The following is a 141,510-nucleotide window of genomic DNA, read 5'->3' as shown; positions in this document are numbered from 1 at the left end:
ACGGACCGCCATGAAAAAGATAGTGGACCTGATAGGGTCATAGGCAAGCCCATTTAACAGTGGCTTTAGCGAAGCCAGATGGTATAAAACTATAAACACAAGTAGGTTGGATCATGTGCTTGTATTAAGGTTGTTTTTTTTTTTTTTTTTTTTTGGATCAATGTAGATGTCCAGGTCAACTTGCACACATCTCGACTAATTTCATGAGTCTTGAAGTTAACGACTATATAAACCTCCGGTGGCTATTATATGAGCAACTACAAGGTTCAAATCTAAAACCACAAAAAAAAATAAATCTTTTAATCTTAAACTCTTTTTATTTATGCCACCTTCTAAATAGTTTCTTGTAATAAGGTTGTTGTTGTCATTTTAATTTGCCGTTGCACACTATTCAGACAATAGTATTTATAGTAATAATAATAATAATAATAAATTGCTGATAAAATACTCGTGGGCAAAATATTACACTCTTGCATGGACACAGTAGCGTTCATACATATAGAATGATTTCCTCTGCTGTAGGAAAATAAAAGGTGAGCGAAACCCCGATATTCATAAATGCAGGGCAATCAATTTATTTTAACAATGGTAATAGTAACAAGACATAGCAGGGACACTGATAGTGACATTGATAACTGATAGAAGAGCTCAAATATTAATCACGGATCCAGAGCTGATTTATAAACCAAATTCCAATGATTAATTCTTGAAGCAGCACTTATTTCCACACCTGTTGAAGTGATGCTCTGGTTAAATGAACGCTCACTTCGAGGAGATCTTGAGCTTAATTAATACTGGATAATAAATTTAGCATTCCAGTTTAAAACTTATGCATGCTAGTTTTCAAAATCAGGGATGGACCAGTGTGCTTGGTCAGTCGGTACGCCCGGATTCACTTTTATTTCTTGTGGGCTTGGCCGTCCGAGAGTTTTTGGATGCAAGCAGCGCATATCAATCCACTTTCACCTCTTTTCGACTTAGGTTTCATAAAAAAAAAAAACAATCAAAATAAAATAAATAGTAATAAAAAAAAACAAGTGTCAAACTAGTATAACAAATAAATGGCAGGACGTCTTCATACTTTGGCAAAAAAAAAAAAAAAAAAAAAGAGGAAGAAGAAGAAAAAATCTCACTAGATCCCAATCATCGTGACAAATATATAAGAAAGAAGATGTTAACGCACTTTTAAAAGTGTTGTGAAAGGTTGTATTCAATTATTATAATTCGCTTCACTCACCACTCAAATGATATAAATAATGTTTATTTATTAGGGATTGCATGGCAAGCACTGGTCACTTTTGTTTTTTATTAATATTTTTATATTTACTAAAAGAAGAAAGCGCTCCTCGAACTACTTAGCATAACAGAAAATAAAAACAATGAGTAGAAGACGAAAAAGTCTTGGCAAGGAAGTTTTCAAAAAAATTTTCTCGAGGATAATTAAGTAATTTTAATGCGAAAAGAAAAATCTTCATGAAGCCCTTGGCGCAAGCTCTTTGTTTTTTTCTCGGTCTGACCAATGAATTTGGAAATGATAAATATATTCTTGTGAAAAGGGCCACATCACCTTTACTGGCTTAGTTATGTGGTATGTTTTGAGAAGGGTAAAATCATGTTTTTACTGTAAACTGCTCCGGTAATTTTGACACACGTTTTAGAGTTTCTTTTAATAATTAATTAAGGGTAGCATAGATCGGCACTTGACATTCCCTGAGACTGCTAGATATAAACTGGGCTCACAGTGGAGGCCTGGCCCAGAATCAAAGAGGCTTAGTGGACTTGGGCTTCGCTTTAATGGTTGCAAGAACTTCAAAAAAGCAGATTGGCGTGGAGAGCAAACAAACATCCCTAGTGCATGCTGTCTGCTCATCTGCCCAACCGATATTTTCTCTCGCTGGAAAAAGAAAAGGTGCTATTTTCCGAGTCTCCAATCATCAGTGAAATAGCTCCATGCTCTTGAGAAAAAGAAAAAAAATCAGCAAGGGTGAATTAATTTCGAAGCTGATTATGGCCATTCCCTCCGCCGAAGTGGAGACGGCACTTCTCTCTCGATCCCAATAACCACCACGAAGCTGCATTGCGGTTCAAGATAAGACTACTTAGCCAATTAGGCTAAACTTCGAAAAGGAGCATCTTTAATCCTGGCGTGCTAGGAGTCTACAGTTCTCCATGCGAGAGTCAATCGAAGCATAATCTTCATGGCTGTGTTTTGCTGACTCCTCAGATTCTAGAAAGAGGCTTTCTTTTCTGTTCCAGTAAATCTTGATATTAAAAATATTTGTTTTGATGTTTTAAAAATATTTTTAAAAAATTTAAATTTTTTATTTTTTAATTAATTTCAAATTAATATATTTTTAGTGTTTTTAAATTATTTTAATATGCTGGTATTAAAAATAATTTTTAAAAATTAAAAAATTATTATTAATATATATTCTAATACAAAATATTATTTAAAAAATAATTATAATTACACTGTCAAATTGACTTTCCAGGTGTCCTTCCTCGTTTTCCTCACCTCCAGGAAAATGTATGAATAAATTAAGCAACAGTAACAGGACGACAACCGACATCAGCAGTTGACCCGGCCCCACCACAGATCCATTACGCATCACACACCCCCACAAATATATATAACCCTTTAACAGCTATCAACAATCCAATCCAATGGCCCCGCGCCAGCTCATAATACTCACTCAATCCAAATAGAAACCCTCCACACTACCAAACAAATACCTACCGTTTTGTTATAATCATGTAACTCTTGCTACCCAACTTACCCCTGATCTCCTAACACCCTGATGGCCACGTAATTATACAAATTATTATTATTAACTGTGATTAAAAGAGGCTAGCCTCTCACAACTATGAGAATCTACAGTGAAAAGCTGATTTTATTTTCGGCGGGTAATGTTGGCTTTAGAGGTATATGGGTTTTTTTTTTGGTTTATTGATAGTTATATAAAAAATGAGTGGTGATTAGTAATTTTATATTTTTTTATACCGTGTAATTATTAAATAATTCTTGATTTTTTTTCTTTGGTTTAGGGGCATTTTGAGTTCTTTATACTTTTTGTACGTGAGAATTACTTAAATGTCCCTTCAAAATAAATTCTCTTTCTTGTGGATGTAAGGATATTTTAGGTTTTTTGCTATGGGTTTTTTTTTTTTTGTAATTCTAACGTGGAATTAAAGATAATTTGGTATTTTAATATACATAAATTAATTTTAAATTGAAAAAGTTGTTGTCCCTACTCGTGTATTTTTTCCCTTCCTCCATCCTTTTCCTCTCTCCACCTAAAAAAAATCATGCTGGACTATTGTAAAAAAAATAAAAAAAAATTTAGTTATTTATTTTTAAAGTTAAATTTAATCTTTATTTTTGTGATTGTAATATATTTGATCTTAAATATTGAGTTAATTTATTTTTTTAATTTTATTTTTTAATATTTTATTTTTATATTATATTTGAGTCATTGATTTTTTTTTCTTTTTAAATATCATGATAGCGCTTTGATATTATTTTTTTTAGCTATAAAAAGATTGGTCTAATCGGTGTAGAAGCCATCAATCTAGGTATAACTATAATAAGTAGCTTTAACAAAGTGAATTGTTAACTAACGAATCCAATCCTATATATTTTGATGGCTACCGTCGTCTGCATGAAAGCTAAAAAATCCTTAACGTTATCTTTGGATTGAACAAGGGTAAGAAGGTTAAGGTTAGTGAGGGTAACTAAAGGAACTTGAGGGGATATATATATATATATATATATATATATATATAGTTATATTTCGGCCTTTTTTCTTAATTGGACATGTAAGGGAAAAGAAGTGAATGAGAGGATAAAAAAAGTAAGATTAAGTATTAAATTAAAAATCTGGCTTTAATTCTGGATAAAAAGATGTTAGGTTTTTTTTTTTTTTTTTTTTTTCATTTTAGGTGAAGCTTATTTATGTCATTTAATAATCTTAATGCCTCTAAACACTAAGATTTTTAGTTATTTGAGGGGTTTGAACCCTCCCAAACCCCACATGTCCTTTCATTGATAATGAAAACCAAATAAAAATGGAGGGTTTTAAACTCACCTTTCTCTACCCCACCCACGAACATTGATGCAAAAGGGTCTTTAGAGCATCTTAAAACAAACAAAAAAAAAAATATTTTAAAAAGCTAAATTGATAAAATAACATTTTAAATAGTATAAATATATATATATTTTTTTATAATATCTATTTCAATGAAAAAAAAGCTATTTGAAGAGCCAATTATATTGTAGTGGAAGAAGTTAGTGTTTTATTATTTCTTAATAAGTTTAATGTTATTTTTTTTTTTACACGTATGGCTACATTTAATTGATTTATTTTTTTAATGGCCTCCACTTTGTTGGTTTTGGTTTTTTTTTTTAAAGATATGTAGGAATAACATTTGTGGGAGAAAAAAAACATTTTAGCATTTTGTTTAGCTATTCCTTTGAAGTGTGCAAAATAAACATAAAAGAACCAAAATAATAATTTTTAATATTTAGCTTTTCATTTAGCACATCCATTGGAGATGCTCTCAGCTTAAGTTTTTTGACCGGTAATCATCAAGCACTTAAAAATCTTTTTGAAAATTTTTTTTTTTTTTAAAAAATTTGGAATAATCCTTCTTTTATTTCTGATATATTGTGGATGTCAATTTAGCTCCTCCCATTTTCTTATCCAAAATTAAGAAAAGAACTTTAGTGGTCAATCCTTGTATAATTGCTAGCTCCCACTGCCATGGAATTCTGCTCCTACATATATATTGGTCAAAAGATACTGTTGCCTCCAAAATTTACATCCACATACATTATGCATCTTTCTCTATGGATAATGTCATCTTGTGTGATTAATTGGATATACATGTGGATCCACATCAAAGCTCTTGGTTTCAATAAACCTCCAATCCACCACAGAAATACACGTGAAACGTTTTTATAGATAAGTACACAAGGAAAAAGGATACCCTTCCGATCAATTTATCACTCATCATAATTAAAGGGTGTTTAGTTGTGAGGTACTCATTATTTTTAAAATTGTTATTTATTTAAAAATATATTAAAATCATAATTTTTTTATTTTAAAAATAATTTTTAACACCTGCACTTTGCAAAGGCATGATTTGTTTCTGGGTTCATGGTTGCTTGGTACCGCGAAAATTCATTTAGAGTAATCAAGGGCCACTATGACTTCGCTTAAAGTGCTCCGCAGTGCTCTCTTTATGCAAAACTTTCTCTCCCTCGAAATTATTACAGCTCCTCTGATTGTTTTCTTTCCTTTCAACTACGGACTAACATCCTCAAAGCTTGGAAGAATCAAATTGAGTTAGGTAATAAACATTAGCTAGCACTCCTCAAGGGCAATTTGGCATTGTTCAAGATTTGTTTGTGCTTCGAGCTAATTAAGCTAGCTAGCCCAGCAACACATGCATTTTATTTTATTTTCACTCACTAAAAAAAAAAACAAAGAAAAGAAAATCAAAATGGCTTCATTAGTTTACTTATCCAGTTATCCTCTAGACTGTATTTAGAGTTTAGAGTCTTGTGAGGTCTAAATTAAAGCCGTTCCGTTGACTAGCCAGCCGTGGAAAGAGAGTGTTTGGTTTGAAGTTAATTTGCTTTGAATTGTTTTTTGGTGAGTATCACATAAAAAATATATATTTTTAGTTTTTAAAAATATAATTTATACTTTAAAATAATTGTATTTTTTTTAAAAAAAACCATCAAACCTCTAAGCCATACACACTAATTATAAAAAAGATCCAAATCACCACGTGGAAACATCAGAACGTGGGTGCCCCACCACACATAATCCATTTTGTTTTTGCGCGCTCCATCTCGCGCGTCTATAAGAACTCATTAACGAGGCGCTGTATCAGAACAATCCATTTCTTAAGTATTTGCGCACAACAGAAAAGAAACTAGTCCCCTCCTCTTCGGCTATCCTCTCTCTCGTTCTTTTTTTCTTTAGAGAGAAGATAGTACTTTCCTTTTGAGTTTACTTTGTTATTTGTTAAAATGCCTGCCGGAGGATTTGCGACGGCGACGGCCGGGGGAGTGAAGTTTGAGGCCAAGATAACGCCGATTGTCATTCTTTCTTGCATAATGGCTGCTACTGGTGGTCTCATGTTTGGCTATGACGTTGGTGTTTCAGGTTATTAATCCTTGGCCTTCTCTAACTGTTCATTTCGTTTTCATTATTCTTTGAAGTTTCTTACGTCGTTTGTAAAACTTGAACTTAAATCAGTTCCTTTTTTTTCTCTGAAAAAAAACTATCTCTTTTACAAGCTAAAGATTTGAAGGCAAAAACTGCGTGTATGTCATAAAATTAACTGAGAACTTTATGCTTAGAGTGCGTGCAGATCTCCGCAAAGAGCAACGATCCCGCCAAACAGACGGGAAGGTTCTGTTGCCTTCAAAATTAATATAATTCCCCCGTTATTTGTTATAGAACACGGGTAGTTTAAGAAATACAGTGACATGCACGAGGAGTTCGTTCGTTCGTTAAAGTTTTGCCAGCTGAGAGAGAACCGTTTGGCTGTTTACCAATAGAAATATATAGATGGGCTTTAAGCCTCGATTTACAACACAAAAAAATAAAATAGAAATATAAAGAATCTACCCGGGCCCACATCACCATTACTTCCTTTTAAAATTAATTTTCCACCCCTGTTATATTTTGCTGTTTTTAAAAATTCTTTTAGGCTCCTATTTTTTCCTCTTTTTTTTGGCTGAAACTTTAGGCTACTTGGTTGTTTAACTTGATGAAAAAACTGGATGATGTTATTAATTTATGGATGCGTAATTAATACATGATGATGTTGTAGGTGGTGTTACATCAATGCCTGATTTCTTGGAAAAGTTCTTCCCAGAAGTTTATGGGAAAACCCAGGATCCCAATCTCAATAGCAATTATTGCAAGTACGATAACCAGAACTTGCAATTGTTCACATCATCACTCTACTTGGCTGGCTTGATAGCAACTTTCTTTGCATCTTGGACTACTAGAAGGCTAGGCAGGAAGCCAACCATGTTGATTGCTGGCTTTTTCTTTATACTTGGTGTGGTGCTAAATGCTGCTGCTCAAGACCTTGCCATGCTCATTATTGGAAGGATTTTTCTTGGTTGTGGAGTTGGTTTTGCTAACCAGGTTCGTGTGTGTGTATATATCAACTGCGCTACCGCATCATTTCCTAAGGATTATAATTTGTTGCATTTAACACTTAATTATGACCTCAGATCACATGTTTTTATTTGACCAGTCAAAGAATCTAGACATCTAGCTCGCTTAAATTGAAAAAAAAAAAAAAACACTACATTTAAACCGTTGCTTTTCACATAGTTTTTTTTTTTTTTTTTTCTATTTTAAAAGTTTTTTTTTTAAAAAAATTAAATTAAATTTTATTTTTTTTTTTCCTTCAAATTAATATATTTTTAAATAAAAAAATACTTTAAAACAATTATATTTTCAAACGGGTGATTATGCAAGTGGGCTGAGGGTAGTTTCTGTGGAGGCATATAGGAAGATAGTTAATTAAGCAGACGAGGAGGAGGGCCCAGCAATATCCTGATGTCTTGCCGACATCATTTCCTTTTCAAATTTGTTGGTTAATCCATTGCTATTTATTATAAATGTAATTAAATTGTATTTCCATGGTAAAAACACCAATTAGTTTCTCTCTGATCGCCAAGTTTACAGTCTAGCCATTTGATGCTCTTACACGTGATTGATATCTTTTCTCTCTCTTTTTCTTGGCCTGATCATAAAAAGTGTCATACGACAAGAATGGTTAGCTTTTTGTCCAGAAACAGCGAGTTTCATGGTGCCTTCCCTCTTGCCTAAAGAAAGATTGTCTTCGAAAAGTACCTTTTCTTCTTCTATTGATTAACTTGATTGTGAAGGGCTGACGGCTGTAGACGCTTTGTTTCCAACTTCTAGTTGTGTAGCCTAATTGATGTATATCTTTGAATTACTTACCTTATCCTTGGACCTTAAATTCAACTGTTTGTGTGGAAAAGCTTAAGAGCTGTACTAAATTAAGATTTGAATAGATGGAGGGCAGGGTTTTTTTTTTTTTTTTTTTACTTTTTGTCTAATACAATGTTCCAGCTCAATAATTTGAACATTTTTTTGCTCCAAATTCAAATGAAACCAACTTAAATTTTATATTAATATGCCAGCTGTTTTAACAGCCAAAGATTGTTGAAACTTGTTCTGATCAATCAGTTCAATTTGTCATTTGAGATTCGAATGCTTCTTTGACTGTTAATTATGTATAGATTTCTGTCTAAATACATTGAGATGGTGGTGAGAATCTTATGGTGCGATGCACGTCAATTGGGCCGTCATGCTACTTATCAGAGGCGTCTTAATTTCTTGTCAAGAAATGGAAAATAGTCTTCTGTTAATTATATTGATGACCTCAATTTCAATACATGACAGGCTGTGCCCCTTTTTTTATCTGAGATAGCACCCACAAGAATTCGTGGAGGATTAAACATACTTTTCCAGCTCAATGTCACCGTTGGCATTCTCTTTGCCAACCTTGTCAATTATGGGACTGCAAAGTAAGTCTTCTCTTCCTAAAACCTTACTTTTTCCAGAAATAATCAGAAGGAGAAACATAGAGGAAGTAGATTGTAGAATTAGTTACCGTTGCAATATTATAACATCTTCTGTCATCATATTGGTGTCAAACTTCTTGTGGCCTGGACAGATGATAACTTGGCAGGAATTGATGGAATTAGAACTCGGGAATGTTTTTCGTTTGAATTTAATAAAAGAAGCATGGGCTCTTCTCCTTTGCACAAATATCAAATGCCCACTGCTTCACTGTTGAACACTAAGGTTAAGGATTGAGTTTGAAATACTTGAGATCAGCAGCTTCGTTGCCTACCAACAAGAGAAGAAAAATTCTTGTCGGATGAATACCAGTACGAGAGTGGTTTGGCTTTAAGTATAACAATTAAAAGAAAAGAAATCTTTGCTCGACAGTTTGAGGAAATAAATTTCAATTGTCCATATCCGATTGTTTTTCCCCCTATTTCAATTTCTTTTTGTCCATGACAGTCGACATATTTATCATTTGTGCAATCAGATGCGTGATAGTCTAGTGATGATAGTCTAGTGCCATTTTCTATAGACTTCACAAGCCACATGAAATTAGGAAGATTCCAAATTGAAGATATATTTGTACTTTTGCTGCCAATTCTTAATTTGTTAATTATATTTGCGGTGTGCCTCATGTAAACAGAATTAAAGGAGGATGGGGTTGGAGACTCTCACTGGGCCTGGCTGGTATTCCGGCAGTTCTTTTAACCGGAGGGGCTCTCCTGGTGTTAGAAACCCCTAACAGCCTCATTGAGCGTGGTAGACTAGATGAAGGGAAATCTGTACTTAGAAAGATTCGTGGTACAGATAACATTGAACCAGAGTTCTTGGAGCTCGTTGAAGCAAGCCGAATGGCAAAAGAAGTAAAGCATCCTTTCAGAAATCTCCTCAAGAGGAGGAATTGGCCCCAGCTATCTATAACAATAGCTTTGCAGGTCAGTACTTTTAAATGAATAGGAACTGTAACTGACATCTTCAATCAATTGGATTAAATTTAAATTGCATTTAGACTGTAACATGTATCAATATGATTTCAACATGACACTTGCCAAGCATAACAAGCTATTTAAATTGGCCCCAGCTATCTATAATACCTTGTATTCCAGAGATTTGGTCTGATGATCATAATTAATTGGTTGCAACAGATCTTCCAGCAATTCACAGGAATTAATGCAATCATGTTTTATGCACCGGTCCTATTTGACACGGTGGGATTTGGCAGTGATGCTGCCCTTTATTCAGCTGTTATAATTGGGGCTGTCAACGTTCTTTCCACCTGTGTATCCATCTACTCAGTGGACAAAGTTGGTCGCAGGATGCTCCTTCTGGAAGCTGGTGTCCAAATGTTCTTCTCTCAAGTGGTAATAGCAATAATACTGGGAGTCAAGGTTACAGACGACTCTAATGACCTTCATCGTGGTTATGGAATTCTAGTAGTAGTTATGGTGTGCACATTTGTTTCAGCCTTTGCATGGTCTTGGGGACCTCTTGGATGGCTAATCCCCAGCGAAACGTTTCCATTGGAGACGCGATCAGCTGGTCAAAGCGTCACTGTATGTGTCAACTTGATCTTCACTTTTGTTATGGCACAGGCCTTTCTGTCCATGCTCTGTACCTTGAAGTTCGGCATCTTCTTGTTCTTCTCTAGCTGGGTGCTTATCATGTCAATATTTGTGGTATTTCTGCTGCCGGAGACAAAGAATATACCTATTGAAGAGATGACGGACACGGTGTGGAAGAAACACTGGTTCTGGAAGAGATTTATGGACGACAAGGAGGAAGTACCAGCAACTGGAACTAAGGGGGACCCACTCACTGAAAAGTGGGCATGCTAGTGGACTTGATCCTGCCTCCCTGATGTAAGTTTGAGGGGTTTTAAGAAGGATCCATTTTGGTCAGAAGCCCAATCTTTTGTTACTGGGCTCTTTGCTTGTAAGCTAAACTAGCCAGCCTACCTAAATCTTATCTTTAATAAAGAGATTAAGAAACAATGATAAAGCAAAGCTCAAGAAATGTATAGAAGGGCAATAGAAGCGTAAGGGGTGCTCTTCAAGCTTAATTTACGCAATATATATATATATATTGGATCTACTTGATCGAACGCTTCTTCTTCTCCTTACTCTCCACACCTCCACCAACCAAAGTCTTTGACACCATATCTTAAATCTAGTATTCCAAAAGTAATCCCACATAAATTTGTTTAATTAACGGTGCAATGATATTAGGCTTGATTAGTCTTTCTATACCTCGGAGGGCATTAAAACACACAGTGATACTCTAATTAATTAGCGAGAAAAAGAAATAGAAACAAGAATGATATATATATATATATATATATATATATATATATATAAAACACAACAAATATCACGGGACTAAATAATAATAAATAGACTATATATATATATATATTCTTTTATACATGGACGGTTATTTATCACATCAGAGTAGATTTAATAATATTTTATATTGTTTACCCATCAATTTATTATTATCTTTTTCAATTCTAATAAAAAAATGATTTGTTCCATAATTCAAAACCAAATTACTAATAAACTAAAGGGTGTGAGTACTACATGTAGAAAGAAAATACTATGGATTGCACTGCATCTCCACAATATATATATTCAAAGTTATAAAACTACGTTTTAGTTCTTATATTTCTTATTTTTATATTATTTGATTCATATAATAATTTTAGTTGTTTACATTTCGATCACAAAATCTTATTTTTTTATATTTCTATGTAAAGATAAAAAAATTTGGTCCTACCATAATTTTCAAACAAGATTACAAAATATTTATGGTAATATTAATAATTATTTCATGAATAATCATATATAATGATTTTAAAAGAACTGTCTATGAATGTTCAACGAAAGTAAAATATTTGTTTCTTTTTTCTTTTATTGTTAAATTTTTATATATAGTTTTTTCAAATTAATTATGTTTTTATATAATCATAAATATTTTTTTTTAATTAAAACTTGCTTTTCAGAGCATGTTATATTTTTATTTATAAAACCATGCTTTTAATAAAAAAACATGATTTCAAAAAAATAAAAAAAATGAAGTTTTTATTAAATGAATACTTTTTTATTTTTTAAATTTAAATCATTTAAATCTTACAAATATTTAGTTTAATTGTTTTAATTTTTCATTAAAGAAATCATACTGCTGATTAAAAAAATATTTGTGTCAAAACAAAAATGAAATTCATAAATAAAAAAATAAATTTAATTAAAAAAATGTATTTTAAAAGCACCCCTAGATTAATTAATTGAGAACCAATAATTGGCAATTTGGTAGTTGCTCACTCATCCATGTCGTTTGCCGCATGGGGCTGGCGACTTGGAAGGGAAGAATGTTGTGGCGTTGGCGAGCAGTGGAATGCCAGGTGGCAAGAGAAATTAGAGCACCTCTTTTTAATTTTTATTATTGGATTGGTCAGGGCATAATTACAATCGAGCCCACCGTAATTATTTCCTTCCGGTTGCTTTCTTTGTACACGGGAAAAGTAGAGAGTCTTGCAACCTACGCTACGCTATTGCACTTTACTCATATTTTCTCTGTCCAACTTTTCGTGTTCTCACCACAAATTTCTTAAACGCATTTTTTAAAAGACTCCCGTTTCAAGTTTGAAGTATTTCTTCAAAATAACTTCGGTACTATATCGAGATTTATTATTTTCAGGTTCTCTCTAGACACAGCTGGTAATTAAAATAAATATTTATAAAAATCCAATAATTTGAATTCTTGAAGAAAAAATACATTTTTTAATTAAGACTGTCTTAATTTTGAAGTGGAGGTTTAACGGTAAACAGTGTGATCTAAACAGTTACATATATTCTTGATAGCTTACCTTTAACATATCCAGTCGAGATTTTTTCACATGCAAGTATATTTTCTCTCAAATGCTGAATCACTAAATAATCTTGCATTTAATTCCGAAGATAAATAAAATTAAGAATCGTACCAATATAACTTCTCTTTCCTCTTAGTTTGTACCACCGCTGTCACTTTACATTAAATGAGGTCCTCAGTTGCATATGTCAAAATAGACGAGGGACCAAAGTCTCATTTTCTTAAAATCCACCATCAAAATAGACGAGGAACCCTTGCAACTTGCAAGCCCAAAAGATTTATAAACGCCCGGAGGGAAAGATGCCTCTCCAGTTCTCGTACCTCAATCCAAGCAAAGAAACCCATCAAGCGGCTTAATTATCACAGTTTTGCAGCCATGGCTTTGGTGAAGAGAGCACTGGCTCTGCTGATGTCAATCACATTAGCGATGGAGTTGATCCATGCAGCTGTGCACAAGGTTGGGGATTCTGCTGGTTGGACCACAATTGGCAACTTTGACTACAAAAAATGGTCTGCTACCAAGACCTTCCAAGTTCAAGATGTTATCCGTAAGTTTATTACCATCTTTGCAATCTTTACCTGATTAATCTTACCTTTTTATGGTTGCTTTGGGTTTTCCTTTCTGACTATATATTTCATTCTGTGAGTTCTCATTTTCCACATAAACCATAATTTTGTGAGCTAAAATAATTTCAGTTCCAGCTAACGTTGTGCTCCAAAATAATTTCAAGATCTGCTTATTATTCATGGATAAGTTTCACTACTGTTTTGCAATTCCAATACTGCTATTGCTTTACAAATCTTTATCTCGAACTGGTGGGGTTAGTAAAATGAATATCAGGACTAGCAGCAGCGAGTTTTCCTGTCTATCACCTCTCACTCTCAGTTTATTTGGCTGTTTGTTTTGGCTTCAATTTTTTGGTGTTTGATCTTCATTGTTGTTGCTTCATTCCCAGCTGGCTGTTCCTGTGGCTAGCCACTGTGCATGGAAACTGGCCTTTATGGTATTAGAAGTATTATATGACACGTATAATATGCAGTCACCCCATATGTGGGTGACCTGTAATCCGCCAAGTGTTTTGAGCAATTTTAGCACCAAATACACTTGTTTAAGATTTCATGATTACACTGGTGGGCCATGAAATGCCTCATGAATGTACATTACATGTTGCCCCCACCAAATCAACTCTGATCCTCCGGTTCTAGCATGCTTCAAGGATGATGAATTGATGTTTCTCACTTGTACATAGAAAAGCCACGCTCATCAGTCATCATGCTACATTCCCCTATATTCCATTACACGGGTGTCCCTTTATCCTGTGCATCGACATGATAATGTCTGTATGGGTATCTTTCTTTTGAGACATTTCATGAGAGGTGGGATGCGAGTAAAACATCGCATCCATTCATACAATTCGTGGAAACGAAAAAGAAAATAAAAAGTTTCTTGCTCTGGTTAAAATGGGGACTAAAAAGCCAAAATTCCAAAAGCTTTTTTGTTGCTGTCTTTTTCTTGACTTTGCTTGGTTTAGGTACGTGATGGAAGGCGTGATTTAATCTGTTTGCCTGATTTCTTTTGTTTTGTTTTCAAGTACAAATTGAAAGGCAAGTGATTGTCTTGCGAATAAGAATGGAATGGACATGATTAATCTTTGAAGCAAACCGAGGATGCAATAGATACCTACTAATGCAATAGATCCTAGGTGTTCTGGTTATTCTTCTATATACAATAGTACATTTGCCTAGCTTTTTGGCTCAGGGTTTATACATTCATGTCCTTCTAATTATTGATCTATCTAAAACTACATGTTCGCTTATATATTGACTGTCAATGGGTGTATCAGTTTTCGAATACAATGCTCAATTTCACAATGTGATGCGAGTTACACATGCAATGTACAAAGCATGCAATACCTCTGCCCCTCTGGCAACCTACACCACCGGCAATGATTCGATCACTATCAAGACTCGTGGTCACCACTTCTTTTTCTGTGGTGTCCCTGGCCATTGCCAAGCTGGACAGAAGGTTGACATTAATGTACTACAAAGCAATGAAATGGCACCAACTTCGTCCGTTTCCTCCCCACCAGTTCCTTCTGCTAAAGTACCCGGGCCGGCCCCAAGCAATGCTATGCCATTGAAGGCTTTGAAAAGTCCTTCTGGAAACATTGGTTTGGCAGTGGCTGTTTTGGCAACGTTTTTGATCCATTTTGCTTAATTTTGAGGCTTTGTTGTTCTGAAACTATGGGGTGGTGATAGATGTTATACAGATCAATGTTATCGAAGAAGTGATCTATAATCATTTTATTAGCATCTTCGATAAATTGTTTTGATTGAACATCGGACCCGGTATAGGGATTCGTGATAAAATACACCGTGAGTTTTGATCTCTATTGTATAGAGATGTGTGCACCTTCTGTTAAAAGTATGTATTGCTTTAAGGCACCAATTCTTTTGCTACTCAAGTTTAATTTCAATAAGCAAGCTACCGTCGGCATAATTCACATTCTTGCTGACACATATATTAGCAGATAGCTAGGCGAGACAATTGTAATTTCAGGGTTGTATTTCTGGATTTCAAGAGAGCAAGCTGCAAATTCTGAAACTCAAGTACCATACATATTGAAATTACAAATGAGAAAGAACCCCATTCAATACAAATCGTTTGCCCTCCCAAAATCATATAAAAAAACCCATCTTTAATTCAATAAAATGAACTTGGTCTTCAGTAGAAGCATGAAATCAAGATGCCTATTTTCCAGAGTCACCTTCAAGCTTCCAAATCCAAACAGGTAATCAGAACACGAACAACTTGTTTGATCCTTTCGGTTACGTGGACCTCGATCCTCTTTCACTCAATAATGATAACCATTAATCCATGAGTCTTTTCCAGAACCGATGCTGCTTTCAAACTCTTTCAACCATGGATGCATCTTTGAAATTCCATAGTTGACTAGATTTGCAAAGAATATCCCCACTACTACAAAGAATTGGAAGAGAATGTTCACAGCCCCGACGCTGGACTGGCGCTATTTCCGGAAAAAAATAGAGGAACTGCCTCCAAAGTTTTTCAGTACTGTGCAAAAGGTACTCGTTAATCTACCCAATGCGGTAGCAATTTAAAATGAAGCTGCATTACAATATTCTAAGAAAGTTTTTATCAGCTAAAAAAGAATTCAGTAACAAAAGTTTGCTCAAATGTCCAACTTTTGGGCATGGCTTTGATGCACCAAAGCTGGAAACAAAGGCAGCAAGGTAGAGTGAAGATGTAAAAAGCTGAAGATATTGATCGTCATACTTGCAGTGATTGTTTTCCTTGGCGCGAAGCTTTCTTTCATGAACAGCAGAAAAGAATTCGATCACAAAGTCATCCATGGCTGTCACTCCATCAGATCATCGATGCAAAAGCAGTATGCATACGTTGTTTTAGATCTACAAGCATAACGCCTAATTGATTTGAGCTGAAAAACACGGCTACCATTACCATTCAATTTTACGCTCGCCTAGGATAAGAGAATTAACCTTCATTCCAAAATTTCAGTTCACAGAAGTGTTATATATATAAACAATCTTAAACAATAGCAATATTCCAGTCACTGAATTAAAGAACGACATGGTACGGTGATACATAAGAACTGGAAGCAATCTTGGAGATATTTTAATGTCACATTAACCAGAAGAAAATGAATAAAAAATTAATTAAAAAAACATATTTTAATACCAATTACCTTGATGATTGTTTTTCCAGTATTTGTGTTTTTTTATTACAGGATTAAGAACCATTTTTTTTTTACAAGATTCCTAATTAATTGCAGAATTGAGTACCAAATTAATCTTGTACCTTTTACATGGAGAATATAAAAATATATACCATGTATAGAGTATAGATGAAACAAACAAATCTATAAACAGCAATACTCCACGCTTGCAAAACTGGATTGAATTCATTCTCAAACATTGATTATCGTTCATAGCAAAATTCAATTAATGGTGAAATAGAAGAAGATCCCAAGTGGACGAAAGAAGATTCTATTGTTAATAAATGACGCAAGCCTCGAATTCCCATCTGTACAGCTCTGTAGTTTAGGTCACATGTGGGTGGATCATCTCAATTGCTTTTTTTTCCACCACTTGTTCATCGTTGAAGAATCTCTTCCAGAACCAATGCTGCTTCCAGACTCTGTCAACCATCTCGTCAACAGGAACGCCCTTTGTCTCTGGGAGCAAAAATAGTGCAAACAGTCCCATTACCACAATCCATGCAGCAAAGAAGAAGAAAATCCCCGCTTTCAAATGGCATAGCGTGGACAAGAAAGCTTGTGCAATCACAAAGGTGAAAAGCATGTTGGAGCTGACCGCGAAGGAAAACCCGGCTGTTCTGGTCTCAAGAGGGAAGGTCTCGCTTGGAATTAACCAACCAAGAGGACCCCATGACCATGCAAACCCAGCAACAAAGACGCATACCATTATCACCACCACCATTGCATCTCCATTGGGTAGGGTGCCGGTTGTCTTCAAATCTTTCATCAGAACACCTCCAATGATACACTGGATGCAAAGCAATGAAATATTAACGTTAATAGGATGATTAATTGGAGCGAGGAAGATAGACAGAGTAATTCAAATCCAAACCTGGGTAATAAGCATCTGTACACAAGCTTCAAGCAGCAATGCCCTCCTACCAACCTTGTCAACGAGGACTACCGAAACTGTGGTGCTCAGAACATTGACAAGGCCAGTTACGACAGAAGAAAGCAATGCAGCATCACTCCCAAATCCAACTGTCTGAAAGAGAACAGGTGCGTAGAACATAATGGCATTGATGCCGGTGAATTGCTGGAACACTTGCATCACGATGGCTATCACTAGTGGTGGTCTGCTTTCTCTCTTCATGAGTTCATGGTAGGGTTGGGTAATTTGGCTAGCCACCTCGCAAGCATGCACGATCGAATCATACTCAAGATCTACATTATCTACACCCCTGATCTTTTTAAGCACTGCCCTTCCTTGCTCTACTTTCTTGCGCTCAATAAGGCTGGTTGGAGTCTCATAAATGGCAAGCGAACCAAAGCATAGCAGTAGAGCAGGTACACCAGCAATTCCAAGTGAAATTCTAAATCCGTAGGGATGAATCTTACCAACTACATAGTTGACGATATTAGCAACCAAGATCCCAATTGTAATGAAGAGTTGGAAGCTGATGTTAAGTGCTCCACGGATCTTTGCTGGAGCTAACTCTGATAGAAACAACGGTACTGCCTGGAGGAAGAAAAAGAAAACCAAATTATTGGTGATCGTAGACGGCAATGGCATATTTTATCAGGTATTCGAAGGTATGGTTCTTAATTACTACCTGATTGGCGAATCCCACTCCACAACCAAGAAGAAGTCTCCCAATGATCAGCATTTCAATATTTACAGCAAATGTTGTTAGAGCAACGCCACCGATGAAGAAAATAGATGCAAGCTGCATAGTTGGCTTTCGGCCATACTTTGAGCACATCTTTGAAGCGAGAAAGCTGGCTATGAGAGCTGCTATGTACAGGGACGATGTGAACAATTGCAGTTTTTTATTGTCATATTTGCAGTAATTATTTTCATGAGCCTCTTGCTTCCTTTCCCATACTTGATAAAAGAATTTCTTCAAGAAATCATCCATGGCTGTGACACCACCTGAAGTTTGCATGAATTGAATAGCATCAGCACTGTTAATCATTGCAATATATAAGAAATGCAAAAAGTTCAAGTCCATTATCAAATACAAACCTGAAACTCCAATGTCGTAGCCAAACATTAAGCCTCCACAAGCCGCAATCACCACACATACGAAGACACTAAATGTTATCCTGCCTTCAAACTCTGGCACGTCGCCATTGTTAGCGATCACAACAGCCGGCATTTTTCCTCTCTAAGAACAAAGAATTATCTCCAAAATAGTGTTAAAAAAGTAGAGAAGGAGATAATTGCAAGTAGTAGAGAGGATCAGGCAGGAGGTTAACTCTAACAGAAAAGCAAGAGAGGCTGCAAGTGCTCTTAATTATTTTAGTGTAGAACTGCAGGTATTTAAAGAGATGGAGGAATTAATTAAGGCTAATAATAGAGACACGAGAACAGGGTAAAACTAAGGGCTGGACTCTCAAATAATGGAGAACCGCGTGTTTAGGGAGTTCCTAGATGTTAATTTTAGTCTTAAACAGGTGACTCGGCAAGTGACAAGAGAACATAAATCAGAAAAACCTTTCGTTATATCTTTATATAGTCCAGATTCTGACCACAAATTCTTGACGGATGCAATAAATTATCGTACTGGGATCACCTTTTGAAACTAAGCTTCTTATCCTAATCAGCTAATCAACTTAATTTCTTCCTTTTCAGTTTCTATTATCCCAACCTCTTTATTAATTTAGTATTGTGCTGTGGATTTTTTTTCAATTTTCTCAAGACATCCAACCTATTTTTAGTCACCTATCTGAAACTCTTGAATCATAAACTGTCTCCAAGATAGCTGTGGCTGGACATGCTCTGCCAATGCCTCCGAGTTACTTTCTGCTAAGCTTTCTTATCGTGTTGCATGAATTTATCGCAGTACTCTACAACTTACGTGAATTTGTAAGACATCATTAAGCCATAATTAAATATATTTAATTAGAATTTGTAACTAAGACATCATTCTAATAAATTTGTCCATGCACGCCTGGCACAATATCTATGTAATTAAACTGCACGAGGGGTAAAACAATGAAAGCTTACCTGTTGCCGGAGTTTTTTGCTGGAGTTTTGCGCGAATAATGGTGTGGATGCTCGTTGCTGGGGTTCTCTTTCTGTTTTCGGTTTCTTCCCCTCTGTTTTTTTTCTTTGTCTTTCTGCCCCTTTAGGTTCTCTCTCTCCCTCTCTTGTTTTCTCTCCTCTGTGTTCTGTTCCCGGCAATATTTTTTTTTCGTCCTCTTTTCTTTGAATTATTTGTGCCCTTATAGGCGTCCCCTTTGCTCCTTATCTTCCCCTGATAAGGATGAAATTTCAGGAGTTTGTGTTTTGGGCGAATTGGGACACCAACAGTCCTGCCATAGCTGGACTGTTGGTGATGGTTTCCTCGACGTTGTTGGCACATCGTGGCGGCGAAGGACACGGAAATGAACTGAGAAGCTGGTGAGGAAGTTGTGGGCATCACAATGTGTGGTGGCCTGTATTTTTTCTTTTTTCGCAGGCAGCTCTCCTTTGTATTTCAGAGGAAGAAGACAGTGAGCAGAAATGACAAACGGCGCCGTTTCTAGACTGGGGCAGCCGTTTTTCAATCTAGTCCTCCCTTCTTAATCGGACCCTTGGCCAGAATTGTATTTAAACCTCTTCATTGCGGCTCCTTTTACAAACCGGTCCTTAGACTTCAATCGCTTTTAATTTTGACCCCAAATCAACCCTGAATTTTAATAGTTCTTCAATTGAGCCCCTTGATCTCATTAATTAAACTAATTCTAAGCTCAATTGAGTTCCCCAACTTATCAAATTTTCAATGTAAACCCTTGACATCATTAATTTAAACCAAATCAAAGTTTAATTAAGTCCCCAACCTTATCAAATCTTCATTTAAGCTTATGATTTTATTAATTAAACTAATTCAAAATTTAATTAAGTTCCCAATCTTATCAAATCTTCCAAATTCTAGCAATTTTGAACCCCCATATTTATAATTTCACCCTGATTAAAACCTCAAGACCTCCAACTTTAATTAATTATTGAGATTTCACTTCCGACCATCTTTACCATCTTTATAATATGAACATAATTTAAAGAGTCTCTATCCTCTCAAATTCATGCATGCATGTGTGTGTGTGTATTGGTAAATTTATTTATTAAATTATTTGGCTGCATTATTTATTAAATTATCATGGTTAGAATTGGAATATCTTGAAAAATATCAAGAGTAATATTGGTAAATTTTAAACAACAGAGGTAGAAGTTGAACAAGGATGACTCAATGGGAGCGAAAAAATAGTTCCAACTCTTTTTCTGATCTAACTTCTGAACCTCACTCCAAATTTTAACAAATTCAAGCATTCAACCTTCTTGCACTTCCGTCCTAATTCCTATCAGATGTTAGGAAAGCAAATTACTAAAAAACAGTTTAGCCTTAAGTGTCCCATGATAATTTGAGGCAGCCTAACGTATTAAAGCTTTTCAATGCTCACCTCCGAAAGAATTCTCTCCCCCTCGCACAAAATCACAAACATACGCACAGAGACACACCGTACTAAATTTACTGGATTCAGATAGGTTTAAGTTTCAGATTATTAGAATATTTTTTGTTCCGTTTTTTTTTATTTTTTTATTTTTAGCACTGCCTACGAAATTTACAAGGCACCGAACCTCCCAATTTTACCCTGACTCAATCAAATTGAACCGTCCCCCACTCCAAACTCGAGCTTGTGAACAGCCTCTTGGTAAGGAAACTACATTCAATTCACCACCAAGGAAACAAATTCTATCTGCATTTTCGTTTCTCATCGCCATCTGAATTCTCTTCATAACAATTATCATCAGATGTACAAAATCTTAGGTGGGTGTGGATTATGATCCCCTCGATGAAAGGGCTACAAATTAATGAACATTATCGAGCCTATAATCTAGGAGGATTTGTGGAGATGAAGCTAAGGAAACAAACTGATGACATAGGCCGAAGAAAATGGAGGAAGCTAAAAGGAATCAGTGTTTGAAGAAGATAGGACAGCAGAATCAACACGGGTCTCCAAATAGAAAGGCCAGACAACAATTTCAACCAGGCATTCGATCTTGAACTAGAAGACCATTCAGAAGTGGGCACTCCACGTCCCCATTCCTCGAGAACATCCTATCTTGATGGCCTCCTCTGCCACCAAACAATCAAACATAGGTTCAAAGGTTGAAAATATACCATGCTATAAAAAATCATATAGATGTAGCATTACTTTTGAAATAGCACGAAACATTATCGCGGAAAAACAGATAGTGTACTCACGAACGAGATAATTGCATAAAAAATGACACATCATTCATAGATCATTCTTCTTCAATGTTCCAAGAGATAAATATACATGAGGAAAAAAGAGAGAGAAAAACACAATATCAGATGACAATTACTCGTATCTAGCAAGCAAACATATACGAAAGGCATAATTTCCTTGAATAAAAAAGCTTCAGCTTTCATCTATAAATTCTATCTGTTCTTATGTTTTAAAAATATTTTTAATTTTTTTTATATATTTTTAGATTATTTTGATATACTAATTTTAAAAATAATTTTTTTAAAATAAAAAAAATATTATTTTAATATATTTTTAAATAAAAAATACTTTAAAAAATAACCGCAGCTACACTTCTAAATAAATTTTTAAAATAAACACACAATATCACGGTCGCTCTTAAAAACTTGAAAACTATCTTTAGCTAAATCCAAACCTTCTTCCCCAACAATCAATTTAATTTTATTACCACCTTTTTCTAGAAAATATTTTATTCTTGCATTTTGTTTGTGGTTATCGATGGCGGCATTACTTCGGGCCATGAGGCCCCCCACATTAGTCCGAGTGTAGCAGCAGCTCGCAAATCCCCCTCGGCAGGAATACTTAGGCATTTTCATTTATAATGGAGCAACATTAGGATCAGGATCAACAGGATCCACACAAATGTGGATTTCTTCCTCTCCTTTGACTTCATGTATATTCAATATCTGCACTGTTAAGGCATCATCAACTATTTTATTATCCTTGTTATGCAAGTCAACTCTTGTTATGCAAGTCAACGTCATAAACCTACTTGTCTTCCGGAAAGCGCATTTTGTGGGCCCAAATAAACGAGTAAAACTCCGGCTGTCCCAGGCTCTTACAAGAAGTGCACGCCCTGACTTGAACTCAAGACCTGCTGTGCAGATCTCAAGCTCTTTACCACCACGCTACACCCCTTGAGAACTTGTAAATGAACAACGGGTTTAAATAAAACATATACTCAGAGAAGCAATTGCTCATGACGTATGAAGCAATTCCATGATGTCCAACAATATTGGGCATTTTGTTTCCTACACAGTTAAACACTTATTAAATATGTTACTGTAAAAGAATACAAAATTACTCACTATATGAACTGTAACTTTAATTTTTAAATTGGAGATTTTTTTAGGATTTCAAGAAGACAATCCAGATTATTTTCCAGCTTTCCTAAGCCCTTTTGAATTTCTGAACATTGAAGAATGAACAAGAAATAATTTAGGGATCTACGGGTTCCACGGTAACTTAGTGAACTATGGGTTCCATTTGATTTTATGCTCTTTTTTTTTTTGTTTAATCGAGTAAAATAAATAATATTCCAAGGAGATAATAATAATTAAACCACCACTAAACCCACTTACTCAATTATTGAAGTCTCGATTTGAGAAAACAAGTGAAACGACATATATATCCTAATTTGTCAAGAACAACAGCAATACAGGAGAGAAATTTCACAATTGTTGACACGAACGTCAGACACCAAGATACAAAGAAAATCAACTACAAAGCACCTAAACTTTGATTTTGTAGAATTAAAGGTTCAATCGAGCTTGGATTTTGTAGAATTTTGTAGAGAGATTTTGTTTAGAAATTGTATGTAAAGAGAGAAAAAAGTGGGTTTATGTTTGCGGGATTGTGGATATAATTTACTTGAGAGAAATTTTAATATTTTGAATGATTTTTATTGACTAAAGATATTTTCTGTAATATAGAGTCAAAGTGTAATTTTAACTTAACTATAAGATGATGGATTAATTTTCAGTAATTAAAATCAGAAAGAAAAAAACCTGCTCTTCTCTGTAAGCTTGATTCTCAATAACTTCATAGTCAAGACTCGCAACACTGTTTCCATTGCTGCTGCTGAACAGGCTAACACCATCAAGCTCGCCGTCCTGAGTTTGGAATCCGAGACCACAATAGCCTCGCAGTCTCCATTCCATTTTGTAATTGATTCGATTACATTATTTATTTATTAATCTCTCTAACTCTCTTGGAAATCGAACACTAAAACTAAACCCTCATAAGTGTAAACCCTAATTGGAAGTTACTGTCGTGTTTATGGAGAGTTTTGATCCTGTACGGCATTTGATAATCAATAGACAGAAATCATGGAGAATTTAAACTCCAGAATTTTGCTTTTAAAGAGAAATCGCGCGCGTGTTTCTGATATATATATATATATAGAGAGAGAGAGAGAGAGAGAGAGAGAGAGAGTTGACCATGGCATAGAATCGCGAGTGGCCTTTCCCTGTCTTTCTTCTCTTTCTCCTCTCTAGTGGTGGATGGTGGTGTTTCTGTTTCGCTGGCTTTTCTTTTTATCTTTTTGTAGCTGAATTTCTCTCCCTTTTCTTTTTTTTTCTTCTTATGGTTTTCTTGCTTGGCTATGAAAGAGGTATGAACAATGAAGTAGAGATCGTATATGAATATGAGACTGCCATTGACTGTGATATACCGAATGATTGTTTCTTGCTGGGAGAATGTGTTTTGGACCTACCATTATGGTAAAAATAGTGGACCTTTTGGGTCTCTGAGGACACGTGCCCAGCTTTGCAGCTGACAGCAGTCTCTTGACCTTAGATTTGTATATTCTTTAATATGATTTAATTAGGTTTATTTTTTTTCCAACAATTTAATATGGTTTGGTTAAATTGCATCAGACGCTTGGCTCGGGTGTACAGTAGATTAGTTGTTTTGGTTAGAATATCTTCGTATGCGTTCAGTAATGCAGTGAGTACATTTTTGTAAGTTTTTTTAAAAATAAAATATAATAAAATAATATTTATTTATTTATAATATAATTATATTAAAATCATTGAAAAAAATTTAAAAATATTAATTTCACCGCAAAAACAAACATAAAAGCAGATTGATACCAAATACATGCTTTTTCCATGTGAAATACTCTTGAAGATTTTATTGGGTGTTAAAAAAAACCCTTAATTGATTGTGATTTAATTTTGATTTATAAAAAATTAATTAATAATAATATCCTAAAAAATAAGTAATTTCAAAACAAACTTATATGTTGGATAATTAATTAATCTTTTAATTCTTACACTTCATTTTTCCTTGTCAAAATGGATTTGTGGATTCGAGGACTATTAAAATGTAACAACTAAAAGGAAATTACAATGGTAATTACTAGCCAATGTATTCAAACTAGCATGTGAATAGGATTATTCCCTTTGGAACCCCTATGGATCGTAATGTGGAGGAGCACTCTCTCTACTTTATAGCAGAGTGACAGCCACTTTAGGCTCAATCTATCACCACAGACCCTATGAATCTATTTCCTTGCTAGATCTGTACTGTCGTTGCCACAGGAAAGTACTCCCCGACCGCCATGAATCCATCTCCTCTTCTCCCCCACTTTACAACAACGCCCCACCTCCACCTCTCCTTTTAATCCCTTTCCATTTTTATTGAATTTAAAGGAGAAAAGTTGCTTCTTTCATCTGAGTCAAAATCACACCAAGTTCACCCTTTCTTATCCCCTGTTTTCTTCGAGGGACAAGATTTTCCTGCAAAATTTCCTGACTATAAAGATAGACAGCATTGATAGCTTTTCCAACTGAATCTTCTAATTAGTTTTCCTAACAAAAACATTGTTGAGGCATAGATCAATGTTCCCCAGACGACAGCAGAGTATAACACAAACAGGCAGAGGGATATATCCCACATCCAATACGATAGGAAAATTCCCCCTTTTCGATCACAGGAAATCTTGTGTTTTTACCTGAATTTTAGGAGCACCACCCTTATATTCAACCGATTACTTTTTTTTGCCACGCACAGAAAATTCAGCAAGAATTTATAATCACTGTATCGCTGCAACAATCATCTCCAATATCATAAGCATGTCTCATATTTGCAAAGCAATCGACAGGCAAGCTTAGGTGTTGTAATAAAGGTAAATCATCCGACATTTTCCAAGATTCATAACAGACTATCATTTTGCACTACCGACTCCAATCTTGGATGGGCATCATGCATTAGAACCTAGGAAAGGAACCAAATAGGGTAGTGCTTTGTCACACATCTATTGAAACCTCAGGCATAAATTAAATTGAAAATGGACACCGCTCCAAGGTTAGGCTTTCAGCTAATTTGTTGTTCAATTTTGCAGCAAGTACTTACACTTTGAACTATAGATCTACCGACTCTCTTGCAGTAAGCACATGCAAGTCGAACAGCAGATCCATTTGACCTGTACTTCAAGTGCAACTTTTTGTGATGAGCATCTCCTTTCGTCTCTCTTGCACTACATTCTCACACAATAAACAGTACCGATGATCTTTGTTACCATGTTGAACACGTATTCTGACCTGGCTTATACTTACAACACCCAAAGTGCATCACCCTCAAGGGTGAACCATGCTATAGCAGTTATGCTATTTTACTGGAAAAGCTCCATCAGCTGCTGTGATACATCTGCATCATAAAGTCACATACAGATGAATTAGCAGCAAGAACCTATGTGAAGTCTGATAAAAATATTCAGTATGAAGCACAAAGAGAAAAACGCAAAAGTGCGTACGCACTGGGACACATGATAAAAACATGGCAAGTTAAAATGGTGAAAGCTGGAACCCAAATCCCCAATTTTCATCCTCTATTGCAACTTCAATTTAATTTTATCAATTTTTTTAAGAAAAAAAGGAGTTTGTCTCCCTGAGCAATTTGCTGATTTTTGCCCACCAAGACATTCTCAAAATGTCATAAACTTGATCTAAGTTTCTGATCCAGAAATGAAAGGACCGGTCCTTTGTTCGCAACAAAGTAAACTATGTAGATTTGATCGGCATATCTAAAGATTCAGAAAATTGCCAGTTTTATGCAATTTATCTGGTAACTGAACTTGACAGCAAAAGATTAAGCCAGTGCTATGATTCAATATAACTGATAAAAGTTATGTTTAGCTACCTTGGAGAATAGCTGGTGTTGTTTCAAACTCCCGCCAGATATTCTGGTAAAAAGCAAGATCAAAGTTTAGAAACTTGGCAGCAAGATAGGCAGCACCAGCGGCAATGTGATGGGGCTTAAACTGAAGCCACAATGAGCTCCGGAGCCTATAACACAAAATAACAGCTTTTATAAAGTGTGCTAAAACCACCAATAACCAGCACATGATGAGAGAGGCAAAACTGACAAACCAACCAGCTTCACAGCGCTATTATGGAAACCAGATATCTTGTGAAACTTGGCATATTGCCAAAATTTTGATGAAAAGCATATTAGCAATCAAAGTAAAATGTATAAACAAACACACAAAATCAAAATACTAGAAGACATCATTATGGATTCAAGTACAAATAAATAATGCAAGTCTAGTGATTTTTCTCTTACCCACCAAAAAGGCAGCAACCCAGGAAGAATATTTTGCAAGAAACTCTGCAGGATGGCTGATAGAGTACCAAAACTATAACAAACATCTTACACTCATTTATAAACACATCAACCCCCAGGCCCATTCTGATGCTGGGGCTTTTTAACTCCAGAAACATACACAATTCAAATAATAAAACAAATAGAAACTAGCAGCACATTCTGCATCTTCTGCTCAACAACTTGATCTGGAAAGGCTTGTCAAAACACATGAACTAATGCTCATGAACCACGCAGGTAACCCAGATATAGAATACCACCATCCCAAATCCTCTAGCCAGCTATAAGCATCATTCACATCCACAATAACAAAAAGATGAGGCATAATTGAATACATATCTTATAAACTGGATAACTCCATATATATATGAATATCATGCTATATGGAAGGGTTCTGAAAATTTTTGAACCATACTTTTGAGTGATTAAAAACCTCAAACTGATATGAGGGATTATCAAAACTGATAATGGTAAAAAAAAAAAAAAAACTGAAGCTTGTTTGAATCTTGAAAAGTTCTAAGCTAGAGAATTAGAAGGAAGCTGAGGATATTTGGGATAGAATATCTGAAGGGTCAAGGCCTGATGCTGGGGGCAAACATAGTAAATGTAATATTATAACATTGTTTTGTTAACCTGACCCCTCATCCTACAATCCTCATTTAAGAATAAGAACAGCTTATGGAATTGAACCGTGAAAGGTGTTGTTCTTAATTTCAAATTTTTTGACTTACAGGGAAGATATTTCCCCATCCAGCTCATCATTGGCCAGTCAACACCGCAAATTGATAAAGAAGCAGTAATCATCTATGGAGCTAATTAAGCCCCGCACAGATCAGCCTCTGGCCTGATATTGCCAGTCCAAGCCTAGCATGAGAGAAATCAGGAGCCCTGAGCCCTACGAGATTGAGTGTTCATTTGTGCTCAATAATATCTCTTCTTTAATGAAGCAAGGCGACAGCTTAGAGAGCTAAGACCTGAGTGAAATGGAGATGATCCCAAATTCCAATTTTACCAAAAGGAAAAGGTTCAAGCTTCACTTATTTTTTTGAATTCCTAAAGAACATTTAATATACTCCAATTCCGTGAATGCCTGCATGTATTTAACACAAAATGTAGCAGGAATATAGTACTGTAACCTCAGTTGTCATAGATAGCTGAGCCTAAAAAGACAACCCGACTCACCATGTGTATGTGCAGCATGCACAATAACAGCAGGTATATTAATAACAACAATATTAGGAAAATTTATATCAATAACAGCTGAAAAGAATAACCAAAAATATATATATATAGTGATGCCTACATCTATTTTTTTTCCCCAGATGCTTGCAATACAGGGAGCTCTATGCACTATGACAGGCCAATAATGATAATGACAATTATCAAACTGCTATAAAATGTTGGGCATATTCCCTGGTTTTGGCATGCGCTTAGTTTTGCATGCCAATAGTTTCCAAGCAAACAATTTATCTATGCATTTTATAATTGTGAGTTAACCAGTACTGACAAACTGACATATTTGTGACAACGAGCAATAGCTCAATTGGCATACTGTAACCATCATCCCCCATTGGACTTGGATTAGAGCATCCTTAGAAAGAAAAAAAAATTGGCAAGCTGCTTGTACCTTCTCATATTTCTATCTATGCTGGCAACATCAACAATTTTCCACCAGCAAACCATCACAAACCATTGACACAGTGATAGCCAGTCTAACTCTAACTCTAAGTGGCAATCTCACACTGCACATCAGGGCTCACAATCAATCAACTATGCAGCTACATAACCTTCTGACAATTGGGCATCTACACTTGTTGGACAAATTCATTGACGTTTTTATTCTAAAATTGTGAAATCAAACCAAAAAAGTGCAACCAATTTTTTGGGAAAAAAGGAGTTGATGCATAATGGTTTAAAAAAGAAGGAAAGAAAGAAAGAAAACAGAATATCTGAGGACTCGTACCATTTAGAAATGAGGCAAAAATCATGAAGGAAGGAGGAAAAGAACAAGAACAAAAGAAATCCCAGTCACTATGGCTCTTGATCCTTGCCAAGTCAATTAGTTTCCTCCAAATCAGGGTGAACGGAAACTAACAAAATAAGCAGCCAGGTCTTACAAACTTGAGTTTGTATGAGGTGGCTAGACAACTTGCTCCAAATGAAAGTGAAAAAAGAAGAACGTGGGAAAAACGTTGAAAGAAAAGGAGGTTTTGGATGTTCTGAGGGTATCTTATTTGGCAAATAACCCAGTTGACAGGGAGCAGTGAATCACAATAATGTGATCCACAACACATCGGCAAAGCAACTTCAGATGTTTAAAAAACTTTCCATGCACAGCATATCAATCCTCCAGCTAACAATATCACACAGGTGAGCACGTTAATCTTGTGTAGACCCTGCAATTATATGCCATGCCAAAAAATCAATATCCCATACCAGAATAACTATGTAGATTGGTTTCTTAAAAGAAGAAAACCATTGAGACTAGTAGCACGCTATGATGAACCAAAAGAGAAATAGAAGAACCTAGTACATACTCTCCATGACCCAAGTACCACGAATACCCAAAAACCTTCTGATTGGTTTGGATTTAGACACTAACCAATCCATACTTCTGGACACAGAAAAGCCATCATAGCTGCAAGACCACTTGCTAAATCTTAAACCATGTCTTTAGCTGAACTAGTGTGAGAAAATCCAGATACAATGTATTTACAACAAGATGGTCCAAATCAAATTCCTTCCTGAAGAAGGGAGCGTGATCAGAATTAATATTATTATATTATTGTACTTGGTAAGAGATAGTTCATTTTGACACTGATATAAATGAACCACACCAGTACAAATCTAAAGATCCAATAAAATATATTATATCAGAAGTAGTGCACTTACCCTTCACCGACCAAGTTTTGAGCCAGATTCACCAAAACAGTTTGTGAAAGACCTAATTTGTCAAGGATGGTTGTCAGAGGACCATATGGATGCTGCACATTGATTTCAAAATTTAGAGTTGTCAGAATCATTTGCTCAGCCTCGATCACTCGCTCCCGGTACTGTTCAAACCAGTCCTGTTTAGCAAAACTCATTTCAAGTTAGTACGCTACAGACTTGGGGCTGCAACTTTTCAGAGTAAAAAAACCCTGCATTACTTTGAGATTTCATGTAAAGCAAGAAATGCGGTCCAAATTAACCAATAGACAAGAAATTCAACACATTTTGGAGATAGGTACTCCAAAGAGGGACATGAGGATTTTTTATGTTATCCTCTTTGTATTTAAAGACAGACCCGAATTAATTTTTCTTTAATATATACAACAGGTAAGAAATTATAGATCAGGCTGTGAGGTACTTACAACAGGGAGCAGGTATGACAAGAAAGTAATATCCTGCTTGTGGAAAATCTCACAAGAAACTCTCACAACGTTATTCAAAGGGCGTGGCGTCTCCTCGGACTTTGCAGCGAGAAAAAGTGCAGCAACAGCAATTAACTGCAACAAACACAAAACACACATGACAAATATAATCATCAAAAAGAGGAACGTCCACTAGATTTATTGCATAATTGTATTGCAAGCATCCTCATAAAGCATTCATGCACATATCAGAAATCATACCAAGATTAAACATGCCATAACCGACAAGAAATCAGAAAAATAAAAGCAACAAAAGATAGATGCAACGAATCTAAAAAAGCCAAAAGATAGGCAATACAAACAGACAAGAAAGGCTGTCCACCTGATTTTTTCTTACGTTACAAATGCAGAATGCTGCAGTATCAGATCATGTACACAAAGCAGCTACACAGGTAAGACCCTTGTGTCAAAAGAATAGTTTTGAATTGAGAGTTCTAACTCCACCTTCATCACAGGAGGAATCATAAGTCAAGAGGACTAGTAAATTTCCAAATCAAGGCAAACTATTCAGCGTAACAGAGTACACCAGGCTTCCATAGATAAACCGTCAGTTCTAGACTTAACAATTACTTAGTTCTTTATCATCCCAAAGTTCTAAACAGCTAATAACATTGTTCTCTTTATAGAAATAGCACTTGGGAGGAGAATGCTAACACAATTCAGGAAAGGTTATTTAAGTAAAATGGTTGTACACGAAGTATCCTCCAAGTAGTAAAAAACCCAAGCATGAGCATTTTAAAACTCACATATCTATCATGGCATGCATGTGATCGTCGAACAAAAAAACGGTGGCACAAAACCATGCCAGTGCCAATAGTAGTTTGCGGCCTGCAAGAAGCGGGAGAGGTTGTTAATTACATGCAAATTCTGAGTAGAAACACATTCTAAGTGGAGCACTTACAGCTCCAACCGCAGCCCGAGGTTCTGAAGGAAAGCACAATAAGAATACCGCAGATGTGTTTCACGTAGTGCATCAATTCCATCTTTTCTAGATGGGGAGTGTCTTTCAATCTCATCCTTTGACAAGAATACTGGTTCATCTTCTTCCAGTTTTGAACAATCACGTTTGCAACTTATAGATGTAGAGACCTCAGCATTGGATCTAGTTGGCAGAGGGACTGAATTGTTGTAAGATAGATCTGCATATTCATATGCATTGTATGGAGGATAGTGTCTCCCACCATCTCCCCAAGTATCCGCACTAAATTTTCTCCTTTTAAAAGCTGGTGCACCGCTGGGAGGGTTAGCATAACCATTAACATGGTCCCTGAATTTCCCCGAGGAGTAGTCTCGGATATTGCTATGATTCCAATTGTAGCTGTAGTTGGTGTTCCTATTCGCATCAATGTTCCTATTTCCATGGTTGAAATTGTACCCATTCAAAGAGTTCCACCGATCATCATGGCCCGTTCCTCCGTGTGAACGATAATTCCGTGCAAAGGACATTATTCCTGACAAATTATCCAATTAAAACAAAAAGAAACAAAAAAATAAATAAGATTGCACCTCAAATTAATAGACTTGTTCTAAGAAGCTGAAACCAGTATCACATAGTAGGTCAGATCACGAATAGTCTTATTATTTTTTTATCAAGATTTTGTGCTTATTTCCATTGGCCTTTTAAATTAAAGTTCAAGTGGCTTACAAAAATTAAATATAGATAAAAGTTTAAGCATTTCACCAAAGTCAAAGGCCTATAATTCATAATTAACCTTCTAATGACAAAATCCATATTGTTACATATACTCAACCAGCAACATTTCTTGGTCGATGCCAATTATTTTTCTCAAATATCCATTTAATGACAAAAAAAAAGGCAATCCATCGATCTAACAAATCCAAGATAAAATTCAACCATATATATATAACACGGTATTTCAATACAGCGTCAAAACTTTCAATAACACGGAGAAAAAAACCATCTATAATAATCGAACATCAAAAACATCATCGGCGCGGTGGCAAAAGGGATGAGATCATATATAATTACCGTGATAAGTGGAGATATAGATCTGAAAACTCCGTGATTGAGATTGAGATTGAGATTTCAAAGTGGAGAGGAGAATTTCAGTTTTTTATTAGGCGTTGAGGCTGAGAATAGATTACAGAGAGCGTTTGAATAAATGAAGAGAGAGCGGAAATAAAAAGAAAGAAAAAGAGATGAGAAAGATACAGAGAGATGCAAAGAGAGGAGACAATTTCAATGGTTGTTGGGTTGGGTCATGTGGTTGCTAAAGATTTTGCTCTGCCCTTTATGGGTTTTGTTTGGTTTAATCCAAAATTCGATTCCTTTCTTTCTTTTCTTTCTTTCAGTTTGGTTAGGGTTGGTTTGGGTTTGGGTTTGGATCTGGGTTTGGGGTGGGTGGACGTTGGTCGGTAAAAGTCTTGCACTTTTCGCTGCCAAAATTTATTTATTTATTTCCCCTTTTTTCTCCACATTCATTATTTTTATTTTTTATTGGAAGATTAGATTCTGCATTCAGAGTTTTTTCCGATACTTTTTTAGATGGATTTTTCTCTAACTTTTTCCTTGATTTTTTGTCATCGAGAGTGAATTTACGAAACTCAAATTCCAGCCCTACTTATTAACTTCTATTTTTTAAAATTTATTTGTAATAAAACCACTTACTTTTCTAAATATGTAATTTGGATCTAAATTCAAGATTTAGAGTGATTTTTTTATTTTTTTTATTAATATGTGACAAGGGACTCCGTATATCCCTATATTCTACTCGGTCTTTGTAAATGATATGGATAATAATTTATACATTGAACATATTCCCTAAATAAACGGTCGAATAGACATGCATTAATACCTTTTATTTTGTAGTTATTTTTCACATTGTCCCCCACTATATATGTCTTTCATTATTAATAATTTGAGGAATTTTGCAAGTATGTGCAAGGTTTGGTATTGTTATAGTTGTTGATTTTTAAAATGTTATTTTTAAAAAAAATATACACTAAAATAATATATATTTTTTTATTTTTTTTAAAATTTATTTTTGAAATCAACACATCAAAACAATTCAAAAATATAAAAAATATATGAATCAAGAATAAAAAAAATTTTAATTTTTTTTTTGAAAAAACATGATCAACAAGTCTATTTTACTCTTATTTTCTTATTTATCATAAAAGAATTTCATAAATTGTATTTTTTATAAAAATAAAATACAACTCCAAATATATGAAATTTTTACTCTTATATTTTCAATAATTAGGCTTGAGTTTTTGAGAATTTTGTTTTGCCACGCACCTTAAGCTTTTCAATTCTTCATCCAGCCCAGGACAAATCTTTCATATACTCCTCGCTCATTGAAGGCGCAATGTGTCCACCAGAGCAGACAAAACAATGACTCATCTTTCCGGTTTGCCTGTGTATAAAAATTTCTTTATTCTTGATTCATTTTTATTTTTTTTATATTTTTTAATTGTTTTGATGTATTAATATTAAAAATAAATTAAAAACAATATATTATAATAATGGCGTTTATCTTCGTTCAAATTACCAAGTATACGTGCTAGAGCTTAGTCTTCTTCTTCTTTTCTTTTGAATCCAGCGTACTAGAATATTACTAACGTATAGAAATATCCCTTTTAATGTACAAAAATATTCTCAACTTGATTTTGTGCAAGAAAATCTAGACTGCAACATGCAAAATGGTCCCAGATTTGTCCCTAAATTTGCTCATGCATGTTTTAAAGAAAGAGAACAACAAAAGAAGATTCCCTTCAGTTTTCAAGAAAGAGACCAAAAATAGTGAAAATTACAACTAAGGACGGAGTCATAAATTTTTACTAACCTGAAGTATTAAATAAATATATATATTATTTTAAGATTAATTATTAAATCATATAAATAAATTTTTAAAATTAACAATAAATTTTTAATTTAAATATATCATCCAAAATATTAAAAAAATAAATTTAAAAATACATAAAATTGAAGTAAAAGTAAAAATAAATTTATTGTTCAAGTTATATCTTTTGATATTTTATGGGATATAATTCATCTAAAATATCATATTAGAAGGCTTTAAGCAAATTTTTTTAAAAAAATTGATAATTCAATTAAAAATTATATTTTTTTTTTCATAAAACTAATCAAAAATATATATATTAATAAAAATCTTAACCTGAATTATATTCCATCTAAGCTTTTAACTTGCCTCCGCCCTTGATGACAATTGACAAGGTAACGGGTTCTTCGATGAAAAGAATAAGCATCACAGCAAAAGAAGTTATAAGGAAGTATTCCAAGAAGTGAAGCCATTGTATGAGAAACTATCCCAAAAAACAACAGCAAAAAATGGGAGGCCAGCTTCAACAGCAAATAATGCTGTCGGTCTGTCTCTGAAATCAGAGAGATCTATGAAAGATATCGATGATGTCTCTAGCAAGGATGCCAGAAAGGGAAGCAGTACTGGAGTGTTTTCTCATTCTTTCTCGGGAAATTTGAGACCAAGAAGGGAGAAGCTGCGCTTCCAGCTGTCCATCTCCGATGCGGTCATCTCCTAGCCACTCTGGCGTGCTTTGTAAAATGCTGTGGGTTCAGCTGGTACAGCAAGTAGGATTGCTGCAGGTGGTGGCATGCATGTACTATGGAAGACACATTATCGGTGGAGGAATGGCTGCAGGTGGTGGCATGCATGTACTATGGAAGACACATTATCGGTGGAGGAATGGCTGCAGGTGGTGGCATGCATGTACTATGGAAGACACATTATCGGTGGAGGAATTGCAGAGCGCTGTTCAAGGTGCAGTTGCTCATTGCAAGAACTCCATGATGCAAAACAAGACCGTACGTGATCAGTGACGAAATCTAATGCATTCATGAGATGTAATTAAGTCATGATCTGTAAGCTAACTTGTTTTATTTTTTAGTGGTATGTGTGTTGCATGTGGTGCCGTTGTGCGACTCTGGATGTAATCCTGCGGTTAATTTCGACATGCAAACGGAAGGGTGTGTTTAGGAATTTAACAGCGAACATCATTTTTTTTTTTGAATTAAATTAAAATAATATTTTTTATTTTTTTAAAAAAATTATTTTGATATACATTAAAATAAAATGATCTAAAAATAAAAAAAATAATAAATTTAAAAAAAAACACGGTTTTAACCGTTAAGTTTGTTACCTTGGAACTTGTAATTTTGAGGTCTTTTAGGTTTTGTTTATCACTAGCTAATTTGATTATCTACCCTAATTAATACCCCCAAGTCCCAGCTGTTTAATTAATTAACTTGTTGAGCTTTTCCATTTCTCTAGGTCGTTTTTTGATAGGAACAGGTTACATGTTGGGGCACGTTATGACTTTTTGTGCCTGCTGATCCTGTTGCCTTTATGCTTTAGATCTGAAGACGAATTATTAAAAAAAAAAAAAAAACAGCATATTGTCATTCATTTGGCTGGGCTATTAATTATCAATGGTTAATTATAACTTAGTCACTGTAGTTTATCAAAATAATTAATCGGTCCTCGTTGTTTTGTCACCTATTATCTAATCCTTATATTTTAAAATCAATTTTTAACTGAATTCTATTTCTTTGTTTCACACACACACACACACACATATATATAAAGTAAATAGTATGAAAAAATTGATGATAATTTTTAAAAAAAAAATCAGTAAAAATAAGCATGAATTACGCTGTTCCAGGGATTATTTGAATTGCATCCGTCTTCTTCACCTTTTTATTTTTATTTTTTGAGAAAACAATTTTTATATTGTGGTTTCTGGAAGCAGCGAGCCATGTGTACAAGAGTAAATGGAGCTTCAGACTTTCCGGGATTTATGATAGGACAAAGACGGTGCGTTTCGTATATAGCATGCATGAACTGAACAGGTTGGGCAGTAGACCTACACGGCGGAGATTCTTTGATAATAAGATATTGTTTATTTTTTAAAAATATTTTTTTATTTAAAAATATATTAAAATAATATAATTTTTATTTTTTAAAATTAATTTAATATTGTGATAGTGATTGTTTTTTTAAAATATTTTTTATTTAAAAATATATTAAAATAATATATTTTTTATTTTTAAAATTAATATATTAAAATAATCTAAAAATACTATGAAAAAATTTATTTTTTTATAAAAACATTATTTTAACATAAAAATAAACATGATGATGGTACACGCAGGGTACACACCAATATATCCCTTTAATATTTCCTTCAAAATTGTTTTTGATCATTGAGCTGAAAAACAAATACATGTTAGATCCGGGATTAGCACCATCGTGTTTATTTTTTATTTCTAGTTTAATATAGGTGTCCGGATCAGCTTGCGCGTACCTCAACTAATTCTACAAGTTTTAAAATTAACAATCTTTTAAGTCTTCAATGGCTATTATATAAGCAATCACAAAACTTAAATTTAAAACTATAGAAAACAAATATTTTAATTCCAAGTTATAATCCCATGTAACCCTCGTGTTTTAAATGCATTAGTAATGGACCCAAGATTGAAGGAAGGACGCCCCTCCCCACCTCGCCTTGGGATAAGACACGATGGGCCACAAATTCTCTCTGTAGCTTCCGGACCCGAACATGAATATCTTTCCTTTAGATCAGGCACTCTCCATTGCCCACTATTTTAACTGGACCGATGAGGTTTAACACAGTTTTCAATAAGCCTAGTTGACTCGACCACTACGATCTTCAAGAAGCTTAGTTGATGCAATTGGCACCTTATATACACAGCTTATCGTAATTTATTATTGTAATTTTGACACTTCAATAGATTTTTCACTTCTTATCGTAATCAAATTTATTATTGTAATTTTAAAATTATTTTTAATACGTGAAATATTGTGTGTATAATGTTTTAGAAAATGAATTTTAATCCTATTTTTATAGCTAGAATATTAACAAACATAAAAAAAATATATATATACTAAAATAACTCCAAGAAAATTAAATAAGAACTCGATAAAACAAGAATTCCTTTAGTGCCCATTTTTATGCCCGAAATTTTTTTTTTTTTTAAAGGTTCAATTCTCATTAAAAAAAAAAATTGGCACCGGCACTTTAATAGATTAATCATGTCAACGACACTTCAGTAACTCGGATATCCTACCGGTAGGAGTTACGAAAACCCATCAAGAGTTTTACATATCCTATGTACATGATAATTTGGCACAATATTCGCATCACCGTTCACGGTAAGTAGTAAGAGAGGCTATAACAGAGTAATATCTTGTGAGGGTACCAATTACAGTCCGGATGACTTGTTTTAGTGCTCGGTTAATCTTCTGACAACAAAATATTTTTAAAAAATAAAAAAATATTTTTAAAAATAATTAATTATTATATTTCTAAAAAAAAAATCCTGCTTTGAAATTTTCTGGTCATAATTCATTATCATATTCAACATGTACAAGAGCATGAAATCAAGAAACATGCGCAGAAGCAGCAATGATGGCTGTAAGCCTGTAACGTTGTCTTTGATTTTTGAAGAGCAACAAAATGATCATCATCGCGGTTTTTTTTGCATCTCCAACTAACTTGGCTTGCAATCGAAACTCGTTGAAAAAGGTTGTTTGAGCAAATCTATACAAAGACAAACTTGAAAGAAGAGGCATGCAATTCATCAATCTAATCATGTCACGAGGAAATATTTGCTTGCTTGCATTAAAGAGGATGGTGACTAGGACAATCACGTGGCATTCTATGAACTTGAGGATAATTATTAAGAAGGAATTTAGATATTTGTTTGCATTGGGGCGTAGGCTGGAAAAACAAAAATCTGTGGAACTTAATTAAATTCTTGTTATTTTTTGTATTTATAGTGAATAACACTCTTAAATTGCAAATCTTACGCCTACTCTATTTATAATCCCATTAATGCGTGGTGATGCATGGGATGATTGATAAAATTACCATCAATTTGTTCCTGTAAACTGTTATTGTAAATTATTAATTCTAATTATTTATTATTATTAATGTGTGTCCGGACCAGCTTACATGCAACTCAATTAATTTTACGGGTCTTGAAATTAACGATCATGTAAATTTTCAATAATAATAGAGTTTATAAGACTTAAACCAGTGATTTTTAATAAGCAAATCTAGAGCTTGACGATTTAAGCTATACCTCTTAAAATTTATTAATTTTGATTATTAATTAAAGTAAGAGGGTCTTTATATTTTTATCAATGAAGCACTAAAACCCTTTGTTATAAACAAATTTGTAACCAAATCTGGAGGGAAAAAAAAACAGAGAGAGATTATAAACATAAAATGGGCACCGCGCAGCAGGGCAGGCCCCTCGGCTAGTTAGATCATGAAGTGCGTTGATCAACGAGACATTAGAAGTGGAGATGGTCAAATCTCTATCTCTTGAAGTGAATGGTGGGGACAATATTGACCGAAACAACTAATCAAGATGGCATTCAAGTTTGATATCCAATGAAATCCCGCCAACTGTATTTAATAATAACACCCGGCAGGTTTTTCCGGATGACCAGCGTTAAAATATTGAAAGATAGAATTGTGAATTCTTGCAATAATTTGTTTTTTTTAACCTGAGATTCATATATTGTCTCTCATTTTTACCTTCAAAACTCTGTCTCGTCTCAATCATAATTTCGAATTCAATAGCTTCGTCAGTTATACCCTCCCATCTATCTTTGTCATGGAACCATTTAACAGAGCTTGTATTTTATGAATACGTGGCAGGAAGAAACGTGTAAGGGTCCCGTGGGAATTAATTTTAGCTGATGGTAGATCGAGTTTTTTTTTTTTTTTTTTTTAGCATTTTGTTTACTTGACTGTTTGGTATGGTATTTATTTTAAAATATTTTTTTTGTTTAAAAATACATTTAAATAATATATTTTTTATTTTTTAAAAATTTATTTTTAATATCAACAAATATTTGATAGTGCAGTAAAAAATATTGATTGTCTAAAATTTAAATTTTTTAATTTAAAATTAATATTTTAGTGTTTTTAAATTGTATTAATATTAAAAATAAAAAATATATGTTATTTTAATATTTTTTAAAAAAATATTACTGTCATAATATTAAACACTACCTTAAACCATTCTCATTATCCCTCCTCATGTCCTCTAACACTATTTAGAAATCAGTTTTATTTTCTGTGTATTGTTACATATATAACGAGGTAAGGGGACCAAAACAATGGAATGAATCTTAAAATGCAAGACAGGCCGAGGCCCAAGCCCCAAAGTTAGGCTAAGTGTCTCTTTGTTTCCGTGATTGCTTCTGTTTTTAAAACAAACCACAAAAAATAAATATTTGATAATACATAAAACATTATTTACTGTTTATGAACCCCACTCCCTATTTGCATTTGAAATGCAAGGTGACAAAAAGCACCTCTTTATTGCTTTTCTTCTTCTCCGTGCCTATTCGTGGAAACTTACTCCAATATTTACGTAAACCAGTGGATACTTGATTGTTCCAGTTAAATCGAGTTCAATCTAAAATTAAATACATTGAACTGGATTCAAATCAGTAAAATAATAAATAATTAAATTTTATTTTTTTATTTTTAATTATATTAGTGTTTAATATTATTCAATAACACTATATAAATTAGATAGAGATCGCTTGATGACGTAATATTTGTAAAATTTGATTGCAATTTCAATTTTATTCATGATGATATTTTACTTGATGTTGTTGCGCGCTTAAGAAAAAAAAAACCATATTTAAATTAAAAACCATTAATATATATATTTTTTGTTTAATTTCAATTTCAACCATAGTTTTAAACAAATATACATATAAATATCAAATCAAGCTCAACTAAAATTACTTTTTATAAAATAATTTTTTTCATATTATAACTATAAAAGCTATCATAATACCATACATAAAAATACATGAAAGCGAAGGGTTAAGGTCTCTTCTCCTTCTCCATCACTGTCTCTATCATTTCCATTCCTTACTATTTTTGGCGGGGTAGTGAGACTGGGAGGATTCACAAAATAACACCAAACTGGTGGGGGGTGGGGATGGCAGTGCCGCAGTTTTTTTTTTTTTTACTCCCCTAATCACCCATTAGCCCTCCGTGGTTGGCTTGCCTCCACTCCATCGTCGATCTTAGTACCGACAATGCCTAAAAAAACGTGAGCGAAATAAAGGACGTGTCCTCTACTTGGAATTACGTCTTCTTCAGAGGATCTTCATTGCTGAATACTAATAGTCAAGTCATCACCCAGATACCTCTAATTTTATTTTGGCTTGACCTTGAAGTAAATCCCCCCCCCCCCAACTAGAAATTTATTTCAAGGAAAGTCACCGTTTTAATTAATTTTCAAAAATTTAGATCTCATTTTGTATGATAGTATAATTATTTATCAAATTAGTCAAAGTATTTTTTATAAAGAAATGTATTAAAATAATATATATTTTTTATTTTTTAAAATTTTATTTTTAATATTAATAAGGGGAAAATAATCTAAAAAAACATTAAAAAAATAATTTAAAATAAAATAAATAAATTATTTCAAAAATACTTTTACAATATAGGCATGCAACTTTAACCAATCAAAGTTTCGCTGCCTGCCTAATAATGAATGCCTTCCTCCACACATATGCTTGGTCAGAGTCAAAACTAGTAGGCTCTAGTCTCTCTCTCTAAGAGCCATTATACTATCTATCCCTGGCTGAATTATTATGGTATCTAAAATCAAGATGTTCTACCTAACAGCTAGGCTTTGCATAAAGCAGACTAAATCCATGTTTAATTTAATATAAACTGAGTATGGTCCCCCACTTCAGGAACAGTTAAGCCACTTTGCTTTCCCTGGGAGTCATCTCTCTCGTCCCGGTGCCTCTAGTCTAGTCTTCTCTTAACTTGTCAAAATATCAAATAATTTGTGGTCCCTTCCCCCAAGAGTATTTGCAATCAAGTTCTCTGTCTCGTAAACCAGTACTCTTGTCTGCACCTGCAACAGTAGCTTAGCTCTCATTATGTTTGGCCTAAAAGAACAGGTAGAAAAAAACAGCCAAGCTGTTCTTCAATATCAACAGGTCCCAGTTTCCCTTTGTTGCAATATTAAGCGATCTGATGATGTTCATGGGTTTCATAATCTTGATTTTGTTTTTTTCCTTTCCTTGATTACATGGTGATTAACCGATATTTTACCGGTATATCTTTACCAATAAATATTAGATAAAGAAAAACATATATGTATAATTTTTTTTGAATTTTCAAGTGCGTTGAGCTAGCACACGCTAGCACCAAACATATCCCATAGAGGCGCGTTGGATATGGTGTTAGCTAGACACAACCATGATTGGGCTTGATAGTTTACTACGTCCAACCATGATGTAGTCTCCCTGGTGTTATGTACATCGATCTCCAAAAGATGAATGTGATATTTCAAGTGCTATATGCACCAAATTCTAAGAGATGGACTCAGTCTTCCCAGTGCTATACACACCACTCTCCAATGGATGTACTTAGTCTCTCTATGCTATATGAATCACTCTTCAAGAGATGCAATTAGTCTCCTCAGTGCTTATATGCACCCATCTCTAAAAGATAGACGTAGTAGTCTTCCCAATGATATATGCATCAATGTCTAAGGAATGAATGTAATCTTCTCAGTGCTATATAAATCAACTTCCAAGGTATGAACTTGATCTCCTCAATGTATATGCAACACTCTCTAAATGATGAACTCGGTCTTCCTAGTACAAATAACAGCATCATCTAATCACCACTCTTTAGTGGAGGGTTCTCTTGTCCAGTAAGAAAAAAACCTTTTTTTAGTGAAAGGTTTTTAAGTCTTATGACAATGTTGGAAAAGCTACATGTTTCCACTCTCCAAGTAATCTATAATCACCTAGAAATTTCTAAGTATAGGTTCACCCCCATTAGATTCCACATAACCACTTTGGAATTTGTATAGATAATGAGCATGATATCCTCAATCTCTTAGAATTTTTCTAAGTACATATTCTTGATCTTTTATATCTGAAAGAATTTCTTTCAGTCTATGTGCATATTTCTCTGCTTTTTTCTAGGCTTGCCCCCCTTTTATACGAGTAAAACTCACTACTCTACCTAGATTGATAGATTAATTAAAGTCTTTGCATATTATTATATCGCAAAGATTAGAAAGCTACTGATGAACCAAGATTTTACCAATATATCTTTATATATCTTTACCAATAAATGTTAGATCAAGAAAAACATACGAGCATAAATTTTTCTGAATTCTCGGGTGCAGTGGGCTAGCACACAACAGCACCAAACACGTCTCAGTGGAAGTGTGTTGGGTCTAGTTCTAACCAGACTCAGTCGTGATTGGGCTTAACAGTTTGCCAAGTCTAGCCTCGTATAGGCTTAAATTTATCATGGCTCGTTATTTCTCCATCTTTAGCTGGATAAAATGAGTGAAATATGACTTACAATGCAACTTAAAATATCACAAAAATGAAGTTACGCTCCAGCGCCTTTCCTTTATAAAATAACAAAACTCATGAGCTATAAATACACTACGAGACCTTTAGAACAGAGATTCACAATCTTTATTCTCTACTGCATATTTATTGTCAGAGCATCTCTCTCCAGAATATTATTGTATTTTCTCTCTCTAAAATAATACTTATTTAAGCATCGGTGAGTCCCCACCTCCATCAAATGGGATATTTTACAGGTATTAGCCACAAGTTATCTTGGCCTACCAAGTACCAAATACAAGTTATCGAACTTCTTGGCTATGAAGAATGGATGAGATTGGTAAAACCAATTGATTAACTGATTATTCAACCAGAGAGCCTTATTTCTAGGCTACTTGGATTTTTGGAACTTCATCACATAGAAAACATCAATTATCAAAACTTACTCTACTAAGTGCCAACACCATTTTCATGTTACTCGGCATCTCAAGTTTCCCATTTCATCTTATTAAATGCATGTCTTGTAAACCATCTTAACATTTTTTATAAACATATACATACGATTGAATACATGACAGTAGAAGTCTTTGGTTTATTGCATGACCATTAAACTGTTGAGAGGCATTATATGGATATTGATGGATTAATATATTTTAAAATTTTAATTTTTAGTCTAAATCAATATTTAAAAGGGCCAAACGCAAGGTGATAATTCAACATCCTTAGACTTGGTAAGAACCACATGACATGAGTCTGACTTGTTTACAAATCCAATATTTTTTAGTTCAACCAAGTGTTAAGTTTAGGCACATATGGCTTTAGCGAGTTGTCAAACCCAATATCCTTGGATTTTGCTATGCATTGAGCCCAAGTACATATGGCTATGACGAGTTGTCAGACCCAACACTCATTAATTCAACTACACGTTTAAGCTGCCAGACTCAACATCATTGAGTTCAACTATGCATTAAGCCTTAGTACACTTGGGTTTGACAAGTTGTCATACCCAACTTTTATGGGTCCAGCTACGCATTGAACCCAAGTAAACATGAGCTTGGTAAGCTATCAGACTCACCTCCCATGGGTTTGGTATCATGCCATGCCCAAATGTATATGGGTTCGATAATCATTATAGACCCCATGTTGGGTTATGGGGTTTCATTTACTTATTCTTATGACTTTTAACGTAGAATGTCCATGTTAATGATACTCATTTATTCACACATCTAGGTGTATAAAAGTCTTCAAATAGCACATCGTATTTCTGCCATTAATATTGTGCAAGGGGTGTTTATCCCTTATTAATATGATATAAAAGATATTTATCTCTTATTAATGCAATCAGAAGAAAATAACTCTCCAACCTCTCCATTCCAGCAACATAACAATGTTTGAGGGCTAAAAATTACATCTAAGCCACGAGAAAAAGGATTCACAATTTCTATTATCTAAGTATTTATACTTTAATTCTCAAAGCATTTATCATACAAAATTAAAAATAAACACTCGTGTTTTGTGATTTAAAGCTTATTATCTCATTTATTGCAATATTTTACTTAAAAGTCACTAACTTTATCATCTGAGAGTCTTTAAACCCTAAAAAAAAGATTGTTTTGCATGTTTTGAATATTTTACCACCAATCATCTAATTCTAGAATTCTGAAAAATGAAATATCAATATTAACATATAATTATTTAGTATTCAAATACTCAACACTCTCATTCTTAAACATATTGATTTATGAAACATCAGCAATCATGACCTGAGTCATAATAAAAATTAGACAAATTTAATGCCCTACAGTGGAGTTGCCAAGAGAAAAGCAAGGGAACTGAGACAAAATAATTTATCTTACTTTTGGATCTTTTTCCACATGTTTGATTTTGTTGTTTGTTCAATATGTTAAAGCTCTTAACATTATTTTCTCTCGGCAATAATAGAACACAGTAGGGCTGCAGAGTGCCTGAAATAATGTGCTGGTGAATAATCGAATCACAGAACATGTATTCTACCTAAAAGATTACTCCTATGTTTATTAGCTGTCTGAACTTCATTAGAGCTGTCCAAATCTTATGTTGAAGCTTTTTAAGAATGGGCATGCTGGCTGGCTGGTAGATATGATATCTACCACGTGTAAACTTCTCCCATGCAACCAGAAACCCATCCCCGGATGCAGTAAATAACACACTGTACCTGCATAAGCCAAGCTCTCTCAAAGGGTATCTTGGTCATTGAGATTTATCTCCTTTGATTCAGCCCTCACATGGCTAGAAATTACTCTCATGTGACCACATGCTTAGGACTCTTTTCATGTTCTTGCCGAGTCAATCCAACAAAGTTTATCTTTGACTGATCCAGGCTTAATAATAATCAACATCCGTTAAACTAATAGATAATCTAGTTTAATTTTTCTTCTTCCCGTTTAAAATAAATAAAGCTACCTTTAAACTGCACAATTTTTTTTTCTAAAAAAAATGCAATCAACATGATCCTCAGATATTCTTAAATTTGTTCCAATTATAAATGGAAGAACTTAACCAAGATGCTGTGATTAACCTTATTTCAAGTTATTTGTCAGAAACTGACCTGGAAATTTTTTTTGCTCCCATAATCGATGATCTTGATGATATGACTTAAATTCCTGTCAATTCTTCTCTGTCCTTCGAATTAAAAAAAAAAAAAAAAAGATCGTACAGAGAGCTCAGAATCGTATGGAAAATTAATACTAGTAATAAAAAAAAATTGTCTTTAGCTCCTCCCAAGGTGTCCATGTGCTGCTACCCATATTCTAAACAACAGCTTAAGCTCACTTGTTTCGGGTTTACCGGACCACTTGATTTTTATAATCTCACCGTCCAGACAAATTACTCACATAACAAAACAAAGGAGACCAAAAGGTTACAGGACAATATAAAGCGGGCATCTTCTTCCCTTTATATATCACAAATCCCATGCACCTCTTCACTCACACCTCACCACAGTCAACTCCACAATCTCCTCCATTTTTCTCGTTCTAGACGCAGAAAATGGTATCCCTAGAAACTGTTCAAGCAACATCTAGATCCATTGACCAACCTTCAAGCCCCCGTATTTCTTTCTCTGCTGAATTCCTTGATGACAAGAACTTCATTTCCATTAGTCCAAGCCCACAGGCTGAGAAAGATAAAGAAACGGAGCGAGAAAAGGCTAGAAATGCAGAATTTGAGTTCCTTTCGAGCAAAATGAGCAGCCAGACTATGCTAACAGCAGATGAGCTTTTCTACGAAGGGAGATTACTTCCCTTTCGGCAAATGCAGCATTCTGAGAAACTCAACAAAGTCAGCCTTAAGACTAAAAATGCTGAGGAGGAAGAGGAGGTGAGCAAGGAAGAGCCAAGGGTTTGGTTTGTTGATGATGACCCATCTCCAAGGCCACCAAAGTGCACTGTTCTGTGGAAAGAGCTGCTGCGGCTAAAGAAGCAGCGTGCTTCTTCTTTGTCACCGTCATCCTCCTCCTCCTCAACGTCATCTTCTTCTAGCTCCCTTGCAGACATTGCTACTAAAGAAGAAGGGAAGCGAGGCTCCGGGAACGGAGAGAAGCACGTGAAGCGGATAAAGAAAGGATTAGAGAGAACAAGATCAGCCAGTATGAGAATAAGGCCAATGATAAATGTACCAATTTGCACACAGATGAAGAGCAGTGCACTGCCACCTTTATTTCCCCTCAAGAAAGGAAGATTGGAAAGGTGAAGATTAGGAGAGAAGAAGTAGCGCCTCGTCGAGGCTGTATGAACCGTAGGATTGTTCAATATGTTCGTTCATCTCTTTTACCAGTTGATTTACTTCATTTCGAACTTCAGTTTTTCCCCTACTTTTGTGTTTAGAGTACTGTTAATCATGATGGATCTGATGAATTATCATGTAAATGACGAAATTATCTATAATGGATGGTATGGACAAAATAATATCTTCTTCCGCTTTGCGTTGCTTAGAAGGCGTACAGTTTCAATTGCTTACAGATAGGAACCAGTGAGGTGTCCTGCCACATGCAAAGTTGCAGATCCTGAGAATCAGAAAGGTCCACATGGAAGGATCGGCCAAAAGGAATCTGATCAATTGCCTGAACTAAATGCATGCTGTAAGATGAGAGTGCTATGTCATGGAACGTCTGACACCCCATTATTGTTGTATATCTATCAGAAGTTAGTCTTCAAGATTTTCTTTTTAGACCATTGGCCAAGTAAAAGATGGTAAATAGCACGGTTCTCTTTCTTTCTCTGGCTTTCAAAAGTTACTCTCGCGGTACAATTGCCAAGGAAGTTCGGAGAGGGTAAAAAGCGGAAAAGCATGACGGAGAGATGGAGCAGGATTAACTATGGATACCATCCCTAATGGCCTCCGGAAAACGAAAAGAAATTGAGATCGCAGGGTCGGATGCCAAGGGAAAGTAAATGGTATAAGACGTTTATTAACAACAAACCATCGAGCCTCGTCATTTTATATATATATATATATATATAAAGAGAGAGAGAGAGAGAGAGAGAGACCAGGTATAGAATCATCATAGAATATTAAAACATCAATTTAATATTTTAAGCTAAAAACACCTAATAACAAAAACAAAAGTTATGTAAAACACCACTAAAGATTAAAAAATATGATACAACAAAAAAACGAATACATACAGGAACAGTTGTTTACGTACTGGTTGACAGCAGAATCCAACTGTGCCTTGTTAAAGAACAATCAGATTGACTTGGTGTGCACAACCAATTGAAGTATATGGTTGTGGTCCTCGTAGAATTGAGGAGTTAGAGACTGGTCAAAGCAGGAAAAAAAGAAAAAAAAAAACTGATTCTGGATCTGACAATGGCAAGCTTCTAGCAAATTTTTCAAACCTAGATGCAGTAGATCTCTAAATTAGAATAAATAAGGATTTAAACAAATGGTTAAAATCAGGTTCGACATAAACGCAGTGTTGTCACCTTTGCCTTGGGTGCACATAACGTGTTCTGCTTAAGAAGGAGACGGGGACAAGAACTGATTTCCAGAAGTCCTAATTTAATACATTTGAACAATTAGCTTAAACTATTCCTTGAAAAATAATTTTACCAGTAAATAACTAGCAGCATTAATAAAAACTATTGTGCATTCAAGCTCACCTAAGATTCAGTCCAGGTTTCCCAATAAGATTATTTGGGATTTGGCCAGTCAGATTATTGTTCTGTAAGAACCTGAAAGACAAAGGGACCTTGTCAAGTAAATCAAGAATAAAATTAGAATTACCAAAAAAGCAATTGAATAAAAAGATTACATATGACCAAAAAAACACCACAGCAAAATGTTTATGTTGTCATCTGCAGCAGATAAATAAAAACATATCTGAACCTCAAGCGAAGAATGAAGAATAAGTCAATGACTCTGCTATGAAATGGTTGACCATCCAGATTTTTTACTACATAGCTGTTTAAGTTGGAAGAATTAGTAGGCACGTAATGGTAGTGACAATAATAGGAAAGATAATTGACTAGATACCACTAAATCAGAAAAATGCAACACAAGTTTGATATCCAAACTTCATGAGAAAGTTTGGATGGTGAAATATGTCAAATAGCAGTTCTTCCAATTCCATTTCAATCCAGCAGTACTCCATAGAAACTTACGGGGCTGTGAACTACAATTATTTTTTCAGCAGAGATCATTCTTATTATAAAGGTGAGAAATCCATCTTCAATGAATCAATGACAGCGGTCCAACCATGAAACAAAATAAACTCCTCAACATATTTTTCACAGCTTTGTTATGGACGAAACAAAATATTTTTATGTATGTTGCATAAATTCCTATCTAAGATCATCAGTGTTGAGCTAAAAAATGGACCAGATAAAATGTCTTAATTTGTATGAACAAGGTATCTATCAAATCAGAAATGGTCATTTACCAATTTCAAAGATGAGTGCTTCTAGACATAGTTATTAAACCCGGTTCGGAAGTTGACCCGGCCAAAGGGCCGGGTCCCGGGTTTTACGGGTCAACCCGGGTTAACCCGGGTTGACCCATAAAACCCGGGTTATTTAAGGGTTAGGTTAGGTTAAAGATAAGAAATGGAAAAGGGAGGCAGTAAAGTGGGGATCCAGTCATGTTGTCGGTTGTTTTGTGCAAGGAAGGGACTCATCTGATCACTATCTCCTCACAAAGTTTATTTACCCTCTCTAACTTCATCAAAGCAACCAAGTTGTCTCTCTTTTTTGAATGATCTGTTTTGTGCAGGGATGAACACGATCTGTTGGAAGCCCGGAAGCACACTCCTTGCTCTTGTTGCCTCTCTCTCCTGAAACTGTGAGTTTGGTCCCCCCTCGATGACCAAGACCTGCTAACGAAGAGGAAACGGGTGAGCGAAGAGCTTCGTTTGCTTCTTCAAATCGGAGCTGTCAAAAGGAAAAACAATAGTCCAATTGGAGCTGTCAAAAGAATATATATCTAATCTATTCTTTTTTGCCTTCCCTGAGGCTCTTGTTCCAATTACTGTCCTTCACGTTCCAATTACTGTCAAAAGTCATATCTTGCTTGGAAGTTTTCTTACATCCCTTTCAACGTCCCAGTTAACCTTTAATTTCCTTCAAGTTACAGTCATCAATAGTCAGGGCTAAAAGGAAGAAATGGAACCCAACGCCAACCCTCAAGATCTCCAAACCCAGATCTGCAAAACGCCGGGTCTCGTCCGGGTTTGCCCGGGTTATGGGTCGACCCGCCGGGTCGCCCGGGTTTTGCCGGGTCATTGCGCCCTCCGGTCTTTTGACAAACCCGAACCGGTCCAGCTACCGGGTCGGCCGGGTTCCGGTTCGACCCACCGGTCCGGGTTTAATAACTATGCTTCTAGATTCTACTCATCCATTTTAGTTAACAGTGCAGTAACCTACGTGAATCCCACGTTGGTACTTTTATTGAGTAGAAGAGATTGTGTGCTTTGTGCCTATGCAAGGGAAGGGTTCGGATAAACATGCAGATGCCACTTCCTTATTATAAGAATCTAACGAGATAGACCACCAAAGGTTCAAAGTATTCAATAATACAAATTTCAAATTATTCAATGAACAGTCACATTTCCGATTGTGCTGCGTTCTAGATCTACGATGGAACAGTAAAGGATTTCTTAACATTCAAACCATACACTCTTCCATTAAGTTCTGTCCATTTAGCATAACAATTAGGAGCAGGAAACAACCAAAAGCATATTGAACAACAAACGCCCAAGGTGTGAACAGCATAGACTGCAAATATGTGGATAAGGAGCCGAAGCATGAAACTAAAGCATGGAATGATAACATGGGACTCGCATATGTTCTTGTGTTAAAAAGACTTACAGTTCTCGAAGACCCTTGATGTTTCCAAGTGACAAAGGGATCTCGCCAGTGAATTGGTTGTCTTCCAAATGCCTTTCCGATATGAAAACAATGCCACGTAAAGTAATGTTTATTTTATATTTATCTAAAAATATTTTGTATTAAAAAAAAAAAAACCAAAAGCCAAACCAACTTGCAAACAAGTTGCACTCAAACGGTTCCCCAAATATTTCCACACACATTAGCATGCTATTATACAAGCAAACCCCTGAGGGTATATAAAGCATCCCACCATATCGTAAGCAGCAGGGATAATTGGTTCATTTCAGAACAAACAGGTCACCGATACCATTCAAATGGTGACTAATCCACAAGCACTCCATTTCCATATGCAACCAAGCACCCTAAATTAGGCCAAATGGGGAAAAAAACAGGGGAGGGCAAGAGGACAATCTTACAATGTCTCCAGCATCTTTAATGAACTGAAATCAGGTATGGATCCTGATAAAGTGTTGTTCCCGAGCCAGCTGTTAGAAACAAGAAAACATCAATCTAGAAATTCCTGTACAATTTCTACTAGTTGATGATTATAGTTTTGATAACTTACATGCCAGTCAATGCAGTCAATCTGGAAAAACTAAGTGGAAGTGATCCTGAAAGACCCATGCTTGTCAGGTTCCTGGAATCAAGAATAAAACAGAAGATAAATTGTTTGTCAAGTGCTAAGAAGCATTGCACATACAGAGAATCAGTCTTTCATTACCAGATCCAACTTACAAGGTAACCACTCGAATCCGGGGGCCTTCAGAGCATGCAATTCCAGTCCATGAAAACTGACGTGGCATACAGGGATCACCGTTCCAATCATGTGGAGCATTCTGGAAACTGCTTTTCAGTGCTTCCAGAGCTATTACTGCACCAACGAATAAGAATTCCATATAATCAGTACTATCAATGCAAGTGACAAATTCAAAGCACAATTATATGATGAATCCAACTCCAATTCCACCTACCTTTAAGTTATAAACGAGCACCACTTGGACAAGACGAACACTACGGCAAAGTTTATGTTATCATGTGAACTGTGATGCAGAGAATGAATGCAAATATTTACAAATGCACTTAATCAGCATAAAAAATCTTTTTTCTTCCACAATGAATCACATTCACACTTTCCCGGTCTCATGCTTAGCTATATGATTTCAGTTAAGCTCATTCAATGAATGACGGCAACAACAAAATTCTTGTAGAAGTTCAAAACTTTTCTAGAAAACAAATTAATTACTTAATCCAATAGAAAAGGCAAGTCCTTGTTAATCATACCATCTCTTGTAAGTGTTCTTCCTCCAAGTGCAATCACATCAAACACCTCTCCACCGTTAATCAACGGATCAATGCTCAAACCGGTAGCCGGAGTCAAAGCAACCTTCGTAAGACCACCAAGAGGCCACTTATTTGCAAAGACAACAACACCAGCCGGCGTCACAGTCATGTTCTTATAATACGGTACACCATTAATACTTATATCAATAATCCTTGAACCCCCTGGCGAGGAATTATGATCGTGTGCAAAGTATAAAGCAATATAGTATGTTGAATTAGGAAGTGGCACTGGAGGCCAGTTCAGTTCCTGAGGACTTGACCGGCTGGTTGTCAATTCCGTTTCAAATATCTTGGTAGGAGGAAGATTCCAGATAGTAGAAACAGACACGTTTTTACTACTCGATACTGTTGAATCATTTGCTCCAAATGGCTCCCAAACTCGGTCGAATTGATCATCAGGATATCTAATTGAAACAGTCATTCAATATATGCAGAGAAATAGATTTCGTAAACGACAAATCAACATGCAATTCAATGTTCGGGTCTGATAACTCACCGAATACGTTCATTGTGGCCAAAACTGTGCCTGGCAACCAAGCTAAGTCCAGCCTGTTTAAAATCAGTCGAATTGTACAACGAATTTTCCAAAATCACGAACTCCAAGGCCGAAATAAACGGGTCAGATTCCGTGTACGAATTTGCAGCAATACAGAAACTCATAGTCTTCCCTTGAGCCAAGAAAACACCTTCGTAGTAAGACGACATGCCATCTCTATAATCCTCCGTGGTATTCACCACGCTCCAGAGCGTTCCATCAACAATCTGATCGAAAACAGGTGGTGAATCGTTGCCGTTGATTCCTCCGTAGAAGTAAGTTGACCTGATCATGTACTTTGCTCCTCGGAAAACATTGACCACGTAGCAGAATTTGCGGCGGAGATTATTTTGCAGAGGAAATGATCGGACGGTGGAGAGAGTGTGATTGAGTACTGGAACTGTTAGGTTCTTTGCGGTTCCACCGGTGATGTAGCCAGTGTCTAGGATCCATTGAAGACCGTTGATTGTTGACGGCACGGTAGCACCGCAATCAATTAAAGTACCTGCAAATAAAAAAAAATTTAAAAAAAAAAGCAAAAAGAAGGAGAAGTTAAGAGAAAGTGAAAATGAAAAAAAAAAACTAGAGTGGGAGAAGTGAAGGGATTGAATTACTGACGGCGAAGAGGTGGAGGTTGGGAGGTAGATAGGGAGAGGATAGAAAATACAGAAATCAGGATGATGAGTGACGGAGGAGACATGACGGAGAAGTCCAGAGCTTTAATTGTAACAGAATTGGAATTCTATGAGAGGGAGAGGGAGGAGCTTGTTTTCTTTGGTTTGGTTTGGTTGGTGAAGGTAGTGGAGGTGGTGGTTGTGGAGTGGGTATTGAATGAGTCGTTGGGGAGGCACCCACTACAAGAAAGGAATAGAAATAGGGAGGGGGGGGGGGGGGAGTGAGGAAGAGGGAAGGAATTTTGGTGACGCGGGAAATGGAGAGGCAGAGTCAAGCGGTTTGTAGTGGAGTTGTGTTCGTTTTGGCTGCGGAATACCGTGGTGTGTTGTGGTGTGGTGTATTTGTTTGGCCTGTCACTGTCTGTGAATTCGCCATGTCAGGACGATTCTTGGCAGCAATGACTTATGGCGCCATTTTTTTTTCCTTTTTTTTAATGAGGACTAAGCATTTCTTTTTATGATGCAGTGTGGTTATGTTTTTTTTTCCGTTTAAAAGAAAAAAATTTAAAAAGGAATTTATAATGCATCAATTTGATAAGAGTGGAAGTAGTTAAAAAGTATTGTCCTTGAATCTATGGCTTTGAGTTTTTCTTCTCGCGTAAAAAAATGGCTTTTTTTTTCGAGGGGATTTTGGGGGTTTGTGCGTTATTTTTATGTTTTTTTTTCAAAGTCAAACTTTTCCTTTTTGATAATTATTGAATCCCAAAAAAAAATATTGTGATTAATTTAAATTCTGATTTAAAATTTGTTGGGTGACATTTAATCTCTCTGTCATTTTTTTGACAACATTCACACTTAATTATCGATTTTTTTTTTTTAACTAGAGTCGACATTTTTTGTGGTAAGTTTTAAGAAGACTATTATATATATATATATATATATATATATATATATATATAATGATGAGAAATGAATTACAGATAAACAACACATGCAAAAAAAATGCATATATTTATGAATGTTGTAAGAGATAAGTGGAGAGGCAACCACCAAATTAACCAGCTACAGCGTAAAGGAGATGCTATTTAAGATGTAAAAGTGCAATATGGTCCCTGCCAATATTTTACTGTTTTGATTGGTGGACCAATCTTACTTTTTATTTTTAGAGTGTTTTTTATTTAAAAATATATTAAAAATAATATTTTTTTTATTTTTTAAATTTTATTTTTTAATATTAACACAACAAAACAGTCAAACATATCATAATTTAAAAACAAAAAAAATCAAAATTTTTGCAACCTCCTGTTGGAAAACCACCCACCCACCCAAGCAGGCAAGCACCCACAAAGCCATGGTTTTGTCTGCTTTGAAAAAAAAAAAAGACTGCGATTTTGAAATCACATATTTTAATGAATATAATTAATACAATGTTTTCAGTACCGCTGTTATATATATATATATATATATATATATATAATTTCTTAGGAGGCCTGTCGAATTTCATACTATACAATACAAAACAACGATGCTTTAAATTTTTATTTTATTATCACAATCTTGAGATTGTCATGTTGAAAATTTCAATAAATGGATCATATTGGAATTCCAAACATTCCCATAAAAAATGACCTGGGAAAGTATTATCTTCCATCCATCTTTCATTGGATTCTATAGTCAGGTGAAAGTATGCGATATAATGCAAGACACTGACATTAGAGTAGAGGATCCCCACTTTTCAAATAAACGTCTGTTGTGATTCGGCGAGCCAAAGGAGTTGTCCATATCGTGCTATCTAAGACGGAAAAAAATAGAATGTTAAGGATATGACTACCGATATTTACTTTATGAATTCATTTTACAAGAGAGAGAGAGATGGACGATAAAATAAAATCACATCTAAAATTATAAAAACGATAAAAAGTATTTTTATCTAAGTTTTAAAATATTTTTTCTTTTTTTTTTCCTATTTTTCTTTTTGTACATGTTTCTTTTATCACTATAGTATTTCCAGCGCATGTGAACCGGAAACATCAAAGGTAGCATTCATGACTCACGCGAAATCAAGTTTCCGAGCTGTCACGTGCATGAGACTACTGGCTGGGCTTGGCGTTGCGTCCTTCCAAGATGATTGTGTATTTGTTTGATGATGCACTGCGACGCTTTGTAAAAGTATTTTTTAATTAAAAATATATTAAAAAATTATTTATTTATTTATTAGCATATTAAAATATTTTTTTAAAATATATAAAAATATTAATTTAATTTTTAAAAATAAAAAAATAATTTTTAAAAACACTTTAATAAATAAATTCAGTATAAAAACAAAACATAGAACACGTCACATGACTTGCTTTTGATTACTGTGCTTATATATGTGTGTGTGTGTCTATATATATATATATATATATATATATATATATATATATATCACGTGGTATTTTTGTACGAGACCCTTTTTGGTTGGTTAAAAAAACAAATTATTTATGTTTTATCGGTCATGAAATTTCAATAATTCTGTGTAGCCTGGCTCGGATTCCAATAATTTTTTTAAATAAAAGTAGGTAAGAAACTAAAAACAAAAGAAGGAGGCTAGACAGGTTTTTGAGCTCACAGCAAATAAAAAAACTATGCATCAAGAAAGTCTTTTAATATGAGGTGGTGATGGGGAGGTATGATACCGACGGATGACAACGGGATTATTTTTTTATCGCCACCTCGTATTAATCAGGTTTGGATTGAGGAGAAGTGTTTTTTTTTTTTTTTAATTTACCTGGGTGTCTGAGCCAGCTTGCGCGTACCACGACTAATCTTACGGCTCACTGAACATCCTGCAAACTCAGTGAGTATATAAGATACCGCGGAGATGACATGCGTGCACGGTGCGGTTTGAACCCAGGATATAAAGGAAGGGAACAAGTCCATTCAACCGCTAGGCCAAAATCTCAAGTGCAAGGAAAAATGTTTTTTATTTTCCCGAGTCATGGCGAATTCAAGGATGGCATCAAATCCAAATGCAAGGAAACCCGATCCCTCTGCGCAATCGGGCACCAGAATATTCATATTGCGCACATACATCTGGGGAAAAAAAAAAAGAAGTTTGAATTACAACCCCTTGTCAATAAAAAGGGTCTATAAATATTGTACGAGACAAAACCAGATTTTTAATGAATTTAGGACGAGGACAGTAGAATTGAAAGATGATTGCTAAGAAAGATGAAAGATTATCAAAGTAAATCCTCTATTACCTTTTTAGATATCAGTTAAAAATGAAAATATTTTCAATGATTTATAAATGTTTTTGGATTTTGTGTTCCCTGTGTCCTCGCTAACAAGAAATCTCTCTCTCTCTCTCTCTCAGATTTCCAGCATCCAAGTTCAGCCACCACCCACGAATCCATCAGCCACGGAGCCTCAATTTTGTACGTCCTTATTTATCTTTCCTTGTTTTTTTTTTTTTTTGTGAGATAACCAACCAATGCCCAGCTAATTGCCAGCCAGCCACATCCACAGACAGTTTCTCTCTATTTTAACAATACACAAACATTTATGTTATTTGTTCAACTCAAGCCACAAATCCTGGACTTTTGTTCGCCTTATGATGGTAACGGTGGCAGACAAGGCAAACGAGAAAAGGACACCGCTTCCTTTTCGTCACCGCTAGATTTATTTGGTTTATTTCAATAAATATTCCAATTTTGGGTTTAGATTTGTGCACAAGATTGATGATTGTGAGATTTTTTTAGAGAGAGAGAGAGAGAGTGGTAATTCATATTATTAAAAATAATTTAAATTAAAAATAAATAAACATGAAATAAATACACAGACGTCCGCTGGAATAATACACCGAGAGGAAATTGTCAAGAGCGAATTACAATATCCTATTCCCATTCCATCCCTCCTTGCTAAGCATCACGTAGAGGTTAATTAAAAAAAATTAACAAATGTCCTAAAAACACTCACTAGCAACAGACCATGACATTAAAAGAAAATCTTTTAAACGAGATTTAATTTCTCATTCTCATTTCGGTATTTTTCAACCACAAAAATGAATAAGTTGAGAATATAATTTTTATTTTTATTTTCATCGTTCCATTTCTTGTCGCTGGACATCACCCGAGGATTAATTAAGAGTTTTAATTAATTCTCGACAAGTACATGAAAAACACTTCTCACCAGCAAATTATGACATTAAAAGAAAATCTTTTGTGAGGGATTTAATTTCCCAAACCTATCCATGAAGTGCGTTTGGATTATAAGTGGGAGGGGGGGGGGGTTAACAAGGGTGATCTTCGTCTTTGTCTCTATTTCGTTCATTTAAATCAAATACTTGCAAATTAAAAATAATTCCCACAATTTCTTTCATGGTTACTTCACATCACCTGAAGGTTAATTAAGAATTTTAATTAATTTTTAATAAAGGTCCTAAAACCACTCGTTGCCAAGAAAATTATAACATCAAAATAAAATCTTTTATCCTGGATTTAATTTTCCTAACCTATCCTTGTCTGTATAGTCTGTGGAAGCAGATGGGCAAAGTGGATGAGCAAACGTTAATTTAGCTCATGCTCTACTGCGATTGTACATATTACTGATAAGAATTCTTTATGAACAAACAAAGTAAAACTCTGTAAATCCCTGTGTATTCTTATTAACGAGCTTAGAATGAGCTTGGCTATATATAGCCTTATAATCCTAACAGAAAACAGAATGAATATTGAATATTGCCACGTGCATGTTTCTGTTAGCATGACAGTTGCTAACAGAAACTGTTTCAACAGAAACAGTTGGGAACAATCCAACAGAAACAGTTACTGGGAAAGCTTCAGAAACAATCAACTTGTCAATCCTTCCCTTAAACTAACTGTGATGCACAGTTAGCTTATCTCAGAAGCTCTGCACATTCCCATCAGTCTTCTGAACTTCTGAAAGGAATCCAACTTCAATGGTTTCGTCATCACATCTGCAACTTGTTCTTCTGATCCACAATGCAGTAATTCAATAATACCATCGTTGGCAAGTTCTCTTAAGAAATGAAAGCGAACATCAATATGCTTGCTTCTCCCATGCATGACTGGGTTCCTTGACAGTTTAATAGTGGAGCTATTATCACACATGACTATGGTGCTCCTTCCCTGAAGATGTCCCAGTTGATCCAGTACTCTCCTCATCCATACCACTTGACTTGCACATCCTGCGGCTGCCACAAATTCTGCCTCTGTGGTTGACAATGTAACAATTGGTTGTTTCTTTGAGAGCCAAGACACCGCCCCTGAGCTCAGCAAGAAGACGTAACCTGAGGTGCTCTTTCGATCATTCAAGTCACCAGCATAGTCACTATCGGTGTAGGCAATCAAGTCATTCGTGCTCATCTTCTTGTACATAATTCCATAATCAAACGTACCCTTTAGATACCTCAATATCCTCTTGGCAGCTTGTAGATGTAATTCTGTAGGTCTAGCCATATATCTACTAATCAAGCTTACACTGTAAACCAAGTCTGGACGAGTTGAGGTGAGATACATAAGGCTTCCTTTGATTTGTTTGTAAAATGATTCATCAATAGCAGCTCCATTTATATCCTTGCTTAGCTTTGATCCTGGAACCATCGGGCTATTAACTTCACAGCTTTCTATCATTCCAAAACGTTTCAAAATCTCCAATGCATACTTCCTCTGGCAGATGAAGATACCATCATCTTGTTGCAATACTTCTATGCCAAGAAAGAACTTCATTTTCCCCAAATCAGTCATTTCAAACACTTGCATCATTGAACACTTGAAGCTCATCATCATTTCTTCATCATCACCAGTGTATATTAGATCATCAATATAGACACTAGCAACAAGTATTTTACCTTCTCTGCTCCGTTTGGTGAAGAGTGTCTGCTCATTTGGACATTTGCAGAAACCTTCACTGACAAAGTAGTTCTCCATACGGCTGAACCAAGCTCGTGGAGCTTGTTTTAGGCCATAGAGTGCCTTATGCAGTTTGTAAACTTTGTCTTCACTTCCCTTGATCTCATAGCCCTTTGGTTGTTCAACATATACATCTTCATTAAGTTCACCATGAAGGAAGGCTGACTTCACATCCATCTGGAAAATATTCCAGCTTCGTTGGGCTGCTAGAGCTACTATCATTCTCACAGTTTCAATCCTTGCCACCGGAGCATACACTTCTGTGTAATCAATTCCATGTTTTTGGGTATACTCTTTGGCCACCAGACGTGCTTTGCGCTTCTCAAGCTCTCCATGCTCGTTATACTTGGATTTATAAATCCATTTCACTCCAATTCTCTTGATTTCAAGAGGTAATGTGACCAATGTCCACGTCTTATTCTTCTCTATGGACTTGATTTCATTGTCCATAGCTAATCTCCAGTTTTCATCTGTGACTGCTTCTTCATAATGCAGTGGATCACTTGACATTAATAAAGCCAAGTCTTCTCCTTCAGAGGAACCGATGCATTCACCAGTAACATAATCCTTCATCCATGCAGGAGCCTGTCTCATTCTCATTCTCATACCTCCTTCATTATCCTCACTGTTTTGATTGGCAGTGTATACATCAATGTATTCTTCTCTATCATTATCCTCACTACTATGCTGATCCTCACTGCAATTATTGTCATTTATGCCTTCTCCATCATTATCTCCCATTCAAAGTCCACAAGGATTGTTTTTCAGATATCTCATCCACAGTCCCATTGTTTTCTCCTCCTCAAATATCACATCTCTACTTACTATTACCTTCTTTGTAATTGGGTTGAACAGCCTGTAGCCCTTGGATTCCTCACTAACACCCAGAAATATGCATTTAAGGCTTCTGTTGTCAAGTTTCGTTCTCTGTACCTCCGGCACATAAACATGTGTTATGCACCCGAAGACACGAAAGTGTTCAACAGAAGGCTTGATTCCATTCCATGCTTCTGCTGATGTGATATTCTTTACCATCAAGGTTGGACATCTATTCAGCACATGGTTGCTCCAGTTTACTGCCTCTGCCCATAGCACTCTTGGAACCTTTTTCTCATATAGCATTGCACGAACCATGTTCATTATTGTTCTATTCTTGCGTTCAGCTACACCGTTTTGATGGGGAGTGTAGGCAGTCGTTAATTGTCGCTTAATTCCATTTTGTTCACAGAAGCTGTTGAATTCTAGTGAGGTGAATTCACCTCCTCTATTTGTTCGAAGACACTTGATAAGCAGGCCGGTTTCAATCTCCACCTTCTTCTTGAAACACTTGAAATGGCTTAGTGCTTCTGATTTCTCCAGCAAGAAATACATCCATGACTTTCTGCTGTAGTGATCTATGAAGCACAATGTGTATCTCTTGTTACCACATGACATAGGGGTAATTGGTCCGCAGATGTCTGCATGAATGAGGCCTAAAGCTTGGCTTGCTCTCCAAGAGCTCTTCTTTGGTATAGGATCTCGGTGATGCTTCCTTGTGATGCAGTCTGTGCACAGTTCCTCTAAGACAGTGAGTGTAGGAAGGCCACGTACCATATTCTTGCTCTGCAAGGTTCTTAAGCCTTTATAGCTTAGATGTCCATATCTGTGATGCCAAAGGCGTGACAGATCTTTGCTGGTTTTGAGAACTTGTGAGGAGACACTCCTTTTGTTGTTGCTGTGATGATTCTTGTGATTGTGCTAACAGAATAAACATTCTGTTGGCACTCATATTTGTCTTCATGATCAAGCCTTTATGTGGATGGTAAATTTTACATACCCCTCTCTTGATAAGAATTTCTAAGTCCTTCTCCTGAAATTGCCCCACGCTCAAGAGGTTGTTCTTGAGTTCTGGCACATAGTAAACTTCAGTCACAGTAAGAGTAATTTCATTCAAATGCAGCTTCACACTTCCTTTGCCCATCACATTCATTTTGGTGTTGTTTCCTAACCTTACCAGTTGTCGAAAGCTTTCATCAAGCCAATCGAACATGGATCTATCTCCACACATGTGGTTTGAGCAACCTGAATCAAGGAACCATGCATCTCTTCATTTGGCTTTGTTTTCTTCTACATAGGACATTAACAACATCTCCTCTTCTTCAGCAATGTCCTTGACATAGTTAGCTTCTTTGTTCCAGGAAGGGCATTCATACTGGAAATGACCCAGTCTGTGGCACCGATAGCATTCGACTGTAGCTCTGTTGAAGCTGTTTGCTACTGCTGCCCCTCCCTCTCCTCTTCCCCTGTAAAGTATTTTCTGCCTCGTCCTCTTGCCTTTAGCTTCTTCTAGAGAAACCTTTTAAAAACTTGTTCTTCACCATAATCTTCCTAAACTTCTGCTCATGCACAGTTAACGAGCTTTGGAGTTCATCCACAGAAAGATTGTCAATGTCTTTTGACTCCTCTATTGCTGCAGACAATTGTAATTAAAATTTTTCTGTTAAGGTGCGAAAGGATTTTCTCTACAATCTTCACATCCTTCATCTCTTCTCCATAGACTCTCATTCTGTTAGCAACTGTCATGACTCTAGAGAAGTATTCTGTCACCCCTTCGTTGAGTTTCATCTCCAAGGTTTCAAATTCTCGTCGTAGTCCTTGAAGATGAGACTTCTTGACTCTTTCGTTTCCTTCAAATCTTTTCTTCATGGCATCCCAAATGTCTTTGGCAGTATCCTTCTTTAGGATTGTATCAAGAACTGTGCGATCTAATGCTTGGAAGAGATAATTCTTCACTTTGAGATCCTTCAGTTTCAAATCATCCATCTTCTTCCTTTGTGCGTCTGTTTGCACATATCCATTGTTTGGTTCATCATAACCAGTCTCTACCAGCCCTCAGAATTCCTTTTAACGTAAGAAATTTTCCATGAGCATGCTCCAATGGTCATAGTGACCATCAAACCGAGGAATTGAAGGCTGCACAAAATTTCCTTCATTAGACATCACTCTGTGTTTGGGATGGTTCAAAGCTGCGGCTCTGATACCAATTGATAAGAATTCTTTATGAACAAACAAAGTAAAACTCTGTAAATCCCTGTGTATTCTTATTAATGAGCTTAGAATGAGCTTGGCTATATATAGCCTTATAATCCTAACAGAAAACAGAATGAATATTGAATATTGCCACGTGCATGTTTCTGTTAGCATGACAGTTGCTAACAGAAACTGTTTCAACAGAAAAACAGTTGGAACAATCAACAGAAACAGTTACTGGGAAAGCTTCAGAAACAATCAACCTGTCAATTACGAGACGTGGCACACTATTCCTTTCGACAGTGCCCATTATAATGTGTCATTCTCTTGTAAGTAAAAAACAAAAAAACTAATTAAATCAGGAAAAAATTTAAAAAAAAAAAACTGAAAAAATTGAATTGAACCAACCCAAAATTAAAAACCAAGCCAAAAATGATTGAACGGTTGTTGTCTTAAAAAAACCGAACCAGAACCTGTTGGCTTAAACCGTTTTTGATTCATTTCGGTTTTTTTTTAATTCAGTTTGGTAATTTCTTTTATAAAAACCAAACTAAAAATAATTATCTCTGCATTTCACCTCTTAAAATAACCTCTGGAAACTGTATTATGCTCTGATTATATGGCAAGACAAGTGAACATGGCATTGCATTAATGATATGCTATGAAGTGATTGTGATTATTTTTAAAGTGTTTTTTATTTTAAAATATATTAAAATAATATTTTTTATTTTAAAAAATTATTTTTGATATTAGCACATTAAAATAATCTAAAATACTAAAAAATATTAATTTAAAGTAAATAAAAAAATTTTATTTTTTTTCAAAAATACTCTTAAGACGTAAAACAAACATAGTCAAATAACTCATTGGTCCGCCACTGCCCTACGCCATGGGCTAAAGTAAAAAAATTATTTAGATGTAAAAACAATTAATATTTTGATAACATGTTTTCTAGGAAAGAAATAGATTTTAATCTAGAATCAAATGACATTTTTTATCTAGTATTGAGATAAAGACATATTTGATCTACCTAGTTTGACTTGTGAAATTTGCAAGGATGAATTTATAAAAAAATAAATTAAAAAGTTCAATCCTGAATAAATTCGACATTGAAGCACGCAATCTATGAGAATACAATATTTAAATTACAAAAAAATATAAGTGAACATGAGTTAATAAAGTGAACTCGCGATGCAAATTATGCACGCCATCAAATTCAATGGATTTTTTATTCCAATTATATTTTTTCATTTAATTATATGAAAATAGAATGCATGGTAACATTTTTTGGATGATTTTTCTTAAGCAAAACGTGTAGGTTGAGATGATAAAAGTAGATCATTGAAAACAAATAATGAAGTTACATTCTTTTAAGTTTGAGTTGAGTAAAAAATTAGATAGTCGACAATAAGTGATGAATTTTTTTTTAAGCAAGGGACAAAATATAATTAAACAAAAAAAGAAAAAACAAATAATACCCTAGATCAAGGTTGTTAAAATCGCGATTCAACTCGTAAAATCGTACGATTTTACGAGTTAATGTAGGCTTTACGTGCTAAATCGTTTATAAAACTCGGAATCAGGTAAAATCAGGTTAAGAATCGGGTAAAATCGGTAAAATCAGCTATAGGAATCAGGTTGAATCGCGATTTTATACCTGATTGCACGATTTTTGCTCGCAGGAAATAAAGAAACAAATCAGCTGCCAGGTGTCGCCTGCCTATTGGCTTTACCAGATCACAAGCATTTCTCATTTTCACCGAAACAATCAGTCTTCTCTCTTTCTCTTCAGATTCACCGTTTCATAATTCAAAAATCAAAGAATCAGAACAAACACGTTGCAAAGTCCCCAAACTCTAATTGGTGGTCTGGCTGTAATCTTTCCCCTTCTTTGAGCTTCTACGCTGATCATGGGGAAAGTAATTTGTCTCTCTGCTCAGACTTCGAAGCTAGGCTTTTGGGGAATTTTGATGATGTATCTGTGGGCTCTTCACCGTGGATGGACTGATGGCGTTCTTCACCATAGAGCTTCTGGCCATGGTAAGTTTCCTCCTATTTCCTCCTCTGTGATGCTTTTTCCATGGGTAATTAGTGGCAAACTGGCTTTGCACAGCGTGGGGTTGTTCACCTCACGATTCTTTGATATTTGGTACTTTGGTTCTTTGCTGGCTTGTTCACAACTTCAGTTGCTAGTTTTGGCCGGATTAGCCTGAATCTCCTTGTTGGTAGTGGATGTTGTGTCTGCATGTCACTCTGTTTCAGCTGTGGGTGAGTTATGGGACTGGTCTGGGTGAAGGTTCTTTACCAGATGAGGCTATATCTGGCTGGGTGAGGGTTTTCCCCTATATTCCAGACTCTATGCTCTAGTTCCATATTAATTATCTTACAAGTCTGTTGTTGATGATATGGATTCCATCAGTTTGGGTGAGGGTCTCTCCCCAATGCTTAAGCTATATTCGTAGTGTTGCAGCTTTGCTAGCATGGTGTCCTGTTGGAAGGAAATGAGGGGATTTTTCTTTCTTCAGCTCACTGCTAAGTGGAGAATACTGGATGGAGATGCTTTCTAAAATCAATCAACAACATGATGTAGACTTGGCTGGATAACGTTGATAAGACAATGAGTAAAAAAATGAATTGTTAAGTTTTCTTAGTTAATAAGTCCAAGGACAAACCAAAAGGAAAGGGAAGAACCAGATCCAAAATTCAAAAATTCAAGTAAGTTGATCTGTAATTCATAATATAAGTAAAGAAGCATACCGTCTGATAACCAGCTATTGCAGGGCCATGTTTTCGAGGAATTGAAGTTTCTATCTTTGCACGAGTAGTAGTTAAACTGTTACAAATTGCCACATCAACATTAGCAAATACGTTTAACCCACAATGTGGCACATTCATAATACCATTCAAACACATTATCATGCAATGGCAATCTCAAAGAGAAAAGGTAGGGACAATTCAATTCTTGATTTTTTACAGCATACATCTCTTTTATAATCTCAAATCCGTCACACAATTCTTCTAGACAAAAACATTCATCCTGGGAACCAAAACTCACCCCCTTCCAAGCTTCAAAAATGTATTTCCAAATAAATCATGACCTTGAGAACCAAAACTCGACATCTCCTTGCTAAGCATGCTCCCTAAAAACAAAGGATGCCAGCTGCTCAAGTCACTTCCCCATTTGAATGTGTGGAAGGTTCACTACTCTGTTCTGGTAGGGTGAGGCTCTCTCCCCAATTGATTTAGTTACTCTCTTTAGCTACTGCAACTTTGGGTTCACTGGAAAGCCTCTTGAAGTTAATGCAAAGGATCTCTTGAAGTTAATGCAAACTGAATTTTTTATTTGAAATATATGTTTTTAAAGGTGCTTGAACTATGTATGAATTTTTATTTGAAGCATGAATTTTTTTTTAATGTATTTTAAAATTCCTTACGATTTTACGATCCGAGTTTGTGCAAAGCCTTTCCGTGCCGTGTTAAAAATCGCGATTTTAACAACCTTGCACCTAGATGTTTGTGGATTAAACATGTTAAACTTGCAACTCAACTCATTAATAGATTTGGGTTTCAATAATTTACTCAATCAGTTTTTTTTTTTAAACTAAATATAAAATAACACCATATTTTTTAGAAAAAAAAAAAAAACTAAAAGGAGCCCATAGGCTCGGGCTTAATGGCCCAGCTTGCACAAGCATTAAAAGAAAAATAATCTAGGTGCAAGGGCCTTTCAACCCTAACCCGTTGCGCTTAGGGCAATTTTTTATTTCTTAAAGCGGTGGGGTGACCTATCATATACTCTATTTTTTCTGTTCTTTTTTTGAAAAAAAAAAGATATAAGATGACCAAAGTCATAAAAAAAAACCTCGTTTTTTTGGTAAAAAACTCATTTTCAAATTATTTTAAACCCGAAATACATAAAAAGCACCTAAACATCTTGATAAACTTACTCATAACATAAAAAAAACCTAAAAAAAACCAAAATCAAACTAAGCCCAAAATTATTCTCGCAGTTAGATCTACCTCCCATAGCAAGGAGAAAGAAAAAAAATTCCATGCGAAACTCCCATAATGAAATGAAATCCATTGACATTAATATTAACTATTTTTGTGCTTGAAAATGTCATTATAATAACCTTCCTTTTTTTTATACTAGAATTTTTGCAAGCCTCTCGTCTATTTTCTTGCAAAAAATTAATTGAAACCAGGAGAAATTGAGTTTGTTATCAAAATTAATTTTAAACAACTAAATGGAACAATTATCCAATAATTAACAAACATAAGAGACCAAGAGAAACTTTTCAAATGAAATTCAATACCATCACCCATGTTACTCCTCTCTTTTACTTTAGTTTTATGTATTTCAATCCAGCCATTCATTCAAAAAAAAAAAAAAAGTAATTAAATGCTGATTTAGATTCAAGACTCAATTTATGTAAAAAAAAATTGGACAATCAAATTAAAAATCCAGAAAAAAGCTAACCATTTAGGTTCATAGTGATTTATTAGATAATGCAAACAGTAAATTCACCACACTAATCAGTTTTTTTTTTTCTTTTTACTATAAGCATGAAGATTTTCATCCTGTTTTAACGTTAAATCACAAACAAAAAAGGTTATTTTCAGTTCCTTTATTGTTTTGTTGCCAGCACTCAAGATAATTCTGCCATTTCAATTATGATGAGTAGAAATATTTTTTTAAAAAAAATTTTAAAAAATTTTTATTTTTTATTTTATTTTAAATTAATTTTTTTATAATATTTTTAAATTTATTTTTCACATGATGATATTAAAAATAATTTTTTAAAATAAAAATATTATTTTAAAATAAAAAACATTTTTAAACATTTATTATACTTTGGATCCCAACGTCGTGTGGACCTAACTCTGCTCCGCCCACTCACATAGCATGCGCACGTTAGCATATTTCACAGCTTCTCCTCACTTCGGCGGGAGTGCACGTTAGCAATTTAAAACAAACCGACCCCAGTGCGCAATGCCCACCTAACTAGATCCGGACCGGAAAGTCGAGTGGCCGGTTTAAACCCGACACATTTAATACTCGACATCCCCACCAGAGGAGGAAAAATTAAAAAAAGGAAAAAAAAGAAAAGGAAAAAGAAAAGGAAAACAAATCATAAATGTGAAATAAAAGTATTTTAAAAAGGTAAATCTCCAAAGTACCCCTGATCCAGTGATCTCTTCAAAATCCTAGAATTTCATTTCTAACCAGCCTCTCACTTTCTCTGTGCTGATGGAGCTGAAGAAGCACCAAGATCAGAGGCTCCCTGAGAGGAAGGGGCAAAAGAGGAAACTAGAGGAGGAGATCAAGGAGGGGAAGAGGGTGATCTCGGCGGCGGAGGAGGAAGCCGCAGCTCCATACGGTGAGGCACGGAGAGTGATATTGAACGAGGTCTATACCCAGGTTAATATCCTTAACTCTACCTTCTCATGGCACGAAACTCATCGCGGGGCTGCTAAACGCGCCACTCACATCCTCGCGGAACTCGCCAAGAACGGTAACCTCAATTTCCTTAAATTTCCAGGTCTTACTTTTGTTCATGAAATCGAGATCCGGTTTCATATAAGTGTGTTTTCGCATGTCTTGCTTATAAAACGAGGAATTTTGTCACAGAGGAAGTGGTGAACGTGATTGTTGAAGGAGGTGCAGTTCCTGCACTGGTTAAGCATCTTGAAGCACCACCGTCAAGTGGAATTGATCACAATAACTCGAAGCCTTTTGAGCACGAGGTCGAGAAAGAAAGTGCTTTTGCGCTTGGACTGCTTGCTGTCAAGGTGAATCAGTTCAATTACTTTTATATCTGTATGTTGCATGCGGTGCTTGAATAATAGAGTGAAAAAGATTTTGATTTCGAGGTTTCCTTTTCTGCATGGTTAACTTTTATTGTTTTTTTTTTTGATGCTATGCTGATTTTGTTAAAGGAATATAGTTGTGTTGTTGATCATCTACTAATTGAACAGGTAGTAATGTTATTCTTTATAAAGAAATTCGGCATGCAAGAAGGGGTTTTTAAGGATAAACCTACTTTTTACTGGTTTCAAAGATTTCAAAGTACGGCCACGAGTTCCATGATCTGAATTTTAATGAATAAAGCAGTTAGTATCATCATTTACTTTGTCGTATGAACGTTGTAGCTGTAGTGGCACACATTTAGTCCTTGTTAGGAGTATTTGCAGGATATTATGTGAATATTGTCCCCATTATGTTATGACTGAAGCCAAGAAAGGCAGGCAAAGGAGCATACATCCTGCTGAAGACAAGAATCATGTGACATTGTTAATGCACTCATGATTGTTTTGAATAAAAATATAGGCTGCGCTTGGCTATGCAATGACAACTGAATAATTGCAGAGGTTCTTATGGAGTTTGAGGCAGGAATCTATTGTCTTTGATGGAATTATATCAAAAGAATATCTAAAACATCATTGAAATGAAGCACGGTTAATATTTGAAGCATTCAATGATTCACTAATCTTTTATGTTGTACCCCAAATACATATTTGGTGTAAGGCATTTGAAGATTTTTGTTGAAAAATAATCCAGATATAACATTGAACCTGTGTTCCCTCCTAAATCATGCTTTTATCTTGTATCTCTTTCTGGCAGCCAGAGCATCAGCAAATCATTGTTGACGCTGGGGCTTTGTCACATCTTGTGAGCTTGTTGAAGAGGCAGAGGGATGTTCACAGGGATGGTTCTAATTCTCGAGCTGTGAATAGCGTAATTAGGAGAGCTGCTGATGCTATTACCAATCTTGCTCATGAGAACAGCAGCATTAAAACTCGTGTTAGGTTTGCTAATTTTGTTGATAATTTTTTGTCAATTCTGTATTCAGCAGTCAGCTTAGTATCCTTATGGTCTTTGGAACTGGACATGCAGGATGGAAGGTGGGATTCCTCCTCTGGTTGAGTTGCTCGAATTCACTGACACAAAGGTGCAAAGAGCAGCTGCTGGGGCACTTCGAACCCTGGCTTTTAAGAATGATGAGAATAAGAATCAGGTGATTGGATCTTCGATAGAAAGTTTGATTTTTATCAGGTCACTTGTATAAGGAGTAAATGTTAATATTTTCTGATTTTGCAGATAGTTGAATGCTATGCTCTTCCCACCCTTATATTAATGTTGCGATCTGATGATGCTGCCATACATTATGAAGCAGTATGATATTTCAAACTTTCTTGTGTGATTAATTTGAAATTTGTGTGAGTGAGGAATTTTGTTTTTGCACTTCTTGTTTGCTTCATCGTGAATTGCTTTTTAATGTTTGCAGGTAGGTGTGATTGGGAATCTGGTACATTCATCCCCAAACATTAAAAGAGAAGTTCTTGCTGCTGGGGCTCTGCAACCTGTTATAGGTTTACTTAGGTTTGTCTAATCTCATAGACTTGTCACCCTGAACTGTCTTTCAACTTGGCCCAGCAGAGTTTCAATAATACCTAGTTTTTAAAAATTCAAGCTCATGTTATTTTCTTTAATTCTCTTTTGCAATTTCTCAAATTTATTTTTTTGCAACAGCTCCTGCTGCTCTGAGAGCCAAAGGGAGGCTGCTTTATTACTTGGACAATTTGCTGCAACCGATTCAGATTGCAAGGTGCATTGGAGTTGTGAATTTAACATTGTTTGCATCCCCCTTTGAGTTCTTGATAGTTCACCCCTCCTCCAGCTTATCACTTCCTTTTGCCGTGTCATTTTATTCTCTTATTGTTTCTTAGTGTTTACATCCATCTTTAGCTTTTGAACTGATAAACAATGCACTAAATAGTGCACATTAATCTGTTGATGCTTGTTTGCCTGACCTTTTCTGATCATTCATTCACTGCTATTTTTGCTCTCTCTGCTAGCTCTCCATGTTGCTTTGGTAAATTAAAGAACAAGTTATTTGCAGGTGCACATTGTACAAAGGGGTGCAGTTAGACCTTTGATTGAGATGCTCCAGTCTCCTGATGTCCAACTGAGGGAAATGTCGGCATTTGCACTGGGGAGGTTGGCGCAGGTTACCATTTTTTTTTTTTTTTTGTCTTTCTTCTTTTTGCTTCACTTACTTTAGTTGCATACAAGTACAAAGATCCCAGTTATAGATGAAACAATGTTGCATTTGCTGGTAGAGTTTACAACCTTTTTCCTCCAAAGTACTCTGGATCTGGCCACCAATGATTTTCATAGTTGCATAATATGATTTGTGTTATAATTTGGATTCTTGCTTTTTCCATCAAGCAAGTTGAACTCTCTAACAGAGTAGCAGGGTATTTATTTACACCTCTGTTATCACAATCTTCTTCCTTCCTCTCCCTGATACTTGATTTACATGTAGGAAATTTGCTCCTTTCTTTCACTCTTTTTAACTGCTAATCATTCTTGTGAGGTCAAATTTCTGGCATTGTAACATGTAAATGTTTGTACCTATGTGCTTGTTGAAGAGTTCCTTTGCTGGCAGGCTCAACTTTTTTGTTTTGTTTTATTCCTTAAAATTGACAAATTGCCCTGCTTCAAATTATCTTTCATCAAATATGTAAATGTTCTACACATCTCAGCAACACATTGTTTAAACTTAATAAATCTGGAGAACTTGAAAAGTAACAATGTCTTTGAGTAAGTTCTGATGTGGAATTCCGCAAATGCTGGTTGGGTGGTTCTTTTTGGGTTGAAAAAATTACTCAATTTCAGGACACACACAACCAAGCTGGTATAGCCCACAACGGTGGTTTGGTGCCATTACTGAAGCTTCTGGATTCAAAGAATGGATCTCTTCAACATAATGCTGCATTTGCTCTGTATGGTCTTGCAGATAATGAGGTAGTGGAATAGTTTCTGAATTCTTAGGAGCTTGACCAAAAGTATTGTCTTTGTTCCATTTTAATAAAAAATTTATTAAACTACAAGTTTTCTTATATTGTACAATCTTGTGGTGTTTTATTTTTCCAACAGGACAATGTCTCTGATTTTATCAGTGTGGGAGGAGTTCAGAAGCTGCAGGATGGAGAGTTTATTGTTCAGGTATGCAACTTTCTTCGTTCATAGTTGAATAGTAGTTGTTATAACTAGGCTCATATAAATGCTTATCCTGCTGATGCTGTATTGCTCTAAGCAAATGGTAGCTTGAATATTTCCATTTTGGAATCTAGATATTGGCCTTCTCACTGTGTTTTAACCTGATCTACAATGATCTATATAAAATCAATAACATGTTTCCAGGCGACAAAAGATTGCGTAGCCAAGACTTTGAAAAGATTGGAGGAGAAGATTCATGGAAGAGTGAGTTTTTATATTTTTTTGGCTATTTACTTTCTTTCCCTGTTCCTTTGTTCTCTTCCCTTTTCCCTAAAATTTGGCAGCTATCTAGTTGTGGAAAGTGTAGCAGTTTTATTTTTCTTCAGAACTTTATATCCAAGCCTTAAATTTGAAATTGTGTAATTTTCATATGTAGGTTTTGAACCACTTATTATATCTAATGCGTGTAGCGGAGAAGGCTGTCCAACGACGTGTTGCTCTAGCTCTTGCACATCTTTGTTCTCCAGATGACCAGAGAACAATATTCATTAATAATTGTGGCACGTTCCTAGCCTTATTAGTTAGAAAAGTAATCGAAGGGATTCACTTACAGAAATTTAAGAAAGGGAATCCGTTCTATTCTTATTAATTGTGTGATTTGAAATTTTACAAAGAAGAAAAATCTTAATTTTTTTTTTATTGAGTGCAGGATTGGATTTACTTCTTGGGCTTCTTGGCTCTTCAAGCCTGAAGCAACAACTTGATGGAGCCATAGCTCTTTACAGGCTGACCAACAAAGCAACGACCCTTTCTCCTGTGGATGCAGCTCCTCTTTCTCCAACACCGCAGGTGTGTTTCCTCTCTGAACTGTTTGTTTGTATGTTTTTTCTCATGCATTTTGTTTTATTGTATAAATAGTTATAAGTGACTTTTTGAGCATGTTCACTGCAGGTTGGATTTTTTTATCATGCATTTCTGTTTGATGCTGTTTTATCACTTGTTCTTTGTTTCAAAACATGAAGAAATCCAACGTTCCAAATTTCTGTCTGTTATTCGAATTTGGTTGGTGTGATAACAATTAATTCTGATTGCAGGTATATTTAGGGGAGCAGTATGTAAACAATCCTACATTGTCTGACGTTACCTTTCTAGTTGAAGGTAGTAAATTTTAAGTTCTGGATACTGCTGCAGTATTTGTCTAGGATACTTGTGATTTTTTTTAGTGCAAGGCACATTTTTTGCTGGCCCTGTTGGGTTATAATATTAGCTTAATTGTATTGCAGGTAGACGATTCTATGCCCACAGAATTTGCCTGCTTGCTTCTTCAGATGCATTTCGGGCAATGTTTGATGGTGGTTATCGGGTAAGATCTTGTCATTTTTGTCACGTGTCATGGTTTACCCACTGTTCTTCATGCACCTCTTGGGTGAGGTTGCTAGAGATTGTTGTTTTCCAACTATTTTTTTGTCACCCAGTCTTCATTTGCATTCCAAACTCATTTAACTAATATAAACCATCGGGTTCTGCTTTCAATATTTTCAAAGCTTTACTATGTGTTCGCCCCCCGTATTGTGTGAATTGCCAAGCTCAATGGGATAAGTAGCAATGTATTCTGTTTTGTTGCATAGCATGTATAGGATAGGCAACTTGAGTTAAGGTAATATGCAAGCAGGCAACCAAGGTGGCTCCAATGAAATTTGTGTCCATCTTGATTAATTCCTCTGTCTAACAGGAAAAGGATGCAAGGGACATTGAAATTCCAAATATTAGATGGGAGGTTTTCGAGTTGATGATGAGGTTTGTTGAGATGTAAAGTTCAGTTTCATGAAAAATACTCTTGTAGTGAACAATTATTTAACTTGTTTCTGTTTTCTACAGATTCATTTACACAGGTTCAGTAGATGTTACATTAATTATTGCACAGGATCTCCTCAGGGCGGCTGATCAGTATCTCTTGGAGGGGCTTAAGCGACTGTGCGAGTATACCATAGCACAGGTGAGCTATTAAGGTTTTCTTTGTGCAATCTTGTACTGCTTTCAGTTGAAAGCTGATGTCTGATAAACATTCTATGTTTGCTCAAGGATATAACATTGGAAAACATTGGAAGCATGTATGAACTTTCAGAAGCTTTCCATGCCATTTCATTGAGGCACAGATGCATTTTGTTCATTTTGGAGCAGTTTGATAAATTGAGTGATAAGCCCAGGTTCGTTGCCTTAACCTGTGTACTTGCTCTTGCAAAAAGACCATTTGGCATTGAACTGAAACATATAAATATTTGCTTCTAATTCCACTGGAAAAGATAGGAAAAAGAGTTCTAATCTGAGATCACATGACACCTTAACCTAAAATCAAGGGGGGGAATATTTCTACTGCTGGAAAGAAAATTTTCAAAAATTAAGTTGTTCGTGTCTATCCTTAGTAACAATATTGCATGCTTTTCACGTAGAAGGATCTCTCTACTTGCTAATTTGATTGGAACTGTGTGATAGTTTTCTAGAATAAAACACTTGTTCAAATAGGGTATTCTATTTTTTGTTTATATACAAAAAGACAGGATTGGTTTCAAACTCTTAGCTGGTTCTTGACATTATTTGCAGGCACTCTCAATTAATCCAGCGCATAATACCCGAGATTCGCAATTACTTTGAAAAAGCACTCACCAAACCTCACCAACATAACTCCCAGCTGTAGATGGCTGGTCTGATTCTTCATTTCTAACTAGATATTTTTGTACAGAAAGTGGTAGATGTTCTCATTTATTTCTAGCCATTCAAATGTTCTAATAGGTTGGTAAATAGGATGGCTGCTAAAATCCTAATCATCCCCGTTGCCAGAGTTATGTTGCAAATGCACTGTGAGTTTCCAAAATTAGTTCTGTTGAGAATGTTGATGGAAACATGGCCCACTCCCAACATTATTGTGTTCATGGATTGTGATGCTTCTGTATTTTCCCCTTGGCATTAGCGAGAGATGCATCGTTTGTGCACAATAATAGTTGTTGCTTGAGTTATTCACTTCGCAAACGAAATAGTGGAAAAAATCCACGTCTAGAATCCTTCTTTTAAGGGTTCGGGTCACTGTAGGTGACTTTCAATGTGAACTGCATGTCCGAGGGCGGACTGGGAGAAGTCCAATCAGTTTTAGTGGTTCAAATTTACCCTCAATCTTTAGAAATTTGTGCCCCATATTTCTTGAAACTTCATGTAAAACCATTATTTACTCATTCAGGGTGTTGTGATTTTTTGAAGAGCAAACTCGTCCTCTAGTCAGCTAAGGGTAAATGCCTATGATATTTTCATCATTTTCACTTACTATAGTTTTATTATATTTCTTACTTGATAAAAAAAAAATCATTATATTATGTTTTTAATGTGCAATTTTATAATTTTAATATACTATTTCAATTTAAATAAAAAATGATGTGATTGTCTATTTTTTAAATTGAACGATTAAATTGTACTTGTTACCCATGTAGTCCTTCAAAGGCTAAAGGTAAAAAACTTGTTTACATAATTATAAAGGTGTAGGATCAAATTGTAGTGTTTAAGGAATGTGTGTGGTATGTACGGGTTTATAATACTCCTTAAAGCTTTCTCGGCGAGATTTTGCCCAATGATTTTCTTTTGATTGATTTTATACTAAACTTTTCTGTTTATTTTTGCATTTTAAAAGTATTTTTAAAAAATTTTAAAATTTTAAATTTTTTTTTCTTGAAATTTTTTTTAAAAATATTTTAAAAATATTTTAATATGTTAATGTTAAAACTGATTTTTAAAAAATATAAAAAATATTATTTTAATATATTTTTAAATAAAAAATACTTTTAAAAATAATTATTATACGTTCTTAAAAGTTGGCAAAAAGCCATTGTAATCAAGTTATACCAGAGGGATGGTAAAATTACCCCTCTCTATGGATATCTAACAAAATCTGACTCTCTACAAGGGATATTTTTATCTTGATAAGCAAATGAGGATAGAGAAGAGGCACATACCTCCTATCTCGTGAAATATTCAAATCTAATTATAGATATTCATTATTCATATTGTTTTTTTTTTTTCAATCTTTCGTATTGTGTGTGTGTGTGTATATATATATATATCTAAAATAATTGATTTTTCGAAACAAATCATGTTTAACTATGTACAAGATTTATTGTCAAATTCAATATTTACATATACTTAATATTACTTTTTCATTGGATATTAAATATTGAATATTAATTGTGTGCGCGCGTGTGTAAATTAACGAGGAATCTCCAAATAAATTTCCTTCCCATTCCGAACTCGATTAATATTAAGCAGGGATAAGGGAAATATAAAGGATGGCTCCTTTTTGTCCTTTTTGTCCGGGTTTTAAAGGATGGCTCGGTTATGTTCTCTGATAGTGCCTGCATCATTTCAAGGACAAGAAACTCTTCCTCATGCGAAACTCCCCATCTTGGTCTCCTTCCATGGCGGAGGCATCTGCGTCGAGTCTGCCTTTAGCCAGGCAGAAACTAGATTCATGAAAAGCTTTACCCAATCGATCATTCCTCCTATCCATTGTTCTTGATAAACATGGCCTTGGTAATATTCCTTTTTGCACAAGAAAACTTCAATGTGAGAGCTGGTTAGCAAGCCTTCAATATCGTTAACCACCGCGGCACCACCTGCTCGGACGAACATAATCGTTTGACCATGTTTTATGCAACGCCACCCAATCACCACCAAGCCGACGCCACGAGATGGCGCCCGTATGGCAAATATAATATAGACGCCTCTCTCTGCTTATTATTATTATTATTATTTTTTATACTACTACTACTTTTATTATTAAATTGAAATTGGGATTATTTTTTATTTATTCCTATTAAGGTGTTTTGCCGCGTAGTGTGGATTGTACTACTACTACTTTTTTATTTATTTTTCTGAGATTCCTTTTCAAATGTGAAAAGGAGCCTTGTGCCCAGGTTTAGCAGATTCTAGATGAACCCCTTCTGCCATTGAGAGCCATCCTTGCCATTTGAAATGCAAGGATTCGAACCTGTTTCTTTTCCTTTCGGATTTGTTGAATCTGTTAAACAAAATGAGAATAAATGTTTGAAATGCTTAGAAAATGTTTATCTATTAACAGTTTTTGAAAATATTAATGTTGCAATTTAAAAAAATACTTGAGGAATATTTTTTATAAGTTTTCAAAAATCTAAAATTAAAAAAAATGTTCAAGATATATATTTTTAAATTTTCTAGATCAATAAATAAAAATAATGAGAAAATTATCGGCCGTTGATTTATTTGTCAAACATATCACGTTGAGATTTACGATATCATGGTAATTAACATGATCGATTATTTATCACACGTCTCATGCATGGTCACATAGATCCATTGACATGTCATGGAAGGGAAAAAATTAAGCGTGAAAAAAAAAAAAAAAAAATTGTCTAGTGTTTCAAATACAAAGCAATATAAGGGTAAAAGAGATATTTTCATATTTGTTACTATTTTATCCATCATTAATGAAACAAAATATAAAAAATATTAACCCTATCTTGTACATCATTAATTATTAAACATAATTTTGTTTCATTTCCTTAGCATTAATTTTTTTTCTCCCATTTCGTCTTAAAAACAGGAATTAAATGTTATATAATGTATTTCCATGTATCACACAACTTATGGTCGTGTTCTTTCCATTCAAAGGAGTGTCCCATGTTCATGTCTCGTTGCGACCATGCGGATGTGTTTTTAGGCTAAATTACATTAATATCTACACGCCTCGTTTGGAACGAAGAAGAAAAAAATGAAAAAGGAGTGGAGCAGCCGAATATTTAGATCAAAAAGTTTTCTAACGGGGTTTTTACTAAGCCTTCCCATCCTAGCCCACAAAACTGATATTCCAGCCACCTCAAGGCCCAAATATCTTTTGCTTGTCTGGAATTTCGTGGGCAATTAATGGGCCACCCTCCCACCATATTTTCATAAAACCCATCAGAACCGTCCAATCACACCAGAAACCTATTCCCACCCTCCACGTCATCAACTCAAAAACCCTAAAACTGCTCCCCCTTATATTTTCTGCCCACACTCCCCGACTTCACCTTGTGAGTTTTTAAGCGCTTCGCTGCAATCAAACCCCGAGAAGAAAACCCTAGCCAACCAACCATGGCGGCGCCGACGGAGTCCGTGCAGTGCTTCGGAAGGAAGAAAACAGCAGTCGCAGTCACCCATTGCAAGCGCGGTCGCGGCCTGATCAAGATCAACGGCTGCCCAATCGAGCTTGTTGAGCCTGAAATCCTCCGATTCAAGGCCTATGAACCAATCCTTCTCTTAGGACGACAACGTTTTGCTGGAGTGGACATGAGGATCCGTGTCAAGGGTGGAGGACACACGTCTCAGATCTATGCGATCAGGCAGAGCATCGCAAAGGCACTTGTGGCGTTTTACCAGAAGTATGTGGATGAGCAGAGCAAGAAGGAGATAAAGGACATTTTGGTGAGGTATGATAGAACTTTGCTGGTTGCTGATCCTAGAAGGTGCGAGACTAAGAAGTTTGGTGGACGTGGCGCCAGAGCTAGATTCCAGAAATCTTACCGTTGAACATTTTTTTTTTTTTTTAATTTTGTTGGACTAATCGTGTTCTTTCGGTTATGTTATGCTTATGGATTTTCTTTCAAGTTTGTTGGGTTTTAGGGAAGGGTTATTATGATTACTAGTATTACTGCTATGGATGTTCTCAAGTTTTGTCGTGGATTTTGATGTCATATGAATTTCCTTTTCGTGGAATTGCAATTGTTATTTTTTAACTTGGTTTTGCTTGTAATTAACTGTATGTGTGCTTTAGTTGCGATTTGCATTTTGAATTGTGCTTGTTATTGAGTTGAAGTTGAGTTTAGGTACCTTGAAACTAAAACTATATATGTTTTATACAGGAAATTATACCGTGTTGGGCTGCCTATAAAGGGACAATGGGTACTTACATTAATATGGTCCTAGCTCTTTAGGGAAAATGGTGCCTTTTTTAGGTTGCATTTGTAAATGAACTTTTATTAACATGGATGTTTTTAGTTATAGCAGATTTACAATGGGGACTGCTAGAGGGCATGCCCTCAGTGGTGGTAGTGCATTAAACATGCGGGCGAGGACAAATCTGCCTGGGGAATGTTGGGTTAGAGTGCATGCTTAGCATAGGTCAGGAATTTGATGTTTGATGTATACAGAGTAATCACTTGGAGAATCTATTTCGTTGATGGTGATTATTGCTTATGAAGACTCAGTTTTATTCTCCAGTTAATGCTGGATTTCTGCTATATGGAGGTGTCAATGCCTAATCATACGCTGGTCATTCTTGCTTTAGGTAAACCTTTCTGCCTTTTTTTCCCGTGCTTTAATTAGCTTAGTTATGTGAGGTGATGGAGCCATACAGGTGGACTGATATTGTGGCTGGGGATCGGTCACCAAATATCACACTTTACTCTTTAGTGTGAATCCAGTTGGAGAAATGAAAGAAAAAATAAACAGCTGGTGGGATGTTCCAATCCAATCTGCCATCTGGTGGGATTGTAAATGGTTAGGTCATCAGAAGTCTTCATTCTTATACTTTAGAGCTTTCTTCTGCCAAGAGTTTTGACATTCCATTTCTTTCAATCCTGATATTTTCTTAGAAAATGAGCCTCTGTTCATCCTTTGCTGTCTCGTTAGTTATTGCAATAATGTTGCTTTATTACTCCCTGATATTTATGAATGAAGTTGCTATTGCAACTGGAGCTATCTTTTATTGTATAGAGCAGATTGGGGGATTCTTTTGTGTGGTGGGAATGTTCAGTGCCCCAGTGCTAAGTTTTGTCACTTGGAACGGGGAGCATGTGGCTTTATCTTTGGTCCCCCTAGCTGAGAACTGCTTCAGATGATTGCTTTGACCTAGCTTGCTGCATCGTGTTAATGTCATCAAGACTATAAATCGTCATGAATAGGAGTTTAGAGGAGGATATTGCTATCCAAAATGTCATCTTCAAACCTCTAGTAACTTGAGCAAGAATCTTCTGTTTGTCCGAGCTTTACATGTTCCCCTTTTTAAGGGCCAAGCTTTTGTTTTGCAGCCACAGCTGACCTTATCAAACAATACTATCAGCACTTTTTGGGATAATGGTCTCAATGAGCATTCTTGTTAATCGTGGTAAGTATGGTAAAAAAAAAAAACGCTGATCCTTCCGGCTGCGTGCCACTATGAGTAGGCAAACCTAGTAGCTCCTTGTTTGTTTGGAATGCTCTGTGATCGTCATAATGCGCAGATGCTCGAAATAAGAAGAGCAATGTCTCGCTGCTCCAAGCCCCCATTCGATCGGCAACGGGCATACTCTCATCATGTGATTGACTTGCAATAGGCTGAACGCTCTTTGTTGGCTTTCACGGTTCTGTTGAGCCATCTTTTACAGAGACGAGTTAGCTGTAGAAATCCTCTGGTTAACTCTGGTTGTGGAGCCATTGAGGGAGATTGCCTGTTTGGTGGTTCCCCTTGATTGATGAGAGAGAATAAATGGTTAGATTTCATGAATCAGGTGTCTTCATCAGGTTAAACAAGTGTGGAAAAGGCCACCCAGCATCTATGATCATGCCATTCGGGTTAGATTTAGATTCACCCATGGCTTTTGCTATCAAGCAACATGCAACCTTGTTCATCACGGTGCTCTGGTTAGCCTTACCAGGATAGAGGGCCTATCTGACAGCAAACCAGGTCTTTCTATAACATGGGAGCATTTTTATACAGTATCATACCATTGCTTGAATGGGTATTACAACAAACCTAATTCAGAGGTCTTACAATTCGGTTCTTGAATTTTAACAAAACAAACTTAAAAGAAGTAGAAGGATGACAGGCTCACGATCCTAGACAGTGAGTAAAAATAAAATAATGGAATCAAAATCAATCTGTCAGCCCAAATCTATCTCAAAGTCAGGCCCAAAAAAAAAATATAATTCTTTAAAAACCTAGGCCGTTTCATGGATACTGATTTTCCATCACAACTTTTCATTTGTTTGTTATTATTAAAAACATTAGTCAATAAAATATATTTTTTAAAAAAAAAAATATTTAGCTTGGTTTGTAAAAGAAAATATATATTTTTTTATATTATGTAAAAAATAATTTTTATAAATTATAAAAAATTCAGAAATATCTTATTATTTATTAATTATATTAAAATTGATTCTCAATGTTTTAATTGTCATATATTTTATTTTGTTTTGAATTATTTTTTTCTATCTATTTAGTATATATATTTTTAATTATTATTATTTTTATTTGAAATAATTTATGAAATTATATATATTTTAATTTTATTATTTTTCAATTTTTTTATCTATAAAATTTAATCATTATTATTTTAATTATTATTTATTTTATTTAAAATAATTTATAAAATTAATTTTTTTTTTCAATTTCATCCTACTACTTTTTTATTTATAAGATTTTATCCTCATTTTTTTAATAAATTTAAAAAAAAAATAAAAAATAAAAAAATAAAAAGTTATTTTTTAACTAATTTTTCATAACGTAACAAAATACTGAAAAGATTTATTTATTTATTTTTTATAATATTATTAAATATTAGAAAATAATTTATTTAATTTTTTTTAAATTTGTATTTTTCTTAGCGAGTAATCCTAGTATATAAGAAAAGGAAGCTCTTCCTCTCTTTCACAATCACTCCAAATCCCCATTTCCCTCCACACTCCATGCAAAGTATATAAAGATCCATTTAACGGTACTATCTTTTGATAGTAACAATACACAGTTAGTTAACGCACAACCAAAGCCAAACAGAAGCGAAGAGATAGACAGAAAGTGAAAGGTGCTTTCTCTCTTCCCTCTCATCTTCTCGCTTGTTTAAATCTTTCATTTCTAGGGTTTCTTCCACTTTCTAACTGTTTTGCTTTGTTTTTATTTTCATTTAGAATAATAAGCTGTCTGGTATTTCTGTTGTGTAAAAAGAAAGGACTTTTTTTTGCAGATAAAATGGAATTCTGGAGGAAGGAATTCAATGCAATTATTTCTGTTGAACTAATATATTAATGTTACAGGAAGGAACTGTCTGAACTTGATTGCATTACAATTTCTGTAGTTGGAGTGTGGAGATGATTTATATGTGTCACACGACTCTCATTATGTTTATGATCTAAAGAATTTTTGGTCCTTTTTTTCAGAATGAAATAAAACTTTTGGATATACTTTCTTTATACAATGTCTGGTTCCGTAGTCAATATTATCTGGGGTTTGTTCTTTTTTATTACCTCTATATTGGATGGTTGATTATTTTCTAACCTTAGTTTTATGAATACACTCTTGTTCATTGTTAAGAATATTTCAACCCGTTTTTATTTTCCTTTCTTTTCCATTTTGCTTGTTCGAAAAGGTGGAAAGGCTTGTCATTAAATGCTGATGCTGCAGTCTTCATCCGCAGGTTTGCCTGCAATGGATGCCACTGAATTGAATTCACAACGCCGACTGTTTTCAATAAAACTGTGGCCCCCAATCAAAACACAAGTCAAATGCTTCTTGTACGTGTTACTGACAATCTTACTACCAAATCAATTTTCACCCAGAAGTATGGCAGTCTGAGCAAAGAGGAGGCTGAGGAAAATGCAAAACGAATTGAAGATGTTGCTTTTGCTACTGCAAATGAGCACTATGAAAAGGAGCCGGATGGTGATGGAAGTTCTGCAGTCCAGCTTTATGCCAAGGAATGCAGCAAGCTAATTTCGGAAGTTCTCAAAAGAGGCCCTAAAATTAGGTATGAAAAAGAAGTTTTGGCATCTGACAAAGTTAGTGCACCCCGTGACACTGTTTTTGATATATCTAAAGGTGCGCGATCCTTTATTGAGGTGAAGGAGGCTGAGGAAATACTTAAGCCCTTAAAGGAGCCAGGAAATTTTACACTAAAATATGCTTTAGCAATAGAAGCTCTGGTCTGGAAGGAGCCCGTGTTGCTGGACCCATTCTGGCCTCCATCAAGGATCAGTTGAAGGAAGTTGATTTGTCAGATTTTATTGCTGGAAGACCAGAGGCAGAAGCATTCGAAGTTATGAATATATTCTCCACTGCCCTGGAAGGTAGCATTCTCAAGTCTTTGAACCTTCGAATAATGCCTTGGGTGAGAAGGGTGTTAGGGCTTTGGGGCACTCATCAGATCTCAGAGTTGCTTAGAGGAGCTATACTTAATGAATGATGGCATCTCAGAGGAAGCAGCAGAAGCAGTTTGTGAATTAATTCCTTCCACTGAGAAGCTTAGGGTTCTTCAATTCCATAACAATATGACTGGAGACAAAGGAGCACTTGCCATCTCTAGGGTTGTGTAATGTTCTCCCTTACTGGAAGATTTTCGATGTTCCTCTACAAGGGTAGGCTGTGAAGGAGGAATTGCCTTATCAAAAGCACTCAAGACTTGCACCCATTTGAAGAAGCTTGATTTGCGAGACAACATGTTTGGAAAAGATGCAGGAGTTGCTCTGAGTAAAGCTCTTTCCAAATATGCTGGTTTGAGAGAAGTTTATCTGAGCTATCTTAATTTGGAAGATGAAGGTGACATGTCCATAGCTAGTGCTCTCAAGGAATCAGCTCCTTCACCGGAAGTCCTGGATATGGCTGGAAATGACATAACAGCTGAAGCTGCTCCTATTGTAGCTGCCTGTATAGCAGAGAAGCAGCATCTTACGAAGTTGAACTTGGCTGAAAATGAACTAAGGGATGAAGGTACTATCCAGATCAGTAAGGTCTTGGAAGAAAGCCATCTGCAGTTGAAGGAAGTTGATATGAGCAACAATTCTTTAGGAAGATCTGGGGCTCGAGTCTTGGCAAAGGTACCGGTGCAGAAGCCTGAGTTTAAATATTTGAATATCAATGGTAATTTTATCTCTGATGAAGGCATTGATGAGGTGAATGAATTGTTTGAGAAATTCCCTGATAGGCTTGGATCCGTCGATGAGAATGATCCTGAAGGAGGTGGCGATGAAGAGGAGTCTGGAGAGGGTGAAGATGATGAGCATGAGTTGGAACGGAAACTGGAGAATCTTGAAGCTAACAAGGATGAATAAAACTCTGCCTTATTGGAGTCTTTGGCAGGTAATGATGATGGAGACAGTGACAGCATTTTGGATTGACTGTTCTCTTAAATTCGTAGCAAGCATAACCATGGAAGTGGCTGGGCGGGGCTTGGATTTAAAGCATAATTGATGTCCGTAGCTTAGGTTTAGTGAGATCTACCCATTTTCCTGTATCATCGTATCGTCACATTTTAGAACTTGTTAGGAAATACGGATGAGTTTTTATTTTTAAAAATATTAATTTTTTTTATTTAAAATTATTTTTTTTATATATATTGAATTGTTTGATAGACTAATTACAAAAATAATTTTTAAAAAATAAAATAAAATATTATTTTAATATAAAAAACACTTTAAAAATCAATTGTAATCACGCTTTTAGTTGATTAAAATGTTATAGCATTTCGATGCAATGGGTTTCTTTGAAACAATGATTGAGATTTTTTTTTTTTATATATATATATATATATATATATATATATATATTTTTGGAAATGTATTAAAAATATATATATTTTATTATTATTTTTAAAATTTTATTTTTGATATTTTTAAATTAAAAAAATTAAAAAATACAAAAATAATATTAATTTAAAATAAAAAAATAAAAATAACGAAACAATGGTTCAACTGTTATGTCAAACATGCTCTTAGGTAAGCTTAGACTTCCCAATTGTCTTCTAGGTGCTATCCTTCATTGAGTTTTATCAACTCGGAATGACAGTTTCTTAGAGAATCGAGGCCCCATGTATCTTATGCATCATCTCCTCTGATTTTCAGGACACATCCTTGGAAACTCATTTATCTTAACAACTCGTTTTTTTAGATTGTCTACATATAATGGACAGACTTTACACTTATCATATCATTACGTCCTTAGCATGTGTACTTTATGGGTTGCATGTTGAGACACATGAACATGATCATTTATTCTTTCAGTTTCTTTTCTCCGTTTCAGTTTGGGGTGTTTTTATGAACAAGACCCTTCCAGGCTGACCTACTATGACATGGTGACATTTATTTCAGTAGGCATCCTCTCACTTCAGGAAGAAAAAGTTCACGCATCTACTTGCTCTGTCAGCTCTCTCAGCCACGATTTACTTCATCTAATATAAGAGGAACAAGGTCTCCTACCAGTTTTATATAAAAAAAACCAACGATACGATTTTATACGGGTTATTCTAACAGTAGAATTCTCTAGTTAAAAAATATCATGATGGTAAAACTAACATAAGAAACAGTTTTAGGTGTAAAATTGAAACTACCCAATAGTTTGGAGGTATATTTGAGATTTACCCAAAATTTAATATCTTCCCTCGCATGATGGATGAACTCCAGATACCCCAGGCCGAAACCTTATTTCCACATGAAAACAATCTTGAAAACCATAAATAATAAGAATAAAAGTGCATGTCATAAATCAGGGAGCATCACATTAGTGCTAATATGTTACAGGTGCCAATGAATAGGAGTGGTCATTACCCATGCAGACATCTAGATTCACCACCCGACCACCAGCTTATGTATGCTGTTGAAAATAATGATGATGGTGATGAGGTGCTATTCATAAATTAGGAAAATGCTGCATCGGCTGCTTACGTTTGAGCGAAGTTACAAATGCTAGAATCAACAGAGATGAAGCATCGGAGCAATTACTGGAAGCAACTAATTTAAAGGAGGCAACGTCAAACGACACCAGCGACGGCACCCAACCAAAGCCTGGTGCAATGGAGCAGCAACCCAAGACTTGGGGATGCTTCTGCACCATCTCATCACAAAAATGTGACGACATTTTGCTGAATTACATCAAGCCCACCCATTTCCTTTTGCGTTGGAATTCTGCCCTCTGGAGTCCGATGATGAACTTGGAAAAACATAACTGGATCTCTTCTTCTTGTAAGTATTCCATGTAAATATTTGCCTGTTCCAACCACTTCCCCCAACACCTTGTTCAGATTTTTCTAAAACCTGATAGTCTGTTTTTTCAGTGACTGCCTCGTCAGACTGGGGTCTTTTCGGGGCTGAAGCATAGGTATCCTCGCTTGTGCCCTCACTTGCCACAGGCATGTTATCATTCCTCATTTCCAGAACCTTTTTCTCCGTTCCTGCACTATTATTGGCAGTATCATTAGCTTCAGACCGAGTTTGTTCTTGTTTCTTTCCTTTACTTGATAATTTGGATATGTCTTGTCCATTTTCAACAGCCTTCATCCACTGTAAATCACTTAATGTGTCACCGTATGTCACCTCCTTTCTTCTCCGCTTTCCCAAGACACCAGTACTATTCTGCTCAAAACCTTTGGCCTTATCTTCCTTGCTATCAGGTGCTTGATATGCCCATTCAGGTACCTCATGCTCTTCCATGAGACGAGATCTGTAATCCTCCTGTTTTCTTCTTTCCTTGTCCATCTCCTCAAAAATCCGGAACTCTTCTTGAGAACGGGCCGCAAGGCGGTTGATCTCTCTCTCACTTGGCACATCTGTTCCAAGTGAGCTAGTTCCTCTACGCATGATGTCCTGTAACATTTCTCTTCTGTCCTGAGCTGCACAAGCAAAGACATGCCACGTTAATGCATTGCTTAATCCATACAAAAAAGGTGAAAAAAGCGTGGCAGAAATCTAGTCCAACCCTTGACGATTCCAAGTCTGAATTTATAAGAAGATTTCTGTTGAAAAGAAAAGGATGCAAGGGACCACTTCCATTATCGTTGGAGGATAACTTAACACTGTGGAATTGGAAAGATGACTAGACCAAAGGTTCCTATGATACAGTCCATCAATATCTGAAATCATGACTGTCAAACAGCTAAAGAATATAGAAACACTTCCGCCAACATACAGACTCGATGCTTTATCCTATTCAGTAGTCGCAGAAGGTCCAAGAGATGTCCCGACCAGTGAGCTCATCCCTTGTCATTTGCTCAGTTATCACTATCATTAGTGGTTTTCATGCATGTGTAAACATGTTTGATGCTACAATTTTTTAGATGAAATCAATGATGACGAGTCTATAAAAAATACTAAAGCATATATGATCCACAGTTGTCAGAGCAAAAAATTATGAAAATTACCCTGCAGACTGCAGCAGTAACATCTTGCCAGTAAGAGTATACATGCCCCAAGTTGGAGCAATAGCAAACAAAAGAATAACAAAACATTGCCTCCTTTACTATATGGATACTTTGTAGCTAAATGGATGGAAGGATATACCTGTGGATGTAGTATTAAAAAGTCCAGCCTGGATGACCTTGGCATCAATGCCCTTCTTCTGTTTTGCACGCTCCAAGATTACCTCTTCAACCGATCCAACACTAACCAAAACAAAAACCCTGACCTCCTTCTTTTGTCCAATACGATGTGCACGATCCTCTGCCTGCTGGTCCATTTGGGGGTTCCAATCACTATCAAAAATTATCACAGTATCTGCTGTTTGTAAATTCAAACCAAGACCTCCAGCACGAGTGCTCAAAAGGAACATGAAGTAAGGAGAGTCTGGAGCATTGAATTTCTTTAGTAAAGTTCCTCTTTCCTCAGTTTTTGTTGAGCCATCAAGTCTAAGATACTTGTAATCATGAAGTTGCAAGTAAATTTCAAGAATATCCATAAGACGAGTCATTTGTGAAAAAAGCAGGACTCTATGATCAGTTGAATGGAGTTTTGGGAGTAAGCGGTCAAGTAGCTCAAACTTCCCTGATGCTCTCATGATTTCATCCTTCCTCCACATATTATAGTCCCCAACAAAAAGATACGGGTGGTTGCAGCACTTTCTGAGCTGCATCGTAAGGTTCTGTAGACTCTTTGATTTTCCCGATCCTGTAAATTGATCTTTTCTCATTAAGTTTCAAGTTTTTGCACTTTTAGTGAGTATTTCACAATATTGATAAATAACCCTAAGCATTCAATCATGAGGTCATACACAAAGCAAAAACAACAATCGTTACATTTAATAGAGAGAAAAAAGAGCAAGTATAGCAGGTAGATATATATAGGAAAAAATGACACTAGAGTTCTCTATAGAAAGTGGTAAATGCACAAGGGGTCAAGCTATTTAACAGAAAAATTCAATGGTAGCTAATGAGTATTTCAAATGAGTACGCTCAGAGAGATGAAAAAAAGGGAAGGGGTAGGAAGAGCCATAAAAACAGCAGCTTTCCAAAAGCAGGAAACATATATCCCAGGAAATGCCATACAATGAAAGCAGATAATGACAAAAATTCAAAGCACCCGCAAATAAAGACCGTTAAAAAACACAGGAAAAATGAAGACATATTGGATGTAGGAGAAGAAACGACAAACCATTTTGCAGCCCAACCCTGCCCATCTCTGTAACTTGTTGGTAATATACTTTCTGCCATGCTGACAAATCACATTTTAGTATAACCTGAGATTTCCCAGGAAGATATTTCTCCACCTCATCTTTTTTCCTCCTCAAAATGAATGGCCTTATAACCTGAGAATCATGCAAATGAATCAGGGTAAAGGTTCAAGAAGATTTCAGAAAGAAATGAAATTTCAAGGACACCTACATTATGCAAACGACGAATGATCAATAGCTGTTCTTCATCGGTAAGAGAAACTTCACCCCGATCAGCAAAGGGAGCATTAAACCACTCTTCAAATTTGTCCTCGGAATTAAAAATATGTGGGAGGAGAAAATTAAGCAAGGACCACAGTTCCTGCAAGCTGTTCTGTATTGGAGTCCCAGTCAATAGAAGTCTGCGCTTAAGCTGATAGCTGCATGCAGGTTAAAATTCAATTAGAAAAGCCTTTGAAGTGTCTTATATAACCATGTCCAAAGTACTATTTGATTCCATGAAAACCGAGGACATAACAAATCTTTACAACTTTTCAACAGTAGATAGCAACCACCTCAGTACACATTGCAAAGTATCATGCTAGTGCACCAGATAATCATGATTTGATCTTGTCAGGTGAAAAGGATGATAAAAGAAGTAGTGTTCATTTGCTTTCATGAAAAAGAACTTCACAGTGTAGCAACAGAAAAAGAATAATCCAAATAAGTATCCTATTGTTGCCTGCTGATCCAAACTTCAGTGGAGAAAAAAAAATGTAGGAAAGAAATGAACATAAAAAAAGATTCAGCTAAGAAATTAAAAGACCAAAAATAGAGTTCATGGAGACAAAAAATGAGAAAGGAAAGTACACATGGAGCACAATACCCTGCAATATTCAGCTAAGCAATTAAAAGACCAAAAATAGAGTTCATGGAGACAAAAAATGAGACAGAAAAGTACACATGTAGAACAATACCCTGCAATAGTCTTTGCCAGAGCACACTCGTGATTCTTTAATCGATGCCCTTCATCAACTATCATGTATTGCCAGTGAATTTTTTTCAAAAAAGCTTTATCTCTCATGATTAGATCATAATGTGTGATCAACACCTGCAAGTTCCCCTCTCTTGATAACTGTTCCCTTATGGCCTTTCTCTCTTCAAGACGTCCATCATAAAGAAAAGCTTTAATCCTGGACAAAGAAGCAAATACATGAGCAATTTCAAATCAAATGCTACTTGAGCATGCATACTCGCACACACAAGCACCCTGAAAAAGAAACCCAGAAATTAAATGTATTTGCATACTCATTCTCCTCAATCCATGTCGAGAATTCATTGATCCAATTTGGTAGCACAGCCTTTGGAGCAACTATCAAGTGTGGCCCGCAGACACCCTTTGTCTCCTTAAGATATGCTATTAAAGAAATTGTTTGTATTGTTTTTCCCAACCCCATCTCGTCGGCTAAAATTCCATTTAAATTGTTGTTGTACAAAGACAGCATCCACTGAAGTCCTTCTAACTGGTATGGTCTTAATTGTCCACCTTTAAGTATGGATGGCTGCTCAGTTACCTGCATTACAATGTACAATTAGTTAGATTCTCTGATAACAAAAGTTGCATGGAATCGCAATCACCATTCTGCAACCAGAAAGATTTGCATAAGTTAAACAGCACCAAGAATCACTGCTCAATATAAGCCACATTGGTGATCATGCAGCAATAAGAAAATATACTGTCTATTTGGACTTGCATTCTATTTTGGCAGTTCAAGAATTTTTCTTTCTATAAATCCCAAAAAGAGTTCAGCAAGGTTGACGCTTCACATGGTCTCATATGCTGAATCCTTGGATTAAATTATTTTGTTATTTAGAGTCTTATTCTATGGATGATGGGTGAGCAGAAACAAAATATTTGCAGTATTAAAGAAAAACAGGTGTAACTGGCAGTTTAGTTAAGATTACAATCTAATAGGAACTTTGAGTGGTATGTTTTTTTTTTCTTTGATTCTAAGTTGATCAGCAGCTTTGTTAGAATTTTCTGATTCAGGAATCCAAATTCTAGAAAGACAAAGAGGCTAAGGATATAAATAACAACAATAGTGGAATCCTAACACTAAGTTTATTGGGAGAAATGAAATCGCATTTTTTATCTTCATCTCCTCTAATTTCCATGAAAAATTAGAGAAAAAAGAGGGGATGTGCGATATCTGATCCATTGCTTATCTTCATCTCCTCTGATCTCCATTAAAAATAAGAGAAAAAAAATATTTAACCATATTAATCTGCGGAAACTAGAAAAAACCAAGAATGTCTGTACTAAATGAGCCAACAAGTGTGTAACTAGCAGGTGGGAATGACACTGACAACTTGATCAAAATCTGCTTGTGGCAGGGACAAGACAGGACAATTTATTAGAGGTGAGAGGGTTAACTCCCTTTGTACAGTCCAAGGCATGATGGATCTCCCAAAGAACAAAAAATAAAAAAACTGCTTAAGAAAACTAGTTTCACTTGAGCAGACATTTTTTGTTTTCCAGTTTTCCAGAAAATTGGAGAGCTATAAAATCTAGTTTCGAACATAAAGGTTCACCTCTAGCCAATAAGCACATTTTGTAGCAGTTTTTATTTGTCTTCTTGGAAAATTGAATAACTGTCCACAGGTAAACACAACCAAGTATTATGGTTTGCAACTAGATGCAAACTTGCCTAATGTGATATCATTCCTCTAACTTCTCTTGTTTTCTAAGGTTTGTTGTCTCTTCCTCCTCTCTCCCTCTCCAAATTCTGATGCTAAACTTACCAAGTATTTTTCATGGCAGACGCCCTCCAAAATCCTCCTTCACTGCTCTAACCACCTCCAAAGTTATCCCATCATCACTCCAACATGAAAGCCATATTATTCCAACTCTTTGTACATTAATTAACCTCTTAAATGAAACCCCAAAACTCACTATTTAGCTGCTTTCAAAAGAAAGCCTTCATTAATCCCTTCCAATCAACCTTTAGCCACCAGAAATAATTTCAGCAACTGACAAAACAAATTCCATGTGCCACATCAAATGATAGCTCCTAAATCCCCAGTTCAACAACCACAACCCGTTACAAAATGAAGCAGGGCAAATTCCAATAACCTGCCCAACATCTGCAGCATAGGACCCACACTATCTTCACGCCCTCAAACTAGAAAACAGTTAAGCTTTTGATGCTGAAACCAGCCAATTAACTGTGCTTTCATCTACTGACCATATTATCTATACACCAAAAGAAATAACAAACTCAAACAGTCCATGCAAAAAAACTCAACTATCTATCCATCTCAAATAAATGTGCGAAGGGCGACACTAAAGACCATACTCACTCAGCAAGATGAACATAACCTTTTGCATGAGACAGCTTCCAATTCCATGTGCTTGGATTCAAAAGCCAAGACTGGTGGCCAAACACAGCTTAGGGTAATTGCTATAATGAACTGGTAAATAGACAGTTTGATACTTGAGCATTCACTTGCGAGCACCGGTTACCTCTAATCTAGTCATTCCCACAAGTGTATGGAAATCTAAACACCATGCCAACTAGCTTACACATTGCAGGAGAAACACAAAATGATTGAAATTTAAACCATGGAAATCAAATACAAGATCTGCATAGGAAAATCCGGAGATAAAATGACACGGAGAATAAAGATTTACTATTTACCTTCTCCTGAATTGAATGAATAGCTGAGTTATACTGTCGCTGGCCTTCAAGCAAATCACCACTATCATCATTAATATCAGAATCAATGATTTCATCTTCCTCAGGACATGTATCAAGTGGACTTTCATTCCTTGAAGCATCCAACTCAGGCGAATCAGCTTCTAAGTCTTTTAAAGGTTCAATACCATCAGAATGTTTTGCATCTTTTTGGCGCTGGACTGCAGCTCCCAAGTTAACAAGTAGTTTATTTGTTTCTTCAAGAAGCATTGTAAGCCGTTCATTCTTGCTCTCCTTTACCATTCTCATATAAGCTTCTTGATCATCAGCCTTCAGGGCTTGGAGCCTCAGTTTCTCTGCCCGAGTAGCCCGCTGCCTCTGCCTTCCATGCCATGCCTGTCAAAATATGATAACATTAAGTAGTAATCAGTCGAACTGATAAATAACCAACAGATCTCATCTTCCTGATTACAGAAGATAAAAAATGAATGAGTTTCATAGGCTAAAGAGTTTCATGGGCTAGTTTCTTTCTAACATTCTGTAACTAGTCACAAGAAACAGATCCATCACTGAACTCAATTTAGCTGTACACAAAAATTTCAATGGCAAACAAGACTTAATTTCATATTAATATCACCTAATAATGCTTTGAAGCTTTCCATCTAAACTTTTCTTTTCCTCTTTTCCTTTTCCTATGGAAATGATATCCAATCCCCTCTCTCTCTTTAGCTATGTGCTTCTGATACACTTAAACTCCATGGTTATCACTTCAGTTAATCATACAAATTCCATATAAAAAAGGTTTAGAAATCCCTCATCCATGCAAATGTCTATGCTACTCGGATTATATTAGCAGACTGTACAAAGTAGCAAGATTGATAGACAGTAGAAAACCTGAATCCCATCATTCCTTTGCTTCCTCCTTTTAAGAGTAGCCTGAACTTGCAATTGGAACTCTCGGACTGCATTGAGTATTTCTGCAAAAAATTTTCTTTTTCTAGTCTCCACATGGTTCCTTTCTTCCTCTTCCAACCTTGACAGCCTCTGCAATAGAGATTTTCACAAATCATCAGAGCATACAACAGAAAACAATACATTTGACAGCAAACAAATTTTGTTTTCCTAGTTAACCAATTGAATTGTAAATCTTAATATCCAAAACTCATATATTTCATCTCAACTTACCATCATCTTCTGGAAAGAAAATTATATTTAGAGAGAGATAAAAGATACTTTAGTTGACAACATATTTCAACAATCAACAGCTAAGATTGTATATAGTACCAGTATTGAAGGGTCAGAACCTAGGTCCACACCATCAGGTTGTAGATTTCAACTTGGTTAATGAGAGAGAAGTGGGGCGCACTAACAGATGTTATATGCCATCTAGAATGCCCAGATTCCAAAAAATCCCCCGATTTGGAATATGAGAAAAGTTTCACAAAAAGAAAGAAAATGAACATGAGAAGAAATAACCTCAGCATCTCGTTTCTTCCGGAATTGATCATCAGCTTCCATGGCAAAAGCATCTCCTATACCATATAATGGACGAGGCAATCTCATAATACCCCAGTCAAAGAGTTGCTTGTCAGGAAATGTACAATTCAAACGAAGCCAGTACTCTGAACTCACTTCAGATCGAACTTTGCTCTGCAACTCTGCTAGCTGCCAGAAAAAAAGTCCTTGCCCACAAGGACAAAACAGGTGTCATCCCTCAATTTCCAAATAAAACAATGAACAGAACCCATCTATCACCATGAATCCAAAAGCCCCTTTAGCAACATTCTAAGAAAAAAAAAACTATAAGATTCTACAATGAAACCAGTCAGCCAGCATAAATCTAATTTGGCTAAATTTAGCATTCCTTCACTGGATTCTAAAATCCTTTAGGATATCAAAACCAAAAGATCAGCAATGAAGCTTTTCCTAAAATCTAATGGGGGAAAGCAGATTTATTCTAATTATAGATGTTCAGTGGCTTCACCACCCAAGCAGACAAGTTTCTTGGAGAAGCATCGATCATATTGTTAGAACAACCAAAGTTTGCCTTACCTTCAATTTAGATTGAAGCTTTTACTTTATCAAGTACAAATACAAAAGCATGCACAAACTTCATAAAACTTTTCATACCAAATTTGAACAAATCAAACTTACCTTTAGTCCATGAAGTTCAAGCAAGCACTTCGTCTGCAGGTCTTCACCTCTGGTTGAAGAAAGTTCTGATCCAAAACATAAAAGGCATCAATAAATCCTTCCCAAGGATTAATCTATAACGACCCAATCAACAAATAGGGTAATTACACTGTCACTATTATTAACAAATTACCAAAGTAGTTACCAACGACAAAAGACATTAGGCCCAAATATCAGCAGGCATAGCAGCCAAGTTCTGTGAAAGAGGTATCTTAAACAAGTACCAACAACAATCCAAATCATGGGAACAAACAAGCAAACTAAATTAAAATTCCCACATGAAGCATTTCATGAGTGAGACAGTATAATGTGACGTCCTGAGAGGGAAGGATTATGTAAAAGAGATAGCAACCTTCAAGTTCATTTATGCGATGCAGAATATGGCTTTGATATCGATTTTCCCTCAATTCTGCAAGAGCAAAACCCGACATGCAATTTGGCCTTTGCTTTGAAAGTGCATCCTCAAATTCAGTCATCAAATCACCTCTGATGGAAATCCCAGAATTACCCTGCTGTGTTATGTTAAATCCACATTCCAAAAGCTATATCAGAAACAACAAATTAACACATAAATTGCAGACTTCAATAGTAATATCAACTAAAAACAGCAAGAGAAATTAACAAGAAAATCTCCATTGCAAGGAAATTGATGTCTTGTTTCTCAATGTAAGAGATTGGGTGTAAACTCTACAATACAAAGACCATTGGCAAATAAGGAGCGGAAACAATCATTATTCAATTTGACCTGCCTTATAGGAAAGGGGGGAAAAAGTAAAACACAAGGAAAAACAGAGAGAATTTATCTAAGTAAACCAAAACTGCTCCACATGTTATTCTTTAAACAAGGTAACACAACAATGAGACCATTATAGAAGAGAAAGAGAAGCCACAGAACTTTCCGACAATGGATGTGTATATGCTTAACATATACTGTCAGTTTAGATAGTCAATTACAGGACAGTAAACATACATATCTAGACCAAAGATTAACAATGAGAAAACAAATCATAGCCATTAACCGCGAAGAAACCTAACCCCAACAATCCTCTTCACTGCATAACTTATTTGACACTATCACAATCTTGTGGTTCAAGAGGAATACAATACTAATTCAAAAATTCATGAAATTTTCACACGTGCACCACGCAAAACAAAGATAACAAGAAACAATTTCACACGCGCACAGAAGAAAACACAAAATTTACAGCACCCGCAATCCCCAACCAACCCTAACCTCGAAATTCTCCTCTTAAACAACATACCCTAAAACCAAACTCTAAAATCCCCCTTCAGAAACCCCAAATTTCCAAACTTTTGACAGAAATTACCACAAGGGTATCCCAATTGCCCCAGGAAGCGCCCAAATTCACAAAATTAAACAAATCACATGACCCAAGACCCCATAAAATCAAAAGGGCATCTCAAAAACACATACCAATCGGCTTTTATCTTGGGTCCCACCGTCAAAATCAGCGTTGCAGTCATCTGAATAGATTGAAGACACGGTGTCGAAGAGATCAGGAGGGAGAGGGAGATCGCGAGAGACAAAATTGAGGGCAGAGATCAGAGACTTTGTCTTCTGAACATGGTCTTCTAGCGTGGAGGAGGTGGAGGCGGCTGGAGAGTCTTGTTGACAGTGGTGCTCAAGCTGAGGGACCATGGCGATTGGCGGGAACGATTTTAACGGTCCTTTGTTTTTATTTTTTAACGGTTTTTGTTTTTGAATTATCGCTGCTATGCCTGTGTTTTGTGTTTAAGAAGGGGCGCAAACACACGCTTTACTAGCTCGCTCACTAATTTGGCAAAGACCACTCTTTCTTTCTTTTCTGTCTTCAGCGTTTTCTCTCGCTCCTCTCTTTTTGGGAGAGAGTAGGAGGCCGTGTTACGCTTGGGGTTTACTGCTAGTGGTACTATTTCCCTTCTTTTATATTGTTCTGACCAAACACGCCTCAATTTTTGTGACATTACAAAATTGCCCTTATTAACTTATTTATATTGCTAATATGCCTCCATGCCTGCTTGTCTAATGCCACTTCGGTACGCTTGGGGTTTAACGCTACTGCTGAGTGCTTCGTACAACTTTTTTAAGTTTTATTTGTTTATAAATATATTAAAATAATATTTTTTATTTTTAAAATTATGTATCTAACATTAATTTATTAAAATGATTTAAAAATTTAAAAAAATTAAAATTTAAATAAAAAAAAAATATAACCGCAATATGTATATCGTGTTTTAAATTACATTTAAAAATTAAAAACATTATTTTTTATTACTTTTTTATTTAAACCATAATGTAAAACGCGAATCATGCCGCATGGACACACGAAAGAATTTTGCTTATGCCCACTTCCCTGATCTCTAATTTTTTAACCAAACATATTTTCTTTATCTAGTACATGAATTGTATGGGAGAAATTCGGGAGCTCGATGCTCTCTGTTCTCTTCTTTTTTTAGGTTTGTGTTAATAAATACAACGAAGATAATTATCTAATTTTATATATTAAAAAAAAAAAACAATCTTTGATATGAAACTCGAAAGGCGTATAATTCAGAGAAAATATTTAAATTTAAAAGATGAAAAAAAAAAAACTTATAGTTCAGTTAACATTCGTGCAGTTCTGTCTTAAAAATTCTTAAACTCAAAGCTGTGTTTTATAATAAGAAGCACTTGTTAGATATACGAGCATGAGATGTTGTTTTGGCTGCGATGCTGTTGTGTTGCGGACCACATCGACAGTGCTGTGGCCTGAAGATGAATATCTTTGTTTAGTGAATTTAAAAGTGTAATTATGATTATTTTTTTAAAATATTTTATATTTAGAAATATATTAAAATAATATTTTTTATTTATATTTTAAAAATTATTTTTAATATCAGCATATCAAAATAATCTAAAAATATAAAAAATATTTATTAATTTAAAATAAAAAAATAAAATAAAATAAATATTTTTTAAAAACATTTAAAAAATAATAATAAGGGTAGCTGTCAAGGTTCATAACTTGCCATGGGAATGCTGCTGGATCAAACTGTCAGTAACTAATGCATAAGAGATTAGCGGGTAACTAGATAGGTGCTCCACGTTTCGTCACGAGGTGGGTTAATTTTTAATGTAACGTGAAAAAACAAAGTTCAAGCAATGTTAGTGTGTTTTAAAGAAGAAAAAATCTAATGACTTAAATTATATACCGGTTTCATTTAATCACACAATAAAAAAATCAACAATAGTAAATGCATTAAATCTACAAAGAAAAAGCGATAATGATTACATGTAGAAAACGAACACTTGACATAAGTTAAGAAAATCATTGAATTTCACAATAACCCAATAATAAAGGACATAATTGATATAAAAAAAATAAAAATAACAAAAAAAATCTTAACTCAATATTATGAGGTAGCATGAAAATTCCATGATTTGGGTGGTGATATTGAGCTAACCTCAAAAAAAGCAAAATAAAAAAAAATTTCATCTTTAATAAATTAAATATTAAATGATGAAATTAAAAAAAATAATGCAAAAAAAATTAAAAAAAAACATTGATGGCAATTTGGGTTAACACTTTATACTTGTGAGTCAAGCTATGAGACTAGACACCACATCAAAAAAAATCATGAAGCGCAATTCTTAGCTAGTAAAATATTGAAGGGTGAACTTGAAAAAAAAAGTATATGAGGCAGAAAAAAATCAAAAGAATAATGAATAAAATTTGACATAAAAACAAAATGAAATAAAATGATGCAAAAGCGTTGTGCCAATTTGAGTTAGCATAGTAAATTTGTGATCCATATTGTGAGGCAAGTTATCACTGTAGAAAACCAATAAAAAATAAATAAAGAAGCTAAATCTTTAGTAAACATAATGTCGAAAGGTAAAAATTTAAAAGAAAATAGTGAAAAAAATAACAAAAAATAAAATATTAATGTCAATCTAGGTTAACATTTCATATTCACAACTTCGGGTTCATGAAACCGAGATCATCGCATATAAAAAAATAACAAAGACTAATTCACAACTAATACAATATTAAAGGATGATATTAAAAAAAAAAAAACCATTTAAAAAAAAAAAACCAAATCCATAAAAAGGCAATTAAAAGGGAAATGATCAAATTTAATAAAAATAAAATGAAAATGATGGGGTTAAAAAACAAATTTAACCAGGAGATGGATATTTAAAAAAATAACAATCAAAAAAATAATAATAATTTTTTTTATAAAAATCAAATAGAACGAATATGAATAGATAAAATTAAAAAAACAAAGAAAAATTAATAAAAGAACAAGAACTACGATCGAAATCAAAGAATTTAAAAGGACAATTTTAAACGTTGGCTAGGTTAGAGGAGACAAAAGAGCAGGGAGGAAAAAAATCTCAATTGTCGTTGAACCAGCGCTAATCCCAATACACGCTCCGCTTCATCAATTGCACCTCCACTCTCCACTTCAAACGGCATGGTTGTTGGTTTTTTTGGTCACTGGAAGGCCCTGTCTACACCACTTGAAAATCATTGACGTCTTCTATACACACCATCAACATGATTTTTTTGCAAGAGTAAAACGATAATTTACCATGTTGAAATACAAGTACATGCATAATAAAATGTGAATCCCTTTTAGTATTTTTTATAATTTTGGAGTAATGTTCTCTGATCTCTCACTTGTATAATTGTGTAATAATCTAACAATAATTACCACCACGAGTGTGTTTTTGTCATTAAAGGAGCACTGCTCCATACCGTATTTACCAAAAAATAAACAAAAAGTAGGTTTTTTACTACGGTATTGGATAAATGTTATTGTGGATTGTTATATTAAAATTACTATGTTTATTTTTTTTTTGTAGAAAAAATAGAAGTTTTAGTGTAGTCAACTATAGCCAACAATAACAATGCTATAAAGAGGCTTCATCAACGCATAGCATGTAATTAGTAGCTGTAGCGACATCTCCCTATATTTTGTAGGGGAACGGGAAATGCCAGAGGAGACGACGGGCCAGCCCTGTTTTGATTTGAGGAGCCCGTTGGCTGATCCATTGATCGGTTGTAATTCATGTTACTGGTAGAAATTAAAAAAAAAATGGCATTAATGAATTGACCAATCCATCACCAAAATTTTTCAGAAAATTTACTAGAACGAAATTACAAATTTTGCAACCATGCAGCTCAAACTAGACTAAATAAAGAACATGAAGATGTTTTAATCTTCCAAGTTGCAGGCAACCAATTCCAGAATCTTCAAAAAATGTGCTTATGGGAGCCTCAAAGGATCAAGAGCAGAATGACCACCTGGCTAACTTCTGGTAGCTTCAAAGCTGAACTCTATGCAGTGCTCGGTTGATTGGTTCTTGAAAATACTGAAGTGAGATGAAAATTGCTTCCTGTTGAAAAGATACATGATTTAATCAGATCACATGTTTCGGTTGATAGATAGCTATCTTGATACATGGACGAGAAGCCAATCAAAGAGTAACACCTCAGTTCGAATAGTCCGACTTCCTTGATGGGGGCATGTGTTCAGGTACGAATCAAATACCTCACGGACATTTTTACCCTTAAAGAAGAAGAAATGCCAAAACCAGTATTCAATAGGTAATTCTCAAACAAAAATATGCTGAATCAACCGCAGGTTAGCAACTAACAGCTTGAGCATGTGCCATCAAACAGGTTTGAATCAAGTATAAGCAGCATATATATGAGAAGTGTTGTGTCCCTCCACACACCCCAGAAAAAAAAGAAAAAGAACAAAATGATAGCTTTTTCAACAATGGCAATGGATGATTCAATAGAGCAATACCTTTAGGTTACTGTCTTCTTCAATACTCTCTTCCAATCCAGCAAGCCCGCCAAAAGCAATCAAGAGATGCCTAACGAATTGAACATACAATAAAATTATCTATGGATCACGATTAAATAAAATGCATAGGCGTTACTACTTTATACCAACATATGGCAGAACTAAAAAGAACATGCCTAAAGCAGATTACAATCCTCCAAAGGCACTGCATGCTTATCACTTGCCAAACTAAAAAATTCGGTAGCCTCTCAAAGTGAATTCACATTCTATTATTTTATTAAAAAGTTAATTGCCTTATGGTCAATATAGAGGAATACTTCAGTCAAAATCCCATATCACAACATAAATGCAGACGTTGCTCTGAAAATAATTAAATGGGAGAATTTCTAGAACTTCTTGGAGCCAAAGAGGAAGTCACATTATATTTATGCAACCCTCATATGCACCTGTATAGACTCTGCCATTTCACATTTTCTTATTGTATAAATATTTCTCCAAAAAAGGGGGGAAACACAGGTTAATTGACCTCAAAAAACTTCTGAATAGGACGTGCATGTGCGCCAGTCAGTACTTAAAGATTGCCTCCAAAGGCATTCTGAGTTATCTGAAAATCTTTCAAAGCTGCTGCCTATTACAAAAATCACAAATCAGCCTACTGTCTTGAGCACTTGAAACCAATGCCATCATACAATTCCGAGTGTTGGCCATTAAACATGTTGATTCATAGCAACAAAACAGTCCAATCACTCCACAAGACAAATAGTTTATTTGAGAATCACATCTCTTATTCTTTACTATTCAGCTTACCCTGTTTGATAACAGTAAATCTATTAGGCAGCAACAGTATCGTGTTGCCATTTCTAATTTATACCAGGGCATTTTTATTATCATATTGAAAAGGCTCTCCAAACGCAACAAGCTAAACGAACTGCACATAGAACAGAGATCTCCTCTTGTCACTAAGAAGCAATCAACAGATAAAGTTACCCAGATGATAATGTAGAACAAGAGCATACCTGAATGCTGGTAAAGAAAGCTCTGATGAGTTAATAATGAGACCATGCTCTGAGGTACCAATCAAATGGTCATAGCCACCCTGTGATTGACATTATAGAATTTGATAAAAGCCTTCAATTAATGGAAAAAATATTGTACAGTTATATCAAAGGAACACAGAAAAAAATTTAAAGTATCACCACCTTGTATGGACAATCCTTGAATACTGAGCTGATATTAGAAGCATATCGCACTCTATACCCCCAATACATTCCTGCTTCCTCCCTCGGCTTCAATAATGAGACAACCTGGCGTGGTGAATCTAGATAAATGCAATATAAAATTGAGAACTGTAACAAAGTTAATGTTAACAGCAAACCAATGCTTAAAATGGGTAAATGGTAATTCCTGGAATCATTATAAGAACCAAAAACCAAGAGAAAGAAAAAGGATAGGATTCTCAATGAAATGGGCTTAATTATAGAAATAAAAAAGGGCATCGTATCAACTGCAATCAATTTTATCTTTGATGCTCAAAACATCAGTTGAATAGATTAAAAATCATAAATAACTTCTCTACTCTTTTCTTCACAACAATCCCTAGACAATGACGGGAAAACAACTCAGCCAAGCTTCGAAACTTTATAGCAAAGGGAAAAGGAGACAGAAATTCATTTACCGGAATCCAAATTGCGGTTGGTTCCCATAGCCACGGTTACTCTTATTCCAGGTTCAAGCACTTGATTTATGGAAACATTCTGCATGATTTGGCTCAAATCCATAAGATATAAAACTTACCATGCATTACTTGCCTATCTAGACTTCAAAGGGAAAGCATTAAAATGAGTATGAAATAAGATTAATGAATTAACCATAGACACCACAAAGAATCGAGCAAGGCATTGGAAAGAAAGAAAGAAAAGAATCGTTCTTTCAGATAAGTTTGTGCTTTATCATGACACAACATAAAACAGACACTGAAAATAAAATCTAAATGAAGAAAATGGAAACATCACACACAGAAACATAAGAAGGTACATTTGACGAAAGAAGGTAATGCTAGGTACTGAATGATGATATAAAAATAAAGCCATAGGGGATTCATAATGCAGACCCTCGCTTCTCAGATTAGTTCTTAGAAACTGCAGTCAAGATGAAAAGTGATGAAAGATCGACTTTGTAGTAATAACATCCTCTTTGAGCGAAATAGTGTTCCATTTTCAAATTAAAACAAAGCAAGAGCGTTAAAAAGTGCTCAATCATCCAGAAGTTGGTCACAAACTTTCTAATCTAGATCAAGTAACTTGATTATAATAGAAAGAAGATTGTTACCAAGAAACTATACAACTCTGAAAATGTGAATGATAGCAATCAATAGAATGCATTAGTTGTTGGTCCTTGACAATTTTTTTGTTCACTCCAAAAGATGAAAAAGCAGTGAAAGGCACGGATTAGCCTGCAGCATTAAACTTCAATGGAACATTACCTTACTTAAGCCCACGTCAACTAGTGTTTCCCCAGAATTTGGAACCTTTTCATTTAGGGTGACACCTACAACGTTATTGCAACATGTGTCAAAAGCTGGCTCTAAACAGAGATTGTGAATATAAAAGTGCAGAGATAAAGTTAATACTTTTTTTAAGAAAATAATAATAATCGGAGATCAAACACAATTTGAATACAAAAATAAGGGAAAAGAAGTATCAAATGGAAATCCTTGCAGATAATAGGAGGAGGAAAATGGGGAAAACTTACCTTCCCGGAATGGAGCCCACTCATGTTTGCGCAGATGGTGTGGAGCATCAAGCGGGGGCAACATTCCCTTTGAAAAGAGAAAAACAGTAGTACAGGCAACATTAGTTGAGCAACCAACAAAGGAAGAACAATAGACGCATGAAATAAACAGGATTCAATGATAGATTGGTCTCTCACTCACCACAAATCTTAAGTTGCAGTGCTTCGGAAAAAGAGCTTTTCTTAAATACTGCGGAGTCTCTAAATACCGCAAGATCCTTACGAAAAAAGCCGCACCACTCTCATTCTCGTCCGAATAATTGTCTGTCATTAAAGTACGATCCTCTTTCTCGTAACTACTCTTATTATCAAACACCACCACCTGTTTATACAATAACCATCACTTGAGTTTCCCAACAAGGAACCGATAATGATTAAGCATTTCTGTAGCGTAAGCATTGTTTCTCAAATATTAAACTTTATTATACCCTAATTTTATCAATAGTGAAAATAAAGATAGAAACCTCATCAATTCGAAAAATAGTCGCGGCACGAGCAATTTGACCGGCCAACTGGAAAATGAAAACAGAAAATCAAAGACGAAGACGACAACAGGAATAATAAAGATAACAGAATAAAAACAACTGAATAACTGACTACTCGACTGTAATTTCTTTTAAAAATAGAAATACTAAATAGAGAGGGTGGAGTACTCGAGTGGCGAGTTCGAGAGATTGAGCGTTATTGATGATGGAACCAGAAATGGCTACGCTGACTGTAGGTATTTCCTTTGCTTTGATTACTTCTTTATTACTCTCATTTCTTTCTTTATTTTTCTTCTTCTTCTTCTTCTTGTGAGAATCGCCATTAGTGAGCTCGAGCTCGTTTTCTGCCTTGTCGTTTTCAACTCTCTCTGCGTCCGTTTCGGCTTCCGCTTTCTTCTGCTTCTTCCCCATTTAGTTTCGTTGGGGTTTATAGAGGCGCGTTTGACAAGGGTTTACAGGTTGGGGCTCTTTTTACTTTCTTGTGGTTTTCTGGTTTGTTGAAAGCTAGTTTAACTATAGCGTGTTTGGGGAATGGGGGGTGGCAATTGCAAACTCTACACGAGGTGCTCAAACTTTTCACCTTTTAAATCATAAGCTTAAAAAATACTATTCTTAATTCTACCACTTAATAATTGTTTTTATTGATTTTTACTTTAAAATTTTAAAAACTCCCAATTAATGATTTTTGTTAAATAACTCAAAAGAAAATTTATAATTAAGAGAATAAAATAGTTCGAAAAAAAATTGATAGTTTGAAAATTTATAATTAAGAGAATAAAATGTTTCATCTTGCAAGTCACGTTCCGCTCACCTCTACTTCGTATTTTTCTCTCTGAAAAACAGGCACTGTCATAACTCAAAAGAGGAAACGGTAAAGAAGGCTGATTTTCCTTGAGGTCAATCTTCCGCTACTCAAGTCCCACCATGGATTATACAACCGCAACTCAAAAGCCAATAATATTCACCTCTACTTTTAGTTACGTTTCATCCAATCAAAAGAGAGCCTAAATGCAGTGTACATGGCGGTGGCTTTTAAAACTGCCATGGCAACCTCCAACATCCCTAGAAAACCACAACTTCCAGCATTGCTCCTTACACCACAGTAGATCGGATCCATGTAGTTTACCCGAGTTAATTTGGGTCGAGACTTTGTTACTGTAAATCTACTCCCAGTAAGTCATGAGACCAGCATGCTAGTCTGTTGTACACGAACTTCAAGCCTAGAACCAGCAATCTTGCTGAACATATTATCTTTATGCATACAACCATCTGAGGGAAACAGCGTATAGGTGGAGACTATAGCTCAAAAGAAGAAAACAAGAGAAATTTTTTATAAATGTACACTAAAACTTGTGATTTATATTAAGAATCAACTTTACAAGATATTCTAAATTTTCTGTCAAACTCCAAGAAAAGTATAGAGGTGTTGTCCTTTGTTCGCAATGTTTTAGCCTCGCTCAACAAAAAATTTGCAACCTTCTCTGAAATATTCCCTCCTCCTTCGAAATATCTTTCCTTTGCCTGTGTCGATTAAAAATGCAAAGTGTCACTAGAATATCATGGAAAGAAAATTTTCTACAAAACCGCGTTCAAATGATAAGATGGAAGGATAAGGCTAACCTGCGTGACAAGCTGAGCGGCCTTCTTAAGACTGATGACATCCCAAAAGCCATCACTGCAATTTTTTTAAGAATCCAGATTCACACTTCCAATAAATCTATCTATAGAAAAAATTTATATAGACAACGAAATTTTTAAGGTCCAATATTTCCATGAGAATCAAGACTTGCCCAAGAAAAGGATGCAATGTTCTGAGGGTTGCATTCAAGTGTGATGATTTTCAATAACTTGAAATATCCAAATAGTATCAGGAAAATTGGTTAAATAAATCACAAGCTAGAAAAGACAGTAACAATGCCATTTATTTCTAAAATCACCTTGCTAATAACGCAAAAGCACCACTTTCTTGATTAATATGTATGGCTTCACTTATATAAGGCTCTGAACTAAAACGGGGTTCCTGCTGTTTCAGAAATTTGTCACCAAGCATTCGAGCAAGGTTCAAACCTGAATAGGGAAAAACAAGGGTGGGTTATTATCTACACGTTGATATGAAACATGTCATAAAATGTCACAGTTAACTTACCATAAAGCCGAGTTTCCCCATCTCTCAATGGTACTCCATTTTCATTAAGTCGAAGTCTTTCAGAGTAACTACTTACTCTGTGATCTTCTGTCATCTTAATCTGCTTCCCGTCAACACTGAAAATAAGGTATTAAAGATACAGCAACAAGAGCACAAAATCAAAGTTTTTTCATTTTATAACTAAAAATCCAAAACTTTTAGTATGTTCTAAATATGACTAGTGTAGCCTCATATTAACAGCTGCCAATATGTTACAAGGGCAGTCCCTTTCAAAAGGAGAATACTCGGTGTCAGAGTTGAAGCATTTAATGATACTCCTAAAAAGCATTGCAGCTAAAGATTATGATGTCCGTTTTAAACAAGGATCACTATTTGATAGCTTATCTACCGAGAATTGAGTCAAAACATTCCATTATTGTACAGATTTATGATATAATAGAAGCATTCTACAGTTTTTTGGGTTTTTGATTTGTCAGCAGTCGTTACAAAATGAGAATTTTAAAACATACTTCATAAAGCAAGCTGAGTCTCCAACATTTGCACATTGTGCAAATAAATTTTCATTGCTATCGGCCCAAACCAGAAGCACTGTTGCAGCACAACCCTGCAGGAAATTGATCATTGTAATATGCAAAATGATAATCTTGAGTTTTTGCAACACAAGTATTGTTCAAAAGTAGATAATATAATCATTTTCACTGAGGTGATGGTAAACGATCTACAATATCACCACTCTTTGTTAACTTGAATTGGGTAACCATATAGTGAACACTACAAAATCAACAGGCTAACAAGAGTTGAATCCACTTAAGAGTGATATTGCTCTGAATTCAATCAACCATGCTTTCCAAATACAAGAATAAAGAGCAGACAATGCCTTGTTATATAAATTAGTAACATAATCTGTTCTATCTCCCTTTTGTTTCTATTAGAAAATGTGTGTGAGACAATTATCACCAAAGGACCTGAGGTGCTTCATAGATTCAAGCTATCTTGAAAAAACTATCCTAGTAATGACTTCTCAACAATCCACAAAATCGCCCATGTTCTAACTAGAGGCTTGTTCATTTAAGAGCTAAAACAGCATATATTGCCCATATATGACATTCCACAACACAGGCATATGACAATAGAAAACCAGTTACGGTTGCATATTTAAGCAACTATGAATGTGTTAGAAGATGCAGTTGAATTCTACAACTGCTCTCTTGCACCAGGTAATAAACCAAGATACAGCAAGAGGAACAATGATTAATATTTAGACATACTATACTGCTAGTCCACAATTTGCTCCCAAAACATCTTTCCATAAAATCATAAAGAAGCAATATAAAATGGTAATTGTAGCACGGTGCTTACCAACTTGTCATACACTAGCCTAAGATTAGTCTTACATCATTTAGCTACTTCTTATTATGCACGGACACCTACATAGAAGTAGTGGCAATTCAAGAAACTATCCAAAGCAACAAATCAAACTTGGCCATTGACGAACAACTAAGGTGGGTGTTTGAAAATCCAGAAACCTGCGAGCCTGTATCATGAAGGCAGCACGGTATAATTCAAGTCCTAATGAGGTAAATTTACAGTGCGAGAAAACTTGTTTCTACCTTCCTCAACCATCCCAAAAAAATTTGGGTCCAAACAAGGAAAGCTTTTCATTTAAGACTTGAGGAAATCACAAACAGTCATTAGGAACAAACAAAACAAGAAAAGCCAGGGGAAAAACCTCGTAATAGTTATTCATATTAGCTTCAGTTTGATAAAATGCAACTCTGAGAACATCTGAGGCATCACATTGCGATAAAACCCTCTCCCTTATAAGAGAATCTGACAGAATACTGGCAACCTTCTCAGGAAGCATTCTGGAGAAAAAAAAATGACAAGGCAATTACTAAATTACCAAAAAGGCATGGTCAGCAACCAATTCATCACATAAATGCAGAAGCAGGGGATAAAATAGACAATGATAACAAATATTGGTACCAAGAGTCATGAATCAGGGAGAACAAGGAGAAAGAAAATCACAAGATATTAGACGTAATAGAAAAGCGGCTTCTTTTAGAGCATAATCCTTAAAGCAGTCATCATCAGATGACAATCTCAACCAGCCAACTTCTTGGACAAGAACAACAAATAAAGCGTGCAAGGTAGTTTGCTATTGTTGTTAGAGGTGGTAATAGAAAAATGATCTTGGTTTGATCTGCATCAAGGCAACACATCAATACTGAAATACGAATACTAACTTGCTAGCAGATTTTGCAGCAGCTACTCCACCATGTCCATCACAAATACCAAACACTCCAAACTGCAAGTAGGAATTTAGATCACTTAGCTTTTCTGACAAATAAATTTACATCCCTTCTTAAAAAGAGAAAAAAAAGAAAGCAATCAATAGATAAAAAAAACCTGGGAAATGCCAGGAAGGGGCCACTGATAATAGCACACATCTTCCATGGCAAGCTTCTTTCCTCCTCGACGAAAAGCCATGGGATCTGATGCTATACCTATGCCAAAGGGCATCTGACTCTCAGATTTAGATGTCACATGGACCTGACAGAGAGAAAATATCTTTATGGTTCAAAGAGTATATGCAACGAGAATTGTATTTTTGACACACACAAAAAGGCTATTTATCTTTGTGGTTCCTCAAGTTTTTAGGTCCAAATCACATCCATCACCAGAAACGAAATCATGAAAAAACATATATGAAGCAGACACTACCATCTATATAGAAACGAAGCAGTGGGGACTATGGAAACAGATTGTTGAAGTTATCATGTGACTTCATGGATGCTTTGTTTTGGAAACTCCATGATAGTTGAGTGATAGCACAATCTAATGGTTGGATTGTAGTCGGGGCTATGGAAAGAGCATGTAAAATTTGGAATTTCATTCTCTTCTTACTCAGAAAAGTTTTAGAATTTCAATAGCAAGATTTTTAAATCCTATCAATCACAGCAAAGTTATGGTGTCTCAAGAAATCACAAGGGGCATAAATGAAATGAATTCATGATTGTAGAACATGATTCAGCTATTCATGGACAATTAAATTTAACTACCCAATATGCACTGTAGCACAGATGCTTAAATGCTAAAAAAAAAACAACTTGATTAAACAAGCAGCTTGGCTTACATGAACATTTGAGGTTGTGCCAAGCGTTATTATATCTCCACTTGAAAGCTCAACAGGGTCACCCCGATGTCTACTCCCAGAATCAGGATGGCTAATCGGCTGAGAATTCAAAAATGTTCCATTGAGGCTACCCATGTCTACCAACTCCCATTTATTTTTCTGAAACCCAAAAAGAAGTCTGTGATAAGCAGAGTGTCACATGCACAGCACATATCCCGAACTGAAATCAAGTGGAATAGTTATCAAGAAGTTACATCCGCGTTCCAGTTGATCATCGCGTGCTTCCCTGACACCTCTGAATCCTTCAATAACAAGTCACTGGAAACCCTTCCAATGGTCAGTGGAAGCCTCGAAGCACTTGTTGGCTGTACAGAGCAACGGAGTCCACAAGAAGGACCGGAGATCACTTCCAGAGAGAGACAACTTCCTGCACTTCTAACAGAAAAATATGATAAAAAGTTTTTCACATTTGGAAAAATAAAGGAACATACCAAGAAGTGAGAGGCAAAAATTACTTTGATCAGCGATGGCCTTAGGCGCTAAGTTTTGAAGTAAATCATTTTTCAAATCAGATTTCAAGTTAGGATTCTGATCTTCCTGTCTAACATGTGTTTGCACTTCAGCTAAGCGCTCTGTCAATGAAAGGAACCTGAGGGTTTGGCCAACTGAAAGATCCTCTATCGTGTCTGAATTCAAAACAACACTATCACCTGAGGTAAGTAGAGAATAAAAATGAATGTCCTCAAAGAGGAAAAGAGAAATTAACTAATTGTATGAATTAATATAAGGGAATAAGAATCAAACCATAAAATATACCTTCATTCAATTGGAGAGATGCAGAAGGAAGCCTCTGTTTATATACAAGGTCATGCATTCGAGGTGAATGAAAGAGCCCTTCATTTTGACCACATGCTCCCTCTAGATCATTACTTCTAGTTGATTCATTGCTTTGGCCATGGGCATTTGCATCATCCAAGACAAGGGGCCTCTCTAAGTCACCAACCTAAAAAATGGAGATGTTTCAAGGCATGAGCAGAGCCAATCAGAAAGTTATAGCATGCAGATTTTAGTATCAGTGCAAATGTATACAGATGTCGCTAGCCTTAGTGAATCAATGCTGTGTGCATAGAAATTAACGTATGGAATAATAGTAGTGCAAATTTTCCAATATTTAGTATTTGTGGCAAGCACAGGACAGGGACAAGATAAATGTGATACTTCTATGATATTTAAAAGGATTATAAGTAAAGAAGATTTCAAGGGGTGCCCCGTTAAATATAGATTCAATACAGGTATGATTACCTTATAAAAGCAATTTAATTAACTACTTGAGCAATTTATAAAAAAAAAAATGAGGTAAAAGTTTAAAACTTCACTTCATATTCCATCGGTTAAAGTAAAATGCAAAACAAGCGTATAATTGCATTTTTATGTAAATATTTGAGACCTTAATGATTATAATCCTTCTTTTCCACAAAGAGCACCTCCAGACAAGCAAAAAAAAAAAAAAATGCTTCCATTGCTAAATTTAACAAGCTCGTTCACAAAATACAATATACAAGTAACACCGATCTGGAATCAATCAAAAATCCCATTTATTTAAGCAGTATTTAAAACCCTCGTCCGAAAAATAGAGGAAAATGTTCGTGATAAATAAATGCTTGCTATATCCGCTGCCCGAGACACAATCAACTAGCTGATAGGACAGTGGACGTATTGCTCAAACCATCAATTGACCAAATCCTCCTCAAACTAACGGACAATCTTAAAATAAATGAGTATAAACAAGAACGCGCAAGTCCCAGTGTCAATCAAACCCCTAATTCTTAAAAACAGCATGATGGAACCAGATATTAGCCACCATTAATTCTAATTTCCCACCCACCCAGGCAAACAAGATCAATCCACAACAAGAAAAAAATAAACCTCAACAAAGCTAAAACCCTCCGCTCTGGTTTTTATTTTTGAGCTAAATTCCTTGAAAAAAATGATCTAACAATACACGAAAGTAAGGTCGAATCGGCCGTTACAAAATCCCTACGATTTCTCACCAACCAAACCGAACATCACAGTTATGGTACCTAAGCAAACGAAGAAGCTAAGAAATAGATTGTTGTTGCAGTTGCTGCTGTTGTCGTACCTTAAGCGCGCGAGAAGGGGAAGAGAGGGAGGAGAAGAAGCGCCATGGTTTACAGGCGAGGAGGATAAGGAGAAGGATCAGAAGCAGCATAAGGAGGAGGAGAAGGACACCGACAATGCTCCCTTGTAATATCATCGCCATGCTCGTGCCTTTCTCTCTCTTGTCTCTCTAGACAAGATTAGAGATTGGACTCCTGATTTGCGAGAACCTCGCTTTGAAATGGTCGTCCCACTTTGCATTTCTCTTACGCTCTCCCCCTTCTAGTTTTAATTTTATCTTTATTTTTTTAATTAACATATATGTATGATAATTTAAAAGATCTTGATTAATTTTTGAAATATAAAGTTAATAATTATATAAATCTTCAATAATTTTAAATTTTATAAAATTCGAACTAATAATTTTTAAAATCCAAAAAACCTAATTAAAACCTAATTAGTTGAATTACACTTCTTAAAATTAATTTATTCTTTATTTATTGCTAGTAAAAATGATAGTCTTTTTAGTATATGATATTTCTTTTTAATCTATAATAATTTTTATTCAATAATTAAGGACATTTCTCAGATTAACTTGCGTGTTAATTAAAATTAAGTTTCTCTTGGGATTATTTTAAAGACAAAACCTAACAGTCAAACTAATGTATTAAAAAAAAATGGTAATTTTTTAAAAATAGAATCATAGATTAAAAAAAAAAAAAGAATATAGCTCCTTGATCACATACTAACATGGAATGTAATCTAGAAAGATTTTCCCCTTGTCTTCTAATATACATGTAATCACATACCATGTAGTATTATTTTTACGAATTGTGGAGTATAGTCTAAGGAGGTTATTTTAAAAAAAAATGTAGAAGAAATGGAATGAGTTGTTAAAAAAGAAAAGAAAAGAATAGCTTAATTTTTCATGTTGTCATTTATAATAACCTGCTGCGATTCAAATAAAAGGCAAGGAAGGATAAATTTTGTTGCATGATTTAAGGTTCGCTGTACTTTAAATGATATTAAGAAATTTCCTGTGAATATGTTAATAAAATTGAGAGTGGTTTGTTTAATATTTGAAAGACAAAAGGTTAGAAGTTATGTGAAACAATCCTCATGAGTTAATGCATGAGTAGAGGAATTAGTAAATATTTTTCGAAGCAATATTCTTTCACTCTTGTTAAAATTGATTTCCGTAGTTGCAGTGAATACTAGTTTACTTGCATGCGAGTAGAATTATTTTTTTAATAAAATAATAAAAAATATTAATACAATAGAGAATTATTTAATAATATTAATAAACTTTTTAGTTAATTTAAAATTTTTTGATCGAATTGTTTCTCTAACTTGAATTTAAAATTAAATTATATAAAAACTTGCAATATATGATATAGTCAATCTACTTGATTTAAAGGCAGCTTGTCTAATCGATGAAAAAAATTTAAGAATAAATTTAATAAAAAAAACCTCCTGATCTAAATTGTTGTTTGGTTTAAATTGAAAATTACATTATGTAAAAATTATATTGATATGACTGGTTAACTTAACCAGATTAAAAACAATTTAAATAACTAATAGATAATATTTGAGAATAAAATTAACATAAAAAATTTATTAATCTGATTATTTGTTTAAACTAGATTTAAAATTAAATTGTATAAAAAGTGATATAAATTTAAAATTGAATTATATGAGAGTTGGTTAGATAATTTAAATGATTGTTAAAAAAAAAAAAAATAAAAAAAAAATAGTTGAAATTAAAGAGAGAGAGAGAAAAAAAAACTAGATTGAAAAAAAAAAAAAAAAAAAAAAGAGAAGCGTCACATTGAAGCTCCATTAACTTTCCAGGTTTTTTCCAGCAGCGGAGGGCAATCATACTTATGTGAGAGAAAAACATTGCTTTTAAGGTGCGAGTTAGTGATTTTGTTGTGCGCTTGTGCATGATGGATTTGGATTCGATGTGTAGCTATATTACTAGGTTTACAAACCTGAAAGTTTAGAAGTGGGTCCATGTAATGTAACCGCATGAAGGGGTAGGTAGGATATTCTTGACTTTTTGTTTTTGTCTGGCACGGCCAACTGCCACTGCCTCGGGCTTGCAAGATGGGCAGGTTGTGGGCCTGCCTCAACTCCTTCAACTGGCAACTACTTGCAGGTCGTTCAAGCTCTTCCGCGTTGCATTTTTACGTGTGTTAGAAGTGTTTTAAAAACTTGTTTGGCATTAAAAAAAATTAAATTAATATTTTTTTTGTTTTTTTTTTGTTTGGATGTATTGATATTAAAAAAATATAAAAAGATATATTAATGTATTTTTAAGTAAAAAATACTTTTAAAATATATTCTGTATCACTAAACACACGCTGAAAAGTTTTAATGTAACTCTCGTTATTCTGTTTCTTTCCTTCTTCCCCTTATCGCTGAGAGAGGGGGCGCATTGATCACATGAATCCATTTCCCCTCACGCTGAGGCAAATTCAGTTTGTTTTGCCCCTGCGAGACTTCAAAACGGCAGCGGGAAGAGAAGAACCTGGGCTCGTGGACTGATTTTCAGCTTAATGGGCCTGAATGGATCGGTACTATTAAAAAGTAAGCTCTTGTGGGCCGCCAACTTCACAGAATGAATCTCGAGACTCGAGCGAGAGCGTCATGATCGCTTTTCCTCGTCCCCTCTATATTGCTGTATCTATGTGCATATAATGCCTTTGCTTATAAGAGAATTACTTATGATATTCTTGTAAATGCAAAGGAAAGAGCAACATGCCAGATGTATGTAATTATTACTAATTAACTCATGATTTGAGAGTGATAATTGGAAGCCAGATGAGTGGAAATAAGGTTTTCTTAAATTTGTCATACCAAAAAGGCTTTTGTGCGTAAATGTCCAGCTCTACTTGTTCCCTTAGGCTAAATCATGACTTCTCCGAATGCGGGCCATGAATAGTTGACTGCCAGCCTGTGTAGTGTGTACTAGTGTCACGTGGCACGTGTGAATTTTTTTTTATAAAATATCTATATATATATATATATATATAAGAAAATTAAAATCTAGAAATGTTACATTTTTCTGGAAACTATACTTAAAAGTCTTAGATTTGATTACAACGTCTGATCCAAAAGTAATATTTATAATATTAATAATAATATTAAACTTGCATGTTTGGCTCCAACACCAAACCTAAGAGCCTTAGAATGTGGATCTGGCTGCAAGATCGTGTCATAAAAATATGATAACTAAATAAAAAAAAATTAATATTACATAATGAAATTAAACAAAAAAATATTAATTGAAAAGAAAAAAAAACAAATAAAACACAACAAAGCAAAGCACTGTTCCAATAAATAGTGCTTAGTGAGGAGAAGTTATAGTAAAATTCTCTCATGAGATTACAATAATTTAATAAAAAATAAATAAAACAAATCATAAAGTTTAATTCTTAATCAGATCGATATTAAAAGAAGAAATTAGAAAAAAATACTACCTAAAAAAAAAGAAAAACAAATCTTAATCAACTAGTTTCACTTGCCAAACCAGGTTAACCCACCAAACCTGAGATTCATGTCATGAGAGTGTGATAACTAAATAGAAAAAAAAATATTAACAAACTAAATTAAACAAAAAAAATTAATTAAAAAGAAAAAAAGCAAAAAAAAATGAGCCTATAACTACTAATATTTTTTCCAAATTTATTAATTATTATATTGTTAATATTCATTATAATAAAAATAATGACATTTATAAGACAAATAATAATATTTTTAATATTGATAATAATATTAAACTTGTATTACCCAAGTTTAGGGGGGTCTAGTTGCAACATAAAGTCCAAGAGCTTTAGGTTTGGCTACAACACCAGACCCAGGAGCCTTGAATGCGGGTCTGGCTGCAAAATCATGTTATGAAAGTGTGATAACTATATAGAAAAAAAAAATACTAAAGAATAAAATTAAAAAAAAAATAATTGAAAAGAAAAAAACAAAATAAAGCACGATTTCATTGAATATTGCTTTGCGAGGAGGGGTACAATAAAACCCCCTCATGGATTACAATAATCTAATGAAAAATAAACAAAATAAATCATGAAGTTTAATTCTCAATCAAATCGATATTAAAAAATGAAATTATAAGAGAAAAACTAATTAAAAAAAAAAAAAACTAAATCAACTTGGTTAACTGTCAAACCTAAAGTCCGTATCATGAGATTATGATAACTAAAAAGAAAAAAAAAATTAATATCAACAAATTAAATCAAACAAAAAAAATATTTATTAAAAAAAAATATAACTAAAAGACATCTGCCTTTCACTTTGGATTTGCATAGTGCAATCCATAGTGAAAGGTTTATCTTTTTTCGCTATAGTTACAATATTAAAAGATGAAATTAGAAAAAAACAACTAGTGAAAAAAAAAAAATTGAATCAACCGGGTTAACCTGTCAAACCTGGGATTTGTGTCATGAGAATGTGGTAACTAAATTAAAAAAAGTAATATCAATGAGCTAAATTAAACAAAAAAAAGATTGATTAAAAAGAAAAAAAATCCTATATAAAGAAAAAAAAAACTAATGAAGAAAAGAAAAAATATATGAATTAACTTGGTTAACTCGTCAAATATGAGATTCGTGTCATGAAAATTTGACAACTAAATAGAAAAAAAAAAATTAATACTAACAAACTAAATTAAAAAAAAAGAAAAAAAAGAAAAGAAAAAAAAAAAAAAGCATAAGCCTTTTTTACTGTGGATTGTAGGTTGTTGTCTTTTAATTATAATTAATAATTACATGGAGAGGCATGGAGAGATTATTTATCGGTAGGACACTGAGAGACTATAAAATTGAAAAGGTTCAGATATTTGATTTTAAAAAACACCACATTACAAAAAAAGAAGATAATCTATAAAATCATTGGATTATATATTATTAGGGTTTTAAATATCTTTTAGTTTATTTTTTTTCTTTTATAATTTTATATTATTTTCAAAGAAATTTGATGTAAGAGGTTTTTAAGGAAAATTACTTTTTTTAAAAATTTTATTTTTCTATTTAAATTAGAAAATAAAATGGTATGCTTAATAATTTTATTTTTCCTGATTTTTCAAGTCTTTTATTACTTTCCCTCTTTTAGATTTTCTAAATTATTTTGATTGAATTCCTAGTTTTATCTCTCTTCCTACTTTTATTAATTTTCCTCATTCCAACTTTTATGTACTTTGATAATGTGACCCATTGGATTTTAGTAGTTCATTGATGGGAAATATTTTGATATTCTAAACATGTTTTTTTTTTTTTTTAAAAAAAAGAAGTCAATGAAAATGTAATTTTTGCACAGTATGTCTTGTTGGTTGAAAAAATTTTTTTTTATTTTTATTTTTTAAGTATTTTTAGATATTTTAATATATTGATATTAAAAATAATTTTTTTAACAAATAAAATTTTTTATTTTATTTTATTTTTAAATAAAAAATATTTTAAAAAATAATCACTTCAATAATACAAACAACTTGACTGAAAAAGACAACTTTTCATTATGCCCATATATTTTGCTTATGTGGTTTTTTAAAAAATCAGACAATGTTTAAAAACATGGTTGAAATTGTATTTTTTTTAAAAATAATTTTTTTTTTTAAATTATTTTAATATGTAATATTAAAAATTTTTTTAAAAAATAATATTATTTTAATATATTTTAAAATAAAAAATATATTAAACCATAACTATTACCATATTTTCAAAAAATTAAAAAAAAAAAAAAAGCTCAGTGATGGATAAGCCCACACAAAATGGTATGGTTTTGTAATTGCAAAAACTAACAGGGGATAAATATAATTATCAAAAGTTAGAGGGTAAATTATATATATAATATATTTATTTGCAGGCTCCCGGCTTCGAAGTCAAAAAATCATAACCAGCAGTTCTGCGCGCGGCTACTGCGGCATCCTCACAGCGATTTAGCTTTAACTTCCAGCGGGATCTTTCACCTTCCTTGCTGCCATTGATGCTGTTCTGATTGATTACTGCGTTCGTCACTTAGCTTCCCTGTGTTATTGTAAGTGATTTGTCTCTCGTTTTTATTCATTAATGCTGCTATTATCGGTAATTGAAGAGCATTATTAAATGCTGATGATTTGTTATTATAATTTGGAATGTAATTTTTAATTTCATCTAGAAATTTGACGTGAAAATGTAATTTGAATTTCAATATGTAGATCTGGATTTGTATATTGTAAATTTGATAAAAAGAAAAAAAATTAGATTAAAGAGTGTTGAAATCCTAAATTATGAGTTGATATGAAGTAGTCTCAAAACTGTCTCTTTTTTTCCATGTAATTAACTGATCGTGTTTGTTCATTCTTGAGCTGAACATTGTTCTGAAAAACAATGTGATTGCAAGTGATACATTGTTGTTATCTCTTAGATACTGAATTGATTGAAACAAATGGCTGCTGTTTTACTAAAATAATTGACAATTCAAGGAGTCAAAATCACAATTTTTAAAATGTAAGGGACCCATGAGAGCTTGATCTGTAGCTGAGAGGTTTCCTGCCCGTTTCTGCTCGAATATATCTCTTAATTCAGTTTGGTCATTTATTCATACCTAAGAGACTGATTTTCAGTTAATATGTTGCCATATCATTAGAAACCTATAACTGGCAGGTATAAATAATTATGGTTTACTTTGATGATTGATGGGTTTTTAGTCATTTAACTTTGGATGGACGGTAGACGAGGAGTGATTTTGAGAACAAATCTCCCTGATAATTGGCGAGGATCTGAAACATGGATGTGGAATTTTGGAGCTTGGGGTTCTTGCATCATTTTTGGAAAGAATACGAATTAAAAAAGGTGATAAATATTTCATTTTTGCTTGCATGCATGATACTTCAGAATTGCAAGATGATAGAGAGGGTTTGAATCTGCGATGAGCTACATGGAGTATTCATTTCTTGTACCATTTTTGGGAAGACCATCTAGATCAATCATATATTAAGATTTTACTTCTGCTCATTTTCGCAACATTGTGTACTTGTTTTGGTGAGTTATCTATCAAACTCAGAGACTGCGAGAGGAATGTGTTTGGAGGTATATCGTTAGTGACATTTGTTGAGTCTTTTTTTTTTTTTTTTGGATCCAATGGCTGGATTCCAAACAGAAAGTAAATTTCCAATCAAGACTTGATACCTCTCATCTTTATTTGAGTGAGATTTGATCTCATCACCTGTTGGGACAATTTCAAGTGACTTTAGTTGGCACCTACTAGGAATGGTTGAGAATTTAAGACATCCTTATTAGCGCCCTCAATAATTGGCATGTGATATTATCACTCTGGCCATGATGTCGCATTAATGTGTGCCAAGAATGATTTGCATTTTGTATTCTGCATGATGTTCCTTAAAACCTTAATGCATCTCCTTGTTTTTAGACGATGGGCTTAATGCTATGACGGTCTTGATTATAGTAGTGTTATTAATGTGCAAGTGGATCTCTTGAGAACATAAATATTGAACCCACCAAAATCACTGACAAGAGCTTCCTGGTGTTGAATTCATAGTTTTGAGTTTGATAATTTGATTAAAAGCAGATCGTCTTAGAGATAGATATTTGAACTAGCTTTGTGCACTTTAATTTCTATTTTTCCAGTTCATTTATTTTTAATTTCCAACTGGGGAACTGTATTTGATGTTCCTTGCATGGTTGCTTTGGAAAACATTACCTTTAAAAGCTTTTTTTTAGCAGCCCTACCCTGGAATAATGTTTGGTACCTGGTTGGTGGAATGCAATTTGTTGATTCAGTTTTTTCTTTGATTTTGTACTATTATTACTCTTGATAAGAATATATTAATAAATGGACTGTTTGTAATTTCCACAAACATCTAAAGTGGATGCTTTTACCAAATTTTCCGTGACTGTGTTCTACATTTGATTGCTTTGACTTGGAAATTCCTATTTTATATCAGATCTGTAATAAATACGTTACTTCTGTTTCCAAGTCCTCTTTTTCGATGAGTTGAAACTGTGTTCAAGTTTGGGGAGGATGGAAGCCACAACCAATGGTATAGATTCTGCTGGCCCATGAACAGGCATCGTCATCTTTTCTCAAAACTTAAGCAGGAAATCTTCTAAGATGGTCATATGACTTCCTGTAAGTTTTCTAAACTAATCCTGAAAGATTTACTCCCTTTGTACGTAGCATTTTTCCACAATGGTGATGTAAATAGTTATTACTTTAAAATTAACAATTAACGTATTTATAAGAATTTGCAGGCCAAAATCAGAAACTCTCTGTATCAGTCTTCTAGAGCATGAAATGATAGATTACCCATTATATTAATAGTTAATTGTCAGAGCAACAGGACTGCATCGATACTAATCATGCATGCCAGTTGAGATCAGACTCACATGTCTAGTCACTGTGCTAACCTATCCTTCAACTGCGCTATTTACATGTTGCTTCTAAAGGTCTTTCATGGGCTCTATGCAGAAAGTGCTTTAGCAATAACATGGCCATTAGTTGCATTGCATGTTTGCATGGATTACGTAGGCATTCCTTGTGTATCGTTTCCAGTGCTCTTTTGCAAATTAAAATAAAAATTAATGCAACAAAGTATGTAGTGAAAGGGAAAGGTGGCACTAACATGGTCAAAAAGGCAGGCAGAGTGATTTGTTTACGTGCTAGTGTAATGTGAGCCATGAACTGGACTTGTCTTTCTTAACAAAGTCTTCATTAAATATGCATCATGGGAAAAAAATCAAGCGGCCAACTTTTGGCCTCACTGAAGGCCAAAGGGACATGACGTCTTCTAAGTTAAAGATTCTCCATTACTTGATATTAAATCAAACAAATTTTGATGGATTCTGATGCAAATTTCAGTATCTCTTTCTCTATCTCCAAGTCAAAATGGGCCTAGGCGCTAAAATAAAATCAAAGAAACGCAGATGGGTTCTGGAGCAAAATTAATGCGCTCTCTCTCTCTCTCTCACACGCACAACTATTACTAGTAACAGATAACCGGTCTGTCGCACGCAACTATTATTAGTGCCGATATAACTATTTAAGTGTGTGGTGGGGTTGTTTTTTTAAGTATTATTTTATATAAAAAATATATTAATATATTTTGTTATTTTTTAAAAATTATTTTTAATATAAATATATTAAATTATCAAAATGATCTGAAAATATCAAAAAATATTAATTTAAAATAAAAAAAATATTTTTTTTAAATTTTTTTTTCAAAAACTGTAACGTAAAGATAATCAGAATCAAAAAATCTTTGTCCTAGGAAAGGCTTGAAAAGTATGCTCGTTTAGAGCTACCAAAGGTTACTAAACTGAATAGGAGCCTAAACTTCAATAAAGTTCTGGGAAGCGACATGGAGGCACGAATATTTGCACAGATGAGATATTCGTACACACTCTCTTTTCAATTCATAGCAATCTTCAGTGTTGTTCTATTTTATTTTATTTTATTTTATTTATTTCAATTCCATTATTTTGGAGATTGGTGATGCATTGAATATGGCCGTAGTTCTTAGAAAACCACACCATATTGGTTCAAATTTTTGACCTACAACAGCTCCTCAATTGTTCATTATCGATTATTTATGTTATCATCATTTCTTTCTTTGACGAGTAGACATGTAATACAAAAAAAATGATAATATAAAATGTGGTTTTTTTGACCTGTAACTTATACGCTGAATCATGTAAACTTTGTGAAACATGTAATTACATTGTCCGTGATGGATTAACATGTTATATCTTATTTAGTATTTTTTTTAAAGGGATAAAGGCGGAGGGTGATAATCCAATCTTTTTGTGCTTAGCTAAGTATTAAACTCAAGCATACATCAGTTTAGCAATTTATTAGATCTATTATTTTTGAGCTCAGTGCTTACATACGTGGGTCTAGTAAGTTATTAAATCCATTGTTCTTGAATTTAGCTGAGCGTCGAGTTTAAATACATTTGACTCTAAAAATCTTAGGCTTCATATTTGAACTAAGATATTATATTTTTTAACACGCTAGGGATATTTTTCCCTGATAAATTAGATATATTTTCTCAAACGAGTCAATGGTATTTTACTTTATGATGATTTAAAAATATATTTTTTTTATAGCCTTTCTTTTGCATAAAGAGAAAGGTGGACTATAAATACGAGGAAGGATCTCCTTTATGAAAGGAGAGCTTAATTGACATAACATTTTTTTATTTTTAAAATATATATATTTTTTAAATATTTACTTTAATTTTGTAGTCTTTAAATGAATAAAAAAAATATTTTGTAGGTATTAAGAATCAGACACCAGTCACATGAAATAAAGAGAATATATTAGATTATTAAAACTAAAAAATTAACCGATTTATCTAAAAGTTTTACCCTCTTGGACTCATAAGTGGGAAAGAAAGAAAAAGGAGACATGTATACAACATGACCAAGTCCTAGTCCGCGTGAAAAATGGCCATGTGCTCTTGTAAGTACAAAGAAACTAGAAAACATAAAGGAAAATGGTAGATTTGAAAATACACAGTTATTCAAACGTATACCACAGCTTGGCATATGCTTTTCTATGGATATCCTTCTACTCTATTATTGATGAGCTTAGAGCCTGTTTAGCTTTGTGGTTCAACCTGTGTTTTTATAAATTTTAATGTTTTTTTAAAAAAGTTAAGTGCGGTTTATATTTTTTGAATCGTTTTGATGTGCTGATGTAAAAATAATTTTTTAAAAAAATGAAAAAATATCATTGACATGTATTTTCGGCGCGAAAAACTATTTGAAAAAGCAACCGTTACTACAGTGCCAAACACGCGATGTAATTATCATGAATATCTAATTTAGCTGGGATGCAAAGTATAATGATGATCCTATCAGTTATTTCTTTTGTGTTCTATCCTCACTACATGGGCATTCAAGGAATGCTCGTAGGTTGTGTTTTTCCCATTTTGTGGCATTCTTAAATTCATTAACCAAAATATTGAAACAAAAAAGGAAGTACACAACCATTTATGTAGAATACAAGTAGAAATAAGAAAGAATGTACTTGATCGTGCTTTATTAACATGCACGTTAAATAAAAGAAAATCTGCCTGGTTCAGGCATGTGTGGTCAGTGGTCACAGAAAGGCAACATGTGAAAGCGTACCGTACAGTTACATGTGATGCAATTGTTCACTGATGCCATTTGCACACTTTTTTTACCGTAAATGGTTTGATTGATGAGTCCTCCCCTGATTTCCAAACTTGGAGGTCTCACCCACAAGCTCAAGTGGCAAAGAGCCATAGCGGCAACTTTTGGTGAGGCCAACGGGGCCTTGGGGTTGCTTTAATCCTGTAGGTGAGGTCATTTTTGTTGTCTGTCCACATGGATCAGGGTTCGGGGAGAAAAGCATGCTAGGGTTCGTAGGGTAGCACGTAGTAGACAATGAAAAGGAGTCTCAGTGGGGGGTCCTTTATATCTTTTTCAAAGGATTGCATAAGCCATCCGTACGATTTGTGATAGCTGGGCAAAATATGAATTAATTATGAAGGGAATATATGTTAACATAAATCACCTTTGGGAAAAGCAGTGTCTGTGTGTTTGAAAATGTTTTTTAAAATGTGCTTCAACCATAAAAAGTATTAAAATCAACGAATTTACGCGATTTTAGATTTTTGAAAGATGTTAAGATGAATTCTTAAAAAGCAATAATTTAATGAATCTCAGCTGCTCCGTATTATCAACCCAACACACAGTAAATCACACAGCATGTTAATTAAAGCTAAACGCAAACTTAAATTCTCTGAATCTCTTTTAGTCGCAATTTACAGTGCACAATATGATGGCCATGTTTGAATAAATGGCAATATATCATGCCAGTGGGATCTCACCATCACAAAGACTCTCTTTAAATTCATGGTGGGGTATGGAGGTCTTGATTCGGCCAGGCCGGTTGCTCTAACTCTACTGCCCCTCTTCTTGTTTTCTTTTCCCCGTACATGAAACAGAATTATTGATCCACGAAGCACGGATTCTCACCGCTAATCAAACCAAGCATTGATTTTTTTTAACGTGGATTCTCAAGGTGAAAATATTGTCTTCATTTTGCTGTCGGGCATGATTTTGTTGCTGGTTCTGCTGGTCTAAATCAGGGAAAGTTCAGGATTTTGATCAATTTTACATATCTGGTCGGTATGATTTTGTTGCTAGTTCTACTGGTCTAAATCAGGGAAACTTCAGGATTTTGATCAATTTTACATATCTGGTCGGGCATGATTTTGTTGCTAGTTCTACTGGTCTAAATCAGGGAAATTTCAGGATTTTGATCGATTTTACATATCTGGTCGGCAAGAATCATGAGCGTTTATGTAATCTGACACTTTAGCTTCAAATTTCGAAGGGTTTGTGCTGGTGTTTTCTTCTACTTTTATTCACCGAGAATGCAATCAACTTAGGTTTTGACCCTCAAGGCATGAATCATCGTCTGTAAAAGAAAGGATAGTGTGGTTTCTGTCCTGATAAAATACATTTTAAGGGGGGAAAAAAAAAAGGACGGGAAAACCAATCGCCATCAAGGTATCAAGAAATATTTGAGAGAATCCTTTGTTTCGTAGCTTTTTTTGTTGGCTTTCTCTTGGAAGGAAATAAAAGGGAATAGAAAAACAGGTAATTTTTGGAGTCATTGTTACATCGCATCATGTTACTAGTGAGCTTGTGTACTTGAGTGGTATTATCACACAAACAAGAAGGATAGAGGTCTTAAATTCGAGTCTCATAGCATAATCATACAAATAAACCCTAAAAAACCCATTTACAAGTCAAAACCAACGATTAGTTCCTCGTCTTTAAACTTTGAAGCCCCCCACCTTCTCCCTCCTACACACACACACACCACTTTTTTATTTCTCTCTTCTCTTTTTCAGTGTGGCAAATCATTAAGATTTGTTATATTTCAAGTGGCCTTAAAAGTCCCCTCCCCACCTCTGTCCACTGTACCTCCTGGCGCCTTTTGGAGACTACAAATTCACCCCCCACGCCTCAGTTATCCCTCATGTTCAGTATCATCTCCCCTCTTCTCTTTCTTTCGCAAAACAAGAACCTCTAAACACAAAGCCGAAACTCCTCTGTCTTTGCTCTGCCTCCATTTATTCTTGGCGGATTTCCTGCAACTTCTTGTTTGTGTCTGCGATAAAACTCGTATAGCTAGCTTATGCAATGGCAACTATGGTCTGTCAGGGTTTGCAGTCTTGCCTCGAGTCCCCTATTGTTGAGTCAAGAACACTAAGACTTAGATTATCTTCACCAAATCCAAACTTCTCCCAATCCCTTGAACTGGCCTTAAAGCCTTTTTTGTTAGATTCTGACACCAAAGAAGTCAGCGACAAATCCCACTACGAGGAAACTAGCCACAAAAGTAGCTTCCTTCATGATAGGCACACATCTTCAAATCCTGATTTGGGTGGCTGGAGCTTCCTCCAAGCTCTATCCACCAGTCCTGAAGGTCCCAAAGAATCAACGGAGAAAGAAAATATATACGTCCATCCCCTAATTAATCGTTCCTCTTCAGTGCTCAGTGAAAGGAGCCTGGAATTATGTACGGAGAATTTAGGTAGCGAAACTGGAAGTGATATCATTGAAAGCAGCATGTTCTCACTGTCTTCATCAGACTCAAGAGTAGGTAATTCTCCAGCAAGGGAGCAACAGAAATCGCATCGACTTTTGGGAGCTAAGAAAGCGAATTCTCGTAGTTTTCCACCTCCACTGACAACGATGCGTGGATCAAAATCTCTACAAGTTAGGCCCCACCGCGAAGATGGAAGGCTGATAATCAGAGCCGTCGAGGCTCCATCAAGACACACTTGCTTACATGCTGAAAGAAAGGATGGCCGCCTTCGATTAAGCTTTGTCAAAGATTCCTCTTCTGAGTTTGACTTAATAGGCGGAGCCTCCACTGAAGAAAATGAAGGCAATAACAAAGAAGATGAGATTGAAAATGACATGGACTATGATGTAGATGACTTCGATGTCGGGGAAGGAAATGTTGCGTCCTTTGAAGAAGAGGTGGGAGGTGATGATTCGGACATTGATACTGAACCTGGAACGGAGGAGTTTCAAAGACCAAGAAGGTGCAAAGAAGGCGAAGTAGAGAACAGAGGATTGTTAAACTGGGAGCCTTTTTGGGTGGCTACATTATAAGATTTTTATTTTGGATCTCTTAATTATAATAGTCAAATTCTCAATTTTTAGTTTGTCCCTTCCCCTTTTTGTTCCCTCACCTTTCGCGAATGGAAGCTTTTTTTTCTTTTCTTCTCACGAGTTAACCTGTTAGCATCCATATATAAGATGCTTCTAGCGCGTAGTTTCTATCGTCACTCCCAAGATGATTTTTGTGTTTAATTCTCAGGGCAGAAAGCAAGTTTGAGAGGAGAAAATTACTCTTTCTCTGTACGAGCATGGCGAAGACAGAGACATTAATAACTAAGTAAACTTAATGCTACCATGATGAAGCATAAAATTAATTAAAATGCATACAAAGTGTTTCCTAGTACTGTCGCAATGGGTTTATTACAAGTGCTCCATCCAGGAATTCAGTCAACTTTGTATGGTTGAATCATCGAAACATTAATCTTTTTCCATGTGCAAGCTGTATCACCCATGTACTATGGTCGCATAAATGGCTGCTGCATCATCTATTTGCTAGTTAATTGTTTTTTTAAAAAATATATTAAAATAACATATATTTTTTATTTTTTTTAAATTATTTTTAAAATCAGCATGTTGAAAATATATAAAAAAATTAATTTAAAATAAAATAAAAATTAATTTTTTTAAAATACAAAATCAAACGAGCAATTTAATATTATTTTTTCCATGGAAACATTTTACTACCGAAGTGGCATTCTACTGTCCATTTCAATGACTTTATGAAAACATGGAGAAGAAAAGCAGCAACAACTCATAATATATTTTTTTTAAATTAACACATTTATATTTTATTAGCCTCGTTGGTAAAGATATATTTCCTTTCTAATTCTAATATAGATATTATAGCTTGCAATGAAAAAGAGCCACTGCATATCACTTCTTCAACACCACTAGCTAAGGGCGGACCTACAACATAAGTTATAATAGGTGTTATAACTCCCCTCAAAAAATAATTTAATATTATATGGTTTAATTTTAAAATCTTTACGGCCGTAAGAAAATTTAATTAGCTCAACCAAATAAACAAATTCTTCTAAATTAACCGAAACATTCTCCTAAACTCCACTAAGTTTAGTAATTCTGTTTTTTTCTTAATCTTTCTGTTTTTTAAAATATTTTTTTTATTTAATTATACTATCTTTTAGTGCTGTTAGTAATGAAATGAGTTACCTCATGCATGGATAAAAAAAAATAACACATTATTTAATTTGTATAAGATGTATAATCAATCTACGTGTATATTTTTTATACACCTAAAAAAGTTTATACATCAAGAACAATATTTTTGAAGTGTGTGTGTGTGTACATGCCCTTTACAAGAGAGACACGATCAAACCCATGGCATGAGGTTGGAGGGGACAGGTGTCAGTGAACCGCAAAGCTTTCCGATAATGAATTTTTGAGTTCCGTCTCGAAGAACTAATTAACAGGAATTGACGTTTAGAGAATTCAGTGATTGGTTCCCAACGGAGAAGGAGTACTTCTGCTCCATCTTCCGACTTCATAAACCCGTGCTGTTATTAGACGGCGTCTTATCCCCATCGGAGACGAATCACGATCAGCAATACGTGTGTGTGGCACAGTGTGAAGCCGTACGTTATAACCGTCTGACAAGATCTTCACATAAAAACAAACAAAGTAAACTCTTGCAAGTGTTGCCTGCATTGCAAGTTGAATGAATGAAAGTGAAAACACAGCGGCAAAGCAAAGTGTACTGCACGGCCACGGGGTAGCAAAAAGATAAAGTGCAGGGTGGGGGATTTTTTTTTTAATAATAATCACGCAATTGGTCATAATATATATTTTTCTCGTTAAATTTCAGAGTGTTAATAATTTTGCTATGCAATTAAAAATAATATAAAGAACTATACTATTCCTAGTAACGCAACCTTTCAAAAAAAATAAAAAATTAATCACACTCTAATGATCCACTTACTTAGTTCTACATGGGATCATCTTGCATCTGCATCCTTTCCACAATTGCATGTCGGGGGATGATGTCTGATTGTCTGCTCAAAAAAAAATTTAATCACACTCTAATGATCCCACATTTTGTTTTAAGAATTAAAATAAAAAATAATGGTAAGATAACACGAGAATGTGGTTCAATATTTTACAAGGAAATAATATCATCACGTTTCTTGTTTCAGAGTATTAATTGTGCAAAAATATCCCTATCATTATATATATATATAAACAAACAAACAAGTACCATAAAAGATCAGGATGATTCTCTTTGTGGTGCTTATATACGCTGAAGTAAAATAAGGAATATATATGGTCCTGAATTTAACACGTCCTATTCTCATTTTTCAAAAGTTTTAAAAGAAAAGAAAAGAAAAGAAAAACATATTCGGAAATTAAGATTAAGCAAAGTATCACAAAGAGAGTAGTACAGATGTTGCTGCTTAGTGCTTAATAATTCAGCTGTTAAAGATTTCTTAATACTATTCTTAAAATTATATTATATAAACAAAAATCTCATATAAAAGCTCTTATACAAGTGACAATTATTATTTTTTAATGGAAGACTGTTACTTCAAATTCACGTGATTTATTATATATTTTATCATTTATAAGTTGACATGTCAAATTTCATAAAAATTTTGAATGAAAATCTTAATTATTCTCAATTTATTTTCAATTATTAATGATCTAATTTAGAATTATTGTCAGAGTGATACTTGTTTTTATTATTGTCATTGTTGTTTAGTCCCATGAATATAATTTTCCTTGTACCTTGAGTCATGTTTACGTACAAAAAATGAAAAATTAAATAGGTCATGTATTTTTGTGACTTTTTTTATGTTAAATAAAAAAAAAGAAAATTAAACATCTTTAAGATGTTGAACAATTATGTTGTTCAGAAGAAAGAAGAAGATTGTTTAACATATGTTTTAATCTTTTCTTCAAATCTTATGCATGCAGGTTGATATCTAATATTAGCGTCTTTTTTAATTTTCAATTATATATATATATATATATATATATATATATATATAAAAAACTAACTAAAAACTTATGTTAAGAGAGAAACATTAGTGTCGGTCTAGCTAACAAGTTATTTTTTAATATAATTTATTTAAATGATAAAACAAATTGTAGATATTTATCTAAGATTATGTACAAATTTTAACAAATAAAAAAACAAAGTCATTGAAGCTTTTAATGATTATATTACTACTTTAATTTTTTTTTCTCTCGTTCTTGCTAGATTGCTCTCTAAACTCTGGATATATCATGTAGATTTTTTACCAATAAAAACTGACCTCTGATTTAATTAATATTTTTTTCACAAAACTTGAAACTAATTTAAAATCTAGGGGCCAAAAACAAAAAGCGAGTTTCATTGCTAAAAATTATGTGAAGGCAAAGAGAAATAGTTACTCCGGCCGTATACAACCGGTCCTAGTTATCTCCAGTAAATAAAACCAAGAAGTGCGGTCTTCCCCTTTTCTATATATATATATATATATATATATAGATTGTGTGTGTGTGTTGAATGAAACGCACGTGTTTAAATTCAGAGAAGATACATTTTTGAAAGAGAATAAAATAGAAACGGGAGAAGAAGCTGCATGGGCCATGGGTATTAGGAAACCAAGTGCTGGAAAAGTCAAAAAGCATAAATTGCAAGATGGTCCTTCAACTTATAAGGATTTCACGTGAGAATGGTGGGGTTACACGCGCATGTACATGTAAAGGCTGTGCACAGTTACAGGATTCTTTTCACCAAGGAAACCATATCCACAGAAGGGCCATCGAATTAAAATTGAAATGATCCATAAGAGACCAGTAAGGCTGCGGCATTAGCGATAAATTCAATATATAAACAAGAAATAATTAATTAATACTGTTATTGCTAAAAGAAGTGAGAGCGATCTTGCTGGCTTTTTAATTATTGATTTCTTGGTAGTTAAGGACTTGAAAGGGCTGGCTTTTCTCCTTTGCAATTAAAGCCTGAGTTGAGTTCCCCCCACCATCTTCTTTGCTAAAACAAGATCTCCAAAGGCCATTTGTCATGAAGAAACTTTCTGTCAAGATCTTGGACCTCCTTTTGACTTCTCAATTTTTATTTTTTGTCTGCAGTTTGGATAGATCTTGACTGCAACTTTCATGATTCCATCTTAAATGAAACTAGCACAGCTTAAAGCTATAATGACTTGTTTTATTTTATATATATATATAGTGAAAGCAAAGGGCGAGACCATTAAAGGGCTTAATTCTTATCCAAGGTGGTTTTCTATGAAATGCTATTTGTCTGGAAAAAAATAAAATTGGAATTGATTTTAGAACATGCTTAATTCATATGAAAGGATGTGATCATCATTCCTTAAATTGTCCCAATTAAACTAATGACCGATCAGTCATAGATTGGAATTGAAATGCAAGATAGTGAATTTCTTGATTTAAACACGATAATTAATGAATTAATTAAATATTAAACTGTAGCGAATGCATGTATCAGGGTGGAGAATCTACCATTTAGGGAAAAAAACATCCTTGAATGAATGTACTGAGCTTATTGTCAAGCCTTGAGAAAACTTATTTAGAGGGGAAATTAAAAGGGAAAACAAAAAAGAAAAAGAAAATAAAGCACAAGCCTTTTAATTAGCATTTGTGGTAGGTCTACATATATAAACGCATGGCGACGTCACCAACAAAAGCTACCATCAACATCCACCCACCACAGATCGCACTCCAAAATTCACTCAAGCTTTTGCAAAAATATATAAAACCAGTCCCAGCTAGAGACAATGCCAAAAAAACTGACTGGTTCATTCATCTTTGGATATGGATAACACAGCCGGCCCTCTTTTGTGTTTCTTCTGCCAATAAAGAAAAAAAAAAAGTAGGGATCGAATAATCAAAGAATTATTATATGAGACGCACGAATATTTATTAACCAATCTCATAATTTAATTTTTCATGCTTACCATGTCACGAGATCCTTAATTTCATCGTGAAGAAATTAATTTTGTCAATCGTATATTTTTCAATCGACTCATTCTGAATGAAATTCTCATGATTGTTTCATAGAGAATCGTTATACTGCATTAAACGACTAGAAAATATTAATATGGATAGATAAAATTAACGAGTCAAATTGAGGAGTGTTTATAATTGAAGGAAGGACCTATTGCCATATATTTTATTAGTTTAGGGTTTTAATTGAGGACTTGTGAAAAAGTAATGAATTAATCTGAGAATATTTAATTTCTCTTAAAACACTGAGATTAGATATTTAACAAGCGGTGTCCACGAAACTCTCTTGGTCCACCGTACAACAGTATGTTGATGGTAAGTGGTAACAAACTTGAATGGCAGCCATTTGAATTGCTGTACACGCACTGAACCATCAGATTAATTAACAGACGAGAGATGGTTTTTATTTCTTCTTTTTGTTATTTTATTTTTATATAAATAGGAGAGCAATACATCCACTGATCTATTGTTCATCTTTACACCAAACCTCTAGGTTAGGTTGGAGTGCGTAGTCCTGCAAAATATGAGCTCAACACCATTCTTTGCACTGCACACACACACCTGATACTATTAAAGAAGAAGAAGAAAATAAATCATATGTGCTGTGTCCACACAAAATACACGCCGTGCATTAAGAAGAACGTGTACACAGGAAAAGGAAAAACTGATCATCACCGGTGGCCAGCCTCAATATTAAGCTCAAATATTCAATACGATTGAATTCTCATCACCATACTTGAGAGCTTGTTTTTTCTTGAATCAAACACCATAAGAATATACCTGTGGTCGTAAAACCATCTTGTCACATCTCTTTTTGTACAGGGAGAAAATGCTGCACTCCACACATATATAAAGCAATATTGGATGAACAATATCCTAGCTGATAGATCCTTTCATTGAAGGGCCATCCATGTCGCCCACCTCACACACAGTTGTCCCTTTCCTTAAATTCAAATTCAAATCCCCTCCTCCCCAAACCGTCGGCTTCACAGTAAAAGTCTTGTGGTTGAATGCGAGACTATGGCTAGAGCTAGGTAGGTCACTGGTCATGCATTTTCCCTTTGAGAAAGAAGTGCTGCTCCTTAGACTTGCCAAGGAAGGTTTACCTAAAATAAGATAAGGGCTATTAGTATTATGAGTCATTGAAGGGGTCCATGATTCTGGTTTTGAATTACGACCACTAGAGTTTCTACGTGCTTATCCATTCGATTTCTTTTCAATTGGCTGGCAACGGCGCTCGCCACTTACCGTAGTGCTGAAAGCCATGTTGAAACCTCCACTTATTTTATTATTAATACTCGTTCCTGCATGCCTTAAATATCAGGAACGAAACAGAGAATTTATTTCAGTGCTTTTTGGTAAGGAAAAGTGGGGGCACCGATATCTTTTTTATGGACAGAAAAGGAAAGTAAAGATAAAGATACCCATCTCTTTTTTGAGAATATTCAGCAGAATCACTAGCTTTTATTCGAGAAAAATAATTAAGTTTGGTACTCTTCATGTTTAATTATACCTTCGACGTCTCCTGTAGCACATAAACAAATCACAGAGTCCAGGAATTAATTAATTTGTTTGTAATTTTATTGCTTATTCAACTAATAAACAGTAGTTGTGTAGCTGTTTTCTAGCAGTTAAATTTAACTTTCTAGAGCTAATTAATTAATTAGTCTGTATTACAACTCAATAAAATTACAAACATTCAATTAATAAACAGTAGTTGGCTCGTAGTCAAATGTAGTTGTGTATAGTTAATTAGTTAGTACTTGTCTGATGTCTCAATAAAATTACGAAAATCCAACTAATAAACAGTACGTAGTTGGCTCGTAGTCAAATTTAGTTGTCTATAGTTAATTAGTTGGTACTTGTCTCAATAAAATTATGAACATTCAACTAATTAATAAACAATTGTTGTGTAGCTGTGTGCTTTGCAATCTAATTTAGCAGTCTAGCTAGAGTTAATTAGTTAGTATTTGTCTTAATAAAGTTATAAATATTCAATAGCTGCTGTAGCTGTGCGCTCCCAGTCAAATTTAGCTGTTTATAGTTAATTATTAGGTGGTATTTGTCTCAATTATTTGAGAAGCCCAGCCGGAGTTGAATCCTTGCAGTAGACATGAATAACATGCATGGTGGATGAGAATCATAATTAATAAGGTGAATTTCAAGCCATCATAAGATGTTAATGAACTTAATTATTGAAAAACGAGTGGCTAATTAGATATTTTGTTCTTTCAATTTGATGTTACCATGCATGGAAATGCTGCCAATGAGTCCTTCATGCTATAGATTTTAAGTAGATTTTTCTTATGATCTCCACACATGTACGTGAGAGTATTTTTATAGGGATCAAGATTGGCATATTATTGAAGCTACAAGAATTAAAGCACATAAACAATGAAAATTAAGAACTCTTCCTTTTTATCTCTTACGAATTCTTCTTTTTCATGCAAGAAGTTTTGTGTCCGATAGATATTTTCACTCTTCCTTTAAGTGATTGTGTTTGATCTCCCAGAATTCCGGTCTTTCACGTCTAGGGGTTAACTTCTTACCGCAAAAAAGAGAAAGAAGACATGAACAACTCACCCAACAAAACATCTTTTCAAGCACTTTAGTCTCCTCCCAATCAACTAAAAAAGTTGGCTTTTCAATTCCTTTCAAGGGTGGGGGGGTTGGGTTCGGCAAAAACCTCACCACCTCCATGCAAGAACAGGAGAAAAAATAATTAATAAATGCTATAGAAAAAGGGCTTTCCTTTGATCATTAACTTTTGACCTCACCAACCACTTACACCCGATAAAACAGGTAGTAGTTGATTACATTGGATTTTGACGGGGAAACAAGAGGAATTCTTACAGATTCTTAAATCTTGAATGATTCTTTTGTTGGGAGACTAAGGCAAGACAGGCTCAATATCATGTACTTACAATGGGAAACATGAGGAATTCAAGGGCAGGCGGCCATAGAAAATTCAAGGACAGGTTCATTATGCTTTGAATTACACGAGAAAAAAAAAGGAATAAATTCCTTGCCAAACTCATGATCCTATGGAGGCCGGCTTTGGCAGCATACATATCGTGAAACATGCATGTTAGCACTTACGAAAGCATTGACATTGTGAAAAAAGAAAACACTGAAATCTGCCCCTTTTCAAAAATAAATTTGATTAGGGTTCCTCTCGCCATCATTTGTTTTCCTCCCCCAAAATTGATAGTATTTCTCTTCTCATAATTGATAGGCTTTATTTTGGGAATTCGAGACAGTACTGTTTGGTAAGCATTTTAAGAGTACTTTTTTTTTTTTTTGTATAATTATCAAGAATTTTTAGAAATCATGACATGTCACTTTTTTTTTCTTGGAGAATGCGCTATACGATGTTACTCTTAAAATTACAAAACTCAAACAATTATTCAGAAATTGAAAGAATAATTAATTTATGTGGGTTGGAAGAATATTATTCAGAAATTGAAAGAATAATTACTCAGTAACATATTCCAACGTTGGTTGGAAGTACTAAATACTTAATTTATGTGGTATAGGGTTGGAAGCTTAAGTTACCACTTACTTACAAAGGAATATGTTTGGAGAAGTGTAGATATGGTTGTTTTTTAAAGTGTTTTTATTTAAAAATATATTAAAATAATATATTTTTTTATTTTTAAAAAATTATTATTAATATCAGCATATCAAAATAATCTAAAAACACTATAAAAATATTAATTTAAAATAAAATAAAATATATTTTTAAAACACAAAAATAAACATCAATTTACATCATTCCGGCTAATCGAGTCTCCTTGCACATAAAAGAAAATGACTGAAGTCGAAGACCTTGATTATGGGAGCTTGAACAGTGGAAACCAGGGTTCGGTTCCCACAAATCTCGGCCTAGTTTTCTCTATCCAAATTTTGTCTGTCGGCGTCGTCTAATTAATTTGAACGGTCTAAAAATTCAAATCCCTGGTACCGTGAAAATCGTCATTTTTTGACTAAAAAACATGTCGCCCATTTAAAACTCGTACAAAGCGAGGGGCGACATCGTGGGCCGGTGGCATTAGTTGCCGTCTAATCGTGCGTGGAGCTGTTTTGGCAACCTTGTGAAACGAATGGATCGTGGAGACCTGAGCTCGCAGGGCCTACCTTCAGATTGAGAAATACATATATACATGAAGAAATGACGATGACCCTGGTGGCCTATTTTTAGCAAGGAGAAGACAAAAAAATCCTAACTTTGAATGGTTTTTGATGCCATTACTATTTTGGTGGGTGGAAAAAGAGAGCAGGAATTGAATTAGCTTGTCCTAAAAAGGGGACAGAATTTGAAACCAGCATTTCAAACGGCTTTTTATCACTCTCCATCAACAGGGTAACATTATTAATATACTAAAACAGAAATGATACTTTCATTGTAGAAGTAATCTGATTGTAAATTTCATCCTTTTTTAATTAAATACATGCATGTACCTTTTGATTTATAATTAAATTTAAAAAATATATATATGTTTAAAAAGCTTAAATCTAGAGTAACGTTGATCATTTTATACATTGATCGTAATCATATGCTTTGTGTTAGATACATAGTTGCAAACAAAATAAGCAACCAGCCTGATTCCTGATAATTACTGAACAGCTTCTTACCTTTTCCTATCCTTTACAAGCAGAGACCAAAACATTAGAATTTTTTTTACAGCCTTTTACTTCAACTTTGGAGGGTAGAAAAATGGATACTCACGAGCCACGAGTGTACTGTTTCTTCAAACCACCCAAACATATTAAAGCTACATCCTGCCAGCTTGAGTGGCTTTACATATCCATCAAAAATTACTTAATCATCTCCATGTTTTGAACATAAACTCGAAAAATACTTCATTCTCTATGTTTTGAATCCCGCAACAACTTACATCAGCTTAGTTCACCTCGACGAGGTGGAGAAAAAGCATACAAGGATACTGCTTATATCAACTGAACCAAAAGGATGTAATACAATGGGTGGAAGGTTGCCCGTGGCAAAGTGCCGCAAATATTTTATCAGACACCATTTCACGAGATATATAACTAGATACAGAAAAAACTTCAAATGGAAAAACATGTTTCTTTTTTCCATTAGGCAATAAGACAAATACAAGTGATGTACATACATTTATTTCCCGATAAATGCAAATCGTAACCGCTCTCTCTGTTGCATTAGAATTGGATCATTCGGAGATGATGTCTTCCCTCCCACGCCTGCCTGTCTGCCGCATCATCTCTGCAATAAGCACTCAAATATCATACCGCTGAAAGAGCTCAATAAAATGTATCAATTATGAGTTTAGAATCGAACTCGTGTTAAAGGCAGCTGTGCACTCAAATATCATACCGCCGAAAGAGCTCAATAAAATGTATCAATTATGAGTTTAGAGCCGAACTCGTGTTAAATGCAGCTATGCACTTAAATATCATACCGCCGAAAGAGCTCAATAAAATGTATCAATTATGAGTTTAGAGCCATACTCGTGTCAAATGTAGTCTCATATGATCTTTTGCTGGTAAATTGTTCTAAAATTTCGTTTTGCATGCTTTTGCCACATTGTTTTTCCAAATAATTCTTGCGCAAAAGAAATCTGTTTGCAAATATGTCCGCACATTTTGTCAATATAACTAAACAAGTTCAACTAAACGGATCAATATGCAAGTTACATGAAGGCAATGAAATGCTGGGGCCCTAGAAAACTATCCACCTATCAAGGGTTAGGTCAAGTCATGCTACCAAGTTCATGAGAAATACACCACCAACCATTTTCAGCTCAATATGCAAACATATCTTATTCTACAGGAGGTCATCCATTCACTTGCTCATCTTGCAGCCCGCTCAACCATCTTCACATTTTCATCACCTAAGGGTAAAAGTCCGGGACTCAAGAAAGAGTTGTACGTTTTTTTCAGAAATAGCATTTCTTTTCTCAAGCGTCAATACATGCGGCACTCTGAGAATGAGATGAAGTTCTAATACCAAGACTTCAGCTAAGGAAAGAAAGCCTCAAATTTACCTCAATGGTGGTTCATAGGACCAATCCCAGCAACAAAAAACTGATAGAAATTTAGTCTGCAAATCAAGATATTAAATTAAAACTTGCCTCGTTCTCTTTCAAGTTCTCGAAAAAGCTCTTCTTCCCATTTTCTTCGCCTCTCAGAGAAGCTTGTACTGCAAGTCAAACTAATGTCATTCTCAGGTAACATATTTAAGATGTGATTCTTTAGTAAAATTAAGATAAACCAGGCATCAAATAATGGCAAACACACCTAGACGTAAGTGTTTCCTGCTGGCCATCATGAAGAAACTCTTTCCACTCACTAAGCTGAGGTGGCTGAATTTCCTGCAAAGCTCGATTGTGTATACTACTTTCGTTTGCTACATGATTAGTTTGACGAGCAGGACTTGCAATGCTGGGAGCATCAACAATTGCAGAGAGTCTTCTGCTAGGCAAACGTTTGGGTGACCTGCTTTTGGGGGGTAAACTTGGTAAATGTGTAGGATTTTCACTGTTTTCTGTTCCAACTGCAGTTGGAGCACCCATGGTATTCAAAGTGCTGTTGTAAAACTCTTCATATAGAGGTGTCTGCAGCTTCTTCAAATCTAAAGCCTAGTGGAGTTTTAAAGAACAAGTATTAACAATTTCATCATACCAGTGAATAGTGTTACCAAAAGAGGGAAAGGCATAAACAAAATTTTGATTACATTACATCTTTGACTAGTTAAAGATGTAAACCTCCGATCCATGTTATGAGAGTGTAATAACTCAATAAAAAAAACAAATCTAATAATAAAAGACAAGAAAAAATATCAATTAAAAAACTATAAAAAAACAAAAACAAATAATTTTTTTTATAGGGTATACTAAAACATGCGGGGAAAGTACCATTTATTGCTACAATACTTTCCCTACATGTTTTAGTGTATTGTTAATTGGTGCCCATGAAAAAAAAAATGTACCTTCTCATCCAAAAACGCTATAATTTTTGACTCGGTAACTTCATCTTCATCCTCAGGTACCACTAGCCCACATGGAAATGTGAAGTCATTTTGTCCCTTACCGGATGCTTCATGGATATCAATAGCTTCATGGTTTGATTGACTACAAGATAAGTTATATTCACTTCTCTTAGACAACGGATCTTCATCAAACTTGCATGGCCAGTCATCCAAGGGTTCGCACATTGGGTTGACACTCTGGTTTAAAGAAACAATTCTGTCATTAAAGATAACACAAGCTCCTGAAACGCGTAGTTGGACAAAGAAGTGTTCATCACCTTATTTAAATCAGCAGATGCTAAGGTAGATTTGAACCTAGTGGATGCACTAACCGCAAAATCATCTGTATCATCTATCAGACACATGTCATCATCAAAATTTGCTGCACCCCAGTAGGATCTTGATCTTGACAAGTTATCATGATATACAGTTGAGGACTTCACACTACCCATTTCACAAACATCACATGTTGACCTTCTGATCACAGAGTTCATGCTGCGCCATTGATACATCTTCAAGAGTCAAAATAGCATAATAATAATAATAATAATGAAAACACACGAAGTTAAAAAGCTTACGAGCTCTTGAGATTCGACCCAGACGTAGCTATCAGATTTCCAGATTCCTAAACAGGAAAAAACACATTAATTGACAAGTCGATGGTCACAGAATATAGTAATCAAACCAGCACGTCTTACTACACTTACTCTAACTGAATTGCGGAATACTGAATGAGTTTCTTGATATTTCCCGGTGACAAATGGATGCTGCACATGTTTAGAAAAGGATGCAATGAGATAAAATCTAAGTCGTGTTTAGTTTGCTATAATTAATCAATACCAAATAGTTTGAATAAATTTTATCCAGGTGATAGGAACAACCATGAATATAAGAATTGATAATAAATGAAGTTTACTGTGGTGATTTTCAAAACAACCAAAATTTAATCTTCTATACCCTATCATTATCTCCAATCAACCGCACATTTGTTATCCCGCTAACCTAATTCTCTCCATTCTTCAACTCATTAACTTCTTTTTCAAGTATAAAATTTGAAAAATCTTTTCAAGTACAGTTATTTCTACCAAGCATATGTTTTTTACAAGTGCATATTTGAGTAATATTATGCCTAGTTTATAATTTTTATAAACAATATACATATCAAAATCACCTGCAATAACTCAGATGCAGCAGGCCTTAAGTTTGGTACCCTGCCACCACGTATATACATAAGAGTTTAGTACAGACATACATCTAATACAATTCATAGAAATTATGTTTCAGAACTCATTGATGAAAAATACAGAGTCACTTCTGCCTAAAAATGTTGGCCTATTCAAAAAGAACAAAGATTACTAGAGAAATGAAGGACTTGAGATAAATAAAAGTGAAACATACTCCTGAAGACATTTTAACAAGAAATCCTTTGCCTCAATAGATAGATGTTCAGGAATTGGAGGATGAGATTTAGTTGTCCCAATGTGGAAGAGAGCAGCAACCTGAAACCGAAACTTGTTTTTAGACTGCAAACTAATAAAAAAAACAATATGCACCACCCAATACATTATAGTCAATTTTCTTACACATTAATAGAATTAAAAAAAGAAATCAGTCAATGACATCAAATCTGTACCTCCTGATACTGTTGACTCCATGGAGGTTTCCCTGTGGCCATCTCAATCACAGTACAACCAACGCTCCATATATCAGCAGAACTATGAAATTGAATGTCAAAGACAATGGCGTCCAAAGAATTAGACTAGCACACAAATCTATTTCTCTACTGAAGGAATAAGTGCACAACGATACACTACTGCATGAAAACATGGCATACATCATTAATTTCCTCTCATGCAAGTTCTGACATTTTTCTAACTTTATAAAACTGCAAATAAAACTTCAATACCCTCATATTATGCAAATGCTGACTAATCCACAAGTTATATTGGTCATTATCTCCATGCGTTTCAAATATAAATTATATTGACACTTTTTTATAATTCAAAAAATCTAACTTTTAACTTGATTATTGATATGTAAATATCTAACTCCTCACTAAAGGAATGAATAGATCACACTGCATAAGAGCATAGCATACATATTAAATTTCCTCATTTGCAACTTCTGACATTGTTTAAGTTTTTCAAACTACGACTAAAAACTCCATGTGTCACATATGTGAGTATAATTTTTTTTTGACATTATTTATGATTCCAATTATGTATTATTACATCCTTGCATTTTAAATCCACTGCATGATTTTATGATATGAGATTGTGTGGAGCTTCCATTTGAAGAAATCACATGGTGGACCATGTCATAATTTGTTTTTTTAAGAAAAATCTACTGAGTTGGTCAGGGAGGTCTGAACTTATGATATCCTCTTTAGCAGAAAGGTGTGGCTACCTGTTAGATTATGCCTTAGCCATGTCATAAAAATCACAGAGAACTTGATTATACATATGTACATACTTCTACTCTAATTTCAAGATACATAATGGACAAATATGAGGAGAATAAATTGAAACATTGTTCTTACAAGCTATGCCCAGTCTGGAGAATAACTTCAGGAGCCATCCAATATGGAGTACCTTTCATTGACTTGGCACCATTTATAGTAGCCTGTAATCAACATAGCAACTTAGCAAAGATGCCGACGGAAACTCAACCAGAAAAGAAAGATTTTAAAATAGTAATATAAATAATACCAGTTCAACTACTTTCTTGGATGCTCCAAAGTCCGCAAGTTTAATGCAACCCTTGTTATCAACAAGAATGTTTGCCCCCTGAAACGAAGCATGCTCAATGTCAGATTTTGGAGAAAGAGGGATTTTCTAAATATAATGTACTTTTTATAACAACAACACAATACCTTGATGTCCCTATGCATAATACCATTCTTGTGAAGGTATTCCAATCCCAACAACAGCTGTTTCGTATACATTCTTATTACCTGCATATAAAATGATTTTAAATAGGACCATCATCAGCATTTCAAATACCACCGACATTCTAATATTTCAAAACTAGAAATCACTTACCGACTCAGGGAAAGATCCAAATTTTCCCAGTAACGATGATATGGATCCACCCGGTACAAATTCCAATAAAATATTCAACGAATCATCCTCTCTGGCAGTTCCCAGGTATCTCTAACAAACATGGAAATAACATAAATAAGCCAATAACCAGCCAAACTCACCAAAATGAAAGAGAGCTAAATATCATACTCACAACAATATTTGGATGCGAAAGATTCTTGAGAAGCTTCACTTCTTCCTCGAGCTCTCTGATGTGTGCCTATTTTAAAATTTGAAGTAAAAACTTCTCTATTAACCATGAGAATACTTGATCAAGAATAATTCTGGATTGAACTGGGTAAAAAGCTGTAGCTTTAGTTAGCTTTCCTATGTTTTGAGATAAAAACAATAATAAAGCAATATTGTAATAAGTGTCAGTGTGCATGACTTTTTAGCTTGAGGCATGATCCAAAAGTTTTTCCTAGCAAAAGTGAGTGGAAATCACTTTAAATTAGAAGTATGTTAGATGAAAAGGACTCAAATCAACTTTTTATAGGTTAGAATCCATATATAAAAATTAGAAATTTTAACTTTCAATTAAATCAATTTTTAACTCAATTTTGTAACAAATGTTTCGTTTAAGCCAATCAAACATATTTATGACTTTTCTATAAGTCAAAAGTTAAAAAACAACTTAAATCAATTTGCAAAATTCACGCCAAATAGAACTTCAACCATTGTAATTGCCAAGAAATTCAAAAAATTAAATTAACCATCTAAAATTACCAAAATACGCCAAAAGTAACCGAAAAAGAAACTAATTGTACGCGTAAAAGTAAAATTCAAATCCAGCCCTCACCTGCGTTTTCTCCTTAGAAGCACTACTGGCAGCAATCGAAACCTGCAAAAAATATAATGATTTATAATTGATCGAGTAATTGTTAAAAAGCAAAGGAAAAAAATAGCAATTGAAGTCATTAACCTGTTTAACAGCGAGAAGTTCTCCAGAATCAAGATTCATCCCCATATAAACCCTACCAAAAGCGCCGCATCCAATCAACTCACCCTTTCTCCACCTGATCAGCGGCGCATCTTCTTTTTTAGATGGCGGAGGCAAGGACGGTATTGAAGGCTTGGCGAAGAGGCCGACTCGCGATTTGCGAATACTAGAGCCGATTTTCTCAACGAAACCACTGAATCCTCCATCTTCTCCTCCTCCTGAAGTTGATTTGAACACTAAGGATCGACGAACCGAACCAAAAATGTCTTGCATTTCGTGGATCTTTAATTTCTAGGGTTTTTGCCTTTTCGGTGATGTTTAGACTCGAGTGTTTTAGTTTATGTTCGAGAAAGATGGAGTGAGAGAGAGAGAGAGAGAGAGAGAATAGCCGTTAGAGGCGTGTGAGGTGGTTCATTTTTTCGGGGAAGTGAAAATTTGAAGGGAGGGAAAAGCAGGGTGAGAGATCTATTTAAAATAAAAATAAAGAACAAACAAATGCAAGGCAGATTATAAATGATTGGTTAGTTTCTGTTACGGGCCTTGTGCCTTGTTTGTACTGGATTATCTGGGTCGGTTGCAGTACAATTTTGGTTTTTTTTTTTTTATGGAAAAGCCACATATTTGTTGTGTTATTTTACATATATACATCTCTCATCTTTACACTAATTTTGTGTTGTCTTATTTGTTATTGGTAAATGACTTCACTCTGTTATCAATTTTTTGGATGGATCAGATTGTATTTTGATAAGCCTAAGTTGTTTTTTCAAGCTGCTTTTATTTTTTACTAGCTTTTGTGTTTGTGCTAAAACAAACATAGCAAATTGTGTTTAATAAAAAAATTTTTATATGTGTTTTATAGTTTTGCAAAAAATTTTCCACTAAAAATTTAATTTTTTTTAAAATGTAGTTTTTGTGTAGCATTTTTTACATATTAACCACAGCTAACCATATTTTTTTAAAATTACAACTACAAAAACTATCTAAAAAACAAACACACTCTCAAAGGTCGTTTGGTAATATGGCTGCGGGTGAGGTTTACCCGCAACCACATATATTACTGTTTGGTTGAAAAAAAACACAGCTTGATGCTGGTAGAACCCACCAAAAACATGGTTGTGACACAAGTTTTGTAGAAGCATAATTTTACTGCTTCTCATGGGGAGGAATCACTGAACAGTGGCATAGCTATTGTACTCATTAAAAGTGAACAGTGCGAGTGTCACACTGTTCACACGAACAATTTTTTTGTTATTTTCTTTCAAAAAACCAGTGCAGTGAATTTTAATTCACTCGCACTGTTCATGTGAATAGTTTTTTTTAAAAAAAAAATTAGTTCAATTAATTGATTTCACTTGCATTGTTCCCGTGAATGTGAAAAATAATATTTTTTTTTGTGTTTTTTAAAAATTAGTTTAAGGTGAATTAAATTTATTGGTACTGTAATCTCGATTTTATTCCTGATAATCTTTTACTTAATTTTATTGCACGCTCAAAAAATCATGAAAACTATAATTCTTGTCGGATGAATTTTGTACGTAATGGAATTGTAGATAATTTAATGGAACAATAAAAAAAAATTATATAACGTATGATTTATTTCATGATGCAATAATAATAGTTAAATTTACAATATTTAAATTAAAAACCATGAATATTAATATATATATATATATATTTAAAATTTTTATAACCTCAATTTCAAAAGCATTCTTAACCAAACACATTAAACTACTTTTGCTCAACCTTGATTTCAACCATAGTTTTAACCAAACATATATTTTTCCAAATCAACCTCAATTAAAAGTACTTTTTATAAAATATTTTTTTTTAAACCACAACAGCTACTGCAATACCGAATACACCCTAAATAATCTTAAAAACATGTTTCTATATTAGTTATGATGTATTAAAAAGAATATAATAAATCTTTTATATGTTCAATATAAAATTTAAATTTAGAAAGCTGGGTGATGGAGGTTTTTTTATATGTGATTTTCAGAAAACACCACAGTAAAATAATGTTCATATCATATATAGAATAATTTTTTTTTATAAAAGAAAATGATTTTTTTTTCGAATAACAATATTTTGAATG

At 34.7% G+C, this 141,510-nt stretch overlaps 13 protein-coding genes and 1 pseudogene across 24 annotated transcripts; 7 read left to right on the top strand and 7 right to left on the bottom strand.

Annotated features, from left to right (window-relative positions):
• The first annotated feature begins 5,902 nt into the window (after positions 1 to 5,902).
• LOC118055779 (sugar transport protein 13) lies at positions 5,903 to 10,633 on the top strand. Its single transcript, XM_035067776.2, has 5 exons — positions 5,903 to 6,173; positions 6,847 to 7,169; positions 8,463 to 8,587; positions 9,274 to 9,565; positions 9,776 to 10,633. The coding sequence occupies exons 1-5, from the start codon at positions 6,038 to 6,040 to the stop codon at positions 10,463 to 10,465; spliced, it is 1,566 nt and encodes a 521-aa protein (XP_034923667.1). The 5' UTR covers positions 5,903 to 6,037; the 3' UTR covers positions 10,466 to 10,633.
• Positions 10,634 to 12,757: 2,124 nt separating this feature from the next.
• On the top strand, positions 12,758 to 14,939 carry LOC118055769 (mavicyanin). Its single transcript, XM_035067766.2, has 2 exons — positions 12,758 to 13,042; positions 14,339 to 14,939. Exons 1-2 carry the CDS (start codon positions 12,871 to 12,873, stop codon positions 14,710 to 14,712), a joined length of 546 nt encoding a protein of 181 aa, XP_034923657.1. The 5' UTR covers positions 12,758 to 12,870; the 3' UTR covers positions 14,713 to 14,939.
• A 1,460-nt stretch (positions 14,940 to 16,399) lies between these two features.
• Positions 16,400 to 20,196, bottom strand: LOC118055764 (sugar transport protein 8). The gene is made up of 5 exons (XM_035067752.2): positions 19,245 to 20,196; positions 18,261 to 18,402; positions 17,848 to 18,167; positions 17,127 to 17,753; positions 16,400 to 17,042 (listed from the first exon to the last, which is right to left on the bottom strand). The coding sequence occupies exons 2-5, from the start codon at positions 18,391 to 18,393 to the stop codon at positions 16,578 to 16,580; spliced, it is 1,545 nt and encodes a 514-aa protein (XP_034923643.1). The 5' UTR covers positions 18,394 to 18,402; positions 19,245 to 20,196; the 3' UTR covers positions 16,400 to 16,577.
• Positions 20,197 to 25,389: 5,193 nt separating this feature from the next.
• Positions 25,390 to 32,549, bottom strand: LOC118055745 (cyclin-T1-4). Of its 3 annotated transcripts, XM_035067723.2 has the most exons (7): positions 32,297 to 32,545; positions 31,208 to 31,757; positions 31,053 to 31,134; positions 30,247 to 30,381; positions 29,786 to 29,961; positions 26,432 to 26,577; positions 25,390 to 25,939 (listed from the first exon to the last, which is right to left on the bottom strand). In XM_035067723.2, the coding sequence occupies exons 2-7, from the start codon at positions 31,750 to 31,752 to the stop codon at positions 25,905 to 25,907; spliced, it is 1,119 nt and encodes a 372-aa protein (XP_034923614.1). In that variant the 5' UTR covers positions 31,753 to 31,757; positions 32,297 to 32,545; the 3' UTR covers positions 25,390 to 25,904. The 3 variants fall into 3 exon arrangements, with proteins under 3 accessions (XP_034923614.1, XP_073266963.1, XP_034923625.1); XM_073410862.1 differs by lacking the exons at positions 25,390 to 25,939; positions 26,432 to 26,577 and adding an exon at positions 28,902 to 29,637 and having other exon boundaries at positions 32,297 to 32,549; XM_035067734.2 differs by lacking the exons at positions 25,390 to 25,939; positions 26,432 to 26,577 and adding an exon at positions 28,902 to 29,289 and having other exon boundaries at positions 32,297 to 32,547.
• A 13,032-nt stretch (positions 32,550 to 45,581) lies between these two features.
• On the top strand, positions 45,582 to 46,901 carry LOC118055736 (uncharacterized). The gene has a single exon (XM_035067711.2). It carries the CDS (start codon positions 45,723 to 45,725, stop codon positions 46,422 to 46,424), a length of 702 nt encoding a protein of 233 aa, XP_034923602.1. The 5' UTR covers positions 45,582 to 45,722; the 3' UTR covers positions 46,425 to 46,901.
• Positions 46,902 to 47,227: 326 nt separating this feature from the next.
• Positions 47,228 to 52,842, bottom strand: LOC118055724 (leucine-rich repeat receptor-like serine/threonine-protein kinase At2g14510). 2 transcript variants are annotated; one of them, XM_035067695.2, is made up of 10 exons: positions 52,554 to 52,842; positions 51,897 to 52,440; positions 51,341 to 51,804; positions 50,795 to 50,930; positions 50,625 to 50,696; positions 50,476 to 50,544; positions 50,039 to 50,110; positions 47,837 to 47,908; positions 47,660 to 47,730; positions 47,228 to 47,572 (listed from the first exon to the last, which is right to left on the bottom strand). In XM_035067695.2, the coding sequence occupies exons 1-9, from the start codon at positions 52,633 to 52,635 to the stop codon at positions 47,691 to 47,693; spliced, it is 1,551 nt and encodes a 516-aa protein (XP_034923586.1). In that variant the 5' UTR covers positions 52,636 to 52,842; the 3' UTR covers positions 47,228 to 47,572; positions 47,660 to 47,690. The 2 variants fall into 2 exon arrangements, with proteins under 2 accessions (XP_034923586.1, XP_034923594.1); XM_035067703.2 differs by having other exon boundaries at positions 47,228 to 47,492.
• Positions 52,843 to 66,690: 13,848 nt separating this feature from the next.
• On the top strand, positions 66,691 to 74,109 carry LOC118055716 (ARM REPEAT PROTEIN INTERACTING WITH ABF2). Of its 2 annotated transcripts, none has more exons than XM_073410819.1 (19): positions 66,691 to 66,989; positions 67,106 to 67,266; positions 68,099 to 68,283; positions 68,372 to 68,492; positions 68,576 to 68,650; positions 68,763 to 68,857; positions 69,008 to 69,083; positions 69,378 to 69,485; positions 70,157 to 70,285; positions 70,418 to 70,486; positions 70,685 to 70,744; positions 70,917 to 71,040; positions 71,190 to 71,329; positions 71,575 to 71,638; positions 71,764 to 71,843; positions 72,213 to 72,277; positions 72,359 to 72,476; positions 72,563 to 72,687; positions 73,713 to 74,109. In XM_073410819.1, exons 1-19 carry the CDS (start codon positions 66,725 to 66,727, stop codon positions 73,720 to 73,722), a joined length of 2,070 nt encoding a protein of 689 aa, XP_073266920.1. In that variant the 5' UTR covers positions 66,691 to 66,724; the 3' UTR covers positions 73,723 to 74,109. The 2 variants fall into 2 exon arrangements, with proteins under 2 accessions (XP_073266920.1, XP_034923574.1); XM_035067683.2 differs by lacking the exon at positions 73,713 to 74,109 and adding an exon at positions 73,082 to 73,494.
• Positions 74,110 to 76,535: 2,426 nt separating this feature from the next.
• Positions 76,536 to 77,271, top strand: LOC118055710 (small ribosomal subunit protein uS9). Its single transcript, XM_035067669.2, has one exon. The coding sequence runs from the start codon at positions 76,631 to 76,633 to the stop codon at positions 77,063 to 77,065; it is 435 nt and encodes a 144-aa protein (XP_034923560.1). The 5' UTR covers positions 76,536 to 76,630; the 3' UTR covers positions 77,066 to 77,271.
• Positions 77,272 to 80,230: 2,959 nt separating this feature from the next.
• Positions 80,231 to 82,771, top strand: LOC118055703 (RAN GTPase-activating protein 2-like; annotated as a pseudogene).
• A 1,185-nt stretch (positions 82,772 to 83,956) lies between these two features.
• LOC118055694 (probable ATP-dependent DNA helicase CHR12) lies at positions 83,957 to 94,637 on the bottom strand. 2 transcript variants are annotated; one of them, XM_035067637.2, is made up of 12 exons: positions 94,182 to 94,637; positions 93,099 to 93,258; positions 92,708 to 92,772; positions 92,030 to 92,218; positions 91,448 to 91,597; positions 90,557 to 90,949; positions 88,167 to 88,432; positions 87,836 to 88,051; positions 87,091 to 87,298; positions 86,861 to 87,014; positions 85,775 to 86,377; positions 83,957 to 85,107 (listed from the first exon to the last, which is right to left on the bottom strand). In XM_035067637.2, the coding sequence occupies exons 1-12, from the start codon at positions 94,404 to 94,406 to the stop codon at positions 84,371 to 84,373; spliced, it is 3,366 nt and encodes a 1,121-aa protein (XP_034923528.1). In that variant the 5' UTR covers positions 94,407 to 94,637; the 3' UTR covers positions 83,957 to 84,370. The 2 variants fall into 2 exon arrangements, with proteins under 2 accessions (XP_034923528.1, XP_034923537.1); XM_035067646.2 differs by having other exon boundaries at positions 93,099 to 93,255.
• Positions 94,638 to 97,808: 3,171 nt separating this feature from the next.
• On the bottom strand, positions 97,809 to 102,390 carry LOC118055683 (uncharacterized). Of its 2 annotated transcripts, XM_035067627.2 has the most exons (11): positions 101,989 to 102,389; positions 101,800 to 101,847; positions 101,478 to 101,657; positions 101,297 to 101,363; positions 101,028 to 101,092; positions 100,221 to 100,299; positions 99,745 to 99,863; positions 99,562 to 99,641; positions 98,546 to 98,615; positions 98,225 to 98,302; positions 97,809 to 98,129 (listed from the first exon to the last, which is right to left on the bottom strand). In XM_035067627.2, exons 1-11 carry the CDS (start codon positions 102,229 to 102,231, stop codon positions 98,058 to 98,060), a joined length of 1,101 nt encoding a protein of 366 aa, XP_034923518.1. In that variant the 5' UTR covers positions 102,232 to 102,389; the 3' UTR covers positions 97,809 to 98,057. The 2 variants fall into 2 exon arrangements, 1 of the variants encoding a protein (XP_034923518.1); XR_012170554.1 differs by lacking the exons at positions 97,809 to 98,129; positions 98,225 to 98,302 and adding an exon at positions 99,072 to 99,173 and having other exon boundaries at positions 101,989 to 102,390.
• A 739-nt stretch (positions 102,391 to 103,129) lies between these two features.
• Positions 103,130 to 109,497, bottom strand: LOC118055667 (protein phosphatase 2C 70). 2 transcript variants are annotated; one of them, XM_035067613.2, is made up of 13 exons: positions 109,243 to 109,497; positions 107,919 to 108,105; positions 107,618 to 107,812; positions 107,357 to 107,529; positions 107,103 to 107,261; positions 106,376 to 106,519; positions 106,213 to 106,274; positions 105,696 to 105,831; positions 104,476 to 104,570; positions 103,967 to 104,082; positions 103,758 to 103,887; positions 103,441 to 103,495; positions 103,130 to 103,341 (listed from the first exon to the last, which is right to left on the bottom strand). In XM_035067613.2, the coding sequence occupies exons 1-13, from the start codon at positions 109,381 to 109,383 to the stop codon at positions 103,183 to 103,185; spliced, it is 1,752 nt and encodes a 583-aa protein (XP_034923504.1). In that variant the 5' UTR covers positions 109,384 to 109,497; the 3' UTR covers positions 103,130 to 103,182. The 2 variants fall into 2 exon arrangements, with proteins under 2 accessions (XP_034923504.1, XP_034923510.1); XM_035067619.2 differs by having other exon boundaries at positions 107,618 to 107,788.
• Positions 109,498 to 122,410: 12,913 nt separating this feature from the next.
• LOC118053943 (protein FANTASTIC FOUR 3) lies at positions 122,411 to 123,391 on the top strand. The gene has a single exon (XM_035065355.1). The coding sequence runs from the start codon at positions 122,411 to 122,413 to the stop codon at positions 123,389 to 123,391; it is 981 nt and encodes a 326-aa protein (XP_034921246.1).
• Positions 123,392 to 133,223: 9,832 nt separating this feature from the next.
• On the bottom strand, positions 133,224 to 139,874 carry LOC118055636 (mitogen-activated protein kinase kinase kinase NPK1). 5 transcript variants are annotated; one of them, XM_035067594.2, is made up of 17 exons: positions 139,398 to 139,874; positions 139,275 to 139,316; positions 138,630 to 138,695; positions 138,437 to 138,547; positions 138,268 to 138,348; positions 138,104 to 138,181; positions 137,935 to 138,017; positions 137,029 to 137,110; positions 136,794 to 136,894; positions 136,567 to 136,606; positions 136,103 to 136,162; positions 135,974 to 136,020; positions 135,674 to 135,890; positions 135,357 to 135,593; positions 134,666 to 135,006; positions 134,514 to 134,579; positions 133,224 to 133,633 (listed from the first exon to the last, which is right to left on the bottom strand). In XM_035067594.2, the coding sequence occupies exons 1-17, from the start codon at positions 139,686 to 139,688 to the stop codon at positions 133,579 to 133,581; spliced, it is 1,998 nt and encodes a 665-aa protein (XP_034923485.1). In that variant the 5' UTR covers positions 139,689 to 139,874; the 3' UTR covers positions 133,224 to 133,578. The 5 variants fall into 5 exon arrangements, with proteins under 5 accessions (XP_034923485.1, XP_034923477.1, XP_034923491.1 ...); XM_035067586.2 differs by having other exon boundaries at positions 133,224 to 133,631; positions 134,500 to 134,579; positions 139,398 to 139,873; XM_035067600.2 differs by having other exon boundaries at positions 134,514 to 134,567; positions 139,398 to 139,873.
• Positions 139,875 to 141,510: the final 1,636 nt, after the last annotated feature.

The sequence above is a fragment of the Populus alba genome, chromosome 8 (genome assembly GCF_005239225.2).
Source record: "Populus alba chromosome 8, ASM523922v2, whole genome shotgun sequence".
In the NCBI taxonomy this organism is placed as follows: domain Eukaryota; kingdom Viridiplantae; phylum Streptophyta; class Magnoliopsida; order Malpighiales; family Salicaceae; genus Populus; species Populus alba.
Note: the sequence above shows the minus strand (reverse complement) of the source record. Positions and strands in the feature narration are given on the sequence as shown.

Excerpts from the sequence above, each read along its gene's own strand:
- LOC118053943 (XM_035065355.1), top strand. The coding sequence starts at position 122,411 with ATGGCAACTATGGTCTGTCAGGGTTTGCAGTCTTGCCTCGAGTCCCCT.
- LOC118055764 (XM_035067752.2), bottom strand. The coding sequence starts at position 18,393 with ATGCCGGCTGTTGTGATCGCTAACAATGGCGACGTGCCAGAGTTTGAA. Across the intron at positions 18,168-18,260 it reads CTACGACATTGGAGTTTCAG|GTGGTGTCACAGCCATGGAT; the intron begins GTTTGTATTTGA and ends TGCAAACTTCAG. Across the intron at positions 17,043-17,126 it reads TACAGATGCTTATTACCCAG|TGTATCATTGGAGGTGTTCT; the intron begins GTTTGGATTTGA and ends CTTTGCATCCAG.
- LOC118055683 (XM_035067627.2), bottom strand. The coding sequence starts at position 102,231 with ATGGGGAAGAAGCAGAAGAAAGCGGAAGCCGAAACGGACGCAGAGAGA. Across the intron at positions 101,093-101,296 it reads GTGGGCTCCATTCCGGGAAG|GTGTCACCCTAAATGAAAAG; the intron begins GTAAGTTTTCCC and ends ATAACGTTGTAG. Across the intron at positions 98,616-99,561 it reads CTTTCTTTACCAGCATTCAG|GCATCTCTTGATTGCTTTTG; the intron begins GTATGCTCTTGT and ends TCAATTCGTTAG.
- LOC118055745 (XM_035067723.2), bottom strand. The coding sequence starts at position 31,752 with ATGTCCTTTGCACGGAATTATCGTTCACACGGAGGAACGGGCCATGAT. Across the intron at positions 31,135-31,207 it reads CTCGGGCTGCGGTTGGAGCT|GCCGCAAACTACTATTGGCA; the intron begins GTAAGTGCTCCA and ends CGCTTCTTGCAG. Across the intron at positions 25,940-26,431 it reads AACACCAGCTATTCTCCAAG|ATGTATCACAGCAGCTGATG; the intron begins GTAGCTAAACAT and ends TTTATGATGCAG.
- LOC118055710 (XM_035067669.2), top strand. The coding sequence starts at position 76,631 with ATGGCGGCGCCGACGGAGTCCGTGCAGTGCTTCGGAAGGAAGAAAACA.
- LOC118055769 (XM_035067766.2), top strand. The coding sequence starts at position 12,871 with ATGGCTTTGGTGAAGAGAGCACTGGCTCTGCTGATGTCAATCACATTA. Across the intron at positions 13,043-14,338 it reads CCAAGTTCAAGATGTTATCC|TTTTCGAATACAATGCTCAA; the intron begins GTAAGTTTATTA and ends TGGGTGTATCAG.
- LOC118055716 (XM_035067683.2), top strand. The coding sequence starts at position 66,725 with ATGGAGCTGAAGAAGCACCAAGATCAGAGGCTCCCTGAGAGGAAGGGG. Across the intron at positions 68,284-68,371 it reads AGCATTAAAACTCGTGTTAG|GATGGAAGGTGGGATTCCTC; the intron begins GTTTGCTAATTT and ends CTGGACATGCAG. Across the intron at positions 71,041-71,189 it reads AATATTCATTAATAATTGTG|GATTGGATTTACTTCTTGGG; the intron begins GCACGTTCCTAG and ends TATTGAGTGCAG.
- LOC118055694 (XM_035067637.2), bottom strand. The coding sequence starts at position 94,406 with ATGGTCCCTCAGCTTGAGCACCACTGTCAACAAGACTCTCCAGCCGCC. Across the intron at positions 93,259-94,181 it reads CCCAAGATAAAAGCCGATTG|CAGGGTAATTCTGGGATTTC; the intron begins GTATGTGTTTTT and ends AACATAACACAG. Across the intron at positions 86,378-86,860 it reads CAGGGTTGGGCTGCAAAATG|GATCGGGAAAATCAAAGAGT; the intron begins GTTTGTCGTTTC and ends ATCAATTTACAG.
- LOC118055736 (XM_035067711.2), top strand. The coding sequence starts at position 45,723 with ATGGTATCCCTAGAAACTGTTCAAGCAACATCTAGATCCATTGACCAA.
- LOC118055636 (XM_035067586.2), bottom strand. The coding sequence starts at position 139,688 with ATGCAAGACATTTTTGGTTCGGTTCGTCGATCCTTAGTGTTCAAATCA. Across the intron at positions 138,696-139,274 it reads CTTCTAAGGAGAAAACGCAG|GCACACATCAGAGAGCTCGA; the intron begins GTGAGGGCTGGA and ends ATTTTAAAATAG. Across the intron at positions 136,607-136,793 it reads TTGTTAAAATGTCTTCAGGA|GGTACCAAACTTAAGGCCTG; the intron begins GTATGTTTCACT and ends ACGTGGTGGCAG.
- LOC118055724 (XM_035067695.2), bottom strand. The coding sequence starts at position 52,635 with ATGTCTCCTCCGTCACTCATCATCCTGATTTCTGTATTTTCTATCCTC. Across the intron at positions 50,931-51,340 it reads AAGAACACTTACAAGAGATG|TAATAGCTCTGGAAGCACTG; the intron begins GTATGATTAACA and ends TCGTTGGTGCAG. Across the intron at positions 47,731-47,836 it reads AAACCTGGACTGAATCTTAG|GACTTCTGGAAATCAGTTCT; the intron begins GTGAGCTTGAAT and ends GTATTAAATTAG.
- LOC118055667 (XM_035067613.2), bottom strand. The coding sequence starts at position 109,383 with ATGGCGATGATATTACAAGGGAGCATTGTCGGTGTCCTTCTCCTCCTC. Across the intron at positions 107,530-107,617 it reads TAAGGCCATCGCTGATCAAA|GAAGTTGTCTCTCTCTGGAA; the intron begins GTAATTTTTGCC and ends TTAGAAGTGCAG. Across the intron at positions 104,571-105,695 it reads ATATGAATAACTATTACGAG|GGTTGTGCTGCAACAGTGCT; the intron begins GTTTTTCCCCTG and ends AATTTCCTGCAG.
- LOC118055779 (XM_035067776.2), top strand. The coding sequence starts at position 6,038 with ATGCCTGCCGGAGGATTTGCGACGGCGACGGCCGGGGGAGTGAAGTTT. Across the intron at positions 6,174-6,846 it reads CTATGACGTTGGTGTTTCAG|GTGGTGTTACATCAATGCCT; the intron begins GTTATTAATCCT and ends ATGATGTTGTAG. Across the intron at positions 8,588-9,273 it reads GTCAATTATGGGACTGCAAA|AATTAAAGGAGGATGGGGTT; the intron begins GTAAGTCTTCTC and ends TCATGTAAACAG.